This window comes from Urocitellus parryii, chromosome 9 (assembly GCF_045843805.1).
Source record: "Urocitellus parryii isolate mUroPar1 chromosome 9, mUroPar1.hap1, whole genome shotgun sequence".
Taxonomy (NCBI): Eukaryota; Metazoa; Chordata; class Mammalia; order Rodentia; family Sciuridae; genus Urocitellus; species Urocitellus parryii.
Window position 1 is genome coordinate 134,601,783 of NC_135539.1, and position 121,896 is coordinate 134,723,678.

Sequence of the window (121,896 nt, forward strand, 5' to 3'; positions counted from 1 at the left end):
TGGGTGCAGACCCAGGGCTTCACAAGCCACCTTCACAGCCTTCCACAGGACTAGTATCTGGACCAAAGCAATGACAATCTCTCCCCCTTCCCCATTCCCCAGGGAAAAATCACACACTCAAACTGAGCTCCAGCCCTGATGTACACACAGGGATAGAAGAGAAATCTAAACCAAGGACGATGACTGCTTTGTCCCTGAACTGTGCTTGTACAAACCTGCGTACACTGCAGACTCTGCTTCATCTATCAAAGCATGTAAGGTGCAGCCACACGCTGTTGTAACCCAAATGGGCTCTATGCACACCCACGGGATGCTACTTACTGTATGGTTCTTGCAGGTTAAGATGCAGAGAACAGGAAGTCAGTGGTCCAGAGCTGGGGCTCTCACACATCCAAGAGTTTACACAACACAGGAGAGGCAGAGTGCTCAGCAGAGTGACTGGAACATGGAAAGTTCTCTATATAGGCTTTCCACCAAAGGATGCTAGAGGACCCAGCTTGTGGCTGGAAGAGTCTTCCACTGCTTCTGTTATTTAGAAACCTGCCCCACCTGAAGGAAAAGGCTGCATCTATTACCCACCGGCCATCCTGCATTCATGACTTCCAGACTGGGTAATGAGTGAAAGGAAACTCTCGGAGACAGGGGAACTAATCTGGGCATCTGTACTAATGAGAGTAACCAAAGGGGAATTTAGGGACACACTGATTGATGAATTTTCTTACTCTTCAGGGACAATACAACCCTAGACTCCAGCATAATTTTCAAATCTTTTCTTTCCCCTGTTTCTTCCTCTGTTTTTTGAGAGCCAAATGCAACAGCAGAACTAGACCTCCTCCATATCTTCTGCCCTAGTGATGTCCAGTCACATAATCCTCTTGCTCACAATCCTATCCAGCTATTGACACCTTTCCCTGAATAGGGGAACAGTAGGGCAATGAAATAGTTTCTACTTATTCACACTTTTCTAGGCTAGATGAGCACCTCCTGTCTACCCAGCTCAGAGAGCCTGCCATCCAAAGACACCTCTTCTCTCAGTCTTCCATGAACAAGTCTGCAGGTTTCAAAGGAACTCTGGATGACTCCAATCTTATGGTCCCTGTGTGGTCTCAAAATCCTTTGGCTTATAATCCCAAGGGAACCTCTCAGGCAACATGAAGGAAGTACAGGGTGATACCCCACATGATTCAGCTGGAGAAGTGTTGAAGGGAATGTGTCAGGTGCAGGGCAGAGTCAGCCGCGTGACCAGCATGCGTGCGAGAACGGCTTCCCACAGCAGAGAAAGAGGATTTTTAAATGGTAGTATATTCACAGGGTTCAAAGTTTAGAAGGTACAAAAGGGTTTACAGGTTCACCCTCCCTGAAGGCAATGGATATTATTTGGTTTTGTGTCTACAGTTATCCTCCTCCTTCCTAACATGAAAAGTAACATAGTATGAACATTCTATACATCTTATTTTTCCCCCTAGCCATCCCTCTGGAAAATGTTCCCCATGGGTTATATAGTAAACTTCCCAGTTCTTTTTCCTATGGATAAATAAGGTCGCATTTGACTATTTAGAAGTACCACGACATATTTAACAACTGCCTCTCTGATGAGCATATAGATTGTTCTTTCATGGCTCAGACAATGCTATAATGGGCAGTGTATCCTCATGCCCGTCTGCAGGTATAACAGCAAGTTAAATTTCTTTTTTTTTTTTTTTTTTTATTGGTCGTTCATAACATTACATAGTTCTTAATACATCATATTACACGGTTTGATTCAAGTGGATTATGAACTCCCGCTTTTACCCCGTATACAAATTGCTGTATCACATGCAAGTTAAATTTCTAAAAAATGGAATCATGGGGCTGTGGCTGTGGCTCAGAGGTAGAGTGCTTGTGTGAGGCACTGGGTTCAATCCTCAGCACCACATAAAATTAAAATGAAGATATTGTGTCCACCTATAACTAAAAAATAAATATTTTTTTAAAGAGAGAGTGAGAGAGGAGAGAGAGAATTTTTTTTTAATATTTATTTTTTAGTTCTCGGCGGACACAACATCTTTGTTGGTATGTGGTGCTGAGGATCGAACCCGGGCCGCACGCATGCCAGGTGAGCGCGCTACTGCTTGAGCCACATCCCCAGCCCCAAATATTTTTTTTTAAATGGAATCACTGGATCATATGGCATAGGCATTTCTAATCTGGACAGGTGTTTCCAAAATGCCCTCCAAACAAGTTACACCATAAGAAAGTGCCTATTTTTCTAAAACCCATCAAAAAGTTCAGCAATCTTTTCATTGTTTGATAATTGAAAGGTAAGCATGAATGTTATTGTAGTTTGTTCTTTACATACCAAAGCAAAGGAAGAGCATCCAGTTTTCCCAGGCCAACATTTTCCCTTAAGTCTATTGGGGTCACAAATATCTCTTGGGTCTACAAATGACAGTCTTTACTCATGATGGTTCTGAATTTTCAGCTACTATATGTGTCTATTTTTAATGGGAGGAGTATGGCCCCATAGAAGGAACAGGAACACTGAAACCAGAGAGAATGGGGCTTTATGAACTTGACAAATTATTTGGCCTCCCCCAAACTCAGTGTTTTCATACAAAAAATGGGGATAATACCAATTTGGCAAAGTCTTACATCTGGACACATAAGGTACTTAACAATGACACTTAATAGATGATGGCAGCTTTCATTAGTGTTAACAATTACCAGGTCAGATTCAAACCTCGGGGCACTTTTCACAAATGACAGAACTTGAAATTGCCCAGTCATGACCAAATGGCTCTTTTCTTAAATGGCCATTCCGAGGATTCCCAACTCTTCCTCTGATCCACCTGAGCCTTCTTCCAAGGTTTAAAACAGTTCACTAAAATCCCTCTAGGGCCTCTGGGTGAGGCGCTGGCTGTTCCCGGGCCAGGCTCTCCGGTTGCCAGATGATGTTTGTACACAGACTGAGACAGTGCTCACTTCCAATTACTGATGGACAAGCCAGAGATAAAACAGATCCTTGGGCAAAGCATGAGGGCCTTCTCTCAGCAGCACACAGTCCATGTTGCCTTGCCCCTCCACAACACCATTTCTGGTGGGGTCACTGAAGTCAGATGACCAGTTTGAGCAGGAATGCCAGGGATGCCCACAAGGAGGGTTTCTATCCACACATGTGACCCTCCCACATCTTGGAGGACTTCAGAGGCTTTCCATCTAGGCATGGCCCTGCCTCATTTCACCCCCCAGGATGGTGGAAATTATAGCCATGCTCCTTAAGTAAGTGGGAAACCGTGAGGAGGAGGCGGCTGCTGATTTGCCTGATGTCACAGATGAACCATCATAGTCCTATTTAGTTTCTCTCCACATGCCAACCTGACCCCGTCTGGATATGGTGGTTTAGATCCTGTCCTGCACGGGAGCTGAACCTCTGGAGAGAAGGCTGAGAAACTGCACCTGTTTTCCAAGAATGTACCTTTGTGCTTTCTTCCCCTTAGTCCACCTCTGCGAGTTTGAAGAAAGAAGGTGGGATGGGGATGTCTGTTGTCTCTGAGCTCTTCATTAGTACAAAAAGGAAGCCCCACTGAACCTCAGGCAAAGTGAACACTGAGATCTGAAGTCCCCCATCACTGTCTGTGGCACAGTATAAAACAGGTCTGGCTCAGACGCTGAGACTGAGCAGGGCACAGGTTCCCGCTGCACAGACATCAATCCCTGACAGTTACACTGCAGTCTCCCTAGAATCAGCCCCCTAGGGGGCTCTTGAGAACTACCCACCCCAACCCGCATTCTCCAGCTGGACCGATGGTGGGCTGAGCCAGGGTCAATAACCTTGCAGACTGGAAAAGACCGGAGAATGTACCTCAACTGACCCGGGGCCTCAGCTAGCCGTTGTATATCCACTCCTCGGCCACATCAAACTTGCTAGGAAGCTCCAGCTTCCAGGGCTCTACAATTTTCATGCAGCAAAAAGGAACCCAATGGTGTGTCAGAAAAACTCGGGTGGTGTGTACAGCCCAAGGGCGTTGGCCGAGGGGAACAGATTTTACCCCTGCCCTTCCTTGCTGCCTTCTGAGTCCCAGAGACACGAAGTCACCCTTCCAGAAGGTCTTCTGGAGAGCCGCCCCACGCTGGCCCAGTGTCAGGGACCCAAACCCCAGAATGCAGCCCTTATCCCGCCACTGCTTTCTGCTGGTCCCTGGTTCCTCTACTTGGGCGCGCCCTGCGCTCCCGGGTGGGGTGCAGGAGGCCGGCTCCGGGGCTCCAGAGCAAGTTGACAGTACCCCGAGGGAGAGTCGTGTTTCTCTTCCCCTCAGGAGCGGGGTCGGTGCCCGGCTGTCCAGGACCCCTATTCGCCGGCAGAGAAACCTGTCCCCACCACGCCGTGCCGCTTGGCGGCCTCCCTTGGGCCGCGGAAGCAGCCCGGCCCTCGTTATTTTGTAAAACTTCAGGAAAAATCACCAGCAAGCCGAGCCCGGGTCGCAGGGCTGCGTGGAGTCGCGCACCAACCCCGACCCACAGACGGACGGCTCCCGACCCACTCCCCCAGGTCCCAGCCCCAGTGCCCGCGCCCAGGAGATCCCGCGGAGCGTCCACGGTGGTCGCGGGCGCCAGGGCGCAGCAACGCTCCCTGGGCCATCTGGTGGGGGTGGGGTCAGTGTGGGGACAAACGGCTTCGGTGCGGCCCGGGGACAGGGACCCAGCGAATCCGGCTCCGAAGAGGGGGCGCCACCATCCACCACCGTCCAGAGGCCGGGGACGCCCCCCGCCCGGGCTCGCCCCTCTTGCCAGCGGCCCGGAGAGGGGAGGGAGGGCCGAGCGCCCACCCGGCTCACGCGATCGAGCGGCCTCGCGGGCACGGCCTCCTCAGAGGGAGGCGGCCTCGGAGCGCACTTACCTGGATGTCGAGGCGCCCTCGAAAGTGCTCCTCGGCCAGGCACATCCGCGTGCGGAGCCCGGCGCCCCGCGGGGAGCTCGGCCCCGGCGCCCCGCCCCGTCTCCTGCGCGCTGGAGGGCTCGCCCCGCTACCGCCGACCGCCGCTCCCGCGCTCGGCTCCCACGGGGTCTGCGCACGTCCTCACGGGCGCCGGCGGCTGGGGAGGCCCACGTGAGGCATCTCTGCCCTCGCCGGCGCTCCGAGTGCTAGCCCTGCACCCAGCCGAGGACCTCATCGCTCCTCCAGGTGCAGAGGCTGGGGGGTTGGGGGAGGGCAGGTGCGACCTGATTGGCGCTGGCCCGAGTCCTGGGAGAATCTCCAACGGCAGAGACGAATTGCACCCGGCGCCGGGCAGGGGCGTAGCAGGTCAGCTGTGCCTTCCAAGCACTCTCCCCTCGGCTCCGCTGCCTTTGTGCCTAGGGCAGCCGGTACCGGGGACGTGGCGCGGTACAGTCGGAGTCCAGCACCGAAAATCCTGGGACAACGAGAATCTTAAGGACCAGAGTGTGTCGCTGTCCACTGGAAAGACTGCCTGGAGATCCCGCGGAGCCCAAAGGCGCATCTGTTTTCCTATTTCCAGACTGCACTGGTCCCTGGAAGTCCAGTGACAGGGAAATGCCATTGAGGTGTATGGGGTGCTCGTGTTGGGGCAGAACCCGAGTCAGTGTGAGGTTAGTTGCAATGGCCAGATGGCAGGAAGAGGCAGGAAAGGAGAAGCAACGCCTCAACACGAGGAGAAAAGTTAGTGGTGCTCAGCAGTTCTCATCAAAGTTACCTCTTTGTTGTTTAAAATCTCTGTGCTGTACCCCAAGTACGAGTTCTGGTATCAGTAAATCCGAAGGTCAGTTGAGCCAACATAACTGGTTGAGATGGAGGGAAACTGACCCTTTTTAGCACTTCCAAAGCATCTCAATCTGGAACTTGTACCTGTTGTCTCTTTTTTTTTCTCCTGAGCCTGCTGGGTCCAGTGTGGGTTGGACTGAAGACAGGGAGAGATGGGGACACTTAAGTCACTTAAATCTGAGCTGCCTCAGATGTTTTCCTCTTCATACCCAGGATGGTCCAGGGGATTCAAGTCACAGGTGATGGTGGTATCAATATGAAAACAAATCTCTGAAACAATGAAAAGCCATGGGCCCCCAGCCCATGCCCAACTCATAAAGAAGTGGGGTAAGAAATGTAGCACCCCAGCAAACTTCATTATTCCTAGCTCATTACTTCAAAACGGAAACAAAACACATCCAGGGCAAGCTGCCCACCGTCATTCCAGCAGGTCGGCCTGCTGCTTCAACACTCCACCGTTCTCTTTTTTTTCACAGGTTTTAATTATTGAGCTCAGATTTTTCACGTGCTGCCTTTTCTTGGCATAGTTGAATTTCACACCTACATTTCTCTCATCTCATCTTAAAGGAAAACAATGAAATTAAGGGCATGTGATTTTGTTATAAACTATTACAGAAAAGTGAAGGCACAACATAAATGTACAGCCTAACAAATCATCAAAAACCAAACACCTGGGTCATTACCACCCAAATTAATGCCATCCCCCCAGAACCCCCTCTCCACAACTTGTTCCCTTTCTGAAGTCCTTCTCAAAGTAATTGCTATCTGTTAAGGTCTGTAAACAAGTCAAAATAACACCTGGTATTTTGCCAGGGGAATGTTAGAGCTCATAAACAAGTCTGGATGGTGCCTGGCAAAATGCCAGAGGGAGTGGTTTGAGAAGTAACAAAAGCAAGCAATTAAGTGTGGAGATTCCTTATTGGTTGACTGATGTATCTAGTTTATGCTAATTAAGATAAGCTGTGCAAAATGTATAAATACCTCTGTTGTCCTACAATAAACGGCTCCTACTCCTGCTGTATCAACATACACAAGTTATTCCTCACCCCCTGACAGCTATCCTGACTATGGTGATTATTTCCTCATGCATCTTTAGAATTTTATCAATTTTAAATGCACTTCTAAACACTGTGGTTTAGTTTTGCTTGCTTTTGAATGTTCTACAAATTCTATTTGTCTGGCCATAACATTTGGTCATGTTTATGGAAGCCATTCACTTTTGTCACATACAATTGTAATTCCTTCATTCACCGATACTTAATATTCATGTATACGAAGATGTGGCAATTTAGTTGCAATGTATTTGTGCCTTCTAGTACTATAGACATTTGGGGTGTTTCCAGTTTGGAATATACAAATAATGCTGCTAAAAACATTTTTATGTACAACTCTTGACATATAAGTGCAAAATTATATGGGTATATATACCTGAGGGTGGAATTGCTGGACTATAGGGTATCCTTACTAAAGTTTTGTTAGAGAATGCCAGATAAAAAAAAAAAATAAATAAATAAATAAATAAATAAATAAATAAAAAGGCTGGGGATGTGGCTCAAGCGGTAGCGAGCTTGCCTGGCATGCGTGCGGCCCGGGTTCGATCCTCAGCACCACATACCAACAAAGATGTTGTGTCCGCCGAGAACTAAAAAATAAATATTAAAAAATTCTCTCTCTCTCTCTCTCTCTCTCTCCTCTCTCACTCTCTCTTTAAAAAAAAAAAAAAAAGAGAATGCCAGATTATTTTCCAGAGTGCTCACAAATTTTACCATTTCCATCAGATGTATGGTCATTCCATTAAGAATCCCCCCAGTGCCCTTTTGTAGCCACCCTACTTTCCATCTTCACCTCTCTCCATCCGTCACTTCTAGAAACTACTTACTGTATCTGTTTGCATTTCCAAATTTTTGTTATTTCAAGATTGTTAAAAAAAATTAAGTCATTCTACATGTAACATTTTGGATTTTTCCCCTCTAGGCATAATCTCTGAAAATTCATCCAGGTTACTGCATGTATCAATATTTCATTTCTTTTTTATTATTGAGTAATTCTCCATGATATGAACGTACCACAGCTTGTTTAACCATTCACCCATCTAAGGTCATATGGGGACTTAGTTTGCACTACTCAAATAAAGTTGCCATCAACATTCAAATACAAATTTTGTACTTGAATGAACATATATTTTCCAGTTTTGGGGATAAATGCCCAAACATGCAATTTGCTAGATTGTATAGTAGTTGAATACGTTGTTTTTTTAAAGAGACTACCAACCTGTTTTCCAAAATCGCTATACCATTTTATACTCCCATTAGTAACATAGGAGTGAGCCAACTTTTCCACATTCTTGCCAATATTTGATGAGTTGGACATGTACATATACTGGGAAATCACCACAATCTAGGTGACTCACATATCTGTCACCTATGAAAGTTTCCTTATGCCTCTTTTTTTTTTGGGGGGGGGAGGAGGGGTTGTTAGAATGCTTTACATGAGAACTTCTTAATTTTTTTACCTTTATTTTATTTATTTATTTTTATGTGGTGCTGAGGATCCAACCCAGTGCCTCATATGTACAAGGCAAGCACTCCACCACTGGGGTACAATCCCAGCCCTAGAACTTCTTAAAATTTTAAGTGCACAATACAGTATTGTTAACTGTAGGCACTGTGTCATACAGATCTTTAGCTTATTCATCTCACATAATTGAAACTTTATTGAGCAATAATAACATTCCAGCCAGGTGCGCTGGCACATGATTATGACCCCAGCAACTCAGGAGGCTGAGGCAGGAGATCTCAAGTTTAAGTCCAGCCTAGACAATTTAGCAAGACCTCATCTCTCTCTCTCTCTCTCTCTCTCTCTCTCTCTCTCTCTCTCTCACACACACACACACACACACACATAAATAAATAATTAAAAGGGCTGGAGACATAGCTCAGTAGTAGAGCACCCCAAGTTCAATTCTCAGTATTGCAAAACAAAGAAATGAATTAATCAAGAAGTGTTTCCTCTTTTTCCATTGTCTTGGAAGAGTTTGTGAAGGGTTGGTTTTAGTTCTTTAAAAGTTGGTAGAATTTATCAGGGAAGCTGTCGGGTCTGAGTTTACTTAGTGAATAGTTCCTTAATTACTAATCTCTTTGCTTTTTATAGGTCTGTTCAGATTTTATTTTATTTTTCTTGAGTCAGCTTCAGTAGATTGTGTCTTTCTAGAAATGTGTCCGTTTCATGTAGGTTTTTCAGTTTGGGGGGCATACAATTGTTCTTAATATTCCTTTATAATCTTCTTTATTTCTATAAGGTTGGTAGTGATTACTGTATTTTTATTCCTCACCTTATTAATTAATTTAAGTCATCTCTCTTTTTTCTTGATCAATCTAGCTAATCCTTTTCTTTCTGTTTTAAATATTTATTTAGTTGTAGATGAACACAGTATCTTTCATTATTTTTATGTGGTGCTGAGGATAACTCATGCAAGGCAAGCACTTGACCACTAAGCTATAGCCCTAGTCACAAGGCTGATCTTTTTCAAAATACAGTTTTTAGTTTTGTTGATTTTCTACTGTTTTTCTATTTTTTGTTGTATTTATTTCCACTATAAATTATTATTATTATTATTATTATCATTATTTTGTCTTGCTTTGGTTTAATTTGAACTTTCTCCTCTTGTTTCTAAGTTGAAAGTTTGGCTAATTGATTTAAGATCGTCCTTTAAAAAAAAAGAAAGAAAGCCAGACCTGGTGGTGCCTGCTTAGAATCCTCTCCACCTAACAACTCAGGAGGTTATGGCAGGAATATCAAAGGTTAGAGTCCAGCCTCAGCAATTTAGTGAGACTCTGTCTCAAAAATAGAATACAAAAGGGCTGTGGATATAGTTCAGTGGTAAAGCACCTCTGAGTTCAATCCCCAGTATGGGGGGAAAAAAAAGGTGTTTGCAGTTATAAATTTCTCCCTGTGCCCTGCTTTTACTAGATTTCATAAGTTTGGGGATTTATTTATTTTGGGACTAAACCAGGGCCATGTGCACATTAGACAAGCATCCTGCCCTGAGCCACATCCCTAGCCCTTTTCATTTTGTTTTGAGACAGGTTCTTGGTAAATTTGTTCTCAGGCTGGCCTTGAATTTGTAATCCTCCTGCCTCAGCCTCCCTAGTAACTGGGATCATAGGTGTGTATCACCATCCCTAACATGGGGGTTTGTTTTGTTTTGTTTTCATTTCCATTTATCCCAAAGTATTTTCCATGTGATTTCTCCCTTGTTTCATTAGTTATTCAGGAGTATGTTGATTTCTTCATATTTGTGAATTTTTCAAATTTATTTCTGTTATTACCTAATTTAATTTCATTGTGGTCAAAGGACATGCTTTCTACAATATCAGATCTACTGAGGCTTATTTTATGGCCTAGTAGGTGATGTATCATGGAGAATGTTCCATGTGCACTAAAGAATGTTTATGATGCTGTTGGTGGGTAGTGTGCTCTGTATGTGTGAGTTGAGTTCAGTTGTTTATGATACTATTCAGTCTTCTGTACCCATTTGATCTTCTCTTCAGTTATTCTGACTTCTATTGTTTGATTTTCTGTTTCTCCATTCAGTTCTGCCACTTTTTGCTTCATTTATTTTGGAGCTATTCATGCAATTTTCACATGTGAATATGCATGAAACAGTTTTACCATTAATTATGAATTTTCAGAAGGATTTTTGTATATATTCTTTACCACAGAAGGGAACTTTTTTACCCGATAGGTTGTTTAATGGTTTTGCATTCCTCCCAGTTTAATTTCTGTGCCATTCTGCAATATAACTTTGTTCTCCCATGAAGAAGTGGGTCTCTTTATTCATACTTGAATCTGGCTTCCCTGGGCACTTACAGAATATGGTAGAAGTGATGTTGTATGAGTTTCAAAGCTTTCCAAAGTCTGTCCTTGACTTCTTGGAGTCCTGAGCATACCCTGATATGAGGAGACCCAGGGTGAAAGACCATGCAGAGAAAGAGCACCATCTTGGCCGTATGCTGTTCATTAAAAGTGAGATCCTACATGAGCCCACACCCAAGTACCAGTCCTGCTCCACTTCTGTTCACTCTGTTCTAGAGTGTAGCTCCTCTGCTGTTCTCAAAGCAGGGGTGATTTAGCAGCATCCAACCCTTAGGTGAGCCATGGACTTCAATTTTGATCTCTAGCCAGGATTAGCAAATATCCCTGGTGACTGCAATGCTAAACTCATCTTTTCTGATCTCTCTTCTCTTGGGGCTTAAACTAGTAATTCCATGTTAACTGATTAACTCTTTGATGCTTTTAATATTTTAAATTATACTTGATTGTACTTTTTTGGTTATCTTGAGCTCTCTCTCAGGATAATGGGTCTGAACTACTTAATCTGCTATAAACAAAAGCAAAAATTCCCCAGGTGCAAATGGGCATCAGGTGGTGTTGTTTTAATCTGCAAGGATTTGTTTTGGATGATAGCTTTTTTTGGGGGGGGGAGAGGGCTAAACATCTATTGAACTACATTACCAAATGTAATTATCTGTATATCTTGCTTTCTTAAATTTATTCTAGCAAAATAAAGTCGTTAAATTTTTTTATTGGCTTTCATTACAAAATCAAAGGACTCTTCAGGAAGGGGCTACCTCACTCAATAGGAGTGGGATAAAACTCAAACCTCAACCTCATCTCTTTGGCCAGTAGAAACTGCTGTCTCTTATTTGAGGCTCTTCCTTTCTTCCAAGACAAAAATCTTATGTTGTCAATGTAACAATATAATAGGAGTAAAATCTTTTACTTGATGGGTACTTCTGGTGGAAGCTTCCTGAGTTACTGTAATGGACTGAATTTAAGTGTTGCACCCCCCCCCCCCAGTTTAAATGTTGGAATCCTAACCCCAAGATGAGGATATTAGGAGGTGGGACCTTTGCAGGTGACTAGGTCATGAGGTGGAGCCCTCTTCCTGAGGATTAGAGACCCCAGGAGGCTTGTTCATCCCTTCCAGTTCTCTAGACTGTGAGAAACACAAGAAAGCATTGTGAACCAGACAGTGGCTTTCACCACTGAAACTGCGGCTTCTTCATTTAGGACTTTGCAGACTAGAGAACTGGGAGAAGCAAGCTTCTTTTCTTTCTTTATCATCCAGTTTATGGTATTGTTATAGTAGCCAGAACAGACTCAGGCAGACATCAAAGAGAAGTATTAGTTTCTCGCACTGTCCAACTCTACTCTCTGGTGTTCAAGCCACATATGAAATGAGCTGGGATTCAAGTTTTTCTTTCTGGAGATGTCAAATACTGTTTAATCAGTGATTAGTACCACAGCTTTCTCTAGAGGGGAGCCAGATTATAAAGCACATAGCACAGTACTTTTTCTCCCATACAGGCCTGCAATCTCTTATTCACAATTTGAATTTCAAAAATCCTAGAAGGCTAATATTTTTAAAAGATCTCATTTGAGTACAAAACCTGAGCTGAACTGAGCTAATCTGATTGGGTGGCAAAATTTAAGTTTTTGTTAAGAAAGTGAGGCTTTGTAAGACATTGTCTTGCTTGATGTCAACATTTATTTTGCTGCAAAACAATGATATGTTTTATTTCTGCTCCAACCTCTACTGGGGTGTGTTATGCTAATCAACAGGAAATGCCTTGTATTACCTTTCTAAAACTTGGTGGGGGCGGGGGATTGGTTTTCAAAAACTGTTGTCCATGAGGCAAGAGGAAGCCTTTGTGGCTCATAAGGAACAAGAGGGTGAGAGGAGTCCAGTGAACATGGGTATGAGGGAGAAGATTGATTGATAATTGATAACCTCTGGTCTGAGGTTATCAGTTATCTAGGGAGCAAGGTTGTGCTACCTCTGTGAAGGTCTGAAATTCATCTTGTATTTGAATGTACTTACTTCCGCTTTTTCTTTTATAGTTTCCTCCCTTTCCTAGTCTCTCTAATATTAGTGAACCATCTTTCCTCTCTTGAGACAAATTCATGTATTTCATAGTCATTGCTTGGAAATCACAAATTACTTAAATGCATTTGAAATAATCATAGTATAGAAATAGTATAGTCAATAGTCAAATGAACTGTTGGAAATTTACAATCTGACAAAACTGGGTTGGAGCCCTTTTTCAGCCAGAGTGACCCTGGGAAAGTTACTTACTCTTTCTTAGTTTTAGTGCCTCAGCTATAAAATGAGAACTAAATACTCTCTGCCTCTTAAGGTGGTGGCTATGAGGAGTGCTTAGCCCAGTACCTTGAATGTAGTTCACATGCAATAAATGGTAGCTCTAAAAATGTTAAGAGTCGCCAGGTCCCTGACTCCTCTGTCTGTGTTTCATGTTCACATTCCTGGTCTTGCGTCCCTTTTCACTTTCACACTGTAGGTGGGCTTTCTGAGCAGGTCTCTGTCCACATTTTTTTCTCTGGCTCTAATCACCTGCCCTTGTCATCAGGACTAGCTGATCTACAAGAGTAAACAATCACTTATGACCAGCTGCCCTTGAATATTACGCACCAAAGACCAATACTACCAGATCTCATCACATGGGCCACCGAAGCAGGAGGATCCCTGGAGTCCAGGAATTTGGGGTCCACCTTGGCAATGTAGCAAGGCCACATCTCAAAACAACAAGAACTACAACAGCAACAAAACCCAATAAGTTGAACTACTTTCTCATGATTGAGTTAATGTAACAGACACAGCAAATTGATGGTAAAGTATGTGTGGCTATGTGGGGACATCATGTCAGTGCCCACAATGGACAAAACACCACCCAGGACCAAAAAGCTTCAGGGAATCTATTTCCATATAAAGCAAAGTTGACATTTCATTTCCATTTTGGCACGAGCCACCAGAGGATATTTAAGGATGAATGAGTTCTGGAACAGAAAAGTCACAGAAGAGCTATAGAGTAATTCAGTAAATGAAGAACAAGCAATTTCTTATGCAGATTTGTAAGCCCCTTAAGTGGTTCCTACAACTGTTGAGAAACTAAATCAAAGGAGAATGATTTAAAGAAATAGCATTAGTTGACTTTGGTCTGCTCTTTAGCCACCTCAAACAGGCTATTCGTTGACATATTTATTTTTCTCAACACAACATCATATTCAGCAACTAATTCACATGGTTGGGATCTTTGGTCTATGAGAACTGAGATTTTTAGCCCATTTTATACAGGAGGATAAAGTGTAAGGTGGTTAATTTGAGATTATGCAAAAAGTTCTAAATAGACCTCTTTGTTGTGGGCACTGTGATCTCTCTTTGATGTCAGGGATGCAATATTTGCCCTTTACACCCTTTACCAATGCAACATAATAGCATGTCTATAAACAGGTGAATGGGCGAAAGGGAGAGAATTTTTTCTTTTTTTTTTTTTTTTTTTAACCAATGAGCCAACTGCATGATGATGGAGGGGCATACTGAAGGGAGCATCCTAAAACCTGTTTGAGCAGTGCCTAGTTTGATGGAATGGACCGAGTCCAAGCATTATTTATTCAGCCTGAAGTGGGCGCCTTGAGTCAATAGTTTCTTCCTGTCCCCTACTGCAAGTTTTAGTTTAAAATCCACCACATAAATTGTCGTTTTATATTTCATGCCTTTAGAGCCGACTGCCCTGTTTCCTCCTGCAGATTTCTTTCCAGTTGCTTTCAGTGTTGAAATCACCACCTAGAGAAGAGCCATAAATCCTTGTACTTGGTTCAGTTTTGCTAGATGAGGGTATCAGAAATGATTTGCTCCCTGTTGTCTGGGACAGTGACTGCTTCTTCAGTCCTTAGTTGGATGCTTCACATCCAAGCTCACATTTGTGGCTTTTCAAGGCCTGTTACCTCATAAATGCATGTCCCTTCTCTGTTCCCAGGTCATTCTGTCCAAACTTGTCTTAAGCCTTCACACAGAATACATTTGTCAACTGATTATGCACCTGATTCTAGAAAAATCTTTGCTTCAGCCCAACAAATGAAGCACAAGTAACTATTTTTTAAAAAAATAGTGTCAAGTTGGTGATCATTAAAACTCATTATAGGCACCAAAACATGACTTGCTGTTTTGTGAATTCATTTTAATTCCAAGTTAAATAAAATTTGTTAAGTAAATAAATTAAATTCCATACTAGATATATAGCTTGGCAAAGAAACTTGCATCTTGTAAATTTTGAGCTTTTCTAAATAATAAGCCTTTACTTTACAATTAAGCTGTGGAAACACAATAGTAAGGATCAACAATGTGGTCTTGACTTTTTTGTTGTTTTTCTACCAGCACTTATTTATTTATTTATTTACAACCCACCCCCTGCGCCTTTTTGCAGTGCTGGGGATCCAACCCAGAGTCTTGTGCTTGCTTGGCAAGTGTTCTCTCTGAGCAACACCCCCAACCCCCAGCACCGAGCTTGATATTCCATCTATTTATTGTTATTCATGTAATTTTCAAGAGTTGCTAGATGCAAATCAGGGCTTTTTTTTAACACAAGAAAAGAGTTTTAATTAAAAAGCTCTTTTACACAAAAGAGTGCTTTTTTACACACAACAAAATTTTTAAGAAAAGAGCAGACACACACAACACACACACACACACTTTCTGGCTTCAGATCCGGAACGGAACCTGCGCAGCTGAGCACTTGATACTTCTGCTGACTGGAGGAAGGTGTGAACTTCAGCTAGAGAATCCAACATCGCTTCAGAGCCTGTAGAGCCGGTTTCTACTTTGTATCAAATGCAGGGAAAGGTGAGTCACTCAGGCAGAAAGTCACTGCCAAGAGTCCAGTTGTTGCCTGGGCCAGGGGTGAGGGCTGTCCAGCAGTTGCCTCAGCCACCCTGGGATCCCCAGGTTGATCTGAGTGACTTTGCTTACTTGGGTGGGGTGGGGCTCGCCTCCTCCCGCAGCGTTTTGCGTTCCCACAAAGAGGAGATCCATTGCTGAGTCTTGCTCCTCTGCTGTTTTGAAATCACTGTGTGGACACCAGCACGTGGGGCGCTCCGAGGGCTGCCGCTCATGGCAGTGCCTGCAGGTGGGAGGGTAAATGCCCAGGTAACGCGGGAAAGGTGATGGGGTCGCCAGGGGAGTGAGTCAGGACCAGGCTCTTTGCTTACCCCATCCCTCCTCCTTCCCGATCACCAAACTCAAACACCGCCCTGGTTTCAGGGCGGGAGGATGGGAGGCCAGGCCCCCAAGGTAGGAGGCTGATGCTCAAACCTCCTAATGGAGCTTGACAGCAGCAGGATTAAAAGCACTGGAGCAGCTCCCGAGGCAGCGCGGGAGGGCGCAGGCACCCTGGCCATGCCATTCTCCTGCGATGGGCGCTTTCTTTTAGAGAGCTGAACCATAAAGACGAACCTTTTCATAGAAACAGAGGTTGAGAAAAACGGCGATGAAAGGGCTTTGGAGATTAGGAAAGGAGGACAGAAGTAAACTGTGCTGCGATATTTCTAGGGCCTAGGAGCGGGGCTTTTCTGCACAGCAAATCCCTTTTGGGAAGCAGAAATTATCAGTGCGCAAAGGCCCCCAGGACGCGTGCAGTATCGCTACTGTGCTGGGGGGATTCCTCTGTGAAACCAGGCCACTTTGAAACAGCTGCTGACTTACTCTCCAGGACAAATAGCAAGTGCTACAGGCCAGGAGGAGCCCTCTCCGACTGACTCAGCTTGGTGACTGTCTCTGCTTTGACGTTCTCATCATGGTACTTCCTGGGCCTAGTTTGGCACAGGATTACGGTTGCTTTACTGAACAATTGCACTTGGGTATTATTTCTTGCCTCCCGGGTGAAACTCTAAGATCTTTGAGTGTAAGCAATCCTTAAGATCGATTTTAAAGTATTCACGGTCTATACTATACACTCAACTGAAGGGAATTCAGAAAAGTTTAAGGAGCTCACAAGGACAGTTGGCCAAATAAGACACAAACACCAGAACTACATGGCAATGCACAAGGATAATTGACTGAAGTCACAAACACATAGGGACATATGACAGACAGGCACCAAAGGGAGACTGTGCTGGAGAGAGGATAAGGGAGGGCTTTGAGATACAACCCCAAGAAAAGCTTCAGGGTGCTGCCTTTCAACTGGCAGGAAGGGAATTCAGACCCTGTTGCTTTAAGATAAGAAGGAATGTTCTCTTTCCAGAACTGCGGCTAACCAACTGGGGACAAACTGAAAAGGAGCTCCTGTGCCAGGGCTTGAAATGACAGTGACTTAAGGACAAAACCGTCCAGCCCTCTGTGAAGGCTAGGGTGGCTTACCTTTGTTGTGGTTTGTCCACAGAGCATCACTGTTTAATCCCTGTAGCGAATCTGAGGCCATTTAAGTGCTTGTAAATAGTGAGCCTGAGGAAACACGTCTATTTGGCAGACATTTAGCAAACAAAAGACCAAACACCAAACAAATCACACACCCACAAACACCACCTCCCAAATTGTCACAGGAAGTGCCAGCAAACCTGCCTGGAAACAAGAGTCCTGCTCCCACCTCGTACTGTGATGGAGCTAAGGTGGGACCAAGGTGGCACAGCGGAGGGACAGCATCAGTGCCTGGTATCTGGTACTGGCACAAACGAGCTGCCATCCGGTATCATCCTGCCAGCACCAAATGCGCTCTGACAGGCCACTTAAAACACAAAGCCCTTCCATTTACAATTCCTGGGAAAGAAACTTTCATCTGTGCTCACCAGAGATAGAATCATTCCTAACTGTGGGTAACTCTCAGGCACCCTGTACGTTCCCAGGACTTGAATAAGACCATCCTAGTTTGAATATATTTTTAGGTAAAAATGAATTTAAAATAGAGGTGGAAAGGTCGAGGGATAGGAAATAAGTACAGACAGCTGAATGCTCAATCTGCTACAGGCACCGGACCCTGCACTTGATACATGCCGTTCCCCTGTGCCATCGGTTCCAGTGGCTGGCCACTGAAAACACAGTGACCACCATAGTTTTGTGCCTACTCACAGCAAAATCTCTGCAGTGAGAGGCCTAAGTTCTCCCACCCTATAATCAAGTTCCTATCCCTACACCCCTCCCTTAAGGTCACCATCCACCTTCACGTTGGCAAATCTTGCTCACACATCACTACATATTCCTCCATGCTTAGTATTTTGGTGGCATTGGACAGTTGGTCATGTCCTCCTTGAATGCTTCTCTTCTGTATGCCTTCAGAATATCACACAGCTGCTCAGTGCAAGATGGCATCAGTGGCTTCATGGGCCTTTAGAATAATAACCCAACTCCCTGCTGTTATCGAGAAAGCCTGGTATCATCTAGTTCTGCCCACCACCACACACTCCTGTGTCCTGCCACCTCTGGTGATCACTTCTTGGTAGCCACCCAAACCTTCTGTCTTCCTCAGACAAGCTAATCTCAGGGCCTTTGCACCTGCTGTTTGCCCTGTCTGGAAAGCTCTTCTTCCACTTCACCATAGGGTGGGTTTCTTCAGACCTCTGTTCAAGTTAATGTCACTTCCTGGAGTGGTTTTTTCTGACCATACTATCTAAATTGTCCCCTTATCACTGGTATGATTTGAACGTGTCCCCCCAAAAGTTCCTATGTTGGAATCCTAATTCCCAATGCAGTGGTATTGAAGGTGGTGACCAGGTCATGGGGGCATTGTCCTAATGAATGGATCAATATCTCCATCGTAGGGCTGGGTTTGTTTCTTTGACAATGGTTGTTATGGCGTGACCTTTATTTTCACCTCTCTTGCGTGTGGTCACTTGCCCACCTACCACATTATCATGCAGCACGAGGCCTTGCCCGATGTGGCAGCCTGATCTCGGACTTCTGGCCTCCAGAACCATGAGCCAAATAAACTTCTTTCCTAACAAATTATCCCGTCTGAGGTATTCTGTGACAGCAACAGAAAGTGGACTAACACATCACTCCCTACAGTGATAGTCTAAACATGCCTGTTTCCTTCTGAAGACGCCATACCTTTAAAATACGTGGCCCGTATGTTCATTTGTGTGTCTCCCCTACGAGAACAGAATGTGAGCTGCATGGCCATAGGACTTGCCTAGGTTCACTGCATATCCCCAGTACCTAATTCTCAGCACATAAAAGCTCAATAATCACGAGTCAAATGAACATGGATTGCTTAAACCCTGTTTATGTTGAGAAGGCTGAGGTTCAGAGATCACCCAGTCCTAAGTTTCTGAGCTAGGAATCAATTCCAGGTATTCCAAGCCCATACTCTTAAAACCACATTTAGTGTTTCACAGCAATCCTGTGACCAAACTTCAGTTACTTCCTCAAAGAGTCACATTTATTTATAAGATTTCACAGAAGTGATTTTTTTTTAAAATAAAGAAGTTTATTGAACTCACAGTTTTGGAGGCTGAAAGTCCACTAGCTTGGGCTCTGCTGAGGGGCCAATGGTGACCACATCATGGCAGGAGCCTGGAGGGGGGAAGAGATCCTGTGGCAAGGCTGGGTACCTGAGGGTGACTCAAGGGTTGGGCTCGCCCTGACCACAACTCGCTCCAGGAGACCAGCTTCCCTTCCCAGGCCAGGCACCTAAGGACATGCCCCTCGGCCCCACCTCTTAAAGGTCTCACCATCTCCCACATTGTCACCTGGGAACTGAGTCACTGACACAGGAACTTTGGGGGCACAAATCACATTTAACAAATGATTTTTAAGGTTCACCTGGTTCAATTATCCTCCTTCATTCAGTCCACAAACAGGGCCCTTGTATGCTCTGTGAAACTGAAAATTGTGTCTATATCCTAGATCCTGGGTGTTCCTGGCACGTGACGAACCTCTAACAACTATTTGTTGAAGAGAACATTTATTGGCTCTACCAGGGGTACCGCCAGGCAAGAGCAGCTATCTGAGAACATTCCCCTGGCATCATGGAGCTCATGTGTACTGTTTTAAAGTCGAAACTCAGAACCATCAGCACCAGAACCGCTTGGGGGACCTCTAAAATGGAGATTCCTGGATTCCACTAAGGCCTAGTAGATGGGGTCTCCAGATGAGTCATGCCTCCTGAACCCTGAGCTTCTCCCTCCCGGGAGGCAGGCAGTAAACAGCCTTTTACCATGTAGCAGGGTGAGTTTTGAAAAGGCTGGCGTGGAATACGGAACCCAAGGTAACATACTCTCCCGATGGGGGAGGGTGGGCACATTCCTGGAGATGGCGCCCGAGCTGGGTAGGGGCCCTCCAGGCAGCTGCACGTACAAAGGTGGTGGGGGGCAGGCTGCAAGAGGGAGGGCAGAGAGCTGGGGCGTGCTCCTGGAGGCCGTGGAGAGCCTCTGAGGTATTCTTAGCAGGGGTCTCATGTGATTAAATTTAGTTCTGAGAACTAGGAAGTTGGTGATGGTATAGATAACAAACCCAAAGGGTTAGTCCTGGAGAAAGGAAATCCAATTAAGAGGTCATTTCATTACGTGGAGAAGAAACGATAATCTTACCTGAGACTTTCTTGCTGGGGATGGAGGTGATACACAGAGATATTTACAGGCAGTAGCCAGGGCTTGGTCAGGAAGCCAGTGTCTCATAGTGGTTCAGAGCATTGGTTTTAGAATTAATAGGCCTCTGTCGAATCCCTGATTTAAAACTTTATATACTTGGTCCAGTCTTCGCCTCTCTAGGCTTCGGTTTCTTTCTTCCTTTTTTAAATATCTTTATTTATTTTTATGTGATTCTGAGGATCGAACCCAGCACCTCACACTTGCCAGGCGAGTGCTCTAAGAGGAGGGGGTGCTAGTGGATCACTGGGTACCACATTTGGCAGGCTATTATAAAGAGGGTTTGGCTTTCTCAACCTGATCTCTTACTTCCCTGCCCCCACTCACTTCTTCCATATCCACCCCGAGGCTCTTCACAGAAGCTGATGCCAGTATCATGCTTTTGGGCCTCTGAAACTAGGAACCAAAAACCTCTTTCTTTTATAAAGTACCCAGTCTCAGGGATTTTGTTATACCAACACAGAGTAGAGTGATTCCCACTTCCCCTGACTGTCTGGTGGGGCATTGTAGGAGTGGAGGAGAAGCAAGGGACTAGAGGAGAGTGGGAACATCCTAAGTAGAGGGTGTAAGAATGGGACAGAGATGAATATGATTGTCAGCTGTGCTGAGAATACAGCTGAGTGTGGGGACTGTCAGTTTTTAGGAGCACCAGTTTGTATGGCATGCAATATTTCCCCCCATAGTAAATGATATCTCACCAAAGTAAACAGAGAAGGCATTGATGTTAATCCAGGGTCGAGTTTTGACCAACAGGCGCATAAAAAGACTAAACAAACAAACAAACAAACAAACAAAACCAAAGAACCCATCCCAGGGAACTCGGGGCTGACCGGCGTGATTAGAATGACTGGAGAGGAGAGATGGGAAAGGCAGGAAAAGCTGATGAGCAAGGCCAGGAAGGCCAAGGCCCAGGGTGCGCATGGGCGAAGGCGTGTGCTCATTGCTGGAACACTCCCCGGCACCACTGCTCCTGGGATAGGGGGCAGAAGAATGTGCCTCTTATCAAAACAATACTTACACCAAGTTCCCCAACACCGGGACCTACAGTATGCAGATAGAGAACCTCGAGGGGTCAGTCACCCTCTCCTTTCCCTCTGGCAGGCCATTCCACACTGACCTACCTACTGTTTTCCACAGGTGGTTAGTGAACTTCACAGGTCACCTTCATAGTTAATCTTGGTTTCTGCCCATCTTCCCAAACCCAGGTGTATTAGCAGTTGTTTTATTAGAAATGGTCAGTAGCCACTCATGAATCTGAAGGGGTTTTTCTTGGGAACACTGGCCCTTTTTTTTTAAATTAACCCTGTAGTCCTGGGAGGGTATGCTTCCTTGAGGTTGACTGTCCTTGGAAGTTGGAGCCAACTCAGGTCTTACCTAACCTGGCCCTGGTTCCCGGCCACAGATGGAAACTCATCTCCTGGAATGAAGCAGCTGAGAACTTTGCAGGGAAGGAAGGTGATTCATGAGCTCAGTGTGGCTTGTGAGCCCAAGATAGTGCGGGACGGTGGCTGCCCATCTTTCTGCTACTGTGTCAGATCGGCCTCTTGTGGTCTGAACCAAATGTGGGAGTCATTACTGAGGCAGGATCATAAATCATGGAAACAGACTGAGGCTCTCCTCAGGGTTCTTGTCACAAGTCATTCTTCTTTTTCTGGGACCCACTGTTCTCAGGACAACCCCAGAGAGTTCGTGTTCTAACGCTGGCCAAGACTGAGGCTGTGAGAACACACTTATATAATGCCATTTGGTGATGAAGGAGATTTCTAATTTTCATTCAAAATCTTATTTTCTTTTGGACTAATCAACACTAAGCCTTATCTAAATGATATTTATTTATTTATACACATTTCAAAGCTACTACTAGAGAAAGCTATTTATTCCTAAAGGTCTGGGGGTTTGCACATAAATTGATGGAGTGAAGGGAAAATAAATAACATCTTTGAAATTCCTCTACATGTGCGACATGGTGGAGATGTCGGCATGAGTTCTGGAAAAGAAGCATCAGTGCTAACACACTTCATAAGTATTCTTCATGACCCATGAGAAGCGGGTGGCCATTGTTCTTAGAGTATAGAAGATAAAACTTGGTGTACAAATGAGTAAAGATGAGTGGCATCCGGGTTTCCTGATCCTGATGTCTGACATTGTCTTCTAACAACTGGGAAGTCCTGAACATCAAAACCAGGGACCTAAAGAAATCGAGGTTCAGTCTTAGCCACGTTTTAGGGTAGAGTGAGGAGAGGGCATGGAGACACTCATGGAGCTACAAGAATTTGAAGATCCTTGTCCTTCCGTAGATCCACTAAGTCAGAAAACTGGACAGTGGGCCTAATGGTCTGTATATCTCTGCCCAAAGCCTCTTCTGGAGTCTGCAAAGTCAATCTTACTATACTTCCCTGTTTGACCAGATGTGGGCTTTTGCTTTCATCAAAAAAGTTTGTTTTTTATTAACTTTTTTTTAAAAAAACGGAGTCCTAGCCTGGCGTGGTGGAGCATGCCTGAAATCCCAGCAGCTTGGGAGGCTGAGGCAGAAGGATCACAAGTTCACCAAGTTAGCAAGGCGCTAAGCAACAGTGAGACCTTGTTTCTAAGTAAAATACGAAAAAGGGTTGGACTATCCCACTCCTCAGTCTGTACTCAAAGGACTTAAAAACAGCACACTACAGGGACACAGCCACATCAGTGTTTATAGCAGCACAGTTCATGATAGCTAAACTGTGGAACCAACCTAGATGCCCTTCACTAGATGAATGGATCAAGAAAATGTGGTTTATATACACAATGGAACATTATTCAGCATTAAAGGAGAATAAAATCATGGCATATGCAGGTAAATGGATGGAGCTGGAAAATATAATGTTAAGTGAAGTAAGCCAATCCCCCCCAAAACAAGTGCTGGATGTTTTCTCTGATATAAGAATGCTGATTCAAAATGGGGATGTGGGGTGTGGAGCATGGGAGGAATGTAGGAACTTTAGATAGGGCAAAGGGGAGGGAGGGGGGCCGAGGGGGCAAGGGGTAGGAAAGATGGTGGAGTGAGATGGACATCATTACCCTAAGTGCACGTATGAAGACACGTGTACAACCAGACATGAAAAATTGTGCTCTATATGTGTAATATGAATTGAAATGCATTCTGCTGTCATATATAACAAATTAGAATAAATAAGAAAAGAATGACAACCTAAAACCCGGGGGAGGGGGGTCTGCGATGTGGTTCAGTGTTTAAATGCTCTGGTACAAAACAAACAACCAACAAACAAAAAGCCCCAAAGAACCCTGAGTCCTAATTCATGTGCTCTAAAATTCACTATGTTAAACTGTACAATTCAGTGGCTTTGAATTTATTCACAACATGTAACATTTTCATCACCCCAAAGAGAGACTCCACAACAATTTGTAATCTCTCCCCAGTCTTCTCTCCCTACAGCTGCTGGCATTCATTAATCTATTTTCTATTTCTATGGATTTGCCTATTCTGGATATTCCTATAAATCCAATGTGTGGTCTGGCTTCTTTCCCTTTAGTAGTCATGAGTCAGTATTTCATCCATCTTTATGGCTAGATAGTATTCCATTGTATGGATAAAGCACATTTTGTCTCTATCATACATCAAGAGCCGTGGGTCACTTGGGCTGTTTCTATTTTTTGGTTACTATGAATAATGCTTTCATGAATATTCATATACATGTTTTTGTAAGGACATAACCTTTCATTTCCCTTGAGTATGTATACTCAGAGAAGAATTACTGTGTCCTGTGGTAATTCGGTATTTATTCAAACTAGTTTTCAAAGTGGAACATCATTTCACATTCTCATCACGGGTCTCTGAGGGTTCTGATTTTCTGCATCCTCATCAATACTTGTTTATTTATTTATTTATTTATTTTAATTGGTTGTTCACAACATTACACAGCTCTTGACATATCATATTTCATACATTAGATTCAAGTGGGTTATGAACTCCAAATTTTTACCCCAAATGCAGATTGCAGAATCACGTCGGTTACACATCCACAATTTTACATGATGCCCTATTAGAAACTGTTGTATTCTGCTACCTTTCCTATCCTCTAAATACTTGTTTTTATCTGTCTTCTTTATTATAGCCATGCTAGTGGGTGTGAAATGAAGTCTTACGTTATGGTTTTCCTTTGAATTTCCCTGATGGCTAATGATATTAGTAGCTTCTCATGCATTTAATTGGCCATTTTGTTTGTCTTCTTTGGAGCAACATCTATTCAGATCCCTTGCCCATTTTAAAATTGGCTGTTTGTCTTTTTGTTATCCAGTAATGTTTTAGATGTAAGTTCTTCATCATATATCTAATTTGCAAATTTTTTCTCTTATTCTGTGAATTCTTTTTCACTTTTTTTCTTGTTATCCTTTGAGGCACAAAAGTAATTATGCTAGATGAAGTTTCATTTATATATTTTTTCTTTTGAAAAGTCCTGTTTTGGCTTTTGTTGCCTGTGTTTTTGGTATCATATCCAGGAATAATTACTAGAGCCAAGATCACCAGGATTTATGTCTGCGTTGTTTTCTAAGAGTTTTTATAGTTTTGGCTTTTGAATCAGGTCTTTGACCCATTTTGAATTTTACATATGGTGTGAGGTTGGGTCTAACGTCATTCTTTTGCGCCTGTCTATCCACTTGTCCCAGAACTATTTGTTGAAAAGATACTTCCCTGTGAATCATCTTGGCATCTTGTCAAAAATTGATTGACCCTAAATGGACGGGTTTATTCCTGTGCCATCGTGTCTATACGATTGTTTTACATTGTCCTGACACAGGTACCACAAAGTTTTGATTACTATACTTTGTAGGGAGTTTTGAAATCTGAAAATGTGAACGGTCTGATTTGTTCTCGTGTTGGAGCAATGTTTTGTAGTTTTAAGTTCCTAAATTCATTTTCAGATTATTCCTTGCTAGTGAGAAGTATAATTGATTTTTGTTTATGGATGAAACCTCGACCTTGTAAAAACTTGTTTTTTAGTTCTAATATGGGGTGTGTGTGTGTGAGTTTCATAGGATTTCATTTATAGACTATCATGTTATCTGAAAATAGAGATAGCTTTTCTTTCTCCTTTCCAGTCCAGATGCCCTTTATTTCCTTTAGCTGTCTACCTCCACTGCTGAATACAAGTGGCACAAGTGAACATGCTTGCCTTGTCCCTAAGCCCAGGGGGAAGACTTTCAGTCTTTCACCATTAACCACAATGTTACCGTCGGGTTTATCTCAATGACCTTTATCAGTTGATGAAGTTCCCTTTTATTGCTAGTTTGAATTTCTGTTTTTTTTTTTTTTTAATAATGAAAGGGTATTGGACTTTGTAAAATGCTTTTTCTGTATCTATTGAGATGATGATGTGGTTTATTTCTGAGTTGTCTTAGTGGTGCTGTAGGGATTTCAATTAACAACTTAAACCAGTGGCAGTTCAGATAAATACCAACTTAATCTCACCAGGTTGATTTGGTGTGTCAACTAACCTGGGACATGGGCTATCCCGATACTCGGTCAACCTCGCTGGGTGGTTCTGGGCTTTTGGATGACACTGACATTTACATCCGTAGACTGAGTAAAGCGGTTGATCTGCCTAAAGTGGGGGCCTCATTCAATGAGTTGAAGGCCCGACTCTTCCCCAAATAAAATGGGGACCCTCCTGTCTGTCCTCAAGCTGGGACGTCAGCTTTTCCTTAACTTTGAACTTGGACTGAAACAAGACCCCTTCCTGGGTCTCACGTCTACTGGCATTTAGTCTGGAACTTCACCCCCAGCTCTTCTGCTTCTCAGGCCTTTGGTCTCAGACTAGAACTATACTAGTGGCTCTCCTGGGACTTCAGTGTGCCAGCCCACCCTGCAGACCTGGGGACTTGTCAGTCGCCACTATGATGAACAGTCCCTTCTAAAACTCAAGGTGAAATTTGCTTGCCGCTGGGATAGTGATGGAAAGTGAAACCACTTACCCTTTTGCTGTGTAACGAAGCAGCAGGAAGGTCCTTGCCAGATGTGATCTTGATCTTGGACTTCCCAGTCTCCAGGAAAGTGAGCCAAATAAACTTTATTGTTTATAACTTACCCAGCCTGTGGCATTCTATTATAGCAACAGAAAATGGATTAAGACAAAAAAGTGGTGCTGGGAAGTGGAGCTGTGGCTATAACAAATACCTGAAAATGTAGCAGTGGCTTTGGAGCTCATTAAGAGGTAGAGGCTGGAAGATTTGTGGACCAGGCTTGAAAAGGTCTAGATTGCCATAAATGGAGCATTAAGAGTGCTTACCGTGAGGGCCTAGGAGGAGGGAGAGCTGTAGGAAAAGCCTGAATCTTCTTAGCGATTACTGAAGTGGCCATGACCAGAACGCTGGTTAGAAATACAGACAGTGAAGGCTACGCTGTTGCAGTCTCAGACAGAAATGAGGAACAAGGCACTGGAATCTGGGGCAGGCGTCATCCTGGTCATGTAGTTGCAAGGAGCTTGGCAGAATTGTGTCTGTGTCTAGGATTTGGGGGAAGGCAGGAGTTAAGAGTGACAAACCAGGATATCTGACAGAAGAAATTCCTGAGCAGTTAAACATTAAAGGAGCTTCCCTGATACTTTTAACAGCATTGAGTAAATTTAGAGAAGACAGAAATTATTTAAAGAAGGGAACTCATAATTAAAAGGCAGCAGAATGAAAAAAAAATTAGGAAAAGCCTATTTGGGAGAATAAACCAAGGATGAGATTACCCTGGACGGAAGGGAGCCCTTCATCAAGACAATGAGAGAAAGACCTTGAAGATATTTCAAAATCTTCCAGCGGCCCCTCCCTCCCAGAGCACCACCCGAGGCACGAGGCACGGTTTTCAGCATTTGCCCCTTGGTGCTGCCCTGGGACTGTGCTCCTGACCTCCAGGGTGGCACCCCCTCTGCGGCCCTGGCTGTGGCTCACACAGGTCCAGGCAGACTCAGCCTGCCTCGCAGGAAAGTGCGAGCCATGGCCTTGGGCAGCGTCCAGGGGGTGCCAACTCGACAGATGTGTGGATTGTCAGAGCTGTGGGGCCTGGCCCTCTCCACCCAGGATTCAAATGAAGTGTTGGACAGCCTGGGTGTCCTAGGAGGAACAGAACCATCTCAGAGAGTCCCTGCCAGGACTACCGAGACCTAGGCTGGGAGCAGCAGCCTGAGTCAGCAGGAGGCGTCCCACCACACCAAGCCTGGTCACTTGCCCCCAAACCAAGTGGAAAAGTGATGGTGGAATAGGAATTTATTGAGTAGAGCCATACTGGGAAGGACCAGAGGGACTAAGCGTCCTCAGTCCTAGCTTCAAGGACTGACTAGAGCTTCAGGATTACACAGGGAGGAAAGGAGAGTGGGGGAGAAAGAAGTAGGCAAAGTCCAACAGCCTCAGTCCGACTGAGTTTGTTGATCATTATCTCAGGATTGGCCTGTGAGGCCTTGTCAGCCACAAGAAAGGTGGTCCTGCCTGGGGATGGTTCTGACTCTTGTCACGAGACATTTATCGTCAGACCTATTGTTATGGACTCCAAGGAGACTGCAGGAGAGAATGACTTGGAGAAAGAGTAAGTCAGAAAGGCAAGATGGAGTGAGTTGGGACAATGGCTGAGTCCTCCTTCAGGTGCAGGGCAATGATAGGGATGTCCAGGTGCCACCCCCGTGGTGTGGACCAAGACTTTGTAAAAGCAGACAGTGGACAATTTGTTGATCATATTGTTCCTGAAAATATCTCAGTTTCTCTTATCTTGGTGTCCTCAGCCTGAAGGGGGAGGAGTACCACTTTCACATGAGCCAGTAATTGTCTACCTGTAGAGTTGAGAAGAATCTGACCAAAGTTTGGGATAGCAAAGGACAGTTGTGAAATGAAGGCAGAGACACCCAACTTTTCTATGCTTTTAGTATCCGTTGGACACCCGTAAGCCCAGGTGGAGCCAGTGGAGCCCTGGGAATGGCCAGCAGCAGCAACTCCAGCCAGAAACTGTGGGCAGAAGACGTCAATCTGTGAGGGCTTCTGGGGGGACCAAGGTCAGCAAAGACAAAGGAGTGAGGCTACCTGAAGCCCTGGGGACCCAAAATCCACCCAAGTGCTGCATCTAGAACATTCCTGGAACACATTATTTTTCTCATGATGGAAGGACACAGGATAATGTAGGTAACTTTTATCCACCAAAAACTCTTAAAGGTAAAGCAGAAATTCACTAAAGTTTAAGACACAGAATCAATGCACAAAAATCAGTTGTGCTTCTACACACTAACAATGAGCTATCTGAAAAAGAAATAAAATAATCCCGTTTACAATACCACTAAAAAGCATCGAATATTTAGGAATAAATTTAAACAAGAAATGAAACAAGACACGAATAAATGAAAAGATGTTCAATGTCCATGAATTGGAAGACTTCATACTTTCAAAGCTGTTGCACTACCCAAAGGTCTCTATCATCCCTATACAAATTTCAGTGGTATTTTTCACAAAAATATCAATAATAGGTTGAGATTGTGGCTCAGTGGTGAAGTGCTTGCCTAGTACGAATGGAGACCTGGTTTTGATCTTCATCACCACATAAACAGATAAATAAATAAAATGAATATGTTGTGTCCATCTACAATTAAAATATATATTTTTAATATTGAGATATATATATATATATATATCTCAACATTTATATGTCAATCCTAAAATTCATATGAAACCACACGAAAGCCCCAAATAGCTAAAGTAATCTTGAAAAAGAAGAATAAAGCTGGAGCTATCTCAGTTCCTGATTTTGAATTATATTACAAAGCAGAAAGAATTAAACAGTATGGTATGGGTATAAAAATGGACACAGAGATTGATGGAACAGAATAGAGAGCCTATTAATATATAATAAACTGATCTTTGACAAAGATGTCAAGAATAAACAGTGGTGCTGGGAAAGTGGACATTCACAACACAAGTATGAAATTAGACCTTTCTCCTACACCACACCAAAAATCAACTAAAATAGCTTACAGACTTAAATATAAGACTTGCAACTACAAAACTCCCAGACAAAAACAGTGAAATTCATCTTGACCCTGGCCTTGGCTGCCATCTCGTAGGTAGACAACAAAAGAACAGAACACAAAAATAAAAATAGACGAGTGAAGTTGCATTAAACTAAAAAGCTTCTACATAGCAAATAGCCCATGACTGGAAAAGACAATCTATGGAGTGAGAAAATATTTACAAACCACATATCCAAGGACACTTCCAAACTATATAAGGAATTCATACAACCCAATAGCAAAATCTGACCCAATTAAAAACTGGCAAAGGACCTAAACAGACATTTCTCAAAAAAAAAAAAAAAAGACATTCAAATGGGCAAGAAAACATGAAAAGATGCTCAGTGTCATTATTCATCAAGGAAATGCAGAACAAAGTCAGGAGACATCAACTTATGCCTGTTAGGATGGCAGCAATTAAAAAAGACATAGGAGTGTTGGTGAGGATGTGGAGAAGAGGGAGCCCTCACACTCTGTCGTTGGAATGTCAATGGTTACAGAACAGCATGGAATCTCCTCAAGAAATAAGAACAGAGCCACTATGTGAGCCAGCAGGCTTCTGGCTTTATATCTAAAAGAGAACAAATGAAATCAGCATCTGGAAGCCATATCTGCCCTCCCATGTTTGCAACATGATTCACAACAGCCAAGATAGGGAAGCCACCCAAGTGCCCACTGGTGATGAACACAAAGAAGGAAATCCTACCATTTGAGACGATGTGGATAAACCTGGAGGACATTACACTGAGGGAAATACCCCATGATTTCCCACTTTCATGTGGAATGTGGAACAGCTGAGCTCATACAAATGGAATAGGATGGTGGTGACTAAACATTGGGGAATAGGGGACTACAGAGATGTTGGCAAAAGGATATAAACTTTTAGTTATGGATAAGCTCTGGGATCTAGAGTACAGCATGATGCCCATAATAATATTCTTGACCATAATGATATTCTTGAAATTCACTAACAGAGTAGACCTTAAGAATTCTCATCACACATATACATAAGAAGTAACTATGTGAAGTGATGGATATGTTAATTAGCTTGATTGTGGCAATCATTTCACAACGTATTTGTATATCAAATCATTGCATTGTGTACCTTAAATATATATAGATTTTATTTGTCAATCATACCTCAGTAAAGCCGGAAGCAAAAGAGCTCCCAGTTTCTCCCTCTGTCTCATGTGAGCTCTCTTGTCATTTTGCCATGGGATAAGGCAGCAAAGACGCCTTCACCAGGGGCTGGGAACTTGATCTTGGACTTTCCAGCCTCCAGATATGCAGGAAATAAATTTCTTTTCTTTATAAATTTCTCCTCCTCAGGTGTTCTGATAAGCTGCACAAATAGACTAAGACACTGTGGACACGGGAAATTGTCCAGATTGTTTTAAATTGATCCCTCATAAATTGTCTCTGAGTTGGGAAGTGACAGCCCTCTGACTTAGGGACTAGTACCTGCTGGAGGGGCCACTGGGAAGGCGGGGGAAAGGAGATGAGAAAGGGACTTTGCAAACTAGCCTTCCCCAGAGACACTCTTTTCCCACTTCCTTCCTACTACTCCTCTGCAAACTGCCCTAGACTCTTCTTGCTACAATTGTGTATCCTGATGGTAATTTCTCTAATTGATAATTCAGGAACATTCACTAGGGCAGAAATAAGGTGGGTTGAAACTTTACACAAAGCTGTTGAGTAAACATTATTATCCCAGCTGTGATGATTGCTCCCCCTCTTGGGGCTTTCTGGGGGAGGATGACTGGTCAGCAGCAATCGCCTCCCTGCTCCACCTGCCTGTTGGCGTCAATGGAGCCTGATGCCTGACGCCCACAGGCTTCCTCGCTTTAATTCATCTCTGCTGAGCTGCTGCACCGGGGTCACAGAGAGGTCAGAGCAGATGCTTCTCCCGCCTCCTGCTTAGCATTCACACTGGTTTTCTCTTGGGAGGTCACCAAACAGGAATAACCAGGGAGATTATGAGGGATTGTGGCTTTCCCACTGATCACTGATTGTGGCCATTGGGCCCATTCCCTTTCGTTTTAACAGGCTGGGACCTCCACCTCACCACCGAGTCCTTCTAGGTAGCAATGAACTTGTTTATTCTCATACCCTTCAAGTTCAGCGTAGGACATGGCCCAAGGAATATAAACAAGTGTTGTAGTTAAATAGAGGGCAACGCTGAGGGTGTGGGAGCGTGGCAATTGCCTGGCAGAGAGCTGGGGACAGTTCTGTGCTTGACACAGAAGGCCCCAGGACAAAGGGCCCCTTCCAGATGGGATGGAAGCCCACTCCCCACCCCGCCAACAGTCTCCTGTCCAGGCCGTACGCTCTTATTGTCTTCAAATAGCTGCCATAGGACACGTGAAATGGGGAATACAATGGGAGGAACACGGGCTTTTCTCTTTTTCTTTCAGTGCAGGGGACAGAACCCAAGGTCACACACACTAGGCCAGCACCTGCCCCTGAGCTACACCCCAGCCCCAGGATGTAGGCTTCTGAAACCATTCATTTATTCAAATATGTACTATATACTTATATTCTCGCTTGTCAGGATGCTATAATGCACAAAAATAAGTCCTGTGGAGTCTGTTTCCTAGTTGATGGAGAATACACAGGAAAAGAACGAGTTCTGTTACATGGCAGAAGTTAAATGCGGAGTGGAATGTGACACTAGGGACTGCGGTTTGAGAGGGGTTATGGTGTGGATGTGAGGTGTCCCCAAGAGCTCACATGTGAGACAATGAAAAAATGTTCAGATTTTGAGATCTGTAACCTAACCAGTGGATTATGCATTTGATGAACTAACAATCTGAAAGGGCTACAGTACTGGGAGGTGACGGCCTGTACTGAGGTGGAGGAAGCAGGTCACTGGGAACATGCCTTTGGGGTTTATATTTGCCCTTGGCAGAGCAGAGCTCTCTCTCTGCTTCCCAGTTGCCCTGTCCTGAGTTGATCTCCTCTACTGGGCCCTTCCACTCTAATGCTGTATGTCATCTTGGGTCCAGAGCTATGAGTTGGCCATGAACTGACCCCATGAGCCAAACTAATCCTTTCCTCTTCTAAGTTATTATTTTCAGTTACAGAGATACAAAGCTGACTAAAACAGAAAAAGTAATTTTTAAAACTGCCTCTTTGGTAAGATGCAGATGCTGGAGGAAGAAGACGAGTGGGGGTGTGCGCAGCTCAGCGAGGACTGCTTGCCTAGCCTGTGTGAGGCCCTCCCAGGTCCTGCCCCCAGAATCGCCAGGGCAAACCGACACACAAGCCCTAGCGGAGGAAAAACTGCTGAGGTGAAGGCCCAACAGCAGGAGCTCGGCACTAGGGAGCAGGGAGCAGCATGGGTGGAATGGGAAGAGCAAAGTGAGGCTGTGGGGTGAGCCAAACAGTAATGGGGCACATCCTACAGGGCCTTGCAGATGGAGCAAATAAAAAATGGAATCCCAGTTAAATTTGAATTCAGAAAAAAACAATGAATGATTTTTAAGTATGTCTCAGATACGACAGGAGATATACTGCAAAATTATTTGCTATTTATCTGAAATCCAAATTTAACTGGGCCTCCTGTGCTGTATCTGGCAATGCTTGTGGGCCATTGTGAGCGCTCTGGAAGACCAGGGGCCCAGGAGGGTCTTGGGCAGAGAAGGGATCCTGTGTGACCTGGGGCTTGAAAGGACCTCTCTGGAAACTTGTGGAGAGCAGAAAACCAGCAGAGGCCGAAGTGGCCCAGGCTGAGTGTTAGGGTCTATAAACAAGTCAAGATGGCACCTGGCATTTTGCCAGAGGGAGTGGTTTGTGAAGTCACACCAGTGAGCCATTAAGTGTGGAGATTCCTTATTGGTTGACTGCTGTATCTAGATAAGCTGTGTGGAATGTATATATACCCCTCTTGTCCTACAATAAAGGGCTCCCACTCCTGCTGCATCAATCTACACAAGTTGTTCGTCACCCCCCGGTTATTTTGCTGCAGCTGGACTGTGGCAGCTGATCAGGCGATTACCCCCAGGGTGGAGGGTGGGGAGAAGTGGTCGGACTCCACAGCTGAAGGTACAGTCAGCTGATGGGTGCGCAGTGTGCAAGAGCAGAATCAGTGACAACTCTGAGGAGCCTGGCCTGTGAAGGAGGGGGTTGCCGTCCACTGGGCTGTGGAAGACTCTAGGTGGCACAGTGGGGTGCAGGATGGGGCAAGGATCAAGAGTTCCACCTTGGACGTTGAAGGGTCATTTGGGTATCTGAGTGGAGAGGTCATGAAGGCATTTGAGTTTAGAGTTTGGGAAAGAGGCCTGGATCCATCTTGCAAATGTGGGAGCCCTCAGCCAAGATGGTCTTGAAACCTCAAGGCTGGGGGAGCTTCCTGAGAGAATGAGGCCTGGAGCCCCCTTGAGCCTCAGGAGGTTGGAGGAAAGAGGGAGAACCAGAGAAGAAGACCTCCAGGGTCAACCAACGAGAGGTCCTGGAAGGGCATCAGGGAGGAGGCGTGACCCAGGTGTCAACAGGTCAGGTGGGATGAGTGGGGGCAGGCTAGTGGATTCAGCCCCGTGGAGGTCAGCAGACACCTTGACGGGAGCAACTCGGGAGAGTGGTGTGGGTGGACTGGAATGTGTTTAAGAGGGAATAGAACCTATGATTCCAGCTACTCAGGAGGCTGACCAGGAGGACCCGAGTTTGAGGCCAACCTGGGCAACTTGGCAAGATTCTGTTTCAAAATAAAAAACTTAAAAAGGGCTGGCGCCCATGTGCAAGGCTCTGGGTTCAATCCCCAATGCCACAAAAAAGAAAGAAACAATCAAAAAAGAGGGAAGAGAATCATAATGAGAAAACAATATAGGCAATTCTTTGGAGAAATCTCACACATTTGGGTACTGCCACTAACTAGCTGTGACTCTGGGAAAATTAATTTTCTATTCTCAAGATTCTCCTCTTGGGGCTCTGGCTGTAGCTCAGTGGCAGAGCACTTGCCTAGCACGTGTGAGGCACTGGGTTTGATCCTCAGCACCACATAAAAATAAATAAAATAAAGGTATTGTGTCCAGCTACAACTAAAAAACAAATTAAGAGAAGAGTCTCCTCTTATAAAAATGGAATAGTAATAGGAGTGCTGTAAAGGTTACATATGTGAAAGGGGTGGCATATAATAAGTAAATGGATATTAATATTTTGACAATATTAATTCTGCCACAATGAAGGCAAGATACTTAATTTTCCTGTGCCTCAATTTCCTTATAGTGTCAAGTGGGAGTAATAATAGTACCTACCCAGAGTGGTGTCGTAGTGGTTACATGAGATAATCTACATGAAGCACGCTTGTGGAACATTGTGTGAACTCAATAAATCCCTTCTTGTATGAGCAATGTTCTTGTGCCAGTCTTCTCTTTTGTAAATGCAGAGTTTCCAGAAGGTGGACGGGTGCAGAGCTTATGAAGTGACTCCCCTGTCTGAGGAAGGTTTCTTTTGTTCATGTATCTACACTTGTTGGCAGCTCCCTCTGGCTTGCAATTTGGAAAGCCCTGTGCAAGTGGTGACTCTCAGGTGAGCCAAAACCCCTCTGCTCCCCGTGAGTTGCTTGTCTTCACTTGGGAGTGAAGGCTCCCGGGTGAACAGCTGCTTTCCATCTCTGGGAGAATCTGGAGAGCAAACAGTCTTATAGCAGAGGATGCAGAGTTCCTACAGGTATTCTGAGTCATTTTTGAGGATTTGAGGAAGTCAAGACAAACATACAAACTTTGATGCCCTTAAATTAAAAAAAAATAGTATTTTCTTTTTTGGAAAGCACATTCTCTAGCACTGAGCTATATCCCTAGCCCAAGAAAATCCTTTTAAAGAAAAAAATTTTGCCTAAATTTGTTTTGTGAGAGTGTTCTTATTTCTTTCTGAAAGTGGGATTTTTTTTAACAACAGAAATTTATGAAGGAGGTAGAAACATGTTTTGCCTGGAAAATCTGAAATAAAGATGGCAAGGTTTATTTTTTTCTAAGAATCTTTTCAATGGAATAAGACAGACTTCATATTTGCAGTTTCCCAGTGTGATTGGGGGCGGCGTGTAGGTGTTTCTCCACTACCATCAAGGAACAGGTACACAATCTTCAAGTTCTATAAAAAGAAGCCCTCTGGTAGTTTCCTATAGGGAAAAATTAGAGACTTGTAAAAAGATCTCCCGATAAGAATTACTCCAAGACATAATTTTAGAATTCATTTAACTTGTTTTTTCAAAGAGGGGTGTTGGAGGAAGTGAGTGCCAAGCCACTTTCCCAACTTGAAAACTACACAGTGCTGTGAAGCGGTTTCAAGGAAGGATTTCAGCAGCCTGGTGGCAGCAGAACGCTCGTGCTAGTACGCCACCTAGTGGCAAACAAAGAGCAAAACCTACTCTCTAAAGAAGAACTCCATTTGACATTTGGAATAAAATAATTTTTTAAAATTACAGCTTTAGTGAAACATTCTTCTCACCAAGTCTACCCCAAGGAATAATTCAGGCATCAAAATCCTGTACTTACAAAACCCAAGTTGAATCCTGCACTTTCAATTGAAAGTACAGGATTGAAAACTGCATTGAAAACCGCAAAGAGATTTTTCACACATTGCTTTTGCCTTGCTCTCCCTCTTAGAATAGCTCAGCTATATCCATCCTAAAGAAAACTGGCGCATACCTGGGCAGCATCACCAAGCAATCCTCAGCCAGTGCCCTTTGTGGCATCAAACCACCCTGACACTCCTACTGACTCCTTTCAAAGACAACCGGAAGTTCAGTCTGTTAAGGTTTCATATTTAGATTTCAATAATAGCAGTATATCCAGCCCAGTCACCCACACCACATTCAAGCTCCATGATGGAAATGTCTCAACACACCCTGAGGGCCCAAACTTAGGCTACTATTTTGAGAAGAAAAAAGCCATCTGTCTGGTGCAGTGGTGCATGCCTGTAATCCCAGTGACTGTGGAGGCTAAAGCAGAAGGACTGCAAGTTTGAGGCCAGCCTCAGCGATTTAGCAAAGTCCTAATAAATAATGAAAGTGCTAGGGATGCAGCTCAGTAGTAGACTCTGCTGTGTTCAATCCTCAGAACAGCTGCAGCAAGAAAAGTCAATGCAGTGATTCAAGCATATGATACCCCCAGGTTAAATCTTAACAATAGGTAGCAGGGAAAAACCAACAGGGGAGGTAAGTGTAGAATTTAGATACTAGATAAACAAAGCCAGGTTGCAGCCTATCACTACCCTTTCATTCATTTAAAATAAAAACGACTTTGTAGCACAATGGTTTGCAGCTCAATCCTGTGGGGCTGGTGTGTCTGAGGGATACAGCCTTCTTTGTGTCTGGGTGCTGGCTGCCTCAGGCACTGGAGAGGAAGTGGTGGATGGTGGGCCCCAGGAGAATGGAGGGGAGAGGAAGTGGGCAGGAGGGGCCCCTCATCCAGGCAGCGGGCTTGCTTGTCTGACCCCTTCCCTTGAGAATCACCGCTCTGAAATGTAAAGTTTTAATGACTGATAAAGGTCGTGTGCTCCCAGATTTCTTCCTGTGGGCAGTTGGGCTCATCCTCCCACAGTGTACAAGTTCTCAGCTGCTGCTCACTAGAGCCACAGGGGACCCATTCAGTCAGAATCTCTGGAGGATGAGGTCCAAGTGCTGGGGAGCAGGCACAAGGCCAGGGTGCACACGGCCCGCTTGGCCTGCGGCCTCGGTAATGGTTCCCCATCATCTTTTTTTTTTTTTTTTTTTTTTTTAACTGACACATAAAAATCCTACACATAAAGGGTACCATGTAATGTTGATCCTGTACACACTACATGCTGATCAAGTCAGGGGAAACACATTTGTCTCCTCCAGCATCATGTTTAGATCTTTTTTCAGTTGTGGATGGCCAGCATGCCCTTATTTTGTTTTTGTGTGGTGCTGAGGATGGAACCCAGGGTCTCACACGCGCCAGGCAAGTGCTCCACTGCTGAGCCACAGCTCCAGCCCCAAACACCATTTCTCTATGACGAAAACTTTGAAAACATGTTCTAGCTTTTCTGAAAGGTGGAGTTCATTACTATCATGGCCACCTGATTAGCGATCACACAGCAGCGCTCCTGCTTCTGCCTAATCTAGTGACCCTCCACCCACCTCTCCCAGCACTATTCTATCAACTCCCATAAAATCAACTTTTTTTTTTGGTTCTGGGGATTAAACCCAGGGGTGCTTTGCCCCTGAGCTACACCCCAGCCCTTTTTATTTTGAGGCAGTTCTCCCTAAGTTGTGTAGGGCCCTCGCTAAGTTGCTGGGGCTGACCTGGAACTTGCAATGCTTCTGCCTCAGTCTTCAAGATGCTGGGATCATAGGCATGTGCCACCATGCCTGATGAGAAAGAATTTTCTAGATTCCACGCATGAGTGATACCATGTGGTTACGCATCCTTCTGCCTTATTTCACTTCACATAATGATCTTCAGTTCCATCTGTTTGTGCAAATGCTCAGGATTTTTTTAGGGGGGGATTGAACTCAGGGGCACTCCCTAGCCCTATTTTGTATTTTATTTAGAGATGGGGATCTGAGTTGCTTAGCACCTCCCTTTTGCTGAGGCTGGCTTTAAACTCTTGATCCTCCTGTCCCAGCCTCCTGAGCCACTGGAATTACAGGCATGCTCCACCTCGCTCAGCACTAGGATTTCTTTTATTGAGTTTTGCAGTGTTGTGCAGGCTAGTCTCTACTTTGTGGGCTCAAATGATTCTTCTACTTTATCCTCCATAGTATTTGGAACTACAGGCATCTGCCAGTGTGCCCAGCAGATTTCATCTCTTTTTATGGCTGAATAGTATTCCACTATGTATTTGTACCATATTTTCTTTATCCATTCTTCAATTCATAGACCCTTAGGTTGTTTCCACTGTTTGGCTGTTGTGAATAATGCTGCAATAAATATGGGGGTGTAGATGTCTCTTCAAAATGCTGATTCCATTTCCTTTGGCCATATACCCAGTTTGGGGATTGCTGGATCATACCATAGTTCTATGTTTAATTTTTTGAGAAACATCCATGCTGTTTTTTTTAAATAACAGTTGTGATTTACATTTACGCCAACAATATGCAAAGGTTCTTTTTCTTCATGCCCTCATAAGTTCTATCTTTAGTCTTTTTTATAGTAGCTATTCTTGTTGGCCATTTGTATATCTTCTTTTGAACCATGTTTAATTTAGATGAATTGCTCATTTTAAACTTTGGTTATTTGGGACTGTTTTGCAATTGAGTTTTTGGAGTTCCTTATACATTCTCAATATCAACCCCTTGTCAGGCATATGCTTTGGAAATATTTTCTCCTATTCTACAGGATGTCCCTGTACTCTATTCCCTTGCTGTGCAGAGTGATTTTTTAGTTTCATATAATCCTATTTGTCTACTTTTGCTTTTGTTTCCTGTGCTTTTGGGTTCTTGTCCAAAAATTCCTCGCCCATTCCAGTACCCTAAAGCATTTCTCCTATGTTTTCTTCTAGTAGTTTCATGTTTTAAGTGTTTGATTTAAGTCTTTATATTAACGGGTGAGATGTAGGGGTCTGGTTTCATTCTTCTGCATGTGGATATCCGATTTTCCCAGACCACTTCTTGAAAAGGCAGTCCTTCTTCCAATTCGAGTTCTTAGCATCCTTTGTTGAAAACACTTGTGTGGTCTGATGTCTAGCCTCTCTATTCAAAGGAGCAGTCCCATGCTCCTTTGATGGCTACAGCTTTGTAGTAGGTGGTGAAGTTCAATATGGCTTTGGTTATTTTTTTGTGTGTGTGTGGTTCCGTATAAATTCTAGATTTCTATTTTTCCAGTTCTGTAATGAATGGCCACTGCTATTTTGACAGGGTTTAGACTGAATCTGTACCTTGCTCTGGGTAATAGGAACATTTAACAAAACTGATTCTTTGAATCCAAGGACTCAATATATCTTTCTTTTTTGTGTCCTCTTCCATTTATTTATGTTTTACAATTTTTATTGTAGAGATCTTTCATTCTTTGGTTAAATCTATTATTTTTTAGTTACTGTAAACAGAATTACTTTCTTGATTTTTCACAGAATTCACTACTGACATATAGCACTGCTACTGTTTTATGTTGATTTTGTATCCTGAAACTGCCGAATTTGTTTAACAAATGGAATTTTTGGGGTTTTCTAAGATCATGTTACTTGCAAACAATGACAATTTAGTTTCTTCTGTTCTGATTTGGGTATCTATTCTTTCTCTTGCCTAACTGCTGTTGACTAGACTTGCAGCATTGTGTTGAACAGAAGTGGTGAAAGTGGGCATCCTTGTCTTGTTTCAGATCTTGAGACAGAAAGCCTTCTACTTTTTCCCACTCCATATAATGTTAACTGTTGGCTCATAATGGCATAATCATGTTGAGGTATGGGTCCTTCTGTAACTAATTAGGTTCAGTGTTTCTGACCTGCATTTTATTGAATGCCTTTTCTGACACAACTGAGATGACTGTATCATTTTTGTCCTTCATTCTGTTGATGCTGTATGTCACCTTTACTGATTTACACATACTGAACCATCCTTGAGAAAATTCCACTTGAACGTGGTGAATAATCTTTTCAATGTGTTTGTGGATTCTATTTGTTAGTATTTTACTGAGGATTTTTGTGACTGTATTCATCAAAGATATTGGCTTATATTTTTGTTTTGATCATGTCCTTCTCTGATTTTTGTATTAGGGTAATGCTGGTCTATATAGTGTTTGGAATAATTCCCTTTTCTCCATTTTTTGGGGAATAAAATATTTAAGGAGAATTGGCATTCTTCTTCAAGTTTTTGGTAGAATTCAGTAGTGAAGCCATATGGTGTTGGGGCTTTTCTTTGATAAGAGGCTTGTTATTACTGATTCAACCTTGTTATTCATTATTGGTCTGTTCAGGTTTTTTTTTTTATTTCTTCATGATTCCATCTTTTTTAAAAAAATTTAAAGTACTGGAGATTGTCCCAGGAACTCTATCACTGAATTATATCCCTAGCCCTTTTTATTTTGAGACACTAAGTTATGGGGTTGGCCTCCAACTTGTGATCTTCCTGCCTCATCTTCCCCATAGCTGGATTAGAGGTGTTGCCACCATGCCCGGCTCATGATTCATCCTTAGTAATGTGTAAATGTATAGGAATTTGCCCTTTTCTTCTAGATTATTAAACTTATCAGCATATAATAATCTCTAGTGGTATTTTGTATTTCTGTGGTGTCAGTTGTGATGTCTCTCTAATCGTCTCTTATTAGTCTAGCTAATAGTTTATCTATTTTGTTTATATTTTCAAAGAACTGACAATGTGTTTCATTGATCTTTCATATTGTTTCATTTATTTCTGTTCTGATCTTTATTATTTGTCTTCTATAATTTGGGTAGGGTTTGTTGTTTTCCAGTTCTTTAAGATGCGCAATGGGTTGTTTACTGGAGCTCTTTCTACTTTTTTAATGTGGGCATTGACTGCTATCAACTTATTTTTCAGTGTTTTTTTGCTGTATCCCATAGGCTTTGGTATGCTGTGTGTCTCCATTTTCATTTGTTTCAAGAAATTTTTAAATTTCCTTCTTGATTTCTTCCTTGATCCACAGTATTTGCACATCTTCAAAGTTTATCTTGTTATTGATTTCTAGAGTCATTGCATTATGGGGTCAGAAAAGATTTTCAATATAATTTCAATTAAAAAAATTATTGAGACTTATTTCTTGGCCTATCATATGATTTATCCTAGAGAATGTTCCATGTGCTGATGAAACAACTATGTGTTCTGCAGCTGTTGGATGGAATGTTTTGTAGATATCTATTAGGTCCATCTAGTCTAGGATGCAACTGAACTCTGCTATTTGTTAATTTTATGTCTGGATGATCTGTCCATTACTTAACATAGGGTGTTAAAGTCCCTAATCACAATCTCTTGTTAGGTCTGTTAATATTTGTTTTATGTATTTGGGTGAACTGATATTGAGTGCATATGTATTTAGCATTGTTAGTTTTTCCTGCTGAAATGATTCCTTTTTCATTATATAAGAATCTTGTCTCTTTTTAGGGTTTTTGATTTAAACTATCTGATGTAAGCATGGCTACTCGTGCTTTCTTTAAGATTCCATTTGCCTGGAATAACTTATTTTATCTTTTTGCTTCCAGTCCATGTATGTCCTTAGAGTTTCTTGTAAGTAACATATAATTGGGTCTTGTTTTTCCATTTATTCAGTCATTCTATGTCTTTAAATGAAAAATTTAATCCATGTGCATTCTAAGTAAGGTCTTTCTACAGCCATTATATAACCCATTTTCTAATTTTGTTGTAGTTCCTTTGCTTTCTCTCTTTTGCAGTCTTCTTTTGTGGTCAGGCAATTTGCTTTAGTAGTATGTTTTGATTCCTTATTAATTAATTTTGGTATATATATGATAGATTTTGCTTTGTGTTTACCATGTGGTAAATAAAAACATCTTTTGATTACAACAAGCTATTTTGAAATTATGGCAACTTAACATGATCATAAAGAACAGAAATAAAAGAGCAAGAGAAAATATACTCACTCCACCAGGTGCAGAGGCACATGCCTGTAATCCCAGCGACTCGGGAGACTGAGACAGGAGGATTGAAGTTTGAGGCCAGCCGTGACCACTTAGTGAGACCCTGCCTCAAGATAAAATAAAATAAAATAAAAAGAGCTGGGGATGTGACTCAGTGGTGAAGTGACTCAGTGGTAACGTGCCCTCGGGGGTTCAATCCCTGGCACACACACAAAAAAAATTGTAAGAAAACATTTTGAAGTCTCATTTTACATAACTTTACATAATTAAGTATTGCCAATTATTAATTTTTCTATTTTTGTTTTACACTAAAAATATGGTTAACATCACATTTACAATATTATTCTGATTAGTTTGTATTACAAATTATTCTTACCTGTGAGTTTTATGCCTTTCTATGTTTTCTTCTTGCTTATTAATGTCTTTTAGTTTGAAGTATTTCCTTTAGTATTTCTTGCAGAACAGATCTGGTGGAGATACATTCTCTCAGCTTTTGTCTGTCTGGGGACATCTTATTTCACCATCATTTTTTTTCTTTTAATATTTTTTAGTTGTAGGTGGACACAATGTCTTTATTTCAGTTTTATGTGGTACTAAGGATTGAACCCAGGGCCTCATGTGTGCTAGGCAAGCGTTCTACCACTCAGCCTCGCCATCATTTCTTAATAATAGCTTTGCTGGGTGTACTATTCTCAGTCCACATTTTTTTCCCCTTCAGCACTGTAGGAATCTCACGCCACTCTTTCTGGTCTATACGATTTCTGCTGAGAAGTCTGCTGTCAGGTGAATTGGGGATCCTCTCTGTTGTTTTTGTTCCTTTTCTCTCGAAGCCTAGAGATACATCTTTCACCTTTGAGAGCTTAATTTTGTCTTGAGGTAGACTTGGTTAAATTTGACTGGTGACTCCGATCTTTATGTCCCTAGACATTTGTATCCTTCCCTAGTTTTGAAAAGTTTTGTGCTATTTCTTTGAATAAGCTTTCTACCTTTTTGGCATTTGCAAATCCTTCTTGAACCCTAATAACATTTGCTCTTTGAACACTGTCCCAAATTTCCTGTAAGCTTCTTCAATCCTCTTAACTCCCTGCCCCCATTGTGTACTTTCAAACAGCCCTTGAGATAATTCTTCTGTACTTCTTGTACTGATTACTGCCTGTCGGTTTCTGGCACCTTATTCTGAGCATTAGGTGGGGTCGTGGTTTCCCGAAGGTACTTGATGCTTATTGGTGTGTGACATCATCTGGCATTGAAGGATCAGGTACTTGTTTCAGTCTTCCTATTCTGTTTTTGTGTCTATCTTTCCAGAAATTCTAAGCAGCCTGCTTATTTTCTCTGAACCTGTATAAATAACTTCCACTATTTCAACAGTGAATAGGTTCAGGTTTGCAGGAGTCTGCTGTTGGTGTGTTGTCACTCTTTTAGTATTAGAGGGCTATCCAAGCCCAGGTTTGTTGGTGTACTATTCAGACAGTAATAGGAGAGTACCTAGAAAGACTAATCTGTGCCCACAAGCCTTTCCCTTGGGTCATAGTAGATCTAGATGTCTCATTTACAGTTATTAGCCTGACTCTGAGCAGAAATCACCATGGGTGAATCAGTCCCAGGTTCCTATGGTACACCTGTGGCCACCAATGCCCCCAATCTATGACAAACCCTGAGTCTACAGCCTGCAAAGACAGCCCAACACCTGGGTAGGATCAAGGTCCATATTGCTAGGGTTGCCTATTGCTGAGGTAAAAAAGAAATGATGGTGAAATAAGATGTCCTCATGGCCCTTATGGACCACAGGTAATGCTAACTGGAACAGAAATGTAACAGACTGGGGCCACATGTCTTCTTCCAGAGGCTCCATCTGATAGCAGGCCCAGGGGTATGAGCCATTAGGATTTTCCCAGTGTTGGATCTAACTTAGCACTAAGCTCCACAGCAAAGTCTTGACCCCCCCAGTGACTGGGATCTTGCTCCACACTATGCTGCCTGAGGGTTGGAGTAGTGTTGGTGAAGGCAGTCCTTTGGCCAACCAAACTGTCATTAAGCTAGGTCACTACTGAGTCTTATAGCTATGAGGACCTACACAGACTTAGGAGGCACCAGGGCTCACTCTGCAGGTGGCAGTGATGCAGACTCATGTGATTTCATCCCACTGGGGCTCAGGTCTCTGTCTGGTGCCAGGGCAGGTTAGAGCCCTGTTGGTGAGCACTGATCTCTCTATAACTAGGTAAGGCTGGGGAATGCATGTTGGTCACAGTTCCTGGACCATCAAGGCTAGCACTAATGTGAGTTGCCCAAGGCTTACAGCGACAGGGGTCTGCAGTCTCTAGGAGACAGCAGGTGTGCCTGGAATTAATGTGGGCCAAAGGCTCTGGTCTTCCCACCAGTGCACAGATCTTGGTAAATTGTTCTTTTAATGTATCTTATTTTTCAGTGTGAGTCTATAATTTAACCTTTGCCATCTAACAGAAATCTATAGTTGATCATTTCTTTAGCTGCATTAACTTTCTAAAATGTTTTTTCATGACACTGAATTCAAAAGAGAACAATTTTAATCTTCAAAGACAATATATATTTTGAAAGTGTTAAATAAAAAAAAGCCAACAAATTTTTTGTTAAGTTTCTTGGTAAGGAGAACAAACTGTTTCCTGCAGTTTGCTTTTGCCCTGCTGCTAGGGTTTGATGCAGTGCCCAGCCAGCACACTCCTGCCTGCCCCCAGCTCCATCCTCGAGGCAACCAGAAGATTCACAGAAAGCAATTAAAGTCCAGCCTATTACACCAACCCTAATGGGCACCTTTAAATGAATTTCTTTTTCGAGTTGTGTACCTGCTGCACTAACATCTGTAGTGTTAGACTTTAGAAAATAAACTGGGAAGTGAGAGGTGAGCCTCCATGAATAAAGAACAATACACTAAAAGGAGCCAGTTTGACAAATAAAACTGTTGTGGAAGGAGATTAAGAGGCTGTTCCTGAGCAGCAGCAAATATCAAACTGCCCATTTGTTTTTTGCCACTTTCCTCCAAAAGCCAAATCAGAAAAGTAATCATATCTTGTGCAGAAGACTAAGTTGGGGTCCTGCCTTCCCACTCAGTGCGCTTAATTCAATTCTAAATGCAAATGCTAAATGGGATGTTTGCTGATGTTGATGTTCCACTAAGGTCTCTGCCTCTTGGGCTTTCAGAACACAGAGTTGTAGAGAAAAGATCAAGACTTCAATTAACCTTATTTATAACATATTATCTGTTCTTTCTACTCTTCTTTGACTCAATTAAACTTAAGAAACTCTAGTATGTACCAGGGAAGACAAGAGGTGGCCTGGCCTGGCCTGGGTGGTGGCAGGGGGTCTGCAACAAGAGGAAGACTAATGAGGTAGGTGGGAGGTAGAATTAATAAGCTTTTTTATTTTGCCATCTTGAGGATTGAATCCAGGATCTGGAGCACACTAAGCCTGCAAATGCTCTACTACTGAGCTACACTGCACCCCTTTTGGAGACAGGGTCTGGCTAAACTGCCTGGGTTGGTCTCAGACTTGCTATCCTCCTGCGTCAGCCTCCCAACTTGCTAGGATTTTACAGGTGTGTGTCATTGATGGGTCTTTATGATGTCTTATTACGTGTGGGGATGAGGGCTTGGAGCAGTGCCAGAGGGTTCTCCTAGTTTTATATCTGGGATGACCAGGGGGTGTTGGCAAGGGAACACCAGGATGGGGTGGGAGGGTGATTTTTCTGAATTTCTCCTGTGTAGGAAAGTGTAGGGTAGGTTTCAGGAGTCATGAACTCCTAGAAATTAGAGCACAATTTTATATAAATGTGTACCATCTAGGAAAGATGGTCCTCAGTGTTTGACACATTTAAAATAGTTAATGATTCCATGAAAGGTCTGAGATCACTTGTCCACAGCATTCAGAAACCTAGAAATTCTTAGACCTTACATATCAAACATGAGTTTTACCAAACTTGTTCAGGCAAATAGTCTTTAACAGAGCTATATATCAAGGATCCTATGCTTATGACATTGTATAAGGACAAGGTAGCGTTGGTGAAGGTTAATAATGTCTTTCAATCTGGCTTTTTCTCTTCTTTAACCTATCAAAAGCTAGATTTGCTGTCACAAATTGATTTCTACAATATGTCGAATGACTCTGCAAATCCAAAGAGACCACAGCAAAGCCAGCATAGGATATGCATTTACTGACAATTACATGACATTTGCCACAAATGATTTGACTTTTAGTATAAACTCACCATTTTTTCCTCTCAAATCAAGTTTTGTCCTTGCTGAGCCTCATGAATCCGGGTCAAGTCAATTACTAGACAGTTCCAAGTAGAAGCTAGATAAAGACCACTAATTACTTGATGAAGTTATGTTCCTGAATCTAAAAAGTGTGGCAAAGACAAATCTACCTCAATTGTTGAAAAGGTTGTTGCAAAGCACATTCTGTCTGGTCACAGCTTCCCCTGCCTACAACATGAAATGTGAAAAGGATGCTGCCACTTACTCATACCCAAATGTCCCCCGCCTCTCCTCTCACAATTTGGCTGTCCAACTCCAGAATAGTAAAGCAAAGCTATCACTTATAAAACCCAGAAGGGAAAGGATAAACTTCCAGCCCTGGCCCATTCAGCATGTTTGCTCGAGTTTCAGCCTTCTAAGGACGAGACAGTTATCCATGAGGACAGCAGCACAGGGAGAAACACTGAAAAGCCCTTGGGGATATGCTTTGCCTAGTTTTCAGCATCCTGAGTGATACACACAGTCTTACTAAAATGAAAAGCGTTTTCAGACACACAGCATCAGGAGAGCTTTTCCACCAGAGAACCACCACCAAGAGCAGTGCAGAACAGAAACTCTGCCTAGGGGTCATTTGTTCTAGTGAGAAACAGACAGAATTCAGTCACTGGCTTCTTCTTATGGTCCAGTGGGATGGCATTAAGGAAAAGTTTTAGAATTTGAGAGCCCCCTGGAAATAATCTGCTCTAGGCAGAAGAGCAGGACTGCAGCCAAGGCAGAATCAGGGAGGTGACAGAGTGCTGCATGATGGCTCCAGGCCGCAGCTGGGTTTGGCATCTAGAGTGCAGAATAGTGGCAAAGGGAATTTTAGAAGCCGGATGAAGAATTAGAGGGGGTTGACATGTTGCTATGAAGAAGGAAAACAAGTCTTTGAAATATAACTGTCAGAAACTTGTGAATTGACTCCAACACAAAATTTTTAAGTTTATGGAATATAATTATTTATCCACAACAAAGAAAAGGATTGCAAAACCCTTCTCTGGAAATGAAGAGGTCATAACAAAAATGAAGACAAATTGTTTAGTCAAAAAGTGTAAAGTCAACTAATCTTGCATTTTACTCAACTACTTTGAATCACATATTCAAGTAAAAATCTCATTCCTATAGAATCAATACAACAAAAAGCTAATCACAAAGAAACACCTGGACATTTTGGACAAAACAAATTTGGACTTCATAAATATTTAAATCAAACAAAATGCTGTTACAACCTCCAAAGAGTAACGTAGTATGATCACTCCTTGATCCCAGCAACTCCCTTTCAGATTCTGTGACCAAAGCCGAGAGCAGAGTCGTGGATTTGGTTTTCTATATCAGAGCATTTGTATAAGTGGCATTAAGAAGAAATAGTCAAGCAAACATTGTTTCCTAAGCTCATTTTTCCATAAGTCAAAAATACTTAGCAGAAACATAAAACAAAGTTTACACCCAGTAGGAAACTTTTTAAAAGTAATTACTGAAAACTATGCTTATAACTAAGAAAATTTAGCTCTGAATAATTCTCTGCTCAGTTTTATAATTTTTAAAAATATTTTTATAATTTTTTTTTTAAAAGAAAGAGAATCTTTTTTCTTTTTTGGTAGATGGACACAATACAATGCCTTTTTTTTTTTTTTATGTGGTACTGAGAATCGAACCCGGGTCCCACCAGTGCTAAGTGAGCGCTCTACCACTGAGCCACAATCCCAGATCTCTGCTCAGTTTTGATGCATTGCCAAATGCCAATTTCTCAAGTGGCACATGAATCAATCATAATACTGAATATTACAGAATCCTCAATTCAGCAGTTAACATTTTCCCTGCACATGGTTAAAATACCATTTAAATGATTGGTTCCAGTTGGCCAATGATACCAAAAACTTCCTAGGCCAACTGGTGATTAAATGAGACAAGCGGCACCCATTAGAAATGGAGTTTAATTCAAAATACATAGAGTTAGTTGACAGAGCAATGTACTTGGGTTGATATGTTGGAAAAGTCAAGATCCTACAAATTGAGGAATGCCATCCATGGCATTATATAAAAATACCTTAGAAAAGCCTTGTTATGTCATATAAATGTTAATAGGAAACTTGAGAAAGATTTCTCTGTGACCAAAGATTCAGATTCTGTGACCAAAGCCGAGAGCAGAGAGTCGTGGATTTGGTTTCTATATTCTATTGCTATATTTGGCTTCTGGCTCCTTACGACATCCCTTTTTCAGATTCTTTGCTGTAGAACTGGCCCACTGTTATTTCAATTATCCATCTTCAAGAAAACGGGAATTTTTATAAATCAGTCCTCTCTCCCCCATTTATTCTGCTATAAAAGCCACCATTGTTTTGGGCTGATTTACCAAATCCATGTTTTCTGGCACATATTATTCATAGCACATGAGATAGACTTGCACACTCCCCCTTTGAAAAGGGCTGTGCACTGGAGCTGGCAGAGCGGGGAATGGAGCTGTGGGACTCCAGGCAAGCCAGTTTTTCATACTTCACCTTTCCCCACAGAGGGCCCTTCCTAGGTCAAAACGCCATAATTCTAGGCCTCGTTAGACACAGGCTGATTGCAGGCAGTAGCCTCTAGTTGTTCCCAGCCTTAGAAAGGGCAGCTGGCTGTGCTGCTGCTGCTGCTGGAATCCCAGGGGGCATTTTTAGATGGGAGAGGGGAGCACTGGCTATAAGCTGCTGCAGTCAAGACCCAAATGTCTCTAAAAGCAAGGCCCTCTTCCATTCCTGAGGAGTCAAGAACCAGGAGTTTCCTCTAGTTTTCATCCATTCCCTCTCTCACACTTGGGAACCCACTTCAAACATTTCAGGGGGACCTCCATTAGTGCTAATGGCTCCTGAAACCACAAACGTCCAAAATGTACACAATGGCCTATAAACCACAGAGCATCTACATACCTTGTGTATACTTCTTATTGTTGTTCCTGCTCATAAGCAGGAACATACTATTTTTCAAATGATTAAATTTGATGCTTTTGGGCTATTTAACTACCAAACAAAACACACATTTTGGGGGACAAGGTAGGTAAACAGACTCACAGATTGGCTATTCTAGTCAGAGCCAAGCAGTCAAAAGGTATAAGCCTTTCAAAGGTCCATTCTTCACGCTAATTCAAATAAGATGTCAAATATTAATTACTAAATAGGCTTCTTTCAATGTATGTTGACATTCAGTTTGAGACAGCTTCTGTGTAAATACTTCTCTCTCCAGCCATATGTCACAGAGTGGGACTCTGAAAAAGCCTGGGCACATTAACTATTTTATAATCTCTATTTAATTTGCAAGGTACAGAGTTAATCCCTGTCAGGTTGTAAAACCAATTGTCAAACTTACATAAAGGCTACCCAGCGTGGCAGAGTTCTTCCCGGTGGCTGGGTGCAATTATAGAGAGGGTTACAGTTAACTAACCAACCATGTACTCAGTCAACCCTTCCACTTAAGGCACACCTTCTTCCAAACCCAGTAACCACTCATCTGGAGAAATGAACTCTATTACTTGTACTTGATTTCTTTAAAGAAAGATCCTAAGTTGCTGAGGGTCTTGCTAGATTGCCAAGTCTGTCCTTGAACTTGTGATCCTCCTATCTCAATCTCCTGAGTAGTTGAGATAGAAACATATTTAAAGAAGAAATCTTTAAGGGTTGGGGATACAGCTCAATTGGTAGAGTGCTTACCTTGCATGTACAAGGCCCTGGGTTTGATCCCCAGCACCAAAGGAAAAAAATCTAAAATTATGAATAATATCTAAATTTATATGATAAACAGAGCTTTGCCAGTTCAATTGAGTTTCATATATGACATTTAGCTCCTTATTGACCCTCCACATACTTCTCCAATAAAGACGTCTGATGTAAAATTCATAAAGCCCAAATGGGAACCTGTTTTATCTGTTGAAGCAACTATTAGTGATATGTTCAGTTTTTTTTTTTATCAGTTAGTATATCACCATTCTTATACTGGCATTAAAGATGAATCTGGATTTTTAAATTTTATCATATTAAACATTTTCTCTAAGACTTTTTTGAAATTTTTTTGGCACTGGGGATTGAACTCAGGGTTGCTTAACTACTGAGTCATATCCCCAGTCCTTTTAAATTTTGAGACAGGGCTTTACTAGGTTGCCGAGACTGGCCCCAGTAACTGGATTTACAGACATGTGCCACTGTGCCAGCATCTCTAAAAACTCTGGGTTTGACTTTCATGATTACCTAAGGTTCAGCAGCGGTACTCTAAGTGCATCCCTCTTCCTTCTTTAGTGGATATTTGCTGATTAAGCCGTTGAGAAGGAAAGAGAAGAAATTCCTTCTTGTACAAAGAAGGGAACTAGCAGACCAGGCGGTACGTGCAGCATGCCAGCTGTTTACATCTCTCTGACTTCTGAGAAATGATTCTATATTGGGAACTAATTACATGGATAAAGTAATATTCTTAGAATTTGGGGATAAGCCTAGTACTTTGGCACAAAGAAATGAATGTCACATTTTTCAATTTCAAGTCTGAAATTGTGCTGGGGATGGAATCCAGACTTTGAGCATGTTAGACTAGCACTTCACGGAGCCACAAACCCATACTCCATTCCACTTTTAGTCTCTCCTCTGGATTTATACTATAAGCTCAACAGAGTGTCACACAACACTTTGCACAAAGTCACTTTAGACAGTGCTACATAAATGCCTAAACACCAGTGCATTGAAACATGCCACACTGACACTTCTGGGAACTGCAGTAACTATATAAAGCTCAGCTATGTTCCAGAAATTTGCCCATCCTGAAAACAGCTTAATATTTTTTAAAATGTAAAAATAGTTATATGACCAAAGCATCAGGGTGTGGATTTTCTTACTGCTCCCAGTATTAAGAAAAAATAATGATGTTCTATAATATGTAATATTTCAAATTTGATAGAAAGCAGCAACCCTAAATTCAGACATCCTCCTTCTGGAGACAGGGAAGTGGGAATATATTTATCTTACTAAATATGGATCACAAAACAGACTCTTAATTTTCATTTATCAGTCATGATATGTAAAAGAAGAACATTTATAGGAACACAAAAAACAAAAACTCCTTCAAACTACATTAAAAACAAAGGTAAAAAAAAACCAGAATAAAATCATTAGTACAAATAAAAATAATGTTAAATATCAATACTTACACATCAAAATGGACAGTTAGCATAACAAAGCTATCGAGTCCCTTAGGATGAGCCAAGCGCCACTGTGCGCCGCCCCTCCCCCCTCAGGTTTCCACCCTTTTCACACTGGGGTACCAGTGCAGGAGGCTCCTGGACGTGGCCAGGCGCGCAGCAGCTCCCAGGGCAGCTGTGGCTGTACTTCGAGGAATGTAGAGCTTCTGAGAAATCTTGTGCTCAGGAGACAAAATCAAAGACAGCTGGTCCATGGCTCCTTGACTCTTATCCTTGAACACTGCAATGGCGTGGCGACTAGAAAGATCTTCGTTCTTTAGGCTCCCTGGAGAGCTCTCCACTAAAAAAAGAGAAGACAAGTCTTTTCACTGCCCTCTCTCCTCCACTCTAGTTCTCTACTAACAGGTACTACAGTCATCGTCTGTTAGGTGATGACAGTTACCCAAGGCCAGTCAGGGATGTTGAGATTCAGAAATCAGCCGCCAGATGGGAAGGAGATAGGGTGGGGAATCATACCTTGGGATCAAATTGTCAGGATAAAGAGGGGAAAATGCACTTATGAATCAGGAAGGGAAGACTGGTTTCCAAGAATTTCATAAAAGTAAACTCAGATCCCAGAGAAGAGACCATAAGCTCTCCCATTTCCTTCCAGCCCTGAGTACCACAGTGTACCACAACTTGCCACCGGCGTGCTCTGTTGCCAGGTCTGTGCCAGTGTGAAAGCAAAATGGTTGCTAAGCAGAACCAGAGCCAGTTATCAGCCATAAAATGACTGTTGTAGGCTTTAGATTTAACTTAGAAGTAATCCTTTGGAAAAAATAAAACTGAGGGAGCTCCAATGCCCAGAGTTCCCATAGCTAAGGAAACAGGTACAAGCTAGACCAGTGCTGCCCAAAGTAACTGGTCCATGACTGTTGACTGCCAGCTACTATGATTGAAGTGGCTTTTGTTGGTGTCTAAGCCAACCTGCTCCTTCCTTCAGAAAAGTCCTGCTTAAAAAAAAAAAAAAAAATCAGGTGAGCTAAACAGTACTCAGCAATGCAGTGTAGATTCTGGCACAACTTCTTTACTGTCTTGTCTATCATTACAAACATTTCACCGACTGGCACTTAGTTACTTGGGTTAGGTAAAGATTTCTAAATAGGACACACAAAGCTCAGATTATAATGAAAAAAAATCACTAAATTAGACAATCAAAATGTAAGCCCTTGCTCTTCTAAAGTCACTATTTAGAAAATGACACTTAAAAAAAGACATGACACAAACTGGAGGAAATATATATATGCTATATAGAGATATAGATCTGATAATGGATTTATGTCCAGAATAAAGAACTTGTTTACAAGTAGATAAATCAATATTAAAAACAAATACTTGAACAGCCACTTAAAAAGATATATGAATGGCAAATTAGGCAAAAAGGTGGTAAATAGGAAAATGCAAATTAAAATTACCATAACAGGTCTGTAAGCAGGAAAATACCATCTGCTAGTGAAGATCGGAGCTATCTGAACTTTTAAACCTTCACAGGTGAATGCAAACTGTGCAGCCACTTTAAAAGCATTTTGGCAGTTTAAAAAGTTAAACATGCAGTCACTATACATCCCAGAAAATCCACTTTTTTGTAAATACTGAATGGAAATAACATAAAAACTACAGTAAGTAGAGCTGAAGTGTGGCTCAGTGGCAGAGTGCTTGCCTAGCATGCATGAGCCTCTGGGTTCAATCCCTAGTACTGAAAAAAAAATTATGGTAAGTAAAAGAAGCCAGACATAAAACCTACATACTATGTAATACAGGAAAGGGAAAGTGACATGCCAGAGCCTAGCAAGTTAGTGGAGGGATTGACTGCAAAGGGGCATAAAAAAACTTTTCACAATGGTGAGAATGTTCTATATGATTGTATATTTTGCCAAAACTCAAAAGAATCATAACCTTAAAAATTCATAATTTTTATTCTATATAAATGTGAAGTCCCTCCAAAAATCATCAGGGGGAAAAAAAGAATGGCATAGATAATGGGAACAACAGAGACAAATCCTACAGTCAGCAATGCTCAAGTATGTTCTGACAGAGGTAAAAGAAGGTTTTCAGCAACATGGCCAAATATCATCTGCCAGTGGCGAGGATACAGGAGCGCATGTGCACCTACCAGAACCAGAGTGCTCTCCTGGGTCGTCGGCTGCGACAGTAGCTGAGCTGGCTGCTGCTGTGGGCAGCTGAATTTGCTTTGTTGGAGTCTGGATGTTGTTAGGCTCAAACTTACTCCCTTCTGCTGACTGCTGTGACTGGAAAAGGGAGATGTAGAACTCTTCCAGTTTGGGCAGTGTGGAAGAATCCAAAGAACCTTTCAAGTTTGGTTGCTACAAAATAGAAGCAATGAGGCAAAGGTATGAAAAGTGACTGTTAGCATAACAGGAATTAAGCCCTTTTTGTTTCCTTATATACAAAATATATACCATAATTAATAAGTAAAATACCTCACTTTCAACCTAGGTAGTCTCTAGAAACATCAAGCCCTTCCTTCCTTAATCTGATGAGTATCAACTTAAGAAACCTTTATTATATTTGGGCAAACATGGTACGAAGCGACCACACACAGCTGGGGAGGATGGGCAGGATGTGAGAAATGACATTCACTGCACACTTGATGTCTGGCACTGCGGAAGGTTGTTTGCATGTGTTTTTTTCATTTAAACATCAAGAACCACCTTTCTAGGTAGGTGTAATCTTTCACTTACCCTAATGCTTTTCATAGAGGAGTTATCTGATGTCCACCATTCTCTGCAGATGGGAAAACTGAAGCCCCCAAAGGTAACTTGTGCTTTACTGGCTAGGGAGATAGAGATTAGCCTCAAACCCTAATCTATATCCCCTTAGCCAGTAAAGCTGCCTGCCACTTTATGCCTGGACCTTATTTCCTGTGCTGGATGTAGAAAATGCCTTCCACTAAAATGCTAGCAGAATATGCGACCCACCTCCTGTTCTGAAATCCTGCTGACTTGTTTGTTCCCAAGGGCTTTCAGGCAGGTCTGAAGGGATCACAGAGGATCTAATAATCTGTTTACAAATCTCCTTTAAGTATTGGCCAAGTCCTAAACTGCACAAGCAAAGTGTAAGATTCTGAGAAACCCAATAGGAAACAGCAGCCATGAAGCTAAACAAGATCAGCAGACACTTCAGATCCTGTGGTGGGGTCAGAGTCCCTCCCAGGTGGGGATCAAACAACCAACCAGGCTTTCAGATGGCCTGCCCAAAGGATGATGCTTTAGACCAAGAGCCACAAAGGATTAAGAATAGAGCATTCTAACAAAGCCCCAACCAAGAACCAATGTGTATGCTAAGGTGATTTACTAGTATCTGCTAGCCAAATGACAACAACCCTCTTTGGAGGAAAATAACTTAACCCAGAGCTTTTTAATTTTTTTGCATAATATCCAACATTTGATTTGAAAAAATCATGAGATATGCTTCCTTCTTCCCTCTACCCCATTGCTAAAAACAGGATTAAACAGAGGGAAAAGAGTAAGAACAGAATCAGAGGCAATTCAGATATTCAAACTATCTGAAAAGGACTTTAGCATAACATGATTAACATGGCCAGGACTAAATGATAGACCAAACACATCAACATATGAAAAATCTAAACAAAATGTATAAAAAAAATCAAATGGGCATTTTTATACTGAAAAATAATGTCTAGAATCCTCCAGAATGAAGCACTGCCAATCAAAACAAACAAAAAACAAACAAGATAAGAGAGCCCCACAGGAGATTCAGTCAGAAGTTCTAGCATCTTATAGCTGAATTCCCTCAGGAAAGGAGAAAGACAATAAGCAGCAGAAACAGCTGTTAAGATAAATGGGCCCAAAATTTCCAGAACTGAAGAATGATCAACTCTGGTGAACCAAAGTGGGATAAATCCAAAGGATCTATTTATACATTCAGACATATCATCAAAGAGCTGAGATGCAAGTCAGAAAGAAAAGAAGGCATGATCTTCAAAGGTGCAATGATAACTCACATTTCAACAGAAGCCAGAATACAACGAAATGGCCACTTCAAATAGTTAAAAGAAAGTGCCAACCTAAAATTCCACACTTACGGGAAAAGTTCATCAAAAGGAAGATGAACAAACCCCCCCAAAACCCAACAAAAACTCCTGAGAAGATCTGCTGATAGTAGACATACACTACCAGAAACAGGAATCATGAGCACCAGGAAGGCACACATGTGGTCAAACATATATGAATCCTGAGTGCTTAAAACATACGCCACCGTGTGCTGAATTATACTATAGCAACACAGAACACCGGTCAAAAAGAAAGATTTAATTTTCTTCTACATAGAAAAAAGTAATTATTAAGACTTGCTCAGATTCCAGATGAAAATTCACACACACACACACACACAGAAAAAAAAAAAACCCAAACCATAATTATGTAGGTAACTGTCACAAATTTCTCAATCACCCTCTGGAAGGCCCCAACTAAACTTACTTTTGACTAGATTTCAACTTACTGTCACAAACCCTACTACTTCCATCCCCATGTTGGAGCTGGGCTTTCTCCCTCCTTCCTTCTCAGGTTTAACCCGGTACTCCAGGGCCTGTGCAGCTGTCCCATCATCCTCAGAGGCCTTTGCTGCTGCTGTCCCATCTAGGCTGTTATGCCCTTCAAATTTGCTTCTTGGTCTATGTGGAGCTCCTTGGCAGGAAGGGTGATCAGGACAAGTGTTTCTTTTGAAATTCTTGGTGGGCCACTTACACCACATCCTTGAGCCCTGGCAACTTTCCACTCACTCCTGAAGCCCCCTCTAGACATGTGGGAGTGTACCATTCTCCCAAATGTCACTAGGGACCCACAAGAAACCTGAGGGTAGCTTCAGGTTCCTCTCATATCGTGCAATTGTGTCTAATGTATACCTGGTCCACTTCATACCCCTGTGAAAACTCTTTTGGGAGAACGTCTGAGGAAGAAGTTTCTACAAACACCCTATATTCATCTACTCAGTCACTCTCATGACAGGAGGGCTTATCAGTTTGGTGAGTTGATAGAAGTCTGACAACTACTAGTCCATATTTCCTTGCTGGGCAGAATTCGTGTACTAAAGGTTACTACTCTAGTGTGGGTCTAGCTCTCACTGCTTGACTCATGGGTCAATAAGGACAGAGTGGGTCTCTGCTTCCTCTCTCCCATGCCGTCAGCAGAATGAAGCTGCTCTGCTTGCAGCTGGGTGAGTTTAACTCGGAGAAAAGAATAGTCTGAGGTATAAACTATTTTTCCAAATCCAAATTTGCTATGAATGAAGCTAGTTTTTTAAATCTTCCTGTAGACTGTTTTCATGTGCGTAAAACAACGTAAAAGGCAGAAAAAGGAGGACAGATAGATATGCACAGGACATCTAACTCCAAAGAGTTACTGAGAACAATAAACACATGACAATGTACCTGCTGCTTTATAAACATTTTACAAGTACAGAGACAAGTACATTCAAAAGGATGCATAGCTGAGGTGGTACTTGACGGCCTGGGCCACACTGTCTGCGTTTAAATTCCAGCTCTGCACTCACTAGCTTTATATCACTCACCTAATTTCTTTAAGCCTCAGTTTTGTTATCTATAAAATTAATAATAGTGTTTGCCTCACAAGCTTTCTGTGAAAATTGAGTTAACACAGACAAAGGCCTTAGAACTGTGTCTGTTATTATTATTCTAGAAGGACATTCAAATAGAAGTATCCTTTTACAGTTAAAGAAAAGGGGCACAGTACAAGCCAGACATCAGCAGCTAAGTGCTGGAATTGGAGTTTTCAGGCTTAAACTTTTGATATGCAAGATGCTATTACAGTTTTGCACTTGTGTTCTAGTAGGCCAAGCAGAAACAAAAACAAAAGTTGTCTGCCAATGTAATACTCCAGAGTTGGTCTAAGCTTATGGTCCCCTCCCTAAAGACAATGTAATCTTATTTTTACAGCTCTAATTCATCATTGCTGTAAGTAAAGAGGTTACAAAGACAAGATGCTTGTTGTGAATATACCTTCACTGAAGGTGCAGTGGCAGAAATGGGAAAACCCTATCTTGACTATAGCCTCCCTATACTGAACAGTTTTGTTTTTTTTTTTTTTCCACCTAGGACTGAAACTAAGGTCTTGCATGTGCTAAACACACTCTCTACCACTGAGTTACACTTCCAGCTCCCTTTCCTTTTTTTTTTAGAGGAAAAGTTTTAAAATGTTTGATTTCCTCTTTCTTGATACTGGCAACAGTCTTAATTTTGCATCTCTTCCATTTTAAGAAATAGGACTCCAGAGAGGAGCTCTTTTCTTCCAAAATATCCTTTTCCCATTCCATATTTTATTCCAACATTTGATCTTTAACCCCCCAGTATGCCCAAGATCAAGTTAAGCCTTATTTTGTGGCTAGAGATGGAACTGCTCATAAGAAAAAACACTCCTGTAATCCCAGCAATTTGGGAGGTTTAAGCAGAAGGATCACAAATTCAAAGCCAGCCCTTAGCAGTTTAGCTCAGTCCTCTACCACTGAGCCACAACACCAACCCCTAAAAATATATTTTTTTAAAAGTTAAAAAAGAGTTCTATCTTCAAAATGATAAATATGGCAAGTACTCTGCTGTCTTAAAATAGGGATAGAAAAAAAGGGTACAGAACACTCTCTCAAAAAAAAAATAACACAAGTTCGTTCATTAAGTATAATAGCATTTAAGATGCTATTACACTATCACATGACACAGTAATAAATTACTTAACCTTTGACAATACTCTTTCTTCATGGGAGCTATAATGCTAAACAAAACTACATGAGAAAAAGTTTGATAACTCATGCTTCCAAATCACAAAACATGTTAAAAAGCTAATATAATCAAGGTAATCAGTTACTGGTATAGCAATAGACACACACAACTGACAGCACAGAAATAAAATTTAAGGTCAATTGGGGTTTTTAAAAAATATGTTTTTAGCTGTAGATGGACACAATAACTATTTATTTATTTACATGTGATGCTGAGGATTGAACCCAGGGCCCCTTACATGCTAGCAAGTGCTCCACCACTGAGCTACAACCCCAGCCTTCAATCAAGTTTTGATATGGGTGCTAAGATAACACAAGGGGAAATAATATATAGTTCTGGGACAAATAAATTTCCACATGCAAAAAAGTGAAGGTGGACTTTTATCTCACACCATGACAAAATTTTTCTTAAAATGGATTAAGGGCTTAAATCTAAGAACCAAAACTATAAAACTCTTAGAACAAAGAACAGTTATAAATCTTTACAACCTGGGGTTAAGTAATGATCATACATATGATACCAAAAACTCAAGTAAACAAAGAATAAATTAGATTTCATGAAAAATTTGATGATGCAAAGGACACCATAAGAAAGTGAAAGAAGGCTGGGGTTGTGGCTCAGTGGCAGAGCGCTTGCCTAGCATGTGTGATATACTGGGTTTGATCCTCTGAACCACATAAAAATAAAGGGATGCTGTCCAAGTACAACTACCAAAAAAAAGTGAAAGACAACAGAACAGTCAACAATTCTAAAAACCATGTATCTCATAGGGATCTGTAATAAAGTATTATATCATTACAACTTAAAAAATGGACAAAGAATCTAAAGAGATATTTTGCCAAATATAAACAAATGGCTCTAACAAGCATATGAAAAGCATATCAACATCATTAGCCATCAGGAATATGCAATGAGACATACGTCATATCTATCAGTATGTATACACATACATCTAAAAAACTAGAAAAGTACTGAAGATGTGGAGAAGCTGAAACCCTCATGCACTGTTGGTGGGAACATAAAATGGTTCAGCTGCTTTGGAAAACTGTATGGCAGTTCCACAGAATGTTAAAAACAGCGTTATCACATGGCCCAGCGATTCTACTCCTAGTTATATACCCAAGAAAAACTAAAATCCATGTCCACACACAAACTTGTACTTAAATATTCTTAGCTGCATTATTTATAATGACAAAAAATGTGCAATCAGCCACAAATCCCATCAAGTGATGAGTGGATAAATAAAATGTACTATGTCCTATGATGAAATATTATTCAACTATCAAAACAATTGAAATACTTATTCATACAACAATACTGATGAACCTTGAAGACAATGCCAAATAAAAGACAATCACAAAACACCATATGTTGTATGGCATCTATAGGAAATGTCCTAGACAGGCAAATACCTACTGACAGAAAAAAGATTAGTAGTCATTTAAGGCTCTGGGAGGATAGGAAGGGGCTTAATTGCTAATGTGTATGGAGGTTTTTGGGGGGGGTGATGAAAATGTTCTAAAAGAGACTGTAGTGAAGGTTGCACATTTCTGTATACTAAGACACTGAATCATATACCTTAGCAAATCATGGTGGTGTCCTAATTATATTTCAATAAAGCTGTTTTTTGTTTATACATGACAGTAGACTGTATTTTGACATATCATACATGTGTTGGGGGCTGCGATCAAGTCAAGATGGCGCCTGGCAGTTTGCCAGGAGGAGTGGTTTGTGAGGCAATGCCACCGAGTCATTAAGATGGTGGGGATTCCTTATTGGCTGATTGCTGTATCTGAATGATAATTGAATCAAGCTGTGTGTAATCAGTTAGGTATATATACCGCTGTTGTTCCATAATAAAGCAGTTCCCGCTTCAACCTTCAAGTTGCTTGTCACCTCCCGGTTATTTTGCCCAGCCAGACTGCGGCAAATGGTGGCCCGTACGGGGGAACTCCTGGACGCTGGGGGGGGGGGTGTAAGTGGCAAGGGAGAACAGCAGATGATTTGGATTCCAGAGAGACTAAAGCGATTTCTACAGACCAAAAAGAAGATGATTTGGCTCAAATCCATAACAGCTGATATCCAGAACTCCAGTTTAGCTATCCTTACATCTGCAACAATGGTTCTTCCACACCTGGAGGCTAATGAATAATGAGCACCATTAAGGCCTATTTCAAATGTAAAAAACCTTGGGGCTTACTTGTGGGAATACCTTCAGATCCATATGCAAGTTACAAGAAGGATGAGATATCAAAAGAAGAGTCAAACCCAGGTGGTAGCCAGGATGCTTTTTTCAATTTTGTTTTCTGAGCTCATACATACCTATGTTAATGTTTTTCTTATCAGTTCTATTTTTGATCAACTGCAGAGTTTTTAAACATTGCAATGGAGATTTCGCCTGTGAAAAGCTACAAGGCCTTTACTATTGTGTTATGTGTGCACACTTGTGTTATGTGTTATATGTCTGTATGTGCTATGTCCATATCATAAGAGGAGCTCTCATGAAAATTAAAAAATGGATCCAAATATCTTTTATTCACGTGATTTAAACAGTTTAAACAGATGAAAGTAAAGATGTCTTTAAAATTAAGCTTACAAGTTTTTCTAGGTGTTCAAAAAAAATGTTGAAATAATCTAAATTCAGAAATTTACAAGGATTGTTTTAAAATGTGAACAAAAAAGGAGGTTAACAGATCTGTTTGTTTACTTTCACCTTTCCTATTCATTATATCTAATAATTCTGTTCAGGATAATGTACTAAATTGTTCAGAAAATTGTTCTCTTAGTGCCTGCTGGAATGCTATACAATTTTCTTTAGCCATCATTGCCAGAATTCCTACCTTCATCCCAGTGCCAGTGAAGACAAAAAAAGAAGAATTTCCAGTATTACTGAAAACCAAATGAGACTTCGGAATTACAGCTACCATCATCACAGCTGTTGCTGTTTCTGCTCCTGCAGCTTCTGCGATAGCTATCACACAAACTGTACAAACTGCTGCATCAATACTTCAAGAAGGAATAGACATATTAATGGATTCCTCTGCTTTAAGCTGCTTACAGAACTTACCTGGACTGTGTATCACTTATATGCATTATGAACTAATCTATTGATAATTGTAATAGTACCAGGGTATCTTTGCTGACCGTGTCATCAGTGGTACAATTTTTCCAAGGGCTTCTTACTTGGAGCAGTCAATGGCTTGGTATTGTGGCATTTTGTATCCTCCTCCTTCTGCTTGTGGCAGGTTGTTTATGGTGTTTGTAAAGATTACACAGATCCACAAGTATGGCTAAATATATTGGGCTGGTAGTCAAAGATGGGTAAGATCCAATTACAATGGTACCAACCTAAGCCAGGAGGCTGATGATTTGAGGTCAGACCATCCAATGATGGGTAAGGACCATATGTAGTATTGGACAACTTAAAACAGGCACAGTCCCTAAACCACATACTTGTTAATAAAACAAAAGGGGGGAGATGTTGGGGGCTGCAATCAAGTCAGGATGGCGCCTGGCAGTTTGCCAGGAGGAGTGGTTTGTGAGGCAACGCCACCAAGCCATTAAGATGGTGGGGATTCCTTATTGGCTGATTGCTGTATCTGGATGATAATTGAATCAAGCTGTGTGTAATCAGGTATATATATACCACTGTTGTTCTGTAATAAAGCAGTTCCCGCTTCAACCTTCAAGTTGCTTGACACCTCCCGGTTATTTTGCCCAGCCAGACTGCGGCACACATGGAACATAACACTTCATTTTTGTAATTGTAGATGATGTGAAGTTTCACTGGTCGTGTAGTTACATAAGAATATAAAAAATTTATGTCTGATCCATTTACCGTCTTTCCTATTCCCATCTGCCCTTTCTCTTCATTCTCCTTTGTCTAATTCAGTGAATTTCCATTCCTCCCTCCCTACCACTTATTGTAAGTTAGCATCCACACATCAGAGAGAACATCCAGCCTTCCAGCCTCTGGTTTTTGGGATTGTTTGTTTCACTTAGTGTGATAGTCTCTGGTTCCATCCATTTAACAGCAAATGCTGAAATTCCATTTTTCTTTATGGCTGAGTAATATTCCATGTGTTTACGTACCACATTTTCTTTATCCATTCATCTGCTGAAGGGCACCTAGATTGGTTCCATAGCTAGCTATTGTGAACTGAGTTGCTATAAACATTGATGCAGCTATGTCACTGTAGTATACTAATTTTAAGTCCTTTGGGTATGTGCCAAGGAGTGAAATAACTGGGTCAACTGGTCAAATGGTGGTTTCATTTCAAGTTTTCTGAGGAACCTCCATACTGCTTTCCATAGAGGCTGTACCAATTTGCAGTCCTACCAGCAATGGATGAGTGTACCTTGTTCCCACACCCTCACCAATGTGTTTACTTGCATTCTTGATATTTGCCATTCTGATTGGAATGAAATGGAATCTCAGTGTAGTTTTAATTTACATTTCTCTAATTGCTAGAGATATTGAGCATTTTTCCATATATTTTTGACCATTCATATTTCTTCTTCTATGAAGTGTCTGTTCAGTTTGTCCATTTACTGATTGGGTTATTTGGTTTTTGGTGTTAAGTTTTCTCAATTCTTTGTATATCTTGGAGATTAATGGTCGATCTGAGGTGCAGATGGCAAATATCTCCCATTCTGCAGGCTCTCTCTACATGCTCTTGATTATTTCCTTGGCTGTGAAGAAGCTTTTTTGTTTGATACCATCTCATTTATTGATTCCTAATTTTACTTCTTTCACTTTAGGAGTCTTGTTGAGGAACTTGGTTCCTAAGCCAACATGATGGAGATTTGGGCCTATATTTTCTTTTCAGAGTCTCTGGTCTAGGTCCTTGATCCACTTTGAATTGAGTTTTGTGCAGGGTAAGAGATAGAGGTTCAATTTCATTCTACTATATATGGATTTCCCCAGCACCATTTGTTGAAGAGCTATCTTTTGGCACCTTTGTCTTGTACGAGACAACTATATTTATGGGTTTGTCTCTGTGTCTTCTATTCTGTTCCATTGGTCTTCACGTCTGTGCCAATATGATGGTTTTGTTACTATAGCTCTGTGGTATAATTTAAGGCCTAGTATTGTGATGCCTCCTGCTTCACTTTTCTTGCTAAGGATTGCCTTGGCTATTCTGGGCCTCTTAGTTTTCCTAATGACTTTCATGACTAAAAGCTGATGTTTTTTAAAAAGTGATATCACAAAATATAAAAGCCTATGTTGTGCTAAAACTAAATCCATTCCCTTAAGTAACCTAAATATCTGGAACAGACTGTTTTATGCAATATAGAATGGCTTTATCATTGCTGTCAAACAGAATGATTGTATTCTGTACAACATATCACTTAGAAGATTCATCTTCCTCAAATCTGATTTTTTTTAAATACCTCTGTTTTATTTTTATGTGGTGCTGAGGATTGAACCCAGGGCCTCATACATGCCAGGCAAGTGCTCTACCACTGAGCTACAACACCAGCCCCAATTCTAATTTTTCATAAGAGACCTAGTACCAAATTTCATGATTTACACAAATTGCCTGCTGTTTTCAGGACACTCATATAATATATGTGAGAAACATGAAACATGGATTTTGTGCCAGGGTTACTGCTTTCTGACATTGCAACACAAAAGAAGAAATTGGTCTACACTACAAAAGAGCTTAAAATATGGCTAAGTTATAGGATATCCCTATTTTTCTCTCTGCCTAATACAGATTTAATCAGGCTTTTAATTTTAGGCTCAGGATTTTATTCTAAAGAGAGAATATTAATTAAAATTTATTCTAAAGTCAGTATAAATTTTATGCCTCTATAGTGTATCAACTGCTCATTATTTTACTAAGAATGAAAGTACTTACCCATGCAAATGCTACTGTAAAATTCTTTTTTTATGTTATCTAAGGATTTGATGATGGAATACATTTTCCTTCCAGTTCTAAGCTAATTTGTAGAGTATATTTTATTCTTTATCGTTTGTTTTCTTTTGCAGAGGTGGATGGGGACGGAAACCAGGGCCTCATACATGCTGGGTACAAGTGCTACCACCAAGGTACATCCCCTGCCTTGAACACTTACCTTTAGAATTCTGGTTGTACCAGTATTTTTTTCTTGGGTATCCAGCTCTTCTCGTTTTTTGATTTCTACTTTCATACCATTCACAAGGCCTGAAGGCTGCCAGGAATCATCCCATATATCTTTGGGTGTAGGAAAACACCAATCCTAGAAGATAAAGAAAAACACAACAATAAACTGAATAGTAACACATGATCAAACGAAGAGGATAATGTGGGCATTGTAGAGGCAGGGAAGTAACGGGCATCGAACAAGAAAGGTACAGATTAACTTTCTACATCACTGTGACTCTCCTCCTTCTGTTCTGGGTCTGCACCCAACATCTTCAACTTCTCTGAACGCTTGAATCTCATAAACATAAAAACAACCCTGTTTGTAGTATTTAACATTGTTTCCATAGCTACATGATTTTTCTTGATCGTCTAGTACTTAAAAAGTATAAATACTAAGGAGTAACTTAACTGCATCTTCTTTCTCACAAGTATTTCTTCTTTTTTATAAGTAGGGGAAAACATATTTCAAATATATATAGTTAGGCACAATATGAGCAAATGTCCTGACTGCAGAAACCCAAGGTTATATTAAAAGACTAATGCAACAAAAATAAATTTCAGAAAACAGTTTCTTCAGTTTGTTTATGGATTCCAAAGCACTGACTGGGTGGGCCAATGATAAAACAGATATCATAATACTTGAAAGGGCAGATAATCACAATAAGACTTCCCTCTGCTGGATCCTCTGCCCACTTATGTACTACTACCACTTTTTTTTTTAATCATGTACTATTATGAATTAGAACCTGACAAATTTGTTTAAATTCCAGAACATATAGCTTTTCCAAGGCCTGGACAACTAAATTTAAATTTCCTCTTTGCAGTAGTGATTTTCTTTCTGTTATCCCAAGGGTCTAACCTTCTGTGGCATTTCTTCACATGTAGGACATTGTTTCTTTCCACCAAGGCTTGAGGTAAATAAATGGGAGGCAGCATCACCTCCTTTTCCTATTTTAGCCTGCAGTGGTAGCCAGTTCTCATCCCAGATATCATCACCTATGGTCACTGACTCCAGGCATGGCATTCCAGTGGGGATCTCATCCTAGAATGTATCAGAGGACAAAGAAAAACTATATTTTATAGTTCCTTATGAGCATATTTTAAAATTTAGTTTTATAATGTTTCCTGACTCCAAGCAAGGATGGCAGTTTAAATACACAATTTATTGCTATTTATTTTTCCTGTGTTCCTGAAATGCCACCAAAACAAAATAAAGAGACTTAGGGTATAAACTCCATGGTCAAAGAGACTAAAGAAAAAGCCACCCACATTCTGGATATAGGAAAGCAGACAACTGTTAACTGATTAAGGAATCCCAATAAAGCAGACTGCAGAGGTTATAGTGAGAAAAACTGAGAAGCAACCCAAATTTATAGAATACTTTAAAAGTATTTTAAAGGAAATGCACTATAAGGTTTTTAAAAAGAGGAGTAAAATGGCAATGAAAACAAGAACACCAGTTAAAAGTCAGTGTGAGCAGCTATGAGATATTCAGAGCCCTGCCCTGTTTCAAGAACTCAGGCAACCACACCTCTTGGTCTTCCAGAGGGCCAAGAAAGACTTCTAGAGGGGAAAACTGAAAGCAAAACAAGAACATAAGAAAGAGAAATTGGGTGAAGGTTTTTATACTGAAGATTGCTGGCCCTCTTTTTAATATAGCAGGATAGAGATAAAAGGAAAAGGCATGTGAACTTGAGGACAGATCCATAAACAATACCAAATCTCAACAGAGAAAAAAAAAAGACTGGGGGGGGAAAAACCCAGAAGATTCTTTTTAAAGCCTCAGAAACTAAAAGACAATGTCAAAATATTTAACATTTGTGTAATTAAATTTCCAAAAAGAAGAGAACAATGTCAAAAAATAATTTGAAGAAAAGTGGCTAAAAACTTCCAAAGACACAAACCTACCAGTTTAGCAAACCCCAAATACCATAAACCCAAGGAAATTCATGCCTGGACAGATTATAATCAACCTTCTGAAAACTAAAGGCAGAAATTATCTTGAATGGAGCCAGAGAAAATGAAATATTACATGTAGAGACAGAGCTATATCATTGCTACGAATTTTGTATCAGAAACTATGAAGGCCAGAAGGAACTGCAATAAGAAGCTTAAAGTGGGGCTCAGTGGTGAAGGGCTTGCCTAGCTGTGTGAGGCACGGGGTAAGATCCTCAGCACCACATACAAATAAATAAATAAAATAAAAATTTCATCAACAATAAAAACATGTTTTTTTTTTTTTTTTAAAAAAGCAGCTTAAAGTACTGGAAAAAAGCAATAGCAAACAAGATCTCTATATTTGGCAAAAATACCTCTCATATTTTTAATGTTCTTTAAAATGAAGATATAAATATATGGTCAGTGAAGAAAACCAAGAGATTTATTGTCAGTAGACCCGTACTAAAAATAATTCCAATTCTTTGGATGCAAAGGAGATGATATCAGAAGGAAAACTAGAGCACTAAAAAAGGAAGAACAGAATATATTTGAATGTGGAAACCAAGAAATATAACACTATGAAATTTCAATGTAAATTTAATACATAAGATAAGGATAGTAAAGAGTTAGTAAGAAGATGATTTATATGATGGTAAGATACTGACATACTGTTCAGTGATAAATTACCCATTAAGTCCACTGTAAAAAGAAGTCAGGGTTTATACTGTAATTCCTAGATATACCACTGGGGGGAACCCTACACAGATATAATAAAAAAACATAACAAATTAAAATGCCAAAATATTTCAGAAAAATAAGAATAGAGAGGAATTTCCTCAATTTGCACAGAATATTTATACAAAACTTAGAGCTAACTAACATCTTTGGTATTTTTCCTCCAAGATAAGAAGCCAGGAAAGTCTGTCTCTCACCATTTTTATTTAACATAGTGCTAGAAGCTCTATCCAGTGCAAAAAGCAAGGAACAGAAATAAAAGCCAGAAAAGAAAAAAAAACATATCTGTAGATGACATGACTAAGAAAACCCCAAATAATCTACCAAAAAAAAAAAACCCAACCCTCCTAAGTGATCAAGGTTGCACTATACAAGATCAGCACAAAAAACTCAATTTCATTTCTACATACCAGCAACAAACATACAGAAACTGAAATTAAAAATACCCATTTATAATCATAGCAAATAACATTATATATACAATTAATAAAACATATACAGAACCTACATACTGACAATTACAATATGCAGAGATAAGAAATCAAAGACCTAAATAAATGGAGAGATTCACAACATTCATGTTAAAAGATTCAACATAATAAAGATGTTAATTTTCTTCAAAATTAATCAAATACTGTAATGAAATATCTATGGGAAACACAGCAAGGTATTTTTGCAGGCAAAAACTTACTCTGGAATTATGTAAAGGCACAGATCCTAGAAGAGCTAACACATGGAGCATGGTACTAACATAAAAGCAGACAAATTGACAAATGAAGTAGAGTAGAAATTCCAGAAATAAATCCATCCATGCATTACAGTCAACTGATTTTCCACAAAGATACCCAGACTCACAATGGGGGAAAGAACAGTGTCTCAATAGATGGTATTGAGGAAACTGGATTCTAAACACAGAGAAGAATGAACTTAAGCCCTTATCTCACATCCCTTATCTCACATCACATACAAAAATCAATTCAAAGTGAATTAAAGACTTAAATGTAAGATGTAAAAGTACTAGAAGAAAACAAAGGGGAAAAGCCCCAAGACACTGGTCTGGGCAATCTTTTTTTTTTTTTTTTTTTAAGTATGACCCCAAAAATAAAGGCAATAAAAGCAAAAACAGACAAAGGAGATTACATCAAACAAAAAATTTCTGCCAAGAAAACAGATTTCTCCCTTCCTCAAAAGAAGATATATGAAAGTCCAACAGGCATATGGAAAAATGTTCACCAATAATCAGAGAAATGCAAATTTAAACTACAAAGAAATTATCTCAGTACAAGTTAGAATGACTTACTAAAAAATAAAAGGTAAGTATTGGTGAGGATGTGGAAAAAATATCCTGCTGATGAGAACATAAATTAGTATAGGCATTATGTAAAACAGTGTGGAGGTTCCCCAAAAAATTAAAAACAAAACTACCATTTGATTCAGCAGCCTAACTAATGGGTATAAATCCAAAGGAAATGAAACCAATATCTTGAAAAGATATCCATACTCGTATGTTTGCTGCATCTTTACTCACAAACAACCAAAATATAAAATCAATTTAAGCATCCATCAACAGACGAAGGTCTAAAGAAAATGTGGTATACATACACAATGGAATACTATTCAGCCTTATGAAAAGAAGGAAATCCCACCATTGTGACAAAATGGACAACTTGAAGGACATCATGTTAACTGAAAAAAGCCGAGCACAGATGAAAACATACTCCCACTTATGGGTGGAATTAAAAAAAAGTGAATTCACAGAATAGTAAGATGATGATTTACTTGAGGCTGAGAAGGGAATTGGGGAGATAGCAAAGGACACAAATTTCAGTAGACAGGACAGATAAGTCAAGAGATCTATTGTTCATCTTGGTGACTGCAGTTAACAACAACGAACTGTACACTTGAAAATTGCTAAGAAAGTAGACTTAAATTGTTCTCACTACAAAAAAAAGTATGTAAGAAATACATTAAATAGCTTCATTTAGCCATTCCACAAGCTATACATAAAAACTATATATTAAAACTTCACGTTGTATACCATAAGTAATATTTAAACTCCAAAAAACAAGGAAATGAAATCAATTTGATATCTTTTCCAGAAAATACAGACCAATAGCTTTCATGAAGACAGACATAAAAATCTTCAATAAAGTATCAGCAAATCGCATCTAGTAATATATAAAAAGAATAATTCACCATGGCCAAATAGGGTTCATTATCCAATATCTAATGGAGTAGACTATTAATATATGCATAATTCAACAAAATTCAACATTCAGCCGGGTGTAGGGGCACACACCTGTAATCCCACAGCTCGGGAGGCTGAGACAGGAAAATTTTGAATTCAAAGTCAGCCTCAGCAAAAGTGAGGCACTTAGCAACTCAGTGAGACCCTGTATTTAAATAAAATACAAAAATAGGGTTGGGGATGTGGCTCAGTGGTTGAGTATTCCTGAGTTCAATTCCCAGTACCCCCCCCCCCAAATTCAACATTCATGCATGGGTAAAACTTTTCAGGAGTACAAGGATATTCTCTCTCATACTCCTGTTCAATGGTATCTGAAATACTAGCCAGAGCAAGGCAGGCAGATAGATTAAATCTATACAGATTAGAAGGAAATAAAACTACTAATTTGCAGACACCACTACCTATGTGAAAATCCCAAAGGGACTCCTAGAACTAATAAGTGAGTTCAGCTAGTTCACAAGATATAAGTTCAAAATTTTTAAAAATTATATATTCTAACAATGAAACTATCTAAAATAGCTCCAGATAAATGAAATATTTAGGTATAAAGTTAACAAAACACATGTAGTTTCTGAATACTGAAAATTATAGCTACATGATAAAGATATAAACGAAAAACCTAAATTAATAGGCAGGTAGCTTCTGTCTTCAGAAAATAAAGATATCAACTTTCCTCAAATTTATCCACAAATTAACACAATTCCAACAAAATCCCAAATATAGATATACTGATTCTAAAAATTTATAAGGAAGGAAAAAAGAACTAGAGTATTAAAAGACAATTTTGAAAAATGATAAAATAGGAGAAGTTATACTACCTGACTACTATAAAGCCAGTATTCAAAGTCTGGTACCAATAAAGGGATGGAAATAACAGAACAATGGAACAGAATCCAGTCTAGAAATAGACTCATTTAAGTATGGATGACTAGGTTGGGGAAGTAGATCAGTGATGGAGCACTGGCCTACCATGTGAAAGGCCCTGAGTTCAACCCCCAGCACCATACACAACACACACGCACACAAGCACACAAAAAAACTACAAATATGGACAAATGAATTTTGGTAATGCTTTATAGGAAATTCAATTTAGATAGGATAGTCTTCTCAACAAATGATATTTGAACAACTGAACATCCACATATACAACAAAATAAATCCTGTCTTAACCCCATTCGCCCCCCAAATTAATTTAGATTTCTCAATATTGAAACACTGTACACAGAAAAAAATTTGATATCTTAACCTTCTCAAAATTAAAAACTTTTGCTACATGAAAGACATTATTAAAAGGATGAAAATATGAGCTACAAGTGGAAGAATATATTTGAAATCACATTTCTGACATAGGAGTAGCATCCAGAATATATTAAAAATTCTCAAAAACATTAAAAAAAACAAAAACCAATGACCCAATAAAAGTATGGGCAAAAGACCTGAACAGACATTTCTATAAAAAGTATGTATGGATGGCAATTAAGTACAGAAGAGATGTTAAACAATATTAGTTATTACGAAATGCAAAATATACCATGTGGTACTACTACTACACACCTATCAGAATGCTAAAATTAAAATTACTGGTAATACACAGTGCTAGCAAGGGTGTGGAACAACTAGAACAGATTGCTAGTGGGAATGCAAAATTATACAACCTTTCTAGGGAACAATTTGATAATCATGTGACCCAGCAATTTTACTCCCAGGCATTTCCCCTATTTAAATGAAGCTTGTGTTCACACAAAAATCTGTACACAAATACTTGTAGCAGTTCTATGCATAATTATCTTCAATGGATGAAAAGCTATACAAGCATGATACATCCTTACAATAAATCCAAACTAAGTAGTCAAAAGCTTTGATTTGAAATTGCTAAATGCAACACTTTAGAAGAATGAATGATACCAGTCCTAAAGATTACAACACTGTGTGATTCCACTTATATGATGGTTCTAAAAAGGTAAAACTATAAACACTGATGTGGCTGAGTCCCTGTAGTACGCCGTTTTTAAGTCCTCTAGGTATAGACCGAGAAGAGGGATAGCTGGGTCAAATGGTGGTTCCATTACCAATTTTACAAGGAATCTCCATACTGTTTTCCATACTGGCTGCACTAAGTTGCAGTCCCACCAGCAGTGTATGATGTACTTTTTTCCCCACATCCTCGCCAACACTTATTTTTATTCATAATAGCTGCCATTCTAACTAGAGTGAGATGAAATCTTAGAGAAATGCAAATCAAAACTACTCTAATTGCTAGAGATGAAAATTTTTCATATATTTTTTGATTGATTTTATATCATTTTCTACAATAGCTAAATTGTGGAACCAACCTAGATGCCCTTCAGAAGATGAATGGATAAAAAAATGTGGCATTTATACACAATGGAATATTACTCAGCAATAAAAGAGAATGAAATCATGTTATTTGCAGGTAAATGGATGGAGCTGGAGGAGATAATGCTAAGTGAAGCTAGCCAATCCCCAAAAAACAAATGCCAAATGTTTTCTCTGATATAAGGAGGCTGATTCATAGTGGGGTATGGAGGGGGAGCATGGGAAGAATAGACAAACTCTAGGGATGGGAGGGGAAGGGAGGATGCATGGGGTTAGAAATGATGGTGGAATGTGATAGTCATTATCCAAAGTACATATATGAAGACACAAATTGGTGTGAATATACTTTGTATACAGAGGTATGAAAAATTGTGCTCTATGTGTGTAATATGATTTGTAATGCATTCAGTAGTTGCTTGGGGTCAGGAATATGGAGGAGATTGATTAAAAAAGGGTAGCACAAGGGAGTTACTTCAGATTGATGGAGTCACTCTGCATGCAGATTTTGATATTGGTTACATGAAACTACTTGTATATTAAGACTGACAGAAAATTATACCAAAAGAAAGTCAATTTTGCCATATATTAGTTTAAAAAGAAAGATGGTAAAACAAAGTAAAGTTATGCAGGAAAGGAAAAGGTGTCATAGCATACAATGTGCCTGAGCCATGAACAGCATTTTCAGCCATAAGAATGCAAATGTGAGTGGTGACCTAATGGAAAGTTTGATACACTCAGTATGATGGATGGTGGAGAGGGAACACAACAGTTATGTTTATGTGTGGTAGGGTGAAGGGATGAAAGAGAACTAATCCCTCATCCTTCTACTGGGTAGAACACAGATACATAAAACTGAGAAAGCAGAAATTGATATATATGTATTAAAGGAATAGAGGTAAAACTCCAAAATAAGTAGCTAAAATAAATGAAAATGGTTGTTTTGGGATATAGGTCACAGAGGAGAAATGGTCATAAGGGACTCTAGGCTATGTGTAAACATTTTTTTTCAAAAAAGTTATAAACCCTTTTCACTAGCATTGTTCTCAATCCCAGTGTTTAGGTACTGCACAATTCTTGAATATGGAATAAACATACAGGAGAGTAACTAGCACATCAAAGCCAGGTGATGCCTTTTCTTTTCCACGATCAAGGTTATGTCCCTAAAACACTCATCTTGGAGACTGCTAAAGAGAGAATTTATAATTCATCTGTGAGAGATGATCTATGACAATGAAAGCAGCAGAGCTTAAAAAGCTAATTTATTTCAGTCTCTTAATTTGTGAATTAATTATATTAATTACATATTTTTTAAAAACTACCTTTCCTTCTCCTACCTCATTTTCTTCCTTCAGATCCTTTGGCTCTGGAATGGACCACTTTAGATCTTCTTCACAGCTCTTGTGAGTTTTCAGAGAACTGAATTCAGAATCCTTTAATGGCTCCTTTGACATAGATTTAAGATGACTTAAATACTTTTCATCATTAATATCTTTTTAGTAGATATGAAAGAAATTCTTTGTCTTCTATATTAATGTTGTTTACAAAATCTACATGCCTATAAAATTTTGGTGGTATTTTTTGCTATGGTTCATTCAAATGCTACTTTATTTTCTAACTTTATCCCTGACCCTAGACCCTCCCATTCTGGAAAACGATTTTTAGGCAAAAACCATTTTTGAGCATATTTGACCAAATGTCTATGGATACCTTTCTGAAGGATACGACAGGTCCCAACTTTAAAGTAAAAAATACAGTAGGAAAACACACAACCAGGTCATAACAGTGCAATCTCTCAAGTAGCGCCATCACAGAGAGGTACTGAAAATATTACTGAGGGAGGATGTCTGGGAAGGCGCAATAAAGGAGATAACAAACTGTTAGGATGCTTAAAAGATGAGTAGGAAAGAACGGGGGGAGGCACATGTGTCTGTAGCATATGGCCATCTTGCTATATCAAAATATGACCTGGAGTGGGCTGGGCTGGGAGAGTTTTGTCCCTTTGTACAGAAAAGAGTCTTCTTATATTTCTAGGACTGAACAATGATTATCTGAAGACATCAACATCTGATAAAAATATTTAATATTCTAAAAATATTAAAGGTTGAGTTCAATTCATTTTAAAATGAGGAAATGTAACTCTTCTGAACTCAGTTAGAATGAGAGAAGAATTCAGGTTTGTTATGAACCAAACCAACTCAAATTAATTTAAAAAAAATTTTTTTAGATGTGGATGAACATAATACTTCTATTTTATTTGTTTTTATTTTTATGTGGTGCCAAGGATACTTTGCATGCTAGGCAAGCATTCTACCACTAAGCCACAATCCTAGCCCCCAGCCCAATTAATTTTAATATTTAACTAGAGATCTAAAATTTCTTGGTTTTGAACATACAACATTAATACACTTTTTTTTGTAACTATCTCCCAGTAGTCAAAATGGCTTTTTTATCTTTTCTAATAATTTGTAAATATCTACTAAAAAAAACATCTCTATAACTTTAAAAGTCAGACATACAATAATATACAACAAAAAATAATTTACATTTTAGCTCTAAGAAATAAAATCTACATTTTTTAATACTCAAAAAAGAATATTTTACATTTTATTTTATTCAACAAAAATAAAAAGCCTTATATCAACAACAAAATATTTCCAGCCTTCAGATTAAACACTTCCTATACTCTTATTCCTCATGACAACAGGTACTGGACTATCAGACTCAAGAGGACCTGTTTATCTATTCAAGAAATATTAAGTTCTTAGCATGAGCTTCACTTTCCTTTTATTTAGAATGGGAAGGTTATTATGCAGGTTAAATTCTCTATACATGTGAGCACTCAGAACAGTGCCTGTGAGGTAGTACAAGTTCAATAATTATTGTTGCTCTGTGGCTAGAATAATGCATAATAAAAGGTTGTTATAATAATACTGTTGTAACTGTGGATGGAGAGAGGGTTGGCAAACATTGAAGGAGAAAAAAATCAGAATCTGTGAAGAAGAACCTGAGCAGTGAGTATGAAGGACAGCATGTGAGTTAGAGAAGGGAAGGCACAACTACACAGAGGAAGTGAGTAAATAGGAGAAATCACCAGAGGAAGCACAAATACTGCAAAGGTTTAAGCTGCCTAACAATGAGAAACGGGTTAGTTGTAAGATCACTGGAAAACTTCAGTTCCCTCATCTGTAAAACGAGGATAACTAGAGTTAATTAAAGGAATTATTATAATATTTGTAAATATTATAATAATTAATAATATAATTTAACTGTTATTATAATATAACTTACCAGGGCATGGAAATCGCTCTCTTTGGATCGAGGACTTATCTCTCGGTCTTCATTAAAATAGTGTTGCTGAGAAGAATAACCCAGTTCTGTCAAGACAACTTTATCTGGCCCTCCACTGGGTTGAGTGTATAAAGCTAAAGGATTTAGGTCTCTGAAGCCCTGGATAAAAATAAATAGATAATTTTTTTAAATGAGGAAGGGTTTAACTATCCAATGAAAAAAGAAAGGACGAAAGTTAGTACTTCATAATTCTCAAGTGCTGTGGAGGTACATTACTTAGTTAAAAGCTTGCTCCACATTGACAGTCAAAAATTAGCATCAATATTAGCAGTGATACAGCTATCACTATCAACAGATCACTATCAATAATGTAAAATAAAAGTGTTGCTTTTCTCTAGGATGACCTAAGATAACTACACACTTTGCATTGAGCCAGTACAAAATCACTTAGCCACATCTCCAGTCCTTTTTATTTTTTATTTTGAGACAGGGTCTTGCTAAGTTGCTGGGGCTGGCTTTGAACTTGAGATTCTTCTGCCTCCTCCCCAGCCACTGGCACATGTGCCACCTACCCTGGCAAAAGTATTCATATTCTAAAGGATAATTAGCCAAATGTGGTTTTTATGGTCATCTAAAAATTAAGAGTGTTCTGCATTAAGAAGTCAGCAATGTGATGAATGGCTCTAAAATTAAAGAATAAATCAACAATCTTCTGTATTAAATTTAAGTGTTGAGAGCAAGCAATATATGTTGCAAAATGCATCCACACTGCTCTACCTTGGAAGGGACATTTTCTCGGCATACAATAGCATGGCCCTCTGCTCTTAAGACATGATGGAAATAGACATCTTCATGTGAGGATGTATCACACAGAAAAATGTTAAGGATTCCATCGATATATTCATCCACTACTCCTACTAATGGCTTCAGACCACACAATTTCTGGAACTGCAAAATAGCTCTGGATGTCCAGTGTTCCTGTAATATAATAAAGACACTAGATTTAGGTGATAGAGTTCAACATGAATTTAGTACCATTTATGATAATGTACAGTAGTTTTAAGTGGAAAAATCAAAGCATAAAATAACTAGAATGATACATAAGATATTATGATTTGAGGATGAGAAAAGTCAAAATAAAAAATGGTGAAAAAGTAATTATTTGGTGAGGAACCCCTCAATTTCAGAAATATATTATTAGACCAACCCTCCCACAGGGGAAAAAAACCCTAAAAAGTCTAGGTAAAATATCATTTTTAATATGCCCAGGACATCAAAGTACTAGCAAGCTAGTGACAAATTATCAGGCCAAAACTGAAGGGAAGGGCTAGGGTTGTGGCTCAGTGGTAGAGTGCTCACCTAGCACATGTGAGGCACTGGCTTCGGTCCTCAGTACCACATAAAAATAAAGGTATCTGTGTCCATCTACAACTAAAAAAATAAAAAAAAACTGAAGAGAAAGTGGGAACAACTTTTGTCTTAAGGGTACCTCCTAATCCAGACAAATTTGAACACTGCAAAGGAGACATATAGCAAAACTGGGGTCCACTACAGTAGGTTGTCTGTAGAAAAGTTTTCCTACATTGAGTCCTGCAAGATATGGTCTTGGGTAAGCAGGGAGAGAAAGAAACCAATCTTCACATGGGTTTGCACTTCAATTTTCATATCACTAGAGTGGTCCATAAATCTTCAAGTTGTTAATTTAAATTAACATAGTTCTGAAGTGCTGGAAATCCTAAGGAGCAGGCAGAAGCAAACATAAACCCTCTCCAGAGATAGGTGCACTCAGCTTGCATCATTTAACTATTCTTAAAATTTTTCAAAGACAATGAGCAGCACACAGGCAAAGATAAAATGCATAAAAACAATGAATCAGAAGAACAAGTAGAAACCATATAACTGCAACAAACCCTTAAAATCTTGGACAATTTCTAGACAAATTATAAAACTAAGCTTACTATGCTTAAAGCAAAGTCCCCCTTCCAAAAAAACCAACAACCCTGCTTAGTCTGAAAGATTCTGCAGAGATCAGCAATCTATAAAGACAAATATAGCATAACAAGCTTTAAAAAGTAAAACTAAAATCTTCATAGGTTAATTCAGGAGCAGTTTACATACAATTAAGAGTAAATTAGCAAAGTTGAAGATAATTTATGGAAAAAAAATTTACCCAGTGTGGGAAGAAAGATGGACATAAAATACAGAAGGCTGTTAAGAAGTGGAAGAAAAATTGAGGAAGTTTGACACTTCTAATTATGGCCTCAGTGGGCTGAGGCTGTGGCTCAGGCTTGCCTAGCATGTGTGAGGCACTGGGATGGATCCTCTGCACTACATATAAATAAATGAATAAAATAAAGATCCATACATATAAAAAATATTTTAAAAAAGTTATGGCCTCAGAAAAAGAGGCAGAAACGGAGGTAATAAAAATATAATCATAATTGAAGAGACAATGACTGGAAATTTGCAAGATTTAGTGAAAAGTAACAAACTAAGATTAAAAAAAAAAGTCCAGTAAAAAACAATGTAGGGGCTGGGGTTGTGGCTCAGTGGCAGAGCTCACACCCAGTGTGAGGCACTGGGTTCGATTCTCAGCACCTGCATATCAATAAATAAAAAATAAAGGTCCATTGACAACTAAAAAAATGTTTTTACAAAAACAATATAGGATAAGTGAGCATAAATTCACACTAACAGCCAGGCACAGTGGCCCATGCCTGTAATCCCAAATGGCTCAGGAAGCTGAGGCAGGAGGATTGCAAGTTTGAGGCCAGCCTCAGCAACTTAGTAAGGCTCTAAGCAACTTAGTAAGATTGACTCAGAATAAAAAGGGCTGGGGATGTAGCCTGATGGTAAAGTGCCCCTGGGTTCAATTCCCAGTAACAAAACAAAAAAAAAATTGCTATGAAGGGAGGGGAGAGGGTGTCGGGGTAGGAAGGGTAGTAGAATATATCAGACATTATCACCCTACGTAAATATATAACTATAGACTGGTATGATTCTACATCATGTACAACCAGGAAAAGATATATTCCATTATATGTATCAAAATGAATTCTTATGTATAACTAATTAAAAATAAAAAAATTAAGTCATTAATTAAAAAATAAATTTTAAAAAATAAAGTCACCATTTCCCACTTTCAAATAGGTTGGCAATTTGTGGGATGTATTCCTCTTCTTTATCAAACTTTGGTCTCCACTGATGTCTCCTGCCAGAATCAACTACCACTGTGACACACTGCCAGGTTAACTGACTCATTGAAAAAACTAACCAAAATGGCAAATACCTTTCTCTTTAGATCACAAAAAAGGAAGAGAATATACTAATGAACAATAACTGGAATGTAAATGGACATACTATTACAGTTGCTGGCATCAAAAAGAAAAGAAGGCAGGCCACACATGCATGGCTGCTGTCCCAGATATAAACCTTGGAGTACACCCCTGCACTGCTCCTGACCTTCATCTCTGCATGGACTAAGCCACACAAAGGACCATAGATGGTGCATGCCTGTAAGTCCCAGCTACTTAGGTGGCCGAGGCCAGAGCATCACAAGTTCAAGGCCAGCCTAGGCAACTTAGCAAGACTCTGTCTCAAAAAGTTAGAAAAAGGAGAGCTGGGGACATGGCTTAGTGGTAGTGCATCTGCTTAACATGCAGAAAGCCTGGAGTTCAATCCCCAGCAACTCCCGCCCCCCCGAAAAGGACAGGAAGATATTATGAATAATTATGCCAATAAAATGAAACTAAGTAAAAAGAAAACATTCCCTAAAAATATGACACCAAAATCATATTGAGGAGGAACAGAAAAAAAAAAAACTACTACAAATACTGCATTTTTATTTTTTTGTGCCAGTCCCTTAGAGTGGGCAAAAGTTGATTGAAACAAAATATTAACACTGCAAATCTACTAGTTAAAATTTCACAAAATAACATAAAAACAAGTATATGTTAAAAATTAAAGTTTCAAATGATATTTTAAAAGTTTGTGACATTTATGTTTCTAAAAATAATAAAGCTTAAACTGCATGAAGACTTTTGGAATAAATATATATCAACACATTCTACTCCAAAATGAAATGCAATGATTTTACTTTTAAAAGTTCTATGTTTCCCAAAGAAATTCAGAGAATAAAACAGTTTTATATTTCACCACATATTAACTATTTTCCATAATCTTTATTCCTTCCTATAGATCTCAGTTGCTATTTGCTTTCATTAAGAGCTAGAAGGACTTCCTTTAGTATTTCTTGCAGTTCAGGAATACTGGTGGGCTGGGATTGTGGCTCAGCGGTAGAGAGCTCATCTAGCACATGCGAGGCTCTGGGTTCGATCCTCAGCACCACATAAAAATAAATAAATAAATGAATAAAGGTATGTGTCCAACTACTTTTTTTTTTTTTAAAGAGAGAGAGAGAAGAGAGAGAATCTTTAAATATTTATTTTTCAGTTTTCAGTGGACACAACATCTTCATTTTATTTTATTTTATTTATTTATTTTTTAAAAAAATTATTGGTTGTTCAAAACATTACAAAGTTCTTGACATTTCATACATTTGATTCAAGTGGGTTATGAACTCCCATTTTTACCCCGTATACAGATTATTGTTGGCAGTGCAAAACCAGTTTTGCAAACCTGCTCTTCATTGTGAGGGTTTCTTAACTTCAAGCATTGGTGGGCTACCACGCATAGAAACCTTGAAAAATTGTGTGTATATACACCTACATGAAGTTTTTTGGGGAGAAAGTTCATAGTTTCATCACATTCTCAAAGAGGCTCATGGATTCAAAAAGATTAAGAACTACTGCTGTGGATTAAATAGGGAAACCCACCGAGGCATGTCTCTCAGTCCCAGAGATATTGCACTAGAGAAGATTTCTTAACTCCTTTGCATTGAAATAGACTTCCCAAGTCTACTTAAGATAGGTATTTTTATGTGATGCTGAGGATCGAACCCAACGCCCCGCACATGCCAGGCGAGCGCGTTACTGCTTGAGCCACATCCCCAGCCCCATGTCCAACGACTTCTAAAAAATAAATATTTTTAAAAAAAGAATACTGGTGACAAAATATTCTAGTTTTTTTTTTTTTTTTTTTGCTGAGCTGGGGATGGAAATTCAGGGTCACACAAGTGCTTGACCACTGACCTATGCCCTGAGTCCCCCCAGTGTTATGCACCACTTAACATTTTGGTCAATAAAAGTTCATGTATGTGACAATATTCCCATAAGATTACAAAGGAACTGAAAAATTCAAATTGCATAGTGATGTGGTAGCTGTCATAACATTGTCACATCCTGCCCAGGTTTGTGGTGCTTCTGGTGGAAACATACCTACTGTTCGGCCAGTACTTGATGATGATGATAAACAACTACGTTACTAGTTTATATACTTGCTATACTATTCTTTTAATCATTAAAGGATATCCCTACTCGAAAAAAAAAATTTAACTATAAAACAGCCTTAGGCAGGTCCTTCAGGGGGGATGCCAGAAGAAAGAACCACTGTCATAGACAACAGCTCTGTGTTATTGCCCTTGCGGACCTTCCAGTGGGACCAGATGCAAAAGTGGAAGACAGTGATATTTTGATCCTGATCCTTCATAGGCCTAGGCCTTGTTTGTGTCCTAGTTTTTAATAAAACAGTTTAAAAAGTTTTTTAAAAGATAAGATAAAAATAACTGAAAATGGGTTATTGTTTTGGTTACCTTTTGGGTTGTTGTGACAAAATACCCAACAACAACAATTTACAGGGGCTGGTGTTGTGGCTTGGTGGTAGACCACTTGCCTAGCACGTGGCTTCTTGGAAAAGGATAAGGACAAGGAAAAGGAAGAAAGGAAGCAAGAAATTTTAAAAAAATTTACAGGAGGAAAATTTATCTGGAGCTCACAGTTAGATAGCCAGCTCCACAACTCGGGGCCTAAGGTGAGGCAGGACATTATGCAGGAGGGGGCAAGTGAAGGAAAGCTGCTCAGCTCAGGGTCAGGAAGCACCTGCATAGGAAGATGAAGTCACCTACCTCCTCTAGCCACAACCAACTTGCCCACAGTTACCACCCAGTCAGTCCAATCAAACTAGGATGGACTGATGAATTATAGCTCTCACAATCTGATCATTTCACCTCTGAATGTTCCTGCATTAATGGGAGATTTGGGAGAACACCTCATATCCAAATCATAATGGCTATATTTTAATCTTAAAATTAAAAAAAATGTTTAAGGAATAAACATTTAAATGTATTTAAAAATACAACCACCAGGCAGGTGGTGCACACCTGTAATCTCAGAGGCTTAGGAGGCTAAGGCAGGAGGATTTCGAGTTCAAAGCCTGCCTCAGAAAAAAAAAAAAAAAAGGCACTAAGCAAAACTATGTGAGACCCTGTCTCTAAACAAAACAAAATAGGGCTGGGGATGTTGATCAGTGGTTGGTGCCCCCAAGTTTAATCCCCAGTACCAAAAAAAAAAACAAAACGAAAAACACACTGCCCAGGTAGGGTAGTAGGTTATACTATCTAGGTTTGTGTAAGTACATGCTATGATGTTCATAAAATAATGAAATCACCTAACAATCCATTTCTCAAAAAATGTCTCCATTGTTAAGTGACAAGTTGGACTTAAACTCTAAATTTTGTACACCCCTTGCTCTTGCAGTCTGTAGCAACTGAAATCTCTGTTCAGTTCCTTCAAATGCCAGTTGTTAACTTTCTCCTAGGGCAACTAGGTTGTCCCTAGTGCTTGCAAAGTTCAGTAGTCATCTAAGGATTTGGGAAGATTATATACGCTGTGTATACAATTGTATACCCATTCTGTGTGTTAAGTATTTGCCCCCTAACTTCTAGCTGTTCTGTCACTCTCAAAGAATCTCCTCTATTTCTTCAAGCCAGCAAGGCTGAAGAGTGAGGACTGCCCTCGAGAAGGCAGCTGGAAAGGTCCCAACCTTACCCGCTACAGTTTGATTTCCAAGGAGACTTCTGCTTTCCTGCCTACTTTTGATTTTGTCTGTGGGAACATAGTCTCATCACATTCCTTTGTTGCTCTTCTTCCATTACCAAGAAAATTAATCATTTTCAAAATTAGAAAATAGACATAGAAATAAAGTGAGATAGATTCATTTAGTTAAAAACATGATTACTAAGCTCTTAACATTAACCAAACATTGCTATAGGCACTGAAGATTCAATGGTGAACAGGACACTTATACTGTTGGGTTCAGATGGACACACAAGAAAACAGCAGACAGTGACAAGTATAATAAAGATAAAACATGGTGATGATGAATGACTCAAGGGGAAGGGCATACTTTAAACTGGCTGTGAGGAAAAGAAAACCCTTTGAGGAAATAATAGGAAGGGCAACCATGAAACTTCTTGGAATAAGCTATTCCTGTGACTGGAATGAACCAAAGCCCTGAGGAGGAGAGGTATAGGAGGCAAATAAGAAGGCAATGAAGAGGAAAAAAAAGAAAACAAAACAGAGAAGCCATTTGGCTGATGTAAAAGACATTGGTTATAAATGGGTTGCAAATTTAGCATCCAGCTTCCTGATGGCCAAAGCAGTAAAAAGAGACCCATTTAAGACTACAGACTAAAACCCAATCCTGATGGTAGTACAATGTATGGTTTTTGTGAAATCTGAGTGCAGTGGTGCACGTCTATAACCCAGTTACTTGGGAGGCTGGTCTGGGCAACTTTGTGAGACTGTCTAACAAAAAGGCAGAGTTAGGGGTGCTGGCGGTGGAGATTAGTGGTTTAGTGCTTGCCTAGAATGCACAAGGGCCTGCGTTCAATCCAGTACTGCAAATAAATAAAACAAAACACTTTGCGTACATTGTTTATAATAGTGGAAATGTAGAAGATTAAATGTCCAACAATAAAGGAATGGTTAAACAGGCCACAATGCATATTTAGCTAATAAATTACTATGAATCCATTAGAATTGAGAACTTAAAGTATATTTATGCTAAATGCTAAGTGAAAAAGCATAATATACAACATATTATGATTATTTTAGGTAACACTAAAAACCTTTCAAAAACCTGGACTTTCTACATACAATAAAATAAACTGGAAGAAATACAACAATTTCTAAGATGAGTGTGTCTCAGTGGTTGAATTATATGATTTTTTTAATATTTAATTTTTTTAGTTGCAGTTGTCAATACCTTTATTTATTTTTATGTGGTGCTGAGGATTGAATCCAGGGCCTCGCACATGCTAGGCGAGTGCTTTACTGCTGAGCCACAACCCCAGCCCTGAATTATATGATTTTTTTGGTTCTCTTTGCTGTATTTTTCAACTAAAAGATATTTTTAAATAGTCATTTATATGTAAGCAACTGATAAATTATTTAGGTTAAACAGACAATAATGGCGTGAGGAACACACATAGGTACGTGTAGGTTCAGAGGAGAAAAGGTAAAGGCCAGAGATAATTATAACTGCACACACCATACCTGCCTATGTGAATGTAAATGCTTTCTGCAGGCCCTCCAATCACCTTTCACAATGTATGGGAGAATTCTCTTAAAAATGACACCTGACTATGGCAGTTCCCCAGCATCTAAGGGACAGCAGCTTTTTGACCTCTGAACACGGCTCTCCACGTGAAGTCTGTGCCTATTTCTGACATCATTTGTCATGTACCTTCCAGCTCATTCTATATTCAGAGCCAACAGAACTAATTTCTTAAATTTGAAATGTTCACACTACTCTCCCTGGAATGTTTTTCCTCTTGTCTGGTTCCTAATCTTCTTTCAAAGTTCCACTCAGATGCCACCTTTACTATGAAACTTCCTGATTACCCTGGAGAGATGGGGCTACTTCCTTTTGCTCCTTTGTCATGCTGTAAGAATCTCTATTATAGCAAATACAACAGGGTACAACAATGTCTGTCCACATATTTCCATTCCATACAACATACCTGATTTTTGGGAGCAGAGGGGCCTGGTTTCATGTTTTGTTTTTGTATCCTAAGAACTCAGAAACAGTCTTGAAAAAAAATAAACACTCAAAATGTTTTCTAATTACTGGAAAACAAGAGTACATACCTCTACGGGTCTCACCCAAGCCAAAGAGCAAGGGATAGCCTGAGCGGGAAGCTTTGTGTAGCAGCACCTGCAGCAACAATCAATATGTGAACATTTAATCATATGTTTAAAGTGCATTTTTATAAAATCTCTGCTTCTTGATTTGTTATGCACAACATTTCAGAGTATTTTACTCATCAATTTAATAATAAATGCCTCGTACTTTAAAAAAACGAAAAAGTATAAAATACATCTTTGAGAGAACCATACAGTAGAAATTCAGGTTCAAGCTTCCTGAATATATGAACGCACTTCTTAGTATGACCCAAAGGGTAGTTTTCTTTTAGTTTTGGTTTTTAGTTTTTTGGAAACTGATGGTTGAACCCAGGGGCACTCTACATTCCCAGTCCTTCCTATTTTTTTGAGACAGAGTCTTGCTAAGTTGCCCAGGCTGGTCTTCAACTTGCCATTCCCAAGGAGTCACTTTCTTAATAAGAGGCTAAAATTTAGCCAAATGGTCCATTCAAATTCATAGTCAAGTTAAAGAAGACATGAGATTATAATCCACCTGTGAAATTAAATGACACTAAGAAGAGACATGAAAAGGGTGGAAGGATGGAGCGATAAAGCTAAAGAAAAATAAGAGAGATCACAGCCTCACCAAGTTTCAGCACTGATTCAAAATTTAATTTGTCCATTGTTCTTATTAAATTCAACTCACTTGAGGAACCTGAGAGAGGACTTCTGAACAGTTCCGATATTTCCAAAGTCTGGGTAGAATACTTCAACTTCCTTTTTCCCAAGCACTCGATGGATAATAACCCGATACCACCACTTATCCTCAGAAATCCTTACACAACACAGGTGTCCCGGCTGGACAAAACATTCTGGCATGATATATCGATCAGAAACCAGCTGGTTAGAATAACAACGTCTGTGGAATTCCATATACAGAGAAACCATAGGGGAAGAAAAATTAAAGATTGTTTTTATTGATAGGTCAAGAATAGAAAAGCCTGGGCAAAAGGCAAAGAAAAAAAAAATCAGGATTTTTTTCCCTGATTTGTTAATGCTTACCAAAGCCAAAGAATTTTATTCTTTTTTCTTGTCCAAAGTCATTCTCTTTATTAACAAACTTATTCAAAGATAAAGTATGAAAATTATACATTCATTTTCTTATCTCACATTCTCAGAACACAATACAATGCGATCTCATTTCCCATCTCTTCCTAAAATGGACATTTTTTAAGGCAGTAGGTCTCAAAGTATATACCCTAATGCTTTTCCAGGAGGTCCACAAGATCAAAACTATTTTCATAATATTAGTGAACCCTTATCTGCCCTTTACTATGTTGAAATTTGCATTGACCATGTAAAAGTAACAATGGGTACATAAGCCAGGCACCTTAGCTAAATCGAGGCAGTGGCAAACTTATAGCCACTTAATTGTCACTGCCATATATTCACATTAATAAAAAAAAAAGCCAATGTCATTTAATATCGTCTCTGATAAAGATTAAGCTTATTAAACAGTCACTAAGTGACATCTTTTCAATACTACGTGACAAAAATGAAACTAAGTATACATAAGGCATTTCCCTAGTTATGTCAAGGAAAAGCTTGTGTGTTCTGAATTGTGACCTAATCTTTTATTGGGAGGGAAGTATGATTTTTTTCACTTGAAAGATGAATTAGTCACTGTTTTTCATGGAAAGAACCACCTTTTTTTGCTCAAAAAAAATTAACGAATTATGATAATTCACTTTTGGGCGTTTGGTAATCATCTTACCCAAAGTTAAGTGAGCCTGTCACCGCAAGGAAAACAACAGTATATATTGTCAATGATAAAATTCAATTTTTCAAGTAAAAGTTGAGACTTTGGAAATACTGCATCCACCACCACAAGCTTGACCGCTCGCCAATATTTCATGTTTTTCTAATGACTTCAGTAGTGTTATTAACAAATGTGATTGGAGTGGGTAGGATACTGGGGAATGAACTCGGGGGCACTCAACCACTTTTATATTTTTATTTAGAGACAGGGTCTCACTTAGTACCTTACAATTGCCGAGACTGGCTTTGAACTCATGATCTTCCTATCTCAGCCTCCTGAGCTACTCAGATTATAGGCATGTGCCACCATGCCCAGCAACAAATATGATTTTTAAATGTTATGTGATGAAATGTGCCAACATATAAAAATATGTATAATTTAGTGACCTAGCATTTATACATGGGCAAAAGATTAATTCAGGGATGCTTTCTCATGAATTCATGCTTAAGAGGCCTTGTGTTTCCTTAAATGCTCTGCCATCACTGTCTTGAAATTCTTAATTTTTAAGTAAGATGCCCTGTGTTTTAATTTTGCACTGGGACCTGTAATTACATAACTAGTCCTGGATTGACTAAAAGCACACATGTAGACCAATTTTAACATAAAAGCATATGAAAAATTCAAATTTCACAGTGTAATCTTCAAGAAACTATCATTTGTCAACTTTGGGCATATTTTAAAAATAATATTCACAATTTTCTGAAAAGGCTATTAAAATACTCCTTTCCCAAACTATATATTTGGGAAGCCAGATGTTTCCATACACTTTAACCAAAACCACATATAGTAGTTTTACCATTTTCAATGGTTTTTGCTCAGTTACCCATGGAAAACTGTAGTACAAAATTATTAAATGGAAAATTCCAGAAATAAGCAAATCACAAGTCTAAAAATGCATGCTTTTCTGAGTAGTATGATGAAATCTTGTACCATCCTACTCCATCCGGCCAGGGTGTGAATCATGGCTTTGTGTAGCATATGCCCACAGTATACACTACCTGCCCATTAGTTACTTAATAGCTACATCAGTTGTTCAATCAACTTGTGTTACAGAATACTGTTATAGTTGTTTTATTATTTTTATTGTTGTTAATCTCTTACTATTCCTAATTTATAAATTAAACTTTATTATAGTTATGTGTATATAAGAAAAAAAACAGTATATACACAGGGTTTGGTATTATCCTGTTTCAGGTATCCACTGAGTATCTTGGAACATTTTGCCTGTATAAGGTTATCTGGGGCTATTGTATCTCAATAGATTACATGTAGAAGCAGATATTAAAATCCAGCTTTTTTTCCCTATTAAGCCAAATATTAAAGTGATCTGTAAAAATGTAAAACAATGGTACTCTTCCATTTTCTAAAAAGTTATTTTTATAAAAATGTTATATTATCACCCATGAATTTTTAAAATAAGCATTTTTTAACTCTGCAATTTAATTTCTATATAGGAAATATCAATAAACAAAAGCTCTCTTTGGGTCTTTCATTTTAAGAGTCCTGAGACCAAAAATGATAACTCCTAATTAGAATGATACATGAAAAAACACATTGAAAAGAAGGACTCCTACCGCATTTCAATCATCATGTCTTCAAGTAACTCTGATGAATCCCTGCTATAGATTCGGATGTAGAATTGACTTGGAGAGATAATATACTCCACAAAGACCCCCACAAGGGTACTGGTATCTAATGGTGGAAGTCTGCATAATTTCTTCTCCTGTACAGCATCTGGTGGGATATCATGATTTGCCATTGCCAAGCTGAGCTGTGATTTACTTATTCCTACTTGCTACAAGTTAAAAGAAAGAAATCAAAGAAACCATAATAAATCTTTGGGTGACATTTCAAACCCTGACATTTCTCAAAGTATACTTCATTAGTTGCCTTTTTCAGAATCATTTGGGAAATTATAAAAATTCATATTCATGGGTTCAGGCCAGATTTACTGTCTCAGAATATGTGAGAATGAAACCATGCATATCAAAAAATTCCACAGGTGATTCTTATGTTAAAATATGAATATATTACCTTCTGATATTAGGCAAAGAGTTAAGACATATTATGCAAATGCCTTATTAAAATTTGACAACATGATATTTCAAATATTCAGGCTGAACTAAAGTGAATTCTCATTCTACTCAACCCTACCAACAGGGAAAGGTAACGAAGTCTAGATTAAATTTTAGACTAGTCTTCCAATCAAAAATAGGATTGTGCAAACATTTCTAAAATATACCATTTTGTCTTCTAAAATAAATATTCCTGTAGGCCTTTTTATTGTCCTCCAGAACAATATAGCAGGCTCTCAAATTTTTATCATCTCATGAAAGGAGCCAGATACTGAGGGTACAATGAAGAGTAACATAAGACTAATTCCTTAGTAATAACATAAGGAATAGGAGAACAGAACACAAAAAGAATTGTGTGTAAAGATGTAATGACAGGAGGCTGGGGATGTGGCTCAAGCGGTAGCACGCTCGCCTGGCATCGTGCAGCCCGGGTTCGATCCTCAGCACCACAACAAAGATGTTGCTTTTATTTTTTTTTTTAAATAAATATTGAAATTCTCTCTCAAAAAAAAAAAAAAAAAAAAAGATCTAATGACAGAAGGGTGAGAAAAAAGGACCCAATAACTGAGGTTGAGTGCAAAGGAGATTTGCAGCAGCTGTTGAGGCACTCAGTCAACAGCTCCTCTGTGGTCCCCTTGGAAGCCCCTCAGGATTTTCCAGCCCACATTTCAATCACAGGGAGACAGAGACAGTACCATCATCATATAAGGACTATCCAATCTCAAAACCATCTGAAAATTGAGGGAAAACTGGTTACATAAATTACTGAAAAGATACTATATAAGGTGACTTTGGATGAAAGAACTAATCTTTTCAATAAATGAGGTATATAGAGACAAGATTTTTCTAAAAGTAATTCTGGTTTCATTTGGTTACTTTTCATAATGCTGAATCTGCATTGTGCAGAGTCTTTAAACCTCACTCACCAGCTGTAAAGGCTTTACAACCAGATTAGGCTTCTTATATATCTTCTGTTCTGGTTCTTTATGGTTCTTCAAAGGGCAATCCCATGCAGTCTCCTTGACAGCAGCAGTAGACAGTGAATTTCTAGGGGGACTGGAGACACAAGCCTTGGCTTCCATTTTCTTATCTGGTTGAACTAAACATAAATTTCTGACTGTTGAAACAGCTCCATCTGAAATGGCCAACAGAACAGCCTGTGCATATTTGCTACAATAATAGTACAATTGTTAATAAGCATCTCCTATTTGCCAGGTACTAAGGAGATAGTGATAAATGAGAAATACTAACCTGTCCTTGTATATCTTGCCACATGGAAAGGTCTAAGAGAAGTTCTAGATGAGAATGAATCCTCATTTGTGTGTGTGTGTGTGTGTGTTGGGGCAAGGGGAGTATGTAGTATGGCAATGCTTCTTAAAGTTTGGTGAATGGCTTTATTTTTCAATATCCTGATTTCAATTTATTTCTTGTTCTAATTAAGCTCAAACATTCATTCATCGTTGTTTATAATGTACATGGCTACTTAATATTCCATGATTCCTTAATTCTTAGGCATCCTCAAGTCGATCACATGTTTTGTTTAATTTACATATATATGATGACCACAAGTAATTGGCACATTAAAACAGACTCCAGAAAGATAGACCTACAACCACAGTGGTTCCGAAAGAAATAAACAGAAAGTACAGAAAGATGTGGGTACAAAAATATGTATCATGGGGCTGAGGAGGAAGCTCAGTGGTAGAGCACTTGCCAGCATGTATGAGGTCCTGGGTTCAATCTCTAGCACCATAAGAAATTAAAAAAAAAAAGTTTATTACTATATTTCTTATAATGGTAAAAATGTGAACAATGTAAATGTCCATCAATAGGAGACTGGAACTTACCTCAACATTGTAAAAGCTATATATATGCTAAGCCTCAGGCTAGCATCATCCTAAATGGAGAAAAACTGAAGGCATTCCCTCTAAAATCTGGAACAAGACAGGGATGCCCTCTATCACCACTTCTATTCAATTTAGTTCTTGAAATACTAGCCAGAGCAATTAGACAAAAGAAATTAAAGGCATAAAAATAGGAAAAGAAGAACTTAAATTATCACTATTTGCTGACGACATGATTCTATACCTAGAAGATCCAAAAGGGTCTACAAAGAAACTACTAGAACTAATAAATGAATTCAGCAAAGTGGCAGGATATAAAATCAACACGCATAAATCAAAGGCATTCCTGTATATCAGCAACAAAACTTCTGAAATGGAAATGAGGAAAACCACCCATTCACAATATCCTCAAAAAAAAATAAAATACTTGGGAATCAACCTAACAAAAGAGGTGAAAGATTTATATAATGAAAACTACAGAACCCTAAAGAGAGAAATAGAAGATCTTAGAAGATGGAAAAATATACCCTGTTCATGGATAGGCAGAACTAACATCATCAAAATGGCGATATTACCCAAAGTTCTCTACAGGTTCAATGCAATCCCAACGGCATTTCTTGTAGAAATAGATAAAGCAATCATGAAATTCATATGGAAAAACAAAAGACCCAGAATAGCAAAAGCAATTCTAAGCAGGAAGTGTGAATCTGGAGGTATAGTGATACCAGTTTTTAAACTGTACTACAGAGCAATAGTAACAAAAACAGCATGGTACTGGTACCAAAACAGGCAGGTGGACCAATGGTACAGAATAGAGGACACAGAAACCAATCCACAAAATTACAACTTTCTTGTATTTGATAAAGGGGCTAAAAGCATGCAATGGAGGAAGGATAGCATCTTCAACAAATGTTGCTGGGAAAACTGGAAATCCATATGCAATAAAATGAAGCTTAACACCTTTTTCTCGCCATGCCCAAAAGTTAACTCAAAATGGATCAAAGAGCTTGATATCAAATCAGAGACTCTGCGCCTGATAGAAGAAAAAGTTGGCTCCAATCTACATATTGTGGGGTCGGGCTCCAAATTCCTTAATAGGACGCCCATAGCCCAAGAGTTAATAACAAAAATAAACAAATGGGACTTAAACTAAAAAGTTTTTTCTCAGCAAGAGAAACAATAAGAGAAGTAACTAGGGAGCCTACATCCTGGGAACAAATCTTTACTCCTCACACTTCAGATAGAGCCCTAATTTCCAGAATTTACAAAGAACTCAAAAAATTAAACAATAAGATAACAACCCAATCAACAAATGGGCCAAGGACCTGAACAGACACTTCTCAGAGGGGGACATACAATCAATCAACAAGTACATGAAAAAATGCTCACCATCTCTAGCAGTCAGAGAAATGCAAATCAAAACCACCCTAAGATACCATCTCACTCCAGTAAGATTGGCAGCCATTATGAAGTCAAACAACAATAAGTGCTGGAGAGGATGTGGAGAAAAGGGTACACTCGTACATTGCTGGTGGGACTGCAAATTGGTGCGGCCAATTTGGAAAGCAGTATGGAGATTCCTGGGAAATCTGGGAATGGAACCACCATTTGACCCAGCTATCGCCCTTCTCGAACTATTCCCTGAAGACCTTAAAAGAGCGTACTATAGGGATACTGCCACATCAATGATCACAGTAGCACAATTCACAATAGCTAGACTGTGGAACCAACCTAGATGCCCTTCAATAGATGAATGGATTAAAAAATGTGGCATTTATATACAATGGAGTATTACGCAGCACTAAAAAATGACAAAATCATGGAATTTGCAGGGAAATGGATGGCACTAGAGCAGATTATGCTAAGTGAAGCTAGTCAATCCCTAAAAAACAAATGCCAAATGTCTTTGATTTAAGGAGAGCAACTAAGAACTGAGCAGGGAGGAAGAGCATGAGGAAAAGATTAACCTTAAACAGAGACGAGTGGTAGGGGGAAAGGGAGAGAGAAGGGAAACTGCATGGAAACGGACCCTCAATGTTATACAAAATCACATACAAGAGGTTGTGAGGGGAAGGCGGGGGAAACAAGGGTGAGAACTGAACAACAGCAGATGAGGTAGAGAGGGAAGATGGAAGGGGAGGGGAGGGGGGATAGTAGGGGATAGGAAAGGCAGAATACAACAGACACTAGTATAGCAATATGTAAAACAGTGGATGTGTAACTGATGTGATTCTGCAATTTGTATTTGGGGTAAAAATAGGAGTTCATAACTCACTTGAATCAAATGTATGAAAGATGATATGTCATGAGCTTTGTAATGTTTTGAACAACCAATAAAAAAAGAAAAATTGGTAATAGAATCTGGAGTTTAGTTAGTTACAATGTGCCAATGTTAACGTCTTAGCTCTGACAAATAAATTACAGTAATATTAAAGATAATAATATTAGGGGAAAATGTATGAAAAGAATATGGGAACTTGGTACTACCTTTGCAATTTTTCCATAAGCCTAAAATTATCCTCAAATAGTTATTTTAAAAATGCAAGAGGGGTTATGAATGCATACCCATTTATTCTGAATCTCCACATCTTTCTAAAATGCTTTTGATATATAGCCAAAGTTAACCACTGAACTATCAGACCATTTAATCAGAAAATTCTCTTCAGGATTATCAAAAAATTCATTTATTTATTTATGATATTGGGGATTGAACTCAGGGATACTTAACCACTGAGCTATATCCCCAACACTTTTTATTTTTTATCGTGGGACAGGACCTTTCTATATTGCTTCAAACCTTGCTAAATTGCTGAGGCTGGCCTTGAACTTGTAATCTTCCTATCTTAGCTTCCTGGGTTGCTGGGATTATAGGCAAGTGCCACTGTGTCTGGCACAATGAATTAATTTTAAAAATTCAGAGGCTAAGGCAGAAGGATCATAAATTTGAGGCCCACCTGGGCAACTTAGCAAGACCCTGCCTCAAAATAAAAGGACTAGGTATGTAGCTCTGAGGCAGAATGCTCTTCAAGTCAATCTCCACCAAGGAAAAAAAATTCAATTTTTAAAATACAGTTAACTTTATTACAATAAATACCACCAGAAAAAAGATCATTATACATAAAACATTTCAATGCTAATACATAATATGTTTGTCTGATGTAGTTATAAAGATGACTCTTACCTAGCCAATATTTTCTTTTCTCCTGTTCTTACAAAAACAATTAAAAATGAGGTTTGCATTACACTGTGGGACAACTTACCTGTTAGTACCGGCCTCATATCAGCATCAAACACTAGCAAGTCTTGTTCTCCTTCCCTGAACTCAACACGAAGAATATCACTAAGAGCTCCAACAAGTTCTGTCACATTTAAAAAGCCCAATTTTTTTGGTGAAAGTTGCTCTTTAAAAACTGCCTGTCACAAAAATAAATGGAAATTATGAAAAACATTAGATAGCAGAAATAAAATATGTACAGGTACTCTTGGACAATGCTTTAATTTGAATTTAGCTAAGCTAAAATTTTAAGCTTCAGTGAACTTGGGTGTAAAGCTGTGTTTCCACCCAAGCATTTTACAAAAGTGGCTAATAATCCCTTACCATAAACTTCTAGGCCAATGTCAAGCTCCTTTGAGAGTATATGATAAATCGAAGTGAAAGTGAGGGGAAATTTTCACCTCTCATTTTTAACAATATTTGATTATAAAGCAAAGGTATTTGGGAGTGAAGAATGTATAAACTACAAAACTCATAATAAGCCTATTCTTATTTCTATGTTTTTCAGAGAAAGAATATCCTTGACCATTTTCAACATGCAGAATTGGCATTACTATTTAAAATATTTCCTTAAATTTTATTATTTCACCTTAGAAGATGGGCAAAATAAGCAGGTTTCTTATGAGTGTATTTCCTGTAGTGTACAATTCGATTTTATTGCCTTGGTAAAGAAGAAAATTCATACCAAATAAAGATGCGAGAGAAAATATGGGGTACCACACTAGTTTGGGTTAAAACTGCATGGAGAACTGGTAAATTTTCCCTTGTCAAAAGATTCACCATTTATAAATAATGGATAAAGAAACTGATATATACACAATGGAATATCACTCAGCATTAGAAAAGAAAAAAATTATGGCATTTGCATATAAATGGATGGAGTTGGAGAATATCATGCTAAGCCAAGTAAACCAATTCCCCAAAACCAAAGGCCAAATGTTCTGATAAGTGGATGCTGATTCATAAGGGGAGGAGGGTATGGGAAAAATGGAGGAACTTTGGGCAAAGGAGGGACAGGTGGGGTGGGAACACAGGGGCAGGAGAGATGGTGGAATGAGACTTACATCATTACCCTAGGTACATGTATGACTGCACATATGGTGCAATGCTAGATCGTGTACAACCAGAGAAATGAAAAGTTGTACTACAATTGTATACCATGAATCAAATGCATTCTGCTGTCATATAGACCTAATTAAAATAAATTTTAAAAGATTTAAATAAGTCTAGATATTAAATAGATTGAATGATTCAGTCTGCTATATTTTGAATGTTGAATGTTCCCCAAAGGCCTCTGTGTTAAAAGGTGTAGACTCAAGGTGATACTGCAGGGATATGATGGAAACTTTAAGATGTGGGGCCCAGTGAGAGGTCTTTAGGTCACTGGGTGTGCTCTTGAAGATGGTGGGAGCCTGGCCCCCTCCTCACTCCTTTTGTTCCCTGAATAACATGAGTGATTTTGCTCTGCTACATGTTCTACATTTTCCTGCTATGAAGTGCTGCCTTGCCACAGGCCCAAAGAAATCAGGCATGAACAGAGCCGCCACATTATGAACCAATCTTAGCCTTTTCTGTTTTAATTATCTTAGGTCTTTCACTATGGTAATGGAGAACTGAGTTGTTACTCAGTGCATTAACAGTTAAAACTGTTTGAATGCTCTGTATTGACACAACCCCACTTGAAAGGATACGAAGATTTCAAATAAAAGCTGCACAATTAAAAAAAAAGACTCACCATTAAAATGATCAAATTCTTAATTCAACTTTTATCTCTTGAACCATGATAGAGCAATAGAACAAGGGTCATTAATATCACATTTATAGCCACCCATGAGCATCCCAAAGGAAAAAGAATTGGTAGAGAATAGGGCAGGAGTGATGGAAAAGTAGAGTTAATATCTCTACTTACTTCTTTGTACATTATATCTTTTTATGTATTTTTTTAGTTGTAGATGGACACAATATCTTTATTTTGTTTATTTTTATGTGGTGCTGAAGTTTGAACTCAGTGCCTCATATGTGCTAGGTGAGCACTCTACCACTGAGCTACAACCCCAGCCCTGTATATTATATCTTAAGGCTTCTTTTCCCTTTATGTTCATTAGTCTTTAATAGTTTTTTTTTAACCCTTCTTATAAGTGTCTAGGACTATAGAAATACAATTCAATTGAACGTAAGACTAGGTTGAAAGGATTTTTTAAAATGTTACTAACTTTTTGAATAGGTAACATTCAAAAGGTTCAAGAAGGTATATAGCAGAACAGTCTCCAGCTCACCCCCAATTCTTCAGTCACCTAGCAATCATCTCCTGGAAGTAACTATCATTATATGCAAATTTCCAGAAATTGTGAAAACTTGAATATGCTTTAAGATTATATACATCATACGAATCTTGCCTTTTGCTGTTAAATAGAGACATTAGTTTCCTATTAGTACATGAAACAGTAGAGTTTTGTTTTATGAGCCCGAGAATCATTTTCTTTTGATAGGATACCTGAGTCAATGCATTGATGTGTCAAATATATTTTGTCCTAATTCCTTTGTTATGCTTTCTCTTTTGTTATGCTTTCTGCTTTACTGACTCCCAAATGGACAACTATAGACTTGATATATTTCTACTCCCACTTTCCTTACTTCCCTTCCATCGCCCATTCAACTTTACTCTTATTATTTTTCCTTAGAGTTTATACTTATACTGTCAAAGCTATGCATATATCCTATTACATGATTTTGTTTCCCAACTGGATTTTTCAGATGACAAGCTCATAGTGGAATATTATTTCCTTCATTGGCAACTGGATAAAACTCATGACTGATCTCTTTGACAAGACTGTAAATAAGCCTGTGTGTTCTAAAAAGGCACACAATGTCCAGTAGTCTTTTTGGTGTTCTTAGGGACCATCACTGGTCAGTACCTAGATCCATTATTTTATATAGGGCTTTAATAGAGTTATTCTATCAATTATTTTTCATTATTTAATTGGAAGATTTTTATAAGGATATTCTTCCCCTCATTTTCTATTGGTTACTCAGTCATACAATTCTCTTAGAAAAATCAGGATAAGTGATTAAATTTATCATTTTTCTAAAAGGTGATTTGTTCTCTGTCATCTTCTATGTTAACCAATTGTTTTTTAATATCATATAAACTCATGGAATGAAATATATTTGGTCATTGCTTTAAGTCATTGCTATTATTATCCTACTAAAGCCTAAAATAACTCTTCAAGTGGATTTGTAAGCCCTTTTGATATGACCCTTTTCTTAGCAGTTTCCTTGTTGGTCTGCTATGACAAAATGTTCCAGTCTTGATTTATGCAATTAGAAAACACTTGTATATACTAGTAGAATCATCTCATAATTAATTTGCCTTGTACCCATCATATAACAATGGTTTCAGAATAAGATTACCATAATATAATAAAAATTCAACTTTGGCATATATTCAACCCTTCTTCTCCATTTCATTTTGTGTATGTATTCACAAGAGTATACAGCCATTATATATTTTCTCCTAACTTCATATGGTTTTGGTTGTGGAAGTAGCATTAAATGTCAGTCCTTTTATTAATATGACATTGATGACTCTGTAGAAGATGTCTTCAGAATGGTTCAAGGGAACAACAGTTCTTGAATTCTTGCATGGTTGTAGTCTGTCTCTACAGTTGAGTCAGTTTTGCTAGCATAAAATTCTTGGCTCACATTTTCTTTCCTTGAATATTTGAAATATGTTACTTTCCTCTGGCAAAACAAGATATAAAAATGTCTAATGATCTAATTTTATTCCCTTACAAGTCACTTGCTCTTTTTGTTTTAAATGGTCAAAGGAGTTTCTTCCTTTTTCTTTGAAGTCCACTAATTTGGGTTTGGTTATTCTAGGTTAACGATTTAAGCATGAAGTACAATTTTTTTTTTTATCTTTTAGTTGTAGATGGATACAATATCTTTATTTTTTTTTACTTTTATGTGGTGCTGAAGATCGAACCCAGTGCCTCACACATGCCAGGCAAGCACTCTGCCACTGAGCTACAACCCCAGCTGCTAGTGCACTCTTTCAATAATAGTTTCAAATATTTCATTTCAGTAAAGTTTATTTGAATTACTTTGTTATTCTTTTCTTTGGCATTATTCATATGTTAGCTTTATTTTGCCTGTTTTCAATATCTGTTACTTTTTCTTAAATTCTTTTTTATCTTTTCTTGTTCTTTTAATAACATTTTTCTTATAAAAATTTAAAACAGAAAAAGGCTAAAGAATTGGACAGAACTCTATCACCCAAATTATAGAATTATCAGCATTATTTTGTTTTATCATCAATAAATCCATCCAATTCATTTTTTTATATATTTCAAAGTAACCTACAGACATCAATGTTTTCCCCGCAAAATGTCAGCACATACATTATTATCTAGAATTCAAAATCTTTTTTAACTTTTTATAAAATTCATATTGAAATGGTAAACTTACATTTTCCATTCAATTAGCTTCAATAAATATACAAGATACAGAACTTTTTTTTTTTTTTTAGCCATTTGGGAAGACAGTATTTAGATCTCCAACTAGATTTATAGAATTCTTAATTCTGTCAAAATTCAGAGAATGTTTATACTATTTATTAGGTGAATTCACATTTATGATCGTCTTCCTGAAGAACTGGCCCTTAACCCTGATGGAATGTGCCAATTGCTGATAAAGCAGGCTTCAAGCCCAATGTATTATCTGAAGTTGTTTTAGTCACTTCAGTTTTTCTATATTTCTTGTATATATTTCTTATCTTTTATTTTGAACCAATCTATCCTCACATTTATGATGTGTTCCCTGTAGATAACATAGTTGCATCTTGCTTTCCACAGTCTCATTTCCAAATTTTAATAGTAGTCCATTTACACTTATGAAATTACTATAACTAGATTTAAAATTACCACTATTAATTTCTGTTGATTCCACTGTACAACTAGAAAAGTGAGAAATTATACCCCAATGATTCAAATGTATGAATTGCCAAGATCATTGTAATGTCATGTGTAGCTAATAAAAAAAATAAAATTAAAAAATTTCTGTTGATTCCAATGATACCATCTATCGCCTGTTCCCTCCTTCCCAGTCTTTGTTTGCATTTACAATGTTTTTATACAATTGCATTTTAAAGAATCTATTAAATTTATGCTGTAACTACATTTTAATTATTGTTCTAGGTATTATAGTACACATCTTTAACTTCTCAGCCTTATTGTATCACCTCACAAAAAACATAAGAATCTCACAACCCTATAGTTTCACATTCTGCCCTGATTCATTATGCTGTAGCACGATACATCTTTAAGTTAAAACCAATTATATACTATCATCTTTGTAATAATAGTCATATTTTAATTGGTGAAAGAAAGATTTTTAGATATACCATATATCCTTTATTCTACAGCTCTTCCTGGAGATTCAAGTTCCAATCTGGCATCATTTTCTTCAGCCTGAGGAACATTCTTTAGCATCTCTTTATAGTGCAGGTGTGTTTACAATTATCTATTTGATTATCTGAATATGCCCTTATTTTACCCTTCATTCTTAATCTCACTGGATATAAAAAAAATAAAAAACGTGAAATGAGATTATTTTTCCATATTCCCAATTGACACTTGTTATTGTCAGACATCAAAAATAAATCAATTTTCATTCCAAAGATGTTATCACTAAGTTGTAAAAAGAGCCCTCTTACGCATAATCAAGTAAATATCCTTAACTCTTGTAATGAAGAAAAAGACACTAAAATGCAAAACAGTATTTAAGTGTTAAAGGTATAGACTTGAGGGATCCAAGGAATAGCAACAAAATTTCTATCACAAGAAATGTAAATCACAGAAAAAAAGAACACTTACCTCAAACTCCCCAAGAAGTTTAGAAATTAACAAACCCTCTGGAAACTTAGATACAACCTAATAAAATGAAAATGAAATACAACATAGAATTGAAGTACTAGGATACCAAATGTTTAAAATAAGATAGTATAAATAGTAACAAAGGCAAAAATAACATTATGATTCAAATATATCATATAATGCTTTTATTTTAAAAAATCAGTTTTATGATTTTAAAATATATATAAAAGTGATTCCAAATATTTCCAGAGTTGAGAAATCACTATTACATAATCCTACAATGCCACAACTCCCGTAAAGTCCTGTGTTTCTTTAGCCCAGCTAATATATTTGCTTTCAGCTCACATACAATTAATATTGTGCATTAATATTCAAACATTTTAATTGCAAAAAATACAAATGGATGTTATAGAAAATTTCAGAAAATACAGTTATAAAAATAGCCATTGGCTGGAGTTGTGGCTCAGTGAAAGAGCACTTGCCTAGCATGTGAGAGGCACTGGGTTTGAGTCTCAGCACCACTATAAATAAATAAATTAATTAATTAAAGGTCCATCAATAACTAAAAAAGTATGTTTTAAAAAAATTTTTTTAAAATCCATTATTGCCCATATCCACATAAAACATTTATGTTCATATAAAAATAAGGTTAAAGTTTGCATAATCATTGTTCTAATCAATAAACATGGATAAACAAGCTACAGACAGGTTTTTCAAAATATTCAAGGTACCTAAATGTATCCATACTACGTCACATAAAATGTAAGAACCTCACAACCCTATAGTTTCACATTCAAGGTACCTAAATGTATCCTTTTTATAGTCATTTATTTTTCATTATCACAAATACTGCAATTGTTAACCTCATATTTTCATTATGCACATTTGTCCAATGATTTTTTTAGATAAATCCCTAGAAATGACTGGTTCTATCTCCAATGTAGCATAAAATTTTGTGTTTTCCTAGTTTTTACTTGATTATATTTAATACAAAATTCTAATTCAAGTTTCAGGAAAAAGTAAAAATTTCAAGGGGCTGGGGTTGTGGCTCAGTGGTAAAGCAATCACCTAGCATGTGTGCAGCACTGGGCTCGATTCTCAGCACCACATAAAAAACAAATAAAATAAAGGTATCATATACAGCTACAGCTAAAAAAAAATATTAAATTTTTTTTTCAAAAATCCCAGAGACAGCCATGATGTACTTCAGAAAGCATGCATTTGAAACGTGTGTGTGTGTGTATACCCACATCACTCACTCCGGGAGGAGAACACTGAACATAGTATTCTATAAAACCTGGTTTTAAAGTTCAACATGTGAAGGAGATAATTCAGTGTTTGCTAAGAGAAATACATAAGCTTTCTTACAAGCCACATCATATTCCTTACTCTATGTGGATAATTTAACCAACCCTTTATCAATGAACACTAACTTTTCTCTAATTTTTGGTACCATAAAAAGTCATATTTAATATCCTGTAACAAATTATTATTAGGTATTCGAGTTTCAAAAACAAAAATCAAAACACAGCCTGAATGTACCAGGGATTTTGCATTTCTCCCAGTAAAGTCACAACCCCTGAAATGGACAGTATAAGGCAGTAAGAGCCACGATGGCACCTGATCATTCAAATCAGAATCAATAGCTCCCACAACATCTTAAATGTGTTCACCCTTTGGCCCAATGCATAAAAACAAAGAGTTTTCATATTTTAATAAGGGAAAACAACAGATTAGGCCAAAGACATGAATAGGCAGTTCACATTTTTAAAAATATGACTATAAGCATATTAAAGACACTCAGGATAAAAATCAGTTATAAATTAAAACAACATGACTGGAGAGTAACACTTCACTGTCAGTGGAAGAGTAAATTTGTTCAATCAAATCTTTCAGAGGGCAATGTAGTAACAGTTATTGGCAAAACATAAATAGCCAATGCTTTTGATTGGCAACCACTACTGGATAAATGTTCAAGGACATTTACTACAGCATTTTTAAATAGCCAAGGGTAAAAATAACCCAAATTTAATTAATCATGGATCTCATAAATGAAACATGATAAACATAACCACACATTATATGGAATAGTATTTGATGAACATTTATTTTAAGCTAGAATTATTAGGGTGAGGGGAGGAAGTGAAGGAATAACATATTTCCTAAATAGTTTTACACTGAAATTTTATATAGTGTGTACTTTATGTATTTTTTCATTTTAAAAGAATAGCTATTCTATTTTCAATATATTAGAAAATATCAGGCATCAGGTGTAACTACAAGCAAATTAAACTCAACCACAAATGATATCTGAATTTATAAACAATTATTATTGCTTCCAATAAAAGGAAAATACTTACAAATTTTATCTTATGTTTTAGTTCTGGATTGATGGTCCCTCCAGGTCCAATTTGTGCAATGACCGATTTGAATGTGTTCTCCAACTATGGGGCAAAAAAAGTCAAGTCACAGCCTGTGACATACATAAAGTCAAAGACAAATCTAAAACAGCATAAAAAGGAAATATCTGTAAAAGGAAATATCCTTCAACCAAATGGATAAAACACTGTTCTTAAGAAGTAGCACTGACTTTTCATACCACGTAAATATGCAGATAAAATTTTCAAAAACTAGACATGAGGAATTCTCCACTATAACATTCTCTATAACACATTCAGAGGGATTTTTGCCACTAATTTTCTATTTATAAAAGTACTAAATGTTTATGAAACACATACTTAGTGAATATGAATGCCTAATACCAGGAGACACAGAATGAGTGAGTCACAGGTGGGACACTAGCCCTAAAGAGTAGGAAGGAAAAGCTATTTTGTGGCAACAGAAGCAAAGGATGAAAAACAGTGGCACAGAAAGACTCTGTATGTGAGGCTAGAAGGCAGAGAGTAACTCTGATAGCTGTAGTATTCTGAGAGTCAAATGCAAGGGCCCTCCTAAAGATAGAAGGAAATAGGAGGGAGATCAGACATTTGAGAAAGTAGGAGGGGGAAAAAAACAGAATAAAGTTAAGGAAATAACAAATAAAAATCTAAACTTAATTGGAAGTAGACAGGAGAGGCCCAAGATAAAATAGCAGGAGTCTGAGTATTTTAATACAACAAATGAAGCCACTGGCACAGAGAGGGCCAATAAAGTAAAAATCTGATGCATGGTAGCAGTCAAGGAGTAGGCGACCAGAGAACAGACCGCAGCACATGCACATGGTCCATGTCTAGTGAACAAAGCAATGAAGTGAGAGAGATCATGAAGTCATGTGCATTCAGGTCATTACAGTTGACAACTAAATTAGAGAAGTCGTGAAGTTATAAAGAAAAATACATATTACATGAACTCCTATCACCAAGATACAATCACTATAATATTTTTTCCTTCTAAACTTTTTTTTGGGGGGTTGTCTTTTACTTGGCCTGTCATTATTTAAAACCTGTGTGGGAGGTTGCTGCTGGGTTGCCCTCGCGCCGTGCCGGCCGATGAGAACCGGGCAGCGGAGCAAACATGAATGTTGGAGTTGCCCACAGTGAAGTGAATCCAAATACCCGTGTAATGAATAGCCGGGGTATGTGGCTGACATATGCATTGGGAGTTGGCTTGCTCCATATTGTCTTACTCAGCATTCCTTTCTTCAGTGTTCCTGTTGCTTGGACCTTAACAAATATTATACATAATCTGGGGATGTATGTATTTTTGCATGCAGTAAAAGGAACACCTTTTGAAACTCCTGACCAAGGTAAAGCAAGGCTCCTAACTCATTGGGAACAACTGGACTATGGAGTACAGTTTACATCTTCACGGAAGTTTTTCACAATTTCTCCAATAATTCTATATTTTCTGGCAAGTTTCTATACGAAGTATGATTCAACTCACTTCATCCTAAACACAGCTTCTCTTCTGAGTGTGCTTATTCCCAAAATGCCCCAACTACATGGTGTTCGGATCTTTGGAATTAATAAGTATTGAAATGTTTGAAACTGAACAAAATTTTTACAGCTACTGAGTTTCCTGTAAGGAAGGAGTAGTTGGTAAACTGCACTGTTTCTATGATAATGTGAAATGAGAGGTATCTACATCAGAGGACCAATTGCTGGTTCTTCAGATGCTGTCTTGAAGTGCAGAATTCTACTAAATGATGCCTCTGTTTAATACATCTGGTATATTTTGGAAGAAAGGCTTTATAGGCAGGCTGGGCAGGCCCAGCGTATAAGTTAATTGCAGTACAGTGAGGGTGTAGTAAATAAATCCAAGGAAGTAAGATATTTGTAAGAAACTAGGACCAGCTTAATTATAATGATGGGCATGACATGAGGAAAAGAAAATTTTCAGTCCTTTAGTGACAATTAGTTTAGGCAGACTTAACATGTAAATCGGAATCATCTCTGTAAGTTTATTATAGATTACTTTTATTACCATATATATTTCTCTTATGTAAGAGGATATATACTTCTTATTTTGTACAAACCAGTTTCTTATAAATTATCTTATGAATGGGGTTTTTTGTTTTGGGGTTTTTGCTGGCTCAGTATTATGTGTTGATAGATGAAATTATTTTTGCATTTATTATGTTACATAGTTTTTGAAAGTCCACCTTCATGACTGCTGCTGGAAGATACCATCTGAGTCAGCATTCTAATTTTGGAACAAAACAGATTTACTTGGTTTTCCAGACACAAGGCTGCTAATAAACCAGTTAAAATAATTTATTTCAAGAAGTTAAAGTACAGGGTTGCTTATAGGTGCCTGTTTTTTAGGTTAAGAAACTTAATTGGTAAAGTCTGTCATTCCTTAGAAAAGGAAATATAAAATGGACAGCTACATAGCTACCTGTGGTCTAGCAGTAACTGCTTCTCTAGCCATAGTACCAAAGTAAGTAATAGATATTTTGTTTTAGCAGGTCTATAGTAAAAGATAAGATTGTCTTTCCTTAGTCCTGCTCTCAACCCCCATAGTTTGCTTGTTAATATTTTTACTTTAAACATGCGAGTCTTAGTATAGGTAACTCTAAATGGTAACTATTTAAAGTAGTGATTATATTGAATTCTTGTGACTTAGGGAAGTTACCTATAGTTGCTAACATTAATTGCAAGAAAAAACTATACTATACTTGAGAAGCAATCACATTAAAAAAAAAGAAACAAAAAAACAAAGTTCTGATATATGATAAAACTGAAAAACTGAGTAATACATATAAACAAAATTGAGTGAAAGGAGTTTTTGACGAACTTAAAGATCAATCTCTGTCAACAAACTGACTTTTCAGGGTAGTGATCATTGTTTTGTATTTCAAAAGTATTGAGTTTAGAAATCAGTTGTATGATACTGCCTTTGTATATTTGTCTTATGTATTTTTAAATAACTGGTAATCTATACTTTAATAAAATTTTTTCCTTGGTGTAAAAATAAAATAAAACCTGTGTGAAGAAACCAATTTCTTTTTTTAAAATATATTTTTTTAGTTGATACACTTATTTTATTTAAAAGTGGTGCTGAGAATTGAACTCAGTGCCTCACACATGCCAGGCAAGTGCACCACTGCTGAGCCCCAGCCCCAGCCCAAGAAACCTATTTCTTTATCTGAAAAATGAAGATAACTTCCATCTCTCATATGCTGATGTGAAAACTAGGAGGCAAGGTATGGAGAGTGCTAATCATGGCTGTGCACAGAAGGAGTTCAATATGACCCTGTCCTGATCCTCTGGTATGGCAGGGCTCCCCTTGGCAGAATTCACTCTTCATTATTCACTCCTCTTTTCATCCAATATCACTGCAACTTCTCCACCATCTCTGCAAGAATCTGCCCATCCTTCAATAGCACCACATTTAGCAGAAATCCCTCAACATTTTGGCAGCTTGATGGCTTCCTATTTAGTTTCTAAGATTTAAGTTTTTCCATAGTTTCATATTTTCTTGGGCATTTCCATGTTGGTTAAACTATTATGTTTACATTCCTTATTGTTCTTTTATCATATCCCAACATGTTCTTACCATAACAACTTAATAAATTATCACTGTGCTAGGTGTTTCAGGGGACAAAGAAGGTCACCTTTGACAACATCATTCCTCTTGAGGCAATTACAATTAAGAGGGAAATTAATGAGTGTATAAACAGCTACAACCTAAAACTGACTCTAAGTGCTAATAAAGAGAATCCTGCCAGTACAAAGATGCATGCCTATAATCCCAGTGACTCAGGAGCCAGAGGCAGGACAGAGTTAAGCTGTTACAACTCAAGTTCAAGGCCAGCCTTGGTAATTTAGTAAGACCCTGTTTCAAAATAAAAAAGGGCTAAGGATGTGACTCAGTGGTAAAGTATCCCTGGGTTCAGTTGCTAGTACTCCCCACCTGGCAAAAAAGAATTCATCACATCAAATTACAAGTACTCAGCATGTTTCATTTTTAGAAGTGCTTTGAAGGATGGTCAAATTTTTGCAGAGATGGTGAAGAAGGCACTGAAAGTAGAAGAAACTTCAAAGAAAAATAGTTACCTGAAGGCATTGGGAAAATTGTAGAAGAGATAGCTGGGAAGGTAGATTGAACACCTTAAATGCCAAACTAAGCAGTTTTTTTTTTTTTTGGATATATGATGCTAGATTTTTTGGAAGGGAGAGACATGATCAGAACCATAATTTGGCAATTAGATTGGAAGGGTGACGGACAACCAGTTGACTACTGAAACTGTGTTAGCTAGAATGCTAGGCAAGAGTTTTAACTAGAGTGTAGGGAGAGTGAGAATGGAAAAAAGGATATTACAAGAGATGAAATCCACAGAATCAGGAAAGATGATGGAGCAGTAAGAATTGTTGATTAGCCAGGGATGGATAACAAGATCAGAAAAATAGCCTGGAGCCTCAAGTGTTGCAGAAACTAAGGGATTTTGAAATACAGAAAACTGGTAAGTAAATGGCTGGATAGCAATGACTTGATCTCTCTCTCTGAAACATAGCCTATGACAGTCAGCAAACCTGGCTCCCAGGTTAAATCTGTCCTGCCATTGGTTTTTGTATGGTCCATGTTTGAAGAATAGTTTTGACATTTTAAAATGGTCACAGAGGAGTCAAAAGCAGAATATTTTGTGACACATGAAAATTATGATATTCAAATTTCAGTATCCCCAGTTTTGTTGGAACACAGCCACACTTATTTATATATTGTTATGGCTGCTGCAAGCACAGAGTTAAGCTGTTACAACACACACCATTCATCTCACAAGTCAAGTAGCCCTTCAGAGAAAATATTTTGTTGCCCTTCAGAGAAAATATTTGCCCATCATAGTTTGAAGGTAACGAAATTATGGGCTCTTAGCTAGAAACAATGCATCTCAAATAGGTAAGGAAAAAACATTCAAGCTAGAAGAGTTAATAAGCTGACTAAATTGAATGGGATGGGAGAGCTGTTTGAAAGTCCAGGTAAATAGAGGGAAGTTGTGATGTGCAAAAAAAATTAAGACAGGGAGGTAAACCCACATGAGGAAAATCAAAGGTGGACCGGATGTCAACAATGCTTTTGGACTCAGGTGCTTACAGATCAAAGACAAGAAATAGGAAATAAATCAAGTAAACAAGATATAATATTTTAGAAAATAAAATTGGAAAGCTACAAAGAAAATATGCCATATTCAGAATAGGAGCCTATAGAGCCAGAAAGAGCTCTGAATAGACATTTTCTCAGAAAAATAAACAAAGACATAAATAGGCAATTAACTAAAAACACTAAATAATAAAAACAAAGTTCAACCTCAAATACTCATTAGCAGTAAGATTTTTACCTGTCAAATCAGAAGAAATTTAAACATTCGTTTACTCATTTAACAAAAATATACTGAGCATATAATATATGCTCTTCCCACTGTACTGTGTTGGATATTCAGGGGTCAATAAGCTATATATGATCTCTGTCCTCGTGAGAATTTAGTATGGGGAAAATTTTAAAAACCATATAAATACATTTCCAATTATAACAAATATAATAAAAAATATTGATTCCACATGATCTCACTCTTACGTGGAGTGTGAAATCAAACAAACAGAACAAAATGGTCATTACTCAAGGCTGAGGGTACTGAGATGTTGCCAAAAGAAAAAACTTTCAGTAGATAGGAGGAATAATTCAAGAGATCAATTATACATCATGGTGACTATGGTTAATAATAATGTATTACTTGGAAAATTTGGGGAGTTTTCACCACACACACAAAAGTATGGAGGAAATGCTCATGTTGCCATTTTGACTTAGCCACTCTGCAATGGCATATTTCTATACCATAAATTTATGCAACTTCTATACCATAAATTTATGCAACTTCTACTTTTTGATTTAAGAATTAAAAATAGCCCCACAGACTATACGTGTAATATGAATTGTAATGTATTCTGCTGTCATATGTAACAAATTAGAATAAAAAATGTTAATTTTAAAAAATAGCCCAACAGAGTGTCATAAGAAGACAACATGACTGAAGGTCTTAGAAAAGCAGTGGGCATTGGTGGGGAGGGTTCTCTGAAGTGTCCTTCTCAACTAAGTCTGAGTAAAGGTGCAAGGAAAGTAGCACACTCACACACATTCTGCAACAGTGTTAACTGGAACCATTGTTAGGAAGGACAACCTAATCACATGTTTAAGCCATAAAAGTGCCCATGCCTTTTGATCTGGCAATTGCTCTTCTAGAAATTTATCCTGTGATGTAATAGAGAGGCTTGCAAATTTTGAGCAAGATTTTCATTATATAGTTATTTTTATAGCACAAACTAGAAAATTTAATAGCACAAACTAGAAAGAAAATATTTAATAGCACAAACTAGAAAGAAAAAATACCCAACCTAGATTATAAATTAAACAAATTATGGCCCACTTAAACTGATGTTATAAATCATGATGCATTAGAGTTTTTAACAATGTGAATGTTGACAATGCATGCTTACGGCAGGAAAAAAGGTCACAAAAGATTCATTTTTTAAACAGTCAATTTTTCTAGGTGACAAAAGCACAGATGATTTTTATCTTCTATGCCTTTCAAAACTGCAAATTTTCTGCACTCTATTACTTTTGAAATAAGAAAAAGTTTTTAAATACAGACACCTGGGAGGTTATTGATAAATATGAGGGTGGAAGCATTTGGGGAAGATGAAGAAACTAAAAGCAGAAAGGAACAGAAGTCACTCTGAGGACACACTGCGGGTATTTTGGCCATGTGGGAAAACATTAATATGTTTTTTGATTAAGATCACAAAACTTGCACAGAAACATTCTGTGGCAATGCTTTCAAGCTGTCATACATTTATAGGAATCTGCCAGGTTATCTGCTATGGCCTGGACATTTGTGCCCCTTCTCTAAGTTCCTGTGTTGAAAATCCTAACCCTGAGGTCCAGGCACTAGGAGGTGGTCAGGTCCTAAGTATAAAATCCTTTGTCCTTTTGGCTGTGTGAGGACAGAGAGAAAAGAACTAGGAAGCAGGCCCTATGAACTAGGAAGCAGGCCCTCACTAGACACAGATCTGCCACTGCCACATTCTTGGATTTCCCAGCCTCCAAGTATTTTTCATAGATAGAACCTATGTGAGAAAAAAAATCTTTTTTGATAAGCCACCCAGTTTATGGGATTTCTGCTAGAGCAACCTAAATGGACTAGGATCCTATAAATAGGATTAGTTTGGTTCATTTAACTAAAAGATAGGCCATAAGGAATTTGATTTGTCATACTAAACATTTCATATGAACTTAGGGAAAAGCTTGTCAAAGTTGGCCACAGAATATAACCTCCAGAGAATTACACTAATTAACCTAAAGAACAGCCTCTTCTGATGATAATGATTTAACATATCAATTGCTTTTCGAAGATATTCTTGATATATAGCGAATCAGGTCATCAGGTGAAATAAAATACACAATGCATAGCACCTAATTCATGTAAAAACTAACAATTGTTCAGGTACAAATTACAAGTTAGGTACAAACAAGATCAGACCTCCTATAATTCATTTAAGATCAAAAAACATTCTTTTATAGGTCTAAGGTTTACCTACTTTAAATCTCATGGTGAATGTTGCAATAAAATTTTACAAATGTGAGACAAGAGGCAGGGAGAGGGTACTCAGGTTCTATCTATGAAAAATACTTGGAGCAGCAACACACAGAACAAAAGTCAAGAGAAAATACATCTGGATAAAAGGTGTGTGCATATTTTTCATTTCTCTTCTTGAAACCATCCATGAGCACGTTTTAAACTTTGCATTTCTTATTGCTTGGCTCTGACTGCTGAAAGGCAGTTTTCCTGCTGAATCCTACAGTTTAAAATTTCTGAAAAAGATATATGCACTATCATCCTTTAATATTTTTTTGGAATTTCTAGTCAGTACAATAAATTTAGGAAATAGAACTTCAGATACTGAGAAGAACAAGGCAAACTCATCCACAAACAATATGATGGTCTACTTGAAAAACCCATGGGAAGACTACTTAAACAAGTTCAGCCAGTTTCAAAGTAGTATTTTTAAAAATTAACTTCCCTTCTCAGGATCCATGATTAGTTACAATCACATTGTCAAAAGCAAGAATAAGACCACAAAATATAAAATATAAAACCTAAAAAAACACTTGCAAAAATGTGCCAACCTCTAATGAAGAAAACCATAGGTCTACAATGAAGAGCACGAGATTAAAGACAGCTGCAACATGTTGTTGAATGAATACATAATTTTTTCAAGAAGTGTCACATATTACATTAAGTCCAAGATATCCAATAGAAATTTTGGCACTTACAAAAATGATTCTAAAGTTTTAGATATTAGAATGGGAAAAGTCTTTAAAGAGACTAATCAAGGAAGATTTCTTTTAACAAATGTTAAGGTGAGCTCAAAAGGAACCAAATTAAAAGTGTGAAGCTAGCACAGAACATATCCCAAAATTATAATGCATCCAGATTAAAATGTTAAATGTTAAATTTTCTTTTTAACCTTGCAACAAATGAAGCCTCTTTAAAACCTCAAGGTGGGAAAGCACTTTGTTAGGCTTGAGATCAAAGGCAGAAGTGAAAAACAATCACTAATAGATTTGATGATTCTAACTTGTGAACTTCTGGCCAAAAAACAAAGGAAAATAACTTAGAAAATGAATTTCTAGCATATGACAGCAAAAGTTTCTTGAATTCTTTAGGTAAAAATTAAAAGCAAATTAATAAGCAATGTTTCTTCTTCAACTTAACATCTCAAGAGGAAGAAAAACAGGAAAAGGATGAGAACACATAATTCATTAAAACAGAAATGGCCAACTTTTAATTCAAATTGTCAGTAGCCAACAATATATATGAAGTGATCCTATATTAAGTTTCTTTTTTTAAAAAATAATTAATTTTTTTAGTTGTACATAAAAAAATAAAGGTATTTTGTCTTGTGGTGCTAAAGATCAAACCCAATGCCTCACACATGTAAGGCAAGCACTCTGCCACTGAGCCACAACCCCAGCCTCTATATTTAGCTTCTTGATTAGAGAAAATATTTTTGTGCCCAACTATCTTTCAAGAATTAACATTTTGGTGGCTGGGGTTATGGCTCAGTGGTAGAACATTCACTTACCATGTGTGAGGTACAGGGTTTGATCCTCAGCACCACATAAATATAAATAAATAAAGGTATTGAGTCCATCTACAGCTAATACTATAAAAATATTTGAATTTTTAATAACCATATAGAATCCTAAGAATTATATAACCAGAAGGCATGGAGAAATAGACACTAATTTTTTTGAAGGGTGTATTAATACTTTTCTGGATGTCAGTTTGGCAAAAGCCATTTTTTTAAAATTTTTTTTAGTTGTACACAATACCTTTATTTTGTTTGTTTATTTTTATGAGGTGCTGAGGATAGAACCCAGGGCCTCGAATGTGCTAGGCGAGTACTCTATCACTGAGCCACAGCCACAGCCCCTGCAAAAACTATTTTTAAAAATAAAAATTTTCTTTATTGGAATTGACCAAAAAGAGACCAACAGATGGTTTATGGTTATCTATTCTGAATGTCAAAAGATAAAGACATGATTTGATTAGGATATAGTCTAGTCAGTTTACGTATAAATATAGATAAACAGGTTGGTCTCAGGCCTATCTGGCATAAGAAATGTCAAGAGAAAAATGTTAAAAATGAGGAAATCACTATCAAAGAAATAAACATTACATTTGGTAGTACAACTATGAGTAATTTTTTTAGGCTGCTTGTTTTTTTAAATTTTTTTTAGTTGTAGATGGACACAATACCTTTATTAATTTACTCTTATGCGGTGCTGAGGATCAAACCCAGTGCCTGGGGGTCCAGGTGAACTGAAGAGAGATATTGAAGTGTGGGGACAACAAGGATGCTAAACTTTGCTCAGTAGTAAAGATTAGCACAGAGAGGAATAGCGCTGAAAATCTGCAGACAGATTCCCCCCAGGTTTCTGATGAGTATTGATCTGTGCAAGTGAGGAACATTCTCTGAGGCTGAAGAAATACAACAAATAGCATTAAGTTCACATAGGGCTGGAACAGTCACTGTTCCCACCCGACAACAGAGGTAAATGCTCACAAAGAAAAGCCTCAGCGGTGGGACCAAACTATCCCTTAGACTGAAGGCTGTTCTGGGCCCACTGCTCACGCTGCCCTCTGTCCCGTCCCGCCGCCGCCCCCCGCAAGAAAAGTTACCATAGACAGGGTGGCTTTAATAGTAAATCATCCCCTCACAGTTCTGGAGGCTAGAAGTCTATGATCAAGGCACAGTCCGATTCTTGGTAAGGTTCTCTGGCTCACAGCTGGCCAGCTTCTCACTGTGTGTCCACATGAAGAGTGAGCAAAAGCTCTCTGGGTTGTTTTTTGTTTGTTTATTTGTTTTTGGTTCTGGGGATTAAATCTAGAGTAATTTACCCTAAGCCACATCCCCAGAGACAGGATCTCACTAAGTTGCTAAGGTCTTTGCTAAGTTGGTAAAGCAATCCTCCTGCCTCAGCCTCTTGAGTCACTGGGATCATAGGTGAGCACCCAGTTTGCTCTCCTTTCTTAAAAGGGTACTAATTCCCCCATGAGGAAGCCACCTTTGTGATCTTATTGAACCCTAATTACTGCCAAAGGCCTCCTTTCCAAATACCATCATATTTAGGAAGTTAGGGCTTCAATGTATGAATTTTGGGGGAACATGATTTGGTCCAGAGCTGAAGCCCTAACAAAGTTAAAAGTAGGTCAGGCATGGTGACACATACCTGTAGTCTCAGAAGCTGGAAGGGTGAGGCAGAAGTCCCTTGAGTCCAGGAGTTGGAGACTAGCTTGGCCAACACAGTAAGGATCCCCCACTCCCCCCCAAAATTTTAAAGACTCAAAAATCACCAAATTGAGTCAAAGGAACTTCTATGTAAAGCAATTACAACTTCACAATGTCTGGCATCCAGTAAAAAACTGCAGATCAATTAATTTGAAGACAACAATAGAAAATATCCAAAATGAAGCACACAATGAAAGAAGAGAGACAAAAAAGAGGGAAAAAAATAAAGAAAAGAGACCCAGTGACCTGTAAGAAGATTACAAGCACTCTAAAATAGGTACAATAGTAATCCTGAGAAGATGGAAGGAAAGAAAAATAGTTAAGGACAAAATTTTCCAGATTTAATGAAAATTATAAATGCACATACAAGAAGCTAAATGATACATGAAGCTCAATGAATTCCACACAAAACAAATAAAATAATACCAAGGGACACTAAAATCAAATTGTAGAAAACAAGAAAAAATCTTGAAAATAACATTCACAGACGATTAATAAGACTATAGAATTGTCAGAAACTATGCAGACAATAAAATAACATCTCTAAAGTACTGAAGGGCAAGTGGCAGGGTGGGGGCGGGGGAGGCTCCTATCAACCTAAAGTTTTACACCCAGCAATATTATATTTCAAAAATAACAACAAAGGCTTTTTCAGATGAACAAAAGCTAAGAATATCCACTCCCAACACATTTGTCTTACAGAACATATTGATTTTCCAGGCAGAAAGAAAATTATACTAGGGGAAAATCTACACAAAGGACTGAAAAGCATCAAAAATAAATGTGGGTAAATATTTCTTAGCTATAATATTTTTAGGTAGGCATGGTGGTGCATGCCTGTAATCCCAGCTACATGGGAGACTGAAGCCAAGAGGACAGCAAGTTTGAGGACAATAATACCCTTCCTCAAAATAAAACAAATTTTAAAAGGGCTGGGGATGTAGCTTGGTGGTAGATTACCTCTGGGTTCAATCCCCAGCACTGCAAGAATAAAATAAAAATGTTTTGAGCCAAAACTAACATATTAAGGTTTATATCATGAGATAAATGCCACAACAATAGCTCAAAGAATGGAAGGAATGTGTATTTATTGTTCTAAGGCACTTAACATTATGTATGAACTGGTATATTATTTAGGGTCAAATGTATAAATTAAAAATAATGGGGCTGGGGATGTGGCTCAAGCGGTAGCTCGCTCGCCTGGCAAGCATGGGGCGCTGGGTTCAATCCTCAACACCACATAAAAATAAAGATGTTGTGTCCACCGAAAAACAAAAAAAATTTAAAAATCCTCTGTCTTAAAAAAAAATAATGTATGCTGAAAATCCTAAGCCATTCACTAAAAATATAGAGGAGGCATAGCTAATAAATACCAAAGATAGAGTGGAACCATAAAAAATAATTAGGATCAAGGCAAGGATATCCCCTCTCTCACCACTGCTTCAACATCCTGTCACAAGTCCCAACAAGACAAGAAAATAGAAAGCATATAGACCAGGAAGGAATAAAATAGTCTTTGTCTATGTAAGTGATCCTGTTGTTTGTGAACAATCTAAAAGAATAAAAATCCTGTCTGGGTCTAATAAACAATTACAGCTGAGTTGTAGGATACAAGGTTAATGAGCAGAAGTCAATCACAGCACAACAAATAGGGCAATTCATGAGGAACACATAGCAATCCTAAATGTGCATGCAACTAAGAGGGAAAACAAATCCACAATTGTATTTAAATATCTTGATGCTCTTCCCTCAGTAACTCATGAAAAGATTTGACATACAGTTATGAAAAAATTCTCAGAAACCGGGAACAAGCAATAGGAGAGAATTTCTTCAACTCAATGGAGAATTTATTTTTTTAAACTACAATTTACATCATAGTTAATGATGAAAGACTAAATACTTTTCCCTTACAGGTAGGAACAAAGCATGAATTTCCACTACCATCAGTTCTATTCATATACATAAGAGAGGCTGGCTTAAGGAGAAAAAGGAAGAAAAGAAAAACTATCCTTCCTCCCAGATGACATGATAATCTGTGAAGAAAATCCCCACTCTACAAAATATCTACTAAAATGATTTGAACAATCAAAATGAGTTTAACAAGTAACTGATTTAAAAAAAAAATCACAGAATACAAGGTCAATATACTAAAAAGATACAATTGATTTTCTACATGTTAGCAATGATTAATTTGAAAATACCACTCATGCTTGCATAAAAAATACAAAAAATTGCCGGACACTGTGGTATACGCCTATAATCCCAGTATCTTGGGAGGCTGAGGCAGGAGGATCACAAGTTCAAAGCCAGCCTCAGCAAAAGCAAGGCACTAAGCAATTCAATGAGACCCTGTCTCTAAATAAAAATACAAAATAGAGCTTGGGGATGTGGCTTAGTGGTCGAGTGTCCCCGAGTTCAATCCCCCCCAAAATATTAAAGATAAGCTTAATAAAATATATGCAAGCCTTGTGCACTGCGTACTATAAAATTTGCTGAGAGAATTTAAAGACCTAAATAAATTATGGGATACACCATACTTTTAAATCAGTAGATTCAATGTTATAAAGATGTCACTTTCCCCCAAATTTGTCTCTAGTGTAATTCTAACAGGACTATTTTTGGTAAAAAATGACAAGCCAATTTATATCAAATTAAAAGTATACGAGAATACAGAATAGTCAAAGCAATTTTGAAGAGGAATAAAGTTGTAGGACTCAAACATTATTTCAGGATATTATAAGCCTACAGTAATCAATTCAGTACAGTACTGGCAAAAAGATATGTATCTATGTGGACCAGAACAAAGTTCCAAAACATATGTATATAATTTTATATATATATATAATTTTATATATATATATATATATATATATATATATATAATTTTATATATATATATATAATGGTCAACTGCAGAAAACAGTAAAAACCAGAATTAACAAACCTATTACTCTTTTCTCACTGCCACCTCTCACTTCTTACTAAATTAACAGAACCATAGGAAACAGTGAAAATTAAAATAAGTGAATGACTTCAATTTTTAAAAGTCAGCTTTTTCATCACATTTTCTGTGTATTGCTGTCTCCAAACTCAGATATCTCACCTGGTTTAATTTTTCAGTTTGATTCAGCCTTGAAGTCTCCACTGCATTGAATGTGGAAGTCTTGTCCATGTTCAGTATTTGCTTTGGTGGTTCCATATTTGAAGTGTGTTGTGAAAAGCGTGGCTTTGCCACCACGCAGCCTGTAGAATATGACCCATGTTGTTTCATTCTAAATGGCTGGGTAAAAATTTTTCCTTTTGTGAATAACAGAAGAAAAAAACATTGTCACTAGCAATTTCTGGTGTGTATATATTAAAAATTACTGTGAGTTAACTGCCCTCAGCTTAAAGCAAAAATAAGGAAAGCCTACATTTTTATAGTAAGCCAATAAAACTTACCTACAATAAGTAATTAGTAATCAATAGGAAAAAAAAACAGGAAATCATAAGGACATTACCTAAAAGGTTGGGACAAAAACCACTTAAGATCACCTGAATATAATAGAGAAGCAGGATTTGATAGAGAAAAACCTAAAAAGCTGTATCTTGTTAGACCAAAAAAATCTCCAATTAAGGAGTTTGCTTAGAACTAAGATTCAAACTGGGTAGCCAGAGTATGGGAAGAGGAGAGGAAAAGCCATAGAGGAAAGAATAGCATTCTAGAGCATAAGCTTTTTCTTCAATATTTATAGGAAGGAGGAATACCACCAGGGAAGTATATTCTGCTGTACAATATGAAAGATATATTACTGGAAATCACCACAGCCTAGCTCTTTCTTGACCCCAAGATCAACTTCATCAAATAAACCAATTACTTCCAAGATATCCTGAAAGGAAAAATGGACCATAGATGGAGAACGTGACAATCCAATCCCAGGAAAGGCTATCCATCCCCACTATGCAATAAATTGGTAAACTGCTTTATCCAGTGTAACCTCATCTCCTATGTTTATACACCTCAATCTAATTTCCCTAAGTCTGAACGCCTCAAGAACACTAAGGTTGAGGGCTAGACCTGAAACACTCAGTAGCCTTCAGAACTTTCCCTGACCACAGCACATCCTCATATATTCAAACTACTATCCACCACCATTTAAATGATGCTTCATAAACTCATGACATTCTCAGTTTCACCCACACTAATTTAAATGCAAACTTTAGGAGGGGGACACTGGGACAGGCATAGAATTCTCCAAAACAGGTTGCCCCTCCACTCAGTGGATACATTCCATACTGTCCAGGTTTAGGGAGATATTATATGAATAATCACGTTAGTCTTGAGCCTTCAGCTAAAACTTATTACAAGCTTACTAAATGCTAGGCTCTTTACAGACATGTAAGGTCTTCAGCATAACTCCAAGTGGCAAGTATTATTATTTCTATTTTAAGGGTGAGGAAACTAGAGTTTAGACAGAGTAAGTAACTTGCCCCGCACTCAGTTTGCAAGTGGCAGGGCCCGATTTCAACTTTGATATACTCATGGAGCTTAGCAATTACCCATCTGTGTATGGAAGGATTGCTCCAACATTTGCTCATCCACAATACAATTATGTATGCTAACATGCTTACCTGCCGGCCATCCTCTCTGCTTTTCCACAGACATGCTTTTCTTTAGCTTCAACAAAGAACCTGCTCTAGTCTGCTCTACAGAAATGACATCTGAAGCTGCATTCAGCACTTCGAACATTGAGAGGAATCCATATTGCACATACTGAAACGATCGTCCAAATCGCTTGGCAAATGCCTTTTCAAAATCAGAAAGGAGAACAGGAGACAACGCCAAGAGGTCTTTCAGCTCACTCTTCACAACAGCTGGAAGAATAGGGGTCACCCTTCCTCGGTAAGGCACTCGACCAGAGCTTGTCCCAGAGCAAACAGTAGCCCTTCCCTTTGGCATGGAGCTTCGAACCTTATGGCTGCTCCTCTGCTTTGCAACTAAACTTGCAATTCCTTTGGTAGATTCATCTGGAATGGCTAGGGAAATATGGGAAAAAGAAATCATGGTGTAGATTAAAAAAAAAAAAAAACCTAAAGTATGCCCTTTATCTTTTTTTTTTTTTTTTTTGCTTATGTAAACAACTCTGAGGGCTCCAAGCAGCTGTTTATCCAGGTAGAGCACAATAAACAGGAAAGAAGCCTGTGGTTCTTCCATTTCTTGCATTCTGGGGAACAGCTTGTTAGTTCCTCTATTGGAGGATGGAATGAAAACCCAATCTATCATCATTATTGCTGATTGACCCCTGGAAGATTTGAAAATCTTGGAATGAAGAGCCAAGTTCCTTATAATGATGCTTTGTGTGCCTCATGGAAGTTAAAATAAGTTTTTGTAATTAGAAGTTCCCATGGTTATGTTTCTCCTAACTTCAGGTGCAACAACTTTAACTCATGCAAAACTGTGGGTTTTGTGAAAGCACCATTTTCCTGGGGACAGTTTCTTAATTCTGATCAAGTTCTGACTTTGTCTCAAAGGCACCTGTGATTCCTCCCCCGCTATTCCACCCGAAATTCAGATCCAATGCCTGGGACGCTGGATAACTGCAGATGTAGAGCAATTCTATACTAAGTGGTCATTTTTAATTACAAAGTTTACAAATTTCCAAAAATCTTAAACCTACCTTTCAGTATTACTGTACCATCCCCGCAGGGACAGACACTAACCACATCAGGCATGTCCAGCACCAGCTCCATAGTGGACCGATACCCAAGGATTCGGAGCGGTAAGTGGTTGCCAACCATCAAAAGGTACTCTTTTTCCAACTGCTGTGGAGTCAAACCATCTTTGGTGGAAATAAGAAGTGACCTTATTTCTTTCCTGAGGCATTCTTGTATACGTTCTTGTTCCGACATCGTACCCTGTAGAATTTAAGACAGAAAGCTGCTTATGAGGAAAAACAGGCAAACCCATGAAAATTTTATTATTATCATCATCATCATCATCGACTACTAGTGGGATATAAACTACTGAGATGCGAGTTGAGGGTGTTCTGGGCTCGTGCACCACAAACTCCACACCCAATTCAAACCCTGAAAACTCAAGCTGTGCTGAAGAACCTACGTGGGAATCAAGGCGCCACCGCCAGGGGCCAGTGCGAGAAGTCGCAGCCCGGCTCGGTCGTGGTTTGCCGAAGCGCCAACTCGGGTTCCGGGGGTGTCGTCCGCCGCTGCACACCTCGTACCAGGCGGACTCAGGACTGTTGGAACCAGGGCCGGGGACTGGGCACGCGCAGTTCGGTCCTCGACGCGCCAGAGACCACACCTGGAGACGTGCGCACCACACACTCCGTCCCTCCGGAGGCAACTCCGGGAAAGCTCCCGCTTCCTCTTACCTCAAGCCAACGACCTATCTCCGCCCGCCTCCTCCCTCTCCGCCCGGGCGGCGGCGACGGCGGGTCCCTTCCCTGCCCCAACGTCCCTCACTGCCGCTAGCGGGACTACGGTGTCGACTTTCCACCTGCCCGACGGCTTTCCGCGACGCGGAGCGGCAGATGGTGCCCCACTGTGGCCGGCGCTGCCGTTGCGGCTGCGGGAGTCGAAGGCGCTCGCCGGCGGGCCGCGGGGGAACCGCGCCTGCGCGATGGAGCGGGGGCGGCCGGGCGCGCAGCGTTCCAGCCCGAGGGCGCGCGGCGGGTGGGACGGTTGGGCGGGACGGCCCCCACAGGACCGCCACTCCGGGCCCGGCCTGGGGCCTATCCCGGGTGCGGGGCTGCTGGCCGCACTCCAAGGCGGCCTGGGTGGCCTTGCGGGATCGCCCGCGCCTACCTCCTCCGACGCGGTTCGAAGACACGAAGCGGGTTCGCGGCGCGTGGACCTCTTTAAGCACGTCCCGTGCGGGGCGGAGCAGCCCCGAGGGCAGGCGGGGAGAGGCCGCGTGGTTCTTAACCCGGGTCCGCCTCAGGCGCACCTGTAGAGTTATTAGTGGAACGAGGGATACCCAGGGCTGAGCTGCGGAGATTCCCCTGCAGTAGGCCCAGGTTTAATTGGACAGTTCTTGTTCTTGGCTGAGAATTACTGCGGAGCTCCAAGAAGCGACTTTAGATCCTTGGAGAGAGAAGTGAGTGAACACTCCAGGTGCCACTGGAGATTAGAATGGAGAGACTGAAGAAAAGAATATATTTGGACGGTTTGTTGTTATCTGCGGAATAAGCCAAGAGTTATAAGATCCATGAAGACCAGAACACAGCTTATAGAGAGGCATCAAGACTTTTCCTTAAAATGTTCAAAGAAACAAGTTAAACCCAAGAGACCTGAACACACACGTTCTGCCTAACCCCATGACATACACAGTTTTTAAAGCCCACGATGCCTAAATATGCAGTTAACGAACCAGGAATATTGAGGATCCCTGAAAGACAGGAAATAAACAAGATTTATAACTGGTTTATAGCAGAGTTACAGGACTAATTAGCAAATTAAGAAACAGGGAAAAATTATAAGATTTTGAAGATGGGCCCAGCCATTGCAACATTTGAATGACGTAAGTTACACAAACAAGAACAGAATGGGGATGCTATGATGTATAATTATAATGCACCAATTTAAAAATGAGGGGGAAAGAATGGTAGTGAGCATTGTGGAGTTAAAAAGGAGATGTCCCAGATTTGAACAGAAACACATCTTCAGATTTTAAGGGCCAACTCAGTCCTTACAATATCTACTTTTCAAAGATCCCATTTTAGACTAAGCCTAGGAGAAAGAGAATCAACAGATTTTTTTTTTTTTTACACAGAAATAGGTTATCTAGAAAGCAGTGGAAAATAAATTGCCATTGGATTTTTCAAGGGAGCAGTACCTTCAAAGCTAAACCTGGAACCCTTAACCCAGTCAAATCAGCATTAAAGTGGGGGGAAAAGTAGAACCATTTTCAGTCATGCCAAGTTTCAGAAAATTTATCTCACTGAATGACTTGAGAATGACTATTGATAAATGAACAATGAATTGAAAAAAAGATATCCCAGATTTTTATCCCCAATTACCTGAGATAAAAGGTAAGAGATATAGATATATTTTTATGTATTATATAAGTTTTTTCCCAATAACTGAGAAAGGTGTAATTGTGATCCCCAAGTTAAATATACATACATGAATAGGGATATAAGAACAGACAATAGACAATAAAAACATTAGACAATAAAAACATCAGACAATAAACACAAAAATTTTGAATCAAAAAGTTATTATTGTGTTGACAGAAAATAACTGCCTTAAGGAAATTTTTTAAAATGGCTTATTCTAAGCCAAATATGAGAGATCATCACAAGGGAACACAAATTCAAGTTACCAGAACAACATGTTTTCTCTGTAGAATAAGTTAAATGAGCTTTTGTACTCACAAGAGAAAGTAGTTGGGGTCATCAACTAAAAGAGGTAGGGAAACCTATAGGATTCAGATGTTTAACAAGGCTAGCAAATCTTTTACAGAATTCAGATGTATCACATTCTTAGCTTTAGGATCAGTGGAGGCTTGAACTCCACCAAACTTAATATACTTATACTCCAAGCATTTTACCTAGAAATTAAAAGAAACTAAAGATAACCCAACATAAGGATGGCTCTTGATCCATCTTTCTATAATTACATATTTTATTTTTTAAAGAGAGAATTTTTTTAATATTTATTTTTTAGTTTTTGGCGGACACAGCATCTTTGTTTGTATGTGGTGCTGAGGATCGAACGCGGGCCGCACACATGCCAGGCAAGCTTGAGCCACATCCCCAGCCCTATAATTACATATTTTAACCAACACTGAACAGTCTGCAGTCTCTTGAATATAGAGATGTGGCTTCTTTGGAGAACTTTAGTTTACAGGTCATAATATTTTTAAAAGAGACAGATTTTTAAAAAGATATGATGAAACTAAATCCCAGATCAACAATTGCAAACCAAGTACCAGGAGCTGTTTAAAGCTGCTTCATTAAGAAGAAGCGTACCCATTTGAAAAGTGGCTAGAATTGGAACCACAGCTTGACTGAGTTTACAGTGAAGTAAGTGGATGGCAATGAGGTGGGAACCATCATAGTAACATCTTTCCTCTGGTGGTGGCACTTGCTTATACAGTTCTCTAGGGATGTGGCATTGCTTTTGATGTATGGTTCTGGCACCCCAGTTGATACTTCCTTTCAGAACAGCCCTTACTCTACAAGTGTGCCAATGTAGGAATTCAGCCAGTTGCTACATTTATTTATTCCAGCTATTGGCTTGGCAGCCAGGGTCCAGTACCACAGGATGAATTTATACCCTCACTACCCAATCCCTATAAACTAGCCCCTACAAGCTCAAAATCTTGATGGCAAAATGTGACATTTTAGGTCCCAGTTAGCATTCCTTAGAATTAGCAAGTGGTGGTCACTAAAAAGTTTGGGTATTTTCTTTTCTCTTGAATAGCTATCCACAAGGGACTGCAAGGCCTTTGAGGAAAGTTTGCTGTCTTAGGTACAGCATTTTGCCCGCACCCTTTTTCAAGACTATCTGGGCTATGTCCAAAAAAGCTATGGGTTTGGTGTCTAATTTAGTACCAGTAATGAAGTGAAAGGCGCTCTCTCCAGCTTATGGGAGGCCTCTGTTCCCTAGATCTAGAATTGTTTTGTTGGCTTGTTTATTTTTTCTGTCATATAAATCAAAATGACTTCTTGGGTTGTTTATTCCTTGGGTGTTTACAATTAACTAACTACAAACAACCAGAGAGCTCTGTGGATCAGACCAATGTGTCCCCCTGCCCTCCGTCTCTTACAACAACCAGAGGTCACTTTTCCTCCAGTAATTAGCTGCCTGCACCTGGTCTCCTCCCAGCCCTGCTTGCAACTAGGAGTATATTTCAATTGCAGCTGCTCCCACCAGCATTCTTGCCTAAGAAAAGGCAGGACCTTTTTGTGTTTCTGTGTCCATTAAGGCTTCTGGAGTTTTGATAAGCTCCTTATGACAAGGATGAGAGGATCTTTTGAAGAACATGGTGAAGGAGTGGTCAGAGACTCACATGAAAGTCAGTCCAGCATTCCTGCCTCCCAAGTTTTTCA

At 39.1% G+C, this 121,896-nt stretch overlaps 2 protein-coding genes across 2 annotated transcripts; one reads left to right on the forward strand and one right to left on the reverse strand.

Moving 5' to 3' along the window:
• Positions 1-51,233: 51,233 nt before the first annotated feature.
• Positions 51,234-117,733, reverse strand: Tdrd5 (tudor domain containing 5). Its single transcript, XM_026388505.2, has 16 exons — positions 117,502-117,733; positions 116,456-116,860; positions 114,948-115,141; positions 100,916-100,999; positions 98,552-98,612; positions 92,669-92,818; positions 88,491-88,663; positions 87,064-87,284; positions 84,377-84,589; positions 83,677-83,743; positions 75,407-75,607; positions 74,630-74,788; positions 64,943-65,125; positions 64,034-64,177; positions 53,294-53,504; positions 51,234-51,481 (listed from the first exon to the last, which is right to left on the reverse strand). The coding sequence occupies exons 1-16, from the start codon at positions 117,731-117,733 to the stop codon at positions 51,234-51,236; spliced, it is 2,946 nt and encodes a 981-aa protein (XP_026244290.1).
• LOC144256895 (ORM1-like protein 1) lies at positions 102,064-103,159 on the forward strand. The gene has a single exon (XM_077802671.1). It carries the CDS (start codon positions 102,069-102,071, stop codon positions 102,528-102,530), a length of 462 nt encoding a protein of 153 aa, XP_077658797.1. The 5' UTR covers positions 102,064-102,068; the 3' UTR covers positions 102,531-103,159.
• Positions 117,734-121,896: the final 4,163 nt, after the last annotated feature.

Excerpts from the sequence above, each read along its gene's own strand:
- LOC144256895 (XM_077802671.1), top strand. The coding sequence starts at position 102,069 with ATGAATGTTGGAGTTGCCCACAGTGAAGTGAATCCAAATACCCGTGTA.
- Tdrd5 (XM_026388505.2), bottom strand. The coding sequence starts at position 117,733 with ATGTCGGAACAAGAACGTATACAAGAATGCCTCAGGAAAGAAATAAGG. Across the intron at positions 83,744-84,376 it reads TCCTCTCTCAGGTTCCTCAA|GTGCTGCTACACAAAGCTTC; the intron begins GTGAGTTGAATT and ends TTGTTGCTGCAG. Across the intron at positions 74,789-75,406 it reads GAGAAAATGTCCCTTCCAAG|GGCTTCAGAGACCTAAATCC; the intron begins GTAGAGCAGTGT and ends ATTTTTATCCAG.